This window comes from Micropterus salmoides, unplaced genomic scaffold (assembly GCF_014851395.1).
Source record: "Micropterus salmoides isolate LMB-PRFRI ecotype aquatic unplaced genomic scaffold, ASM1485139v1 Ms_hic_scaffold_21, whole genome shotgun sequence".
NCBI lineage: Eukaryota > Metazoa > Chordata > Actinopteri > Centrarchiformes > Centrarchidae > Micropterus > Micropterus salmoides.
The window spans coordinates 13,214,570-13,336,465 of NW_024041262.1; the positions used below are offsets into that span (position 1 = coordinate 13,214,570).

At 40.1% G+C, this 121,896-nt stretch overlaps 12 protein-coding genes and 2 long non-coding RNA genes across 20 annotated transcripts in view; 8 read left to right on the forward strand and 6 right to left on the reverse strand.

The window, feature by feature from the left end:
* cmn (calymmin) overlaps positions 1-17,865 on the reverse strand; it is an 18,878-nt gene extending 1,013 nt beyond the window's left edge. The window contains exons 1-45 of the mRNA XM_038736554.1: positions 17,853-17,865; positions 17,658-17,708; positions 17,500-17,550; positions 16,664-16,714; positions 16,498-16,548; positions 16,287-16,337; positions 15,935-15,970; positions 15,792-15,842; positions 15,149-15,199; positions 14,749-14,799; positions 14,572-14,631; positions 14,429-14,491; positions 14,305-14,352; positions 14,138-14,218; positions 13,701-13,742; positions 13,565-13,606; positions 13,430-13,477; positions 12,037-12,102; positions 11,591-11,644; positions 11,095-11,145; positions 10,541-10,996; positions 8,104-8,160; positions 7,416-7,469; positions 7,024-7,068; positions 6,666-6,725; positions 6,226-6,279; positions 6,088-6,126; positions 5,937-5,984; positions 5,790-5,828; positions 5,621-5,665; positions 5,491-5,529; positions 5,308-5,364; positions 4,271-4,339; positions 4,011-4,079; positions 3,764-3,829; positions 3,601-3,648; positions 2,894-2,965; positions 2,690-2,761; positions 2,063-2,122; positions 1,891-1,962; positions 1,727-1,795; positions 1,569-1,631; positions 1,417-1,482; positions 1,296-1,334; positions 852-1,154 (exon numbers count right to left, since the gene is read on the reverse strand). Of these exons, the coding sequence (XP_038592482.1) occupies positions 852-1,154; positions 1,296-1,334; positions 1,417-1,482; positions 1,569-1,631; positions 1,727-1,795; positions 1,891-1,962; positions 2,063-2,122; positions 2,690-2,761; positions 2,894-2,965; positions 3,601-3,648; positions 3,764-3,829; positions 4,011-4,079; positions 4,271-4,339; positions 5,308-5,364; positions 5,491-5,529; positions 5,621-5,665; positions 5,790-5,828; positions 5,937-5,984; positions 6,088-6,126; positions 6,226-6,279; positions 6,666-6,725; positions 7,024-7,068; positions 7,416-7,469; positions 8,104-8,160; positions 10,541-10,996; positions 11,095-11,145; positions 11,591-11,644; positions 12,037-12,102; positions 13,430-13,477; positions 13,565-13,606; positions 13,701-13,742; positions 14,138-14,218; positions 14,305-14,352; positions 14,429-14,491; positions 14,572-14,631; positions 14,749-14,799; positions 15,149-15,199; positions 15,792-15,842; positions 15,935-15,970; positions 16,287-16,337; positions 16,498-16,548; positions 16,664-16,714; positions 17,500-17,550; positions 17,658-17,708; positions 17,853-17,865 (3,073 nt within the window). The remainder of the gene's footprint in view (positions 1-851; positions 1,155-1,295; positions 1,335-1,416; positions 1,483-1,568; positions 1,632-1,726; positions 1,796-1,890; positions 1,963-2,062; positions 2,123-2,689; positions 2,762-2,893; positions 2,966-3,600; positions 3,649-3,763; positions 3,830-4,010; positions 4,080-4,270; positions 4,340-5,307; positions 5,365-5,490; positions 5,530-5,620; positions 5,666-5,789; positions 5,829-5,936; positions 5,985-6,087; positions 6,127-6,225; positions 6,280-6,665; positions 6,726-7,023; positions 7,069-7,415; positions 7,470-8,103; positions 8,161-10,540; positions 10,997-11,094; positions 11,146-11,590; positions 11,645-12,036; positions 12,103-13,429; positions 13,478-13,564; positions 13,607-13,700; positions 13,743-14,137; positions 14,219-14,304; positions 14,353-14,428; positions 14,492-14,571; positions 14,632-14,748; positions 14,800-15,148; positions 15,200-15,791; positions 15,843-15,934; positions 15,971-16,286; positions 16,338-16,497; positions 16,549-16,663; positions 16,715-17,499; positions 17,551-17,657; positions 17,709-17,852) is intronic.
* Positions 17,866-18,000: 135 nt separating this feature from the next.
* On the reverse strand, positions 18,001-18,803 carry LOC119915536. The gene is made up of 4 exons (XR_005446966.1): positions 18,752-18,803; positions 18,592-18,642; positions 18,365-18,415; positions 18,001-18,048 (listed from the first exon to the last, which is right to left on the reverse strand). It is a non-coding gene; the product is annotated as an uncharacterized LOC119915536 (long non-coding RNA).
* Positions 18,804-19,745: 942 nt separating this feature from the next.
* Positions 19,746-20,350, reverse strand: LOC119915796. The gene is made up of 3 exons (XR_005447003.1): positions 20,312-20,350; positions 20,133-20,183; positions 19,746-19,798 (listed from the first exon to the last, which is right to left on the reverse strand). It is a non-coding gene; the product is annotated as an uncharacterized LOC119915796 (long non-coding RNA).
* A 9,506-nt stretch (positions 20,351-29,856) lies between these two features.
* patl2 (PAT1 homolog 2) lies at positions 29,857-38,352 on the reverse strand. The gene is made up of 19 exons (XM_038735058.1): positions 38,246-38,352; positions 37,772-37,925; positions 35,257-35,549; positions 35,106-35,168; positions 34,943-34,996; positions 34,696-34,860; positions 34,467-34,541; positions 34,192-34,340; positions 33,388-33,462; positions 33,160-33,283; positions 32,885-33,002; positions 32,240-32,346; positions 32,091-32,144; positions 31,850-31,992; positions 31,543-31,699; positions 31,240-31,380; positions 31,069-31,166; positions 30,840-30,980; positions 29,857-30,744 (listed from the first exon to the last, which is right to left on the reverse strand). Exons 1-19 carry the CDS (start codon positions 38,267-38,269, stop codon positions 30,711-30,713), a joined length of 2,169 nt encoding a protein of 722 aa, XP_038590986.1. The 5' UTR covers positions 38,270-38,352; the 3' UTR covers positions 29,857-30,710.
* Positions 38,353-39,435: 1,083 nt separating this feature from the next.
* LOC119915513 (transforming growth factor beta-1-induced transcript 1 protein-like) lies at positions 39,436-49,759 on the reverse strand. 2 transcript variants are annotated; one of them, XM_038735062.1, is made up of 12 exons: positions 49,516-49,759; positions 45,641-45,691; positions 45,136-45,284; positions 44,947-45,002; positions 44,406-44,542; positions 44,249-44,330; positions 43,762-43,846; positions 42,796-42,984; positions 42,346-42,519; positions 42,170-42,251; positions 41,672-41,820; positions 39,436-40,315 (listed from the first exon to the last, which is right to left on the reverse strand). In XM_038735062.1, exons 1-12 carry the CDS (start codon positions 49,526-49,528, stop codon positions 40,049-40,051), a joined length of 1,434 nt encoding a protein of 477 aa, XP_038590990.1. In that variant the 5' UTR covers positions 49,529-49,759; the 3' UTR covers positions 39,436-40,048. The 2 variants fall into 2 exon arrangements, with proteins under 2 accessions (XP_038590990.1, XP_038590991.1); XM_038735063.1 differs by lacking the exon at positions 45,641-45,691 and having other exon boundaries at positions 49,516-49,756.
* A 1,438-nt stretch (positions 49,760-51,197) lies between these two features.
* Positions 51,198-55,714, reverse strand: LOC119915514 (elongin-B-like). Its single transcript, XM_038735064.1, has 4 exons — positions 55,633-55,714; positions 54,623-54,757; positions 54,298-54,406; positions 51,198-52,169 (listed from the first exon to the last, which is right to left on the reverse strand). The coding sequence occupies exons 1-4, from the start codon at positions 55,633-55,635 to the stop codon at positions 52,057-52,059; spliced, it is 360 nt and encodes a 119-aa protein (XP_038590992.1). The 5' UTR covers positions 55,636-55,714; the 3' UTR covers positions 51,198-52,056.
* On the forward strand, positions 55,248-60,039 carry pkmyt1 (protein kinase, membrane associated tyrosine/threonine 1). Of its 3 annotated transcripts, none has more exons than XM_038735060.1 (8): positions 55,248-55,391; positions 56,699-57,114; positions 57,472-57,709; positions 57,822-58,101; positions 58,194-58,300; positions 58,390-58,562; positions 58,896-59,116; positions 59,295-60,039. In XM_038735060.1, exons 2-8 carry the CDS (start codon positions 56,740-56,742, stop codon positions 59,677-59,679), a joined length of 1,779 nt encoding a protein of 592 aa, XP_038590988.1. In that variant the 5' UTR covers positions 55,248-55,391; positions 56,699-56,739; the 3' UTR covers positions 59,680-60,039. The 3 variants fall into 3 exon arrangements, with proteins under 3 accessions (XP_038590988.1, XP_038590987.1, XP_038590989.1); XM_038735059.1 differs by lacking the exon at positions 55,248-55,391 and adding an exon at positions 55,745-55,884; XM_038735061.1 differs by lacking the exon at positions 55,248-55,391 and adding an exon at positions 56,291-56,435.
* A 326-nt stretch (positions 60,040-60,365) lies between these two features.
* On the forward strand, positions 60,366-62,353 carry LOC119915462 (zinc finger protein 24-like). The gene is made up of 3 exons (XM_038734996.1): positions 60,366-60,591; positions 60,909-61,098; positions 61,202-62,353. Exons 2-3 carry the CDS (start codon positions 60,909-60,911, stop codon positions 62,080-62,082), a joined length of 1,071 nt encoding a protein of 356 aa, XP_038590924.1. The 5' UTR covers positions 60,366-60,591; the 3' UTR covers positions 62,083-62,353.
* Positions 62,354-65,254: 2,901 nt separating this feature from the next.
* On the forward strand, positions 65,255-65,893 carry LOC119916122 (rho-related GTP-binding protein RhoG-like). The gene has a single exon (XM_038736011.1). The coding sequence runs from the start codon at positions 65,321-65,323 to the stop codon at positions 65,891-65,893; it is 573 nt and encodes a 190-aa protein (XP_038591939.1). The 5' UTR covers positions 65,255-65,320.
* A 497-nt stretch (positions 65,894-66,390) lies between these two features.
* Positions 66,391-69,250, forward strand: LOC119915992 (zinc finger protein 180-like). Its single transcript, XM_038735813.1, has 3 exons — positions 66,391-66,639; positions 67,175-67,365; positions 67,485-69,250. Exons 2-3 carry the CDS (start codon positions 67,176-67,178, stop codon positions 68,390-68,392), a joined length of 1,098 nt encoding a protein of 365 aa, XP_038591741.1. The 5' UTR covers positions 66,391-66,639; position 67,175; the 3' UTR covers positions 68,393-69,250.
* A 1,282-nt stretch (positions 69,251-70,532) lies between these two features.
* Positions 70,533-74,885, forward strand: LOC119915993 (sesquipedalian-1-like). 3 transcript variants are annotated; one of them, XM_038735814.1, is made up of 4 exons: positions 70,533-70,661; positions 71,041-71,152; positions 71,672-71,975; positions 73,840-74,885. In XM_038735814.1, the coding sequence occupies exons 2-4, from the start codon at positions 71,072-71,074 to the stop codon at positions 74,271-74,273; spliced, it is 819 nt and encodes a 272-aa protein (XP_038591742.1). In that variant the 5' UTR covers positions 70,533-70,661; positions 71,041-71,071; the 3' UTR covers positions 74,274-74,885. The 3 variants fall into 3 exon arrangements, with proteins under 3 accessions (XP_038591742.1, XP_038591743.1, XP_038591744.1); XM_038735815.1 differs by lacking the exon at positions 70,533-70,661 and adding an exon at positions 70,672-70,959; XM_038735816.1 differs by lacking the exon at positions 70,533-70,661 and adding an exon at positions 70,672-70,886.
* Positions 74,886-76,810: 1,925 nt separating this feature from the next.
* mylpfb (myosin light chain, phosphorylatable, fast skeletal muscle b) lies at positions 76,811-80,377 on the forward strand. The gene is made up of 6 exons (XM_038735868.1): positions 76,811-76,954; positions 77,549-77,647; positions 78,723-78,903; positions 79,094-79,172; positions 79,266-79,314; positions 79,409-80,377. The coding sequence occupies exons 1-6, from the start codon at positions 76,952-76,954 to the stop codon at positions 79,508-79,510; spliced, it is 513 nt and encodes a 170-aa protein (XP_038591796.1). The 5' UTR covers positions 76,811-76,951; the 3' UTR covers positions 79,511-80,377.
* A 1,192-nt stretch (positions 80,378-81,569) lies between these two features.
* pgap3 (post-GPI attachment to proteins phospholipase 3) lies at positions 81,570-87,591 on the forward strand. Its single transcript, XM_038735867.1, has 8 exons — positions 81,570-81,980; positions 82,845-82,942; positions 83,157-83,309; positions 83,445-83,507; positions 84,056-84,117; positions 84,384-84,520; positions 84,825-85,029; positions 85,220-87,591. The coding sequence occupies exons 1-8, from the start codon at positions 81,710-81,712 to the stop codon at positions 85,281-85,283; spliced, it is 1,053 nt and encodes a 350-aa protein (XP_038591795.1). The 5' UTR covers positions 81,570-81,709; the 3' UTR covers positions 85,284-87,591.
* Positions 87,592-91,634: 4,043 nt separating this feature from the next.
* erbb2 (erb-b2 receptor tyrosine kinase 2) lies at positions 91,635-119,304 on the forward strand. 2 transcript variants are annotated; one of them, XM_038735092.1, is made up of 27 exons: positions 91,635-91,913; positions 99,928-100,079; positions 100,350-100,530; positions 100,787-100,927; positions 101,523-101,588; positions 101,698-101,813; positions 101,934-102,075; positions 102,245-102,373; positions 103,917-104,058; positions 104,615-104,688; positions 104,919-105,009; positions 105,772-105,974; positions 106,156-106,285; positions 107,466-107,556; positions 108,475-108,629; positions 108,713-108,760; positions 108,867-109,005; positions 109,232-109,354; positions 109,443-109,541; positions 109,624-109,809; positions 111,814-111,969; positions 112,050-112,125; positions 112,441-112,587; positions 114,416-114,513; positions 114,688-114,873; positions 115,424-115,817; positions 115,938-119,304. In XM_038735092.1, the coding sequence occupies exons 1-27, from the start codon at positions 91,841-91,843 to the stop codon at positions 116,303-116,305; spliced, it is 3,906 nt and encodes a 1,301-aa protein (XP_038591020.1). In that variant the 5' UTR covers positions 91,635-91,840; the 3' UTR covers positions 116,306-119,304. The 2 variants fall into 2 exon arrangements, with proteins under 2 accessions (XP_038591020.1, XP_038591021.1); XM_038735093.1 differs by having other exon boundaries at positions 115,427-115,817.
* Positions 119,305-121,896: the final 2,592 nt, after the last annotated feature.

Below are 121,896 nucleotides of genomic sequence, written 5' to 3' on the forward strand. Positions count from 1 at the left end.
AGTAGTCATGATTACAAAATTCTGTAGAGCTACTGTCCACCCTGTTGGACCCCTGTCCACTGTTATGTTGGTATTTTTCCTTCATAGTTTATTGAAATGACCAAATATTAAGTGTATATTTGTGTATACGTTCCCCTTTTTATAATGTGTGCTTGTTTTCTCAATATGGGTCTAGCCTATGCTGTTTAAAAATTATTTTATTGTAAAACAAATATCTGATAAGAGTGAGGAACATATGATTTATATAAAAATGTAATTTTAGTAGCAATCATGTCCTGAAAACACTTTTAAACAGTTATGTCTAAGTCCTTAACAGGGTGGACATGTCCTGCATGTCACATGCTGTTAATATATGTAAATTTAATACAATATGGGTGCCTGAGATCGAGCAATATGTTTTTCATAATGTTAGATATATCCTTTATACAATAGAACTTTAAAATACAGGTAAATCAACTATTTATTTATCCCAAGTTATGAAGTCCAAATGCCACCCTATAAAAAAAGATTACCCCACAATGGTTTGTTTCTGTGTTGCATGCTATCTTCACAGTTGTCTCATCAAATTACCAAGAGCTTAAGAGTCTATAACTAATGTTTTCTGCTGAAATGCTTACCCAATAGCTGGAGGCTGTTAGCTTAACATAAAGACTGGAAACAGGGAGAAACAGCTAGCCTGGCGTGTACAACCACTTGTCATTCATACAATTTGGTTTTTGGACGGATTAAACAATTTTTATTTAATGAGCTTAAGAGGTTCCGGTAGTCTTGTTACCTGTGGTCAGGTTAGCTGATTCACACAGTTAAACACTTTGTTGGTGTCTAGATCATTTAGGTAGCAGTGCTTTTACCTCGCCCAGACTTGTCTTGTTGATGAAAATGCAGTTTGAGATGCTGCTGAATGTGTATCTGACGTGGCAGCTGCTGCTGAAGCAGATCATCAGGTTCTTCAGGCACTTGAGCCCCACCCTGCCTTTCTGTAGCAGGCGCAGAGTCAAAGGCGAGCCTAGCAGTGCCCGTGGGATCGGACAGGTCCTCACCTCCTGCTTCCAGCACCACATCGGGTGTGAAGGAGGACTCCACAGGCAGGTAGGATGGGACAGAGGGGTAGGCCAGGGAGGAGCTGTGAGTGGGAGCTGCAGGAAATGCAACAACTGGGGAGAGAGAGCAGAAAAGGCAGACAGGATAGAGGGTAAAATAAGCGTATTGTGTTACTGTAAGATTTCAATGTTGTCATTGTCTGCACTATGTATGCAATCAAAATGTTTGGATGAAACCAGTTTTCCTGGTTTTACCTTCTGGCTTCACTTGTCCATTTATATAGCCCACGTTATCTGAAAGCGACAAACAGTGAAAAACTACCTGAATACAGTGGAGCCACAAGACAACCATGCAGAAATACACACTATAACTTACTGTATCTATCAATGGGCATCCCCTCGCCTTCGACTTCAATTGCTGGAGTTGGTACTTCTCCCTTCACTAAGAGATCAAGATAAGAAAAAGATAAGATAAGAAGAAAAGCTTGGGGCCTGCAGTATATTTGTGAGGCTCTGTACCTGACGCACCATAGGATTTTCCAGCTGTATCTGGCTCAAGAGGCAAGGGGTCATAAGGTAAACCAGCTGTATCTGTTTAAGGTAAAAAAGACATAAATGTATTATGTGTGATTTGTATATTTCTAACCCAACTGGTCAGATAATTGGTAGCAATAATGATAAAATACCAAATTCTCCACCAGCTCTGCCTTCAGATACAGATTCAAGAGGCTGGGATTGGAATCGTCCATGGTTATCTGTTGAGAGATTAATGTGAAACCATTTAGTAAACATGTAGAAAAAGGAAAAGAATAATTGTTATGAAAAGAACACATAAAAGGTTGCACTGTACCATATATCCCAGAAGATTTTGCTTCACTCCCAAAACCAAGAGCTTGTGGTGCATAGGGAACGTCACCACCACCTTAGCAGGTGGCAACCACATAGAGATGACAATTAAACCAACAATAAACAAACAAATAAATGAAATTAACAAAGCAGCAGTCATGTTAGCTGAATCTCACCATATTTGCCATTCTGTGCAAGTCCAAGAGGTTCAGGCTGATATGGTGACCCGGCAAGATCTGAAAGAAAATATGTAATTAAATAAATAAAACAACAAGATAAAATGTTAAATGCATACATGCTGTGTTCACTGGCTTGAGTATGTCTGTCTACAAAACAGACATTTTGGGAGGTATACCATTCTCATATCTGTATGCTAAATAGGAAGCTACTGCCAGCAATTGGCTAACTTAGCTTAACATAAAGACTGTAAACACAACCATTCGCTGAAATATTTTTGATTGAGAGAAGTAACTTCCTGGAGTCTCTACTGGTTGCCAGAAAAGGGGCTCCAACCACGAAATAGTCGAGTGCATAGCCCCCCGTAAAAGTTTTTTACATCAGGTTTTTGTACATAAGAAACAAGTTAAAAAAAAAAAAAGTTAAGTGTTATTTAGTGAGCTTAAGAGCTGCTGTAGGCGGATTTCGATCCCTTTGGACAGAGCCAGACTAGTTGTTTCTCCCAGTTTTCACTCTTTCTGCTAAGCTAAATTAGCTGGCTGCTGGCGGTAGCTTCATATTTACCATACCAGAAAGTTAATAAGAGAATTTCCCAAAATATCAAACATTTCCATTAAAGTTTTTACCATACGTGCCAGTAGATTTGGCTTCAGGGCCCAGTCCAGCTGGCTGAGCTTCATAAGGCATTCTTCCATAACCTGTAGAAGACATGGAGAAAAAGAGGAAGAAGAGAAATAACACAAAGTTAAAGGGGCAAACTTTTACAGGACAATGATTTTGTGTGTGTATCAAGCAAATCACAGCAAGAGATACCAAAGGTATTTATTCACCATATTTGCCAGCTGTATTTCCATTTTTGCCAAGACCAAGAAGCAGCCCACCAGTGGGGAAACCACCATATCCTGAGCAGAGGCGGAGGGAAAACAGTTTAAAAGTGATCTCACGACCTCTCAAAATGGACGATCATACGAAGCCTTTTCACAGTCAAGTGTAGATAGTGGGTTTAATTTAATCAGCCTATCAGTGTCTGCATTTCTCATCTGGCTACAGTGAAGACAAACTATTAGCCACAGCAAAAAGCTTGTCCCGTGATCATGTAGGTAGGTAGGAAGATAGATTTATTTTGTCACAATACAACAGGTTATAGAGTGAAATTGAGTTTTTAACTCCCTTCTGCAACATAGCAGACAATATACATTAATCTGAAGGAAATTATAAAAATGGTAAACAGAAATAAACTATCTTCATTGGAGCAATGCTGCTCCTATGACAGCACTGCTGTGGATGTGCATATATTACTCCTCTGCCGGCACCATGACCACCTGCAAGTATTTTGAATTAATATCATCATTAATATCTGAAGTTAGATATAAAACCTTTGTAGCTCAGTGTATGGAGCAATGTATCAACATGCCAGGATTAGTTGGTTTGATTCTCACTTAAGACGCAAATACAAACACACTAAAAAAGGTACTAAAAGTAGTGCACATTCTGAGATGCAACTTGTTTTCATGACTGCCCAAGTCTAATGACTCACCATATTTTCTAGATGATTTGCTGTCACCATAGGGGCTTCCACCATATCCTGGACAGAATTGAGACCAATAGTTGGGACACACATGGACTCAAGACCTACATGCAGTGTCAACATTAACAGTCTAAAAGGACAGTAATACAATAATAACATAACATACACATACCATAATGTCCTGCGCCATTAGTCCCTGTACTGAGGGGTTGTCCACCAAATTGCAACCCACCAATGCCTAAATCAGAGTGAGCAGATTATGATGTCAGTTGGCACACAAATAATGAGAAACTTTCTTTGAGAATTTTAAGGTATGCACATCACTTTGCTTTAAACTCATGCAGCTATAAATTAAACTCCCTCTTTCTTTCCAATCTTCATGATAGTGGAGTGATAGAATACCACCAACAAGCACTCACCGTACTTGGTGTTCAATTTCTCTGAGCCCATTCCCAGCGGCTGACCGCCAAAAGGCAAGTCGCCCATTCCTGTAACATTGGAGAAAGTTTTGCCTCTAATGTGTTGCATTTAAAAAAAAAAAACTTAAGTTCATGTTATGCTATACAGTGGCATGTTCAATAATTATTTTTTGAGGTGATTTTGTAAACAGGGCTCTCCTAAAATGACACTGAGGTTTCTTGTGGTAATAAAGGTTTGACAGAAATAAAGTTATACACACCACCATACATGCTGCTCAGTTTTCCATTTGGAGCAAGGCCAGCAGACTGAGGTTCAAACTGGCTCACACCTGCATGAGTACACAGGAAATGGTTTGGTTATCATATCTATTGACTTTTACACCTTGAGATAAATATGCTACTAACATGCACATTAGTATTCACTGACAGACCTGGTCCTGAGACATTGAGATGGTGTGACAATAAATTGTATGAGTTAGAAAAGTCAGAAAGCTCCTCAATGGCAAAGAGTGAAAAAAACCCTTTAATTGATGCTTTAGATGCACAAAATAAACTGAAATGATACAATGCTGCCTGAGGAACAGCACTGAGCTCAAAATGTTGTGCATATCAGCATTTTGGATTTCAGCTACTGTTGTGTTTCCTTTTTATTTCAGCACAATCAGTTTCTTCCCACAAGCCATCACTCTGATGAACAGCTGATTTTTGACTCACGGTGTCAGGAACAATTCCTGTGCAATAACCCAGTAACTCTTTCTCTAATCAGCCACCTGTTTACTGGCTAACACTTATTTATTCACCATTCTCTATTTCAGTGCTGTTCATACTGTTATATTGTCATATTGTAGATACTGTATACCAATCCACCTACCTCAAGTCATTACTCCTGCACAAAATACTTATTTATTCCAGCATCCTTTGCACTATGCTTCATTGTACTGTGTACATGTATGCATGTATATGTACCTGTATATCACATCCACCTCCGACATGTACATACTCCTTCTCTGCTCACTGCTCTATTTGTCAATGTCTATATTGTTTTTGTTCATAGTGTGTATATTTATGTTGTCTACACTGAAGTCTGTGTCTGATTTTATATTATTTTTTATTAAAGTGATTTTGTATTTTTGTATGAGTAAGCACATCGTGAGCAATGTCAGAATCAGAATCCCAGTACCAATAAGAGTTTTACTGTTTGCAAGTGTTTGTTTCACTGTGGATCATGCTGCCCACTGTTTAAAACTTAATGTTCATACATGCTTAACTAGTGTTTTTATAAGATAGCAGGTCTTACCATCTAGTCCCACGGGAACCACTGGAGCTCCATTGTAAGGAATCTGTCTGGCGCCACCTGTAGAATCAACAGTAAATTGGACAGTAATGGATTATTTTCATGATCCATGTATTGTTATTCTAATTTACTTCACCCTTTTGTTTTATTTCTCTTTAATTGTGTCACTTGCCACCTATATCATACCTGATTTGCCATTAGCAGCGGATCCACCTTGGCCAAAACCTAGGAGGAAAAAAAGAGAAATGTTGACTTTTACAGTAAATCACACAAAATTAAATTGTTGCTGAATAAAGTTTCATATAATGGAGCTTACTTGCATAGTCCGGCTGTACACCAGCACTATAGCCATTTCCATTCCCTGCAGAAATCACATCATAAACTACCTCAGTGATCCAAGCTAATTGGTCTGCAATAACACAGCAGCAACTATGGAAATATATCATCTACCAATGGATTCAATTAGTGTAAACATTAAAGCATACCTGATTTGGACTTGCTTGTTTCACCCAGGCCTGTATTTCCTGAGAAAAATGGCAGAATTTAAGTAAAACTCAAAAGACTGTACTAAGCTACTGTAGCTGTAGCTCTACTTAAAAGCTGAATTAAAACAAATTGCTTTAAAAATGCACCTCCATATGAATGTCCATATCCAGCACCAAGGTACGCTCCTTGGTAACCTAATGGCATTCAGAACAATTATCAGGACATTACACAAATTTTAATTATTCCTATTCCCTGTGAGCTTGAGATGTTTTCACTAGAGAAAGAGAAAACACTCACCAGGTTGCTGAGGTTTCCCTGTATAAGGATATCCAAGGCCTTCAATCAAAAAACACAAAAAGGCACATTGAAAATCACATTTTAATTAATATAAAAGCACATTACTCACTGTATGTTTATATTGACGATAAATATTACCATCTCCATATCCATTGCTGAGTCCAGGGACAGCATAGCCTCCTGCTTCATAACCTTTATATAAACAAACCATCATTGAGACATTAAGATCTTTACCTTCACACCATAGAAAATTAATTAAAGTACAGTAAAAATTAAGAAATTACCCTATAAATCTCAATGGTATAATTGGAGTATTATGGATTTTACTTTGTGAATTTTAAACCGTAGACCATGCCTTAGTTAACAGTGTGAGGTCAAAGGGAAGATATCATGAGCTATGAATTTTATGTCACAGTTGAGCTGTACTAAATGTGCAAATAAGCAGACCTTGGTCTGAAGCAGATGATCATGCTAATGTCTCAGCAGTATGTTCTGACATTGATAGCACAAGAGAATAGGAAAATTGTCAAATGCATTGCGTTTTATACAAGACAAACTGGTTTTATCAGACTCCATACCTGGTTTGCTTGCTTTAGCTCCTCCTCCGTTTGTTAATCCCCCTTTGCTGGCATCCTTTCCTAAACAATGAAATAATGTTGTCAGGCCTACAGTAATCTCTGCATGTACAGTACATAATTATCAAATATATATTAGGCTCTACTGCAAAATGCTCCGTTATGACCATTTCATATACACCGAGAATGAAGAATAAAGTAGATTTATCGTTGGATTTAGCACCATATCCGTTTGGAACACCAGCTCCTGCCCCATAACCTCAAAACAAATCAAATAAATACTATGAACAATACATATTGTTACATCTATGTAAAATACACAGGTGCTACGCCATGAACTGAGTCACAAGTGTACAAGTACCTTTTGTGTTAGTGCCAGTGGATGCTCCAGCACCTTCATTATAACCTTAAAGGACAGAGACAAAACAATGTGTACACTTAGTTTTCATCATCTGCTTTGACTGTATTATATTCAAGTCAAGGTGGTGACCAAGCTAATGCAGGCTTATGGCCTATATACGTGCTACAGACAATCAGCGGGTTAATGTAAAGTTTTAGCTCCCTCCATTATTTAACTGAACCACTTAAAAACGATCTCAATTCCTAACAACTACATTGGACATGCAGTAAAAGTAAAAATACATGCATTTTAACATGCACATATTAGACCATTGAAACTACGGTAATCATTTTGACAAATGGTTGTTGAAAACTATACAAATCACCGGTATTAAAATACAAGCATCTGTTTACCAGGTCTAGGTATTTTCATCCATTGTCCATTTGGTACTCCTGATGGTCTACAGTCTAGGACACAAATGCAAACATGTATTACCAGCAATATTCAAAGCAAAAGAAACACATATGTACACTAACTGTAGGCTACAACTGAGCAATCAACCACCAAACAAGCAGACTTAGTTTTTTTGTAATGTTTCTGTAAAATTAGGTTTGGACAAAGTGAAACCATTAGCACCATGTTAATCATATATTTGGAGTCTTGTTTAGGCCAACACCTCTGATTTAGTAAATGACACCTCCCATTTGTCAAATGACACACTCTCAAAAACACATGGGAGAAGTCAAATGCTCATAAAGAAATTACTATTTTATTTTTGTTAAAATGCCAATGTGCTTAAATTTTACTGACGTAACAATGCTAGCATGCTGATGTTTGGCTTACCAAGTTCACCCATTTAGCATGTTAGCATGCTAAGATCTGCTATTAGCTATGTAACATTAAACACAAAGGAAAGCTGAGAATGATGGGAATGTCATTCATTTTACAAGTTTGGGAAAAACAAGAAAATGTAAGCTGATGATAGCAATACATGAAAAGGGATCTCCAATTACACATTTTACACAAATGTCATGCTGGAAGTGGGGCTGGACTTCAGTTCTCAGATTGTTTATTGCTCCAAGAAAAGAGGCAAATGTTTACCAGGTTTGGCTGCTTTAGCTCCCTGTCCCTTGGAGATCGAAGGTCCTCCTCCATTCTCTGAAAATCAGAGGGACAGGCTGACAGATCAGGGCTTAGTGTTGAATGATCAATGTACAATCTCTCCTTAAAGTGTTACACTTGCAACATCATATCAACAATGGTAATTTAAAAAAATAACAACGGTGGCTTAAATTTAAAATGTACCTCATGCACTGAATGCACCAAATTGAAATATATTAGCATGTATGTGTCACAAAGACCACACAACAAAGTAAATCACTTCATACTTTAAGTCTATGTCTGAACATTTTGAATTTTTTTCATTCTCAACCTGCTCTGAATGTTTTTTTGGGAAATCCACCTACACGCACCACTAACATTATATTTTGTTTGTTTAATCTGTACACTGAAAGGGAAAGCGTTTCCACTTGTTTCCATTCTTTGCACTAAGCTAAGCTAACCATCTCCTGGCTCCAGCTTCATATTTACTGGTAAGATTTCAGAGTGGTAGAATCTCTCAGCAAGAAAGCAAATAAGTGTATTTAAAAGTGACATTTAAATATGACAAAGTTGGGTGAGGGTTTTAACAAGAAAACATTAGATGTAAACACATATGAACACAAGTTATTGATAATTTTCTGAGAAAACTCTGAAGAGAACATGCAACATAGAAACAAAATTACAAAAAAATCTTTAAAGCTAAAACAATTATAATCATGAGCACTGGCTAGGATTCACTCTCAAGTTCATACTTGGCATTTCTCCATCTTTACATGTCATTATACCTGCCAAATTAAAGCAAACTTCACCTTGATGGGTGTAGATAATCTGTAAATTGACATTGAGAATGCATTTAGATTGCCAAAGTATTACAGGTTAGACTGAATCCTAGCCATTAAACAACACATATCTTGCAGTGAAAGACAATTAGAGAGATCATAATGTCCACCATGTTGCAACAGACTTAGAGTTAGGACAAGCACAGGTTTCAGTCAACATGTACACATGCAATCCAACTCTAGTAAACACATCCAAATGAAGATTTATTTTACCAATTGCCCAAGTCTCTCCTACAGAGAGACCTTTGACCCCGAGCCTGTCAGGTCCTGCCTCAGGCTGACTTTTGATGTTTGCTTCTTCTGGTGCAACCTCAGGCACACCCACAGCCACCATTTCTTCAGGGGTGATGCTCCCCGTGCTTTTACCTGCCACTGTTGCAGGAACAGCTTTGGTTTTCAGGGGTTTGGTGCTTTCAGAGGCAGCATCCCCTTCACTGGTGCCGTCTACACCAAAAGGAACATCTGCCTCTGCGCTTTTTTGTTCAGAAACAGCACTTCCAGTCACATAACCTAAAGGTTATAAATTTTATCAACATTTATGTATACAATTTATTTTGCTAGATGTTTGCAAATCATTACTGCTACTGCTAACATAAAAAGCACATGTAAAAACACATGACAAGCCTCCAAATTAAATGTCTTTGCATTTACAAAATGTGTATACTATAAACTATAGACTAATGCCATACTGTAAAACATTAAATTGACAAATAAGTGACTGAAAACTGACACTCTGCTGTCTACAAGTAACTATGGTAGTCATAACATTTTTTTTTTCAATTAAAAGTTGCTAAAAAGTTTACTAAAAAAAAAAAAAGAACAGCCTTTCTCTATTATCTTTGAATATTAATACCGTGGAAATTACCAAAACTTCATGATGGAAAGTTTTATCTCGGCACATCCCCTTCAACACCAAACCACAGGCCGAATGTTTTCTTACAATATATTTCATTTGCTATCGATGTATGCATTGTACACATTTGTACACATTTGGCAACACTGCCACTACCATGCAGAGTCAGATGATTTTTGCAAATGTACAGTGCACAATTCATTTTTACATACATGAAACTAGCACAGTGACTTTCTGCTACTTTGTTTCAATGTTATTACTACAACAGTGCAAAACATACTGAACAACGCCTGATACAGAGAATATTGATACTCACTGAGGGCATTTGAAAGGTGCCAATTCCATTTTTTTTTTCATTCCCTGAGATACAAACCCATTATCCTCTTAAAACAAATAACATAAGTGAGAAAGTAAGTAAAATGCAACTGGCTTTTTTCATTTAAGGCCATACGACAGTGACAGCTGTCAGCTGTCAGTTTCAACTTAAAACAGCTGTTATTATTTGTTACATTTGAAATAAATTCAGTATGTTGCATCAGATTACATGTCTGTGACTCTTTAATCACCTAAACTAATGTCAATTCAAAAATAATTAAAATTATTATTTGATTTTGTTGTAGAAAAAAGTAATTCCAGGTCAAACAACCAAAGCTGTAAGTCATATTGTGGCACAAATGATTCCACAAACTGCGGGGAAAATGGTGTTCCCGCTACAGAAGCACTGTACAGAGTTCAGAGTACTTGCCTTGAGGGAGGACTACTGCCGGCTCTTGTGCTGGGATAGTCTGAGGAACGTCTGGTGCAGGTCCAGATGTGGCTGCCTTTGGACCCTTGCCCTGTGGTCCGATGGGTGCTGGCTCTGGTGTGAGTTCAGGTGCAGGCATTGGGTCTCTGGCTTGAGGAATTGCTGGTGCTGGTTCTGGTGTAGCCTGAGGGATTAGTGGTGTCTGTTTATAGCTTTTTCCTTGAGGCACAGGTGAAGGCAGCTTTTGATATTTCTCTTGTGTCACCATAACCAGGATGCCACTCGTGGGCTCAGGGGCAACCGGTGCTGCACCTCGAGTTATTGCTTGTTGAGGTACGACACCCTCCTCTGGTGTTGCACTCGTCTGCTCAGAAGAGAGAACTCCACCTTTTAGGCCCTTTTCATAGGACACACCTGCACCCTTCATACCCTTCTCATTTGGTATCATGCCGTAATCTAAAAACCCAAACCAGATTTTTATGAAAAAACACTAAGAACATAGAAGATCAGAGATAAAGCTAACACAAAACATATGCATGTACAGGAGCATTTACCTGTATTGGCTGCCAACTGTCCGTTAGATACTCCAGCAGTAACACCATAGCCTGTGAACATTTTGATAAAGACATGATTTACAGTTCAATGCAAAAAGGAAAACAGACAAAATCAAAGTTTCTATGCATCTTTTTGTCTCTGCTTTTTTTGTTTGCTCATAAAATCATTATTCCCTTCCTTCCTTTCACTAGTGTGATGACACAGCGGAGGGTGGTTCAGTTTTGATATCACAAACATTGCATGTGTTACATATATCATTCAGAACTGTTAAACATTGTAGCACCTTCACTGGGTGACCCTGCTCCAACAAGTTTTGAGTCTTTGCTCGGCCCTCGATGATTCATAAATGTCAAAATGTAATTACAATAACACTGTTTCAGGGTAGAGATAAATTGACCCACAATTGATTAACTTTGACAAATTACATTCAGAGCTTATTAATAAATAACTCCTCTTGAATTTAATTTGATCTGACATTGGATAGCAGGAACTTACCATTGAGTTTATTTCCATACCCACCGAGTGCAGCACCATTTGTAATACCATTACCTTGAGAGAAAACGAAGGAAAAGGAAGTAAGCACGGCTGGTAATTATGGAAAGACTAAAGATTTAAAATGCTTAAACAAGAAAATAAATGTTATATGCATTTCCTTTTTATGTATGCATTTATTGTGGCATAAATGTTAACAGGACAGTTATTTTGCTTTTTGTTTTTAATCACTGAATTAACTGTTTTTTCATTGTGACATGAATTTTCCTGGGCAAAATCACAATATAGAAAACAAAGTAAAGAGGTGTATTATATTTCAGTTTTGTCCAGCAGAGGGCAGCATAGACATGCCACAACTAAATGTAAAGCACATGATTAGTTTTCATTAGGAGGTGCTTTTTTCCTTTTTGAAATATAAACACACTCTCTAACTATTATTACAGCATTACCACCATTGGGTTTGGTTCCATAGATGTTGGGAACACCAGCTCCCGCTCCGGCTGCTGCTCCATAACCTGTGGTCAAACATAACATAAATACACTACTCAAAAAAATAAAGGGAACACTTAAACAACACAATGTAACTCCAAGTCAATCACACTCCTGTGAAATCAAACTGTCCACTTAGGAAGCAACGATGATTGACAATCAATTTCACATGCTGTTGTGCAAATGGAATAGACAACAGGTGGAAATTATAGGCAATTAGCAAGACACCCCCAATAAAGGAGCTGCGTCTGTCAGCGTAGCGTCCAGAGCATGGAGGCGCTACCAGGAGACAGGCCAGTACATCAGGAGACGTGGAGGAGGCCGTAGGAGGGCAACAACCCAGCAGCAGGACCGCTACCTCCGCCTTTGTGCAAGGAGGAGCAGGAGGAGCACTGCCAGAGCCCTGCAAAATGGCAGATTGGCAAATTCGCCACTGGCGCCCTGTGCTCTTCACATATGAAACAGGTCACACTGAGCACATGTGACAGTCTGGAGACGCCGTGGAGAACGTTCTGCTGCCTGCAACATTCTCCAGCATGACCGGTTTGGCGCTGGCTCAGTAATGGTGTGGGGTGGCATTTCTTTGGGGGGCCGCACAGCCCTCCATGTGCTCGCCAGAGTTAGCCTGACTGCCATTAGGTACTGAGATGAGATCCTCAGACCCCTTGTGAGTTCATATGCTGGTGCGGTTGGCCCTGGGTTCCTCCTAATGCAAGACAATGCTAGACTTCATGTGGCTGGAGTGTGTCAGCAGTTCCTGCAAGACGAAGGCACTAATGCTATGGACTGGCCCTCCCGTTCCCCAGACCTGAATCCAATTGAGCACATCTGGGACATCATGTCTCGCTCCATCTACCAACGCCATGTTGCACCACAGACTGTCCAGGAGTTGGCTGATGCTTTAGTCCAGGTCTGGGAGGAGATCCCTCAGGAGACCATCCGCCACCTCATCAGGAGCATGTCCAGGCGTTGTAGGGAGGTCATACAGGCACGTGGAGGCCACACACACTACTGAGTCTCATTTTGACTTGTTTTAAGGACATTACATCAAAGTTGGATCGGCCTGTAGTGTGGTTTTCCACTTGACACTGATTTTGAGTGTGACTCCAAATCCAGACCTCCATGGGTTGATAAATTTGATTTCCATTGATAATTTTTGAGTGATTTTGTTGTCAGCACATTCAACTATGTAAAGAAAGGAGTATTTAATGACATTATTTCATTCATTCAGATCCAGGATGTGTTATTTTAGTGTTAGCATTTTTTTGAGTAGTGTATACCATCCCACTGAAATGTTTATCTACATGAGTAATATACATATAGAACACCTTAACACGGAATATGATCAGTTACCATTGGGTTTAGCTCCATATCCATTGGGAACAGCTCCATTTCCATAACCTTGAGATTGAACAAATTACAAAACATCAATATCATATTTAAACTCGTCACTGTGTTTAAAACCACATTGTTGTATACAAGTATTACCTGGTTGGGGTCTCATTGCACCTCCTCTGGTGGCTCCATTTCCTGTAACACATTCATGGAAGCAAATCACTTTATATTCTGCTTGAGATGTCATGACAATAAAACAGTATTTTGAATCATAAATATATTGTCTTACCATTGGGTTTGGAACCATACCCACTTGGAATATTGCCATACCCTAAAAGGAATATATCAGCGTAAAACTAAATCAGTTTTGCTGATTTTATTTGAGATGTTGTTTGAGGTATATTGACAACTTTGCCTGTGCTACACACAAGAAGATCCACAGATGATGGAAAGATGGATATTGCTTTGAATCGTTTTTTTACAACAGTGATTAACAAACAACAACAATGGTGTTCATAGCTCACCAGGTAAAAGGGTAACAGTGGATGTGATATATAGTGTTGGATATTTTATTTATATGTTTAGCATTGGGTTTTGCACCTTGTCCGTTACGTACACCAGCTGCAGCACCATAGCCAGAAATTTTAACAACTGTCAAAACGGTTTGTGGAATTATTAATAATCTAAAAGCATTTGTCAAAACATTGACAGTAGGGATATTCCTACCTTGCTTTGGTCCCTTCATTCCTCCATTTCTATACCGAGGTCCTAGACCCAAACCAGCACTGCCATAACCACCATTGTAACCTTTAAATATGGTAAACACATATATATCGAATATTAGCATTTAATTTTTAGTCATGTCAGTATGGACTGACCTTTGTATTACTCACCTCCCATGGGTTGAGCACCATAACCATTATGACCATTACGGCCATATGCTGGAAGAACAAATAAACACATTATTACTGGTGTATTAGATGGCGGCTTCAGTACCGTGTCATGACCTTCACTTACCTTGGTTCCTGGCAAGCTGAGGTACTCCCAGACCTCTGGAGGCTCCCATCCCCACACCTGGACCTTAAATCCCAGAAGTACATATGTATCAATGTTGTGTCAAAGTGAATATTAGGATTACCTGGTGGCAGAAGATGAGTTACCTGCCCCGTAAGGTGGTCGGCCATATCCTTTCATAGGTTTACTTCCAGCTTCCTCTTGTCCTGTTAAAGAGAGACATTCTTACGTTACATAAGTATGTAGACAAATATATTTTGTGTTGCATAAATTCAAAAAGTATCATATTGCCCATTCCAACATAACCACTTTACACCTCTTACCATTCGGTCTTGGCCCTTTGCTGCTGGATGGCCAAACTGCGGCTCCTTGACCTATAGAACGATGATTGCAGTCTATTTACACATTTCATTTATTTAAATATGTGTTCAGTTCAATTTTGGCAGACAATTCCTTTGTTTTTGCCCCCTTGTCCATTAGATACACCAGATCCAGCACCATAGCCTATCACACTTTAATCAAAACCACTTCATTTGATGTTAGGTGAGAGCCAATTAGCATGATGTGTGATCTGGACGATGACTGCTTTGGATATTATCAACTGTCTCATATTAATCCAGTGTCACAAGAATGTCACTGTCTGTGCACCAATGTTTAGTCATTTTAACTTGGTCAAATTAACTGTTTGAGTTTGAGAAAACAGTGCTGTAGGAGTTACCCTACCGTTGCCTTTTGTTCCAGGTCCTTTATGTGCAGCAGCAGCAACGCCATGACCTACAAACACATACAACACAAACACATCCCTACTCATCCTTTCTTTTAAACCTAATAAAATACATGGCTTTATTAGATGACCATTAAACTGACCGTCACTGGTTTTGACAGCAGGTGAAAATATATAAAAATGGCATCTTCAAGATCTTTTGTCATTTTGAGACATTACTTTGGGATGTGGTACAAGTGATGGACATTTTCAAATTTTAATAAATATTTTGTCAAACTAAGTGAATCATTTATGGGTCAGAAAAACAATAGATGAATGAACTGTTAGTTGCAGCCCTAACTGGGAATTTACCACTTTGTCTTTTGGTCAGCTGCAGTTTTTGGAAATGTAGCACTACCGTAAAATGACCTAAAACATTTCCAGCACTAATATAATGTGCATACAGCATACTGTCTGTCCTCACAAAATGATTACTACTACTATTACTAGACACCATTTCCATTTGGAGCTACAGCAGCAGGAGCTCCATAACCTGGAAATGATTAAATTATACAATATTTTAAAATTACAATCATATAAAATTATATAATATTTTTGTTGCTCAGTGTATGAGAGTCCTCAGTGAGAAGACGTTTTTCATACCGTTGCCTTTCATTTGTTGTCCGTTGGTTGGGCCGGCTTGAACACCATATCCTGCAGCAAACATCACAGTGCGATCAGTAAGTTAAATTGCAATGGATGCAAAATGATGGAGAGATGCATGTACAATCTACCATTCAACGTACCGCCGTTTCCAATGGGCAATATTGCTGGATTTCCTCCTGGATTACAAACAATGCATATAAAAATTGGAGAAGTTAGTGGAAAACAGTGATTCTGATACAGAACACTGAGTACACATCAGAAAAAAAATCTACAGCGGTTCATCACCTGTGCAACCCCATTGCACCTGGGTTCTTCAGAATAACTTACAGGGCTCTGTGGCGATATATTTTGCCATTAATGTATTTATTACATGTTTATTTATTAATCATATTTTGGGATGCTGGAGTGGTTTCTGTACAACCAGATTGTTGATTGGATGTTAATAATACAAACACAGACATTTTAAAAACAGTGCTGTAGGAGCTACCCTACCGTTGCCTTTTGTTCCAAGTCCTTTATGTGCAGCAGCAGCAGCGCCATAACCTACAAACACATACAACACGAAAACATTTTCCATCTCTACTTAAACAGTAAAAAGCAATGAAAGTTAATAGCATTTCTATCATACTATATTTAATCTTTCTTTTTTTAAAATGTAACACGTATGTATATCAAATCAACCCCATCACCACATCTAAAATACCATTGCCTTTAGTTCCTTGTCCGCCATATCCGCCAGCTTGTGCTCCGTAGCCTGCAAAATACAGAAAATTTAAATTGAATGTTGTTGTTGCTCAGTGTGTGTGTGTGTGTGTGTGTGTGCGTGTGAGAGAGAAAGAGTGTCCTCAGTGAGAAGATGTGTTTCATACCGTTGCCTTTCATTTGTTGTCCGTTGGTTGGGCCGGCTTGGACACCATATCCTGCAACAAAGACCACAATGTGACTATATTACAGCGAATAATCAGCAAGTTAAATTGCAATAGATGCAAACTAGTGGAGAGATGCATTTACAGGGCTCAATGGTAATATATTTTAATTGTATTTTGGGATGCTGGAGTGCTTTCAGAATTTTTTTAATGCCTTTTCTCAGTGCTGAAACTTCCGTCATTTGTTAATGAGGAAAACTACCAACTTTTAACATTTACTTTTTAACCTATGGTTAGCTTATATTTATTTAACAATGTGTTTTAAAGTTCAGTTTTTGCAGACATTATGATTGGTATTGCTCCCATGTCCACACAGGATCCAGCACCATAGCCTAGCATAAAGAGGAATTTAATGAATCGACTCACTGCAACATGTTGCTGCCACTACAAGATCAGTTCAAGGTCCTTCTGTAGCTTGACAAACACCATCAATCATTTCAGTTAGGGTTTAAATTTATGGATGGTGCAGAGCTTTTAAAACAACAAATACCTGCTTGCATGTGTTGAAACTTTAAAACTCAAATCCTTTTAGACTTAAGTGTGGCTTTGGATACTATCAACTGTCTCCTTTTAACCCAGTGTCACAAGCACATCACTTTTTATGTTCAAATTCCTTCTTCTTACTTTATTATGAATCTTTTAAAGTCTTTACTGTGTTCATCACGGTTTTTCCCACAACACTCTTAAGGTATGTATATACTGTACAACCAGATTTTATTATTAACATCCAATCAATAAACACAGACATTTTAAAAACAGTGCTGTAGGAGCTACCCTACCATTGCCTTTTGTTCCAAGTCCTTTATGTGCAGCAGCAGCAGCACCATAACCTACAAACACATACAACACGAAAAGTTCTTTTAAAAGCTGTAAAAACCAACAAAAGATAATAGCATATTAATCATACAAATCAACCCCATCATCACATCTAAAATACCATTGCCTTTAGTTCCTTGTCCATCATATCCTCCAGCTTGTGCTCCGTAGCCTGCAAAATAAAGACAATTTAACTTGAACTTTTTGTTGCTTAGTGTATGTGTGTGTATGTGTGTGTGTGTGTGTGTGTGTGTGTGTGTGTGTGTGTGTGTGAGAGAGAGAAAGAGTGTCCTCAGTGAGAAGATGTGTTTCATACCGTTGCCTTTCATTTGTTGTCCGTTGGTTGGGCCGGCTTGAACACCATATCCTGCAACAAAGACCACAATGTGACTATATTACAGCGAATAATCAGCAAGTTAAATTGCAATAGATGCAAACTAGTGGAGAGATGCATTAACATCTACCATTCGATGTACCTCCGTTTCCATTAGGTAAAACTGCCGGATTTCCTCCTGGATTACAAACAATGCATATAAAAATTGGAGAAGTTAGTGGAAAACAGTGATTCTGATACAGAACACTGAGTACACATCAGAAAAAAAATCTACAGCGGTTCATCACCTGTGCAACCCCATTGCACCTGGGTTCTTCAGAATAACTTACAGGGCTCTGTGGCGATATATTTTGCCATTAATGTATTTATTACATGTTTATTTATTAATCATATTTTGGGATGCTGGAGTGGTTTCTGTACAACCAGATTGTTGATTGGATGTTAATAATACAAACACAGACATTTTAAAAACAGTGCTGTAGGAGCTACCCTACCGTTGCCTTTTGTTCCAAGTCCTTTATGTGCAGCAGCAGCAGCGCCATAACCTACAAACACATACAACACAAAAATGTTTTCCATCTCTACTTATCTTTTTTCTTTTCAAAACGATAAATAGCAATGAAAGTTAATAGCATTTCTATCATACTATATTTAATCTTTCTTTTTTTTAAATGTAACACGTATGTATATCAAATCAACCCCATCACCACATCTAAAATACCATTGCCTTTAGTTCCTTGTCCGCCATATCCGCCAGCTTGTGCTCCGTAGCCTGCAAAATACAGAAAATTTAAATTGAATGTTGTTGTTGCTCAGTGTGTGTGTGTGTGTGTGCGTGTGAGAGAGAAAGAGTGTCCTCAGTGAGAAGATGTGTTTCATACCGTTGCCTTTCATTTGTTGTCCATTGGTTGGGCCGGCTTGAACACCATATCCTGCAACAAAGACCACAATGTGACTATATTACAGCGAATAATCAGCAAGTTAAATTGCAATAGATGCAAATTAGTGGAGAGATGCATTTACAGGGCTCAATGGTAATATATTTTAATTGTATTTTGGGATGCTGGAGTGCTTTCAGAATTTTTTTTAATGCTTTTTCTCAGTGCTGAAACTTCTGTCATTCGTTAATGAGGAAAACTACCAACTTTTAACATTTACTTTTTAACCTATGGTTAGCTTATATTTATTTAACAATGTGTTTTAAAGTTCAGTTTTTGCAGACATTATGATTGGTATTGCTCCCATGTCCACACAGGATCCAGCACCATAGCCTAGCATAAAGAGGAATTTAATGAATCGACTCACTGCAACATGTTGCTGCCACTACAAGATCAGTTCAAGGTCCTTCTGTAGCTTGACAAACACCATCAAATCATTTCAGTTAGGGTTTAAATTTATGGATGGTGCAGTGCTTTTAAAACAACAAATACCTGCTTGCTTGTGTTGAAACTTTAAAACTCAAATCCTTTTAGACTTAAGTGTGGCTTTGGATACTATCAACTGTCTCCTTTTAACCCAGTGTCACAAGCACATCACTTTTTATGTTCAAATTCCTTCTTCTTACTTTATTATGAATCTTTTAAAGTCTTTACTGTGTTCATCACGGTTTTTCCCACAACACTCTTAAGGTATGTATATACTGTACAACCAGATTTTATTATTAACATCCAATCAATAAACACAGACATTTTAAAAACAGTGCTGTAGGAGCTACCCTACCATTGCCTTTTGTTCCAAGTCCTTTATGTGCAGCAGCAGCAGCGCCATAACCTACAAACACATACAACACAAAAAGTTCTTTTAAAAGCTGTAAAAACCAACAAAAGATAATAGCATATTAATCATACAAATCAACCCCATCATCACATCTAAAATACCATTGCCTTTAGTTCCTTGTCCATCATATCCTCCAGCTTGTGCTCCGTAGCCTGCAAAATAAAGACAATTTAACTTGAACTTTTTGTTGCTTAGTGTATGTGTGTGAGCGAGAGCGAGAAGACGTGTTTTATACCGATGCCTTTCATTGGTTGGAAAACAGTGATTCTTGAGATAACTGAAGATAAGCTCTGAAGCTCCACCAGAAGCAGTTCATGCAGATATATTTGGGAATATTTTAATCGTATCTTTGGATGTCGTAAAAACTGTTCACCATTCATGAAAGAGGAAGCAAACTTTTAACATCCACTTTTTAAGCCTACAGGTTGAGCGTTAGTTTAGTGGTAAAACAGAAGCTGAAAATCGTGGTTGCTGTAGAGCACCTACCCTGTGGTTTGCCACCTTGTCCATTGATTACACCAGCTGTGGCTCCATAGCCTTAAAAAACAAGATGGAAAACATAACCAAAAGATCCAGCATAGTTATATATATCCACTAACTAAAGCTTTTACAGAGTGACAAGTGACTTTTGTGATTTTGTTTAAGCAGGTACATGGCAAACTTACCTTTCGTCCCTCCTTTATTGGTGGAACCAGCAGCACCATAGCCTTAAATAGATTAGATAAATGGTGGGAAATGGTTGTGTGTAGTTAGAATAAGCTTTAAATTTGGACTTGAAACACATTTACCATTAGATTTAGCTCCATTTGAAACACCAACTGCTGGCCAAAAGTGTATAATTTGCGTGTGTGTTTTGCAAACATTCTGTAATCACTAACCTATGCCTTTTGTGGGGTATCCACCATATCCATTTTGCGCACCCATTGCTTGACCCACACCTTAGAAAGACATTATTAATAACAAAATACTCTCAGGAACAGAGGAATGGCTGGAGAAATTTGCTGTTAATTTACCTTTTGATGGCATCAGCATTCTTCCTATACCTCCACCGTTCTGAGGTTTCTTTCCTAGAAAAATCCACACGACAGTTGTAAACAAACGTTTTGGCTTGTGTGGAAATCCCACAAATGCAATAATTTCCATGTTTCAGGTGTTTAAAAGTGAGCAGAATGTGTTGGGTTTACCATTAGGTTGTGGCCCGTGTCCATTGGATACTCCAGATGCAGGACCATAACCTTTAAACACAGCACATTTATTATAATAATAATAATAATCCTTATTTGTAGAGCACTTTTCAAAAACAAGTTACAAAGTGCTTTAACAAGTGTAAAGAATAATACAAAAAAAAAAAAAGAAAGAAAAAAAACAAGATAAGAGCATGAAAAATTAATATAAAATTAGTAAAATACAATAAAATAAAAGGGATAAAATAAAGTCAAATAAGATCAGGAAAAGCTCTCCTATAAAAGTATGTTTTAAGAAGGGACTTAAAAGAGTTCACTGACTCAGCCGACCTGATTTCCTCGGGCAGGCTGTTCCAGAGCCTCGGGGCCCTGACAGCAAACACTCTGTCCCCTTTAGTTTTCAGTCGAGACTCTGGAACAGACAACAGACCTCTGCCAGAGGATCTCAAGGTACATGCTGGTACTATGGCGTATGGGACTAAAAGGTCAGAAATATAACAAGGCGAGAGGCCATGAAGAGCTTTAAAAGTGATCAATAGAATTTTAAAGTCAATTCTAAAACATACTGGGAGCCAGTGTAATGAAGCTAAAATAGGAGTAATGTGGTCATATTTCTTTGTTCTGGTTAAAAGCCTGGCAGCTGAGTTCTGGACAGTCTGGAGTAGATCAATAGATTTTTGGGTTAAACAGGTGAAAAGGCTGTTGCAATAATCCAGGCGTGATGAGACGAAGGCGTGTAAAATGGTCTCGGTGTCCTTAAAAGTTAAAATAGATTTGTGGTGTGCTGCTCGAAATTTAAATTACTATCAAACCAAACACCAAGGTTCTTTGCCACAGGCTTAATGTGATTTACTAGGGAACCAGCAGATGGCAGTATTTGATCTGCCATCTGCTGGGACCCGATGACCAGGATTTCTGTTTTGTCTGAGTTCAGCTGGAGGAAATTTTTTGACATCCATTTTTTAACTTCACAAAGGCAGTTGTTAAGTGAACTCAGCATTCCAGGATCTGTGGATCTGACGGGCAAGTATATTTGTGTGTCATCAGCATAAATATGAAAAGAAATGCCATGTTTATGGATAATATGTCCAAGGGGAAGTAGATACAAGGAAAACAAAATGGGTCCTAAGACCGACCCCTGAGGCACACCATATTTAACTGGACAGAACGAAGAGACATAGTTGTTTACAGACACGCAAAACTTCCTATTTGACAGGTAGGATGAAAACCATTCTAGGGCAGTACCAGAGATCCCCACCCAGTGCCTCAGTCTGTCTAACATGATGTTGTGATCAATGGTGTCAAAAGCAGCGCTAAGGTCCAGGAGTACCAGGACTGAGCACATACCTTCATCAGCAGACATTAAAAGGTCATTGGTGACTTTAAGCAGTGCAGTCTCAGTGCTGTGGTACTTCCTAAAACCAGACTAAAACTTTTCAAATATTTTGTTATTTTCCAGTACAGTGAGCAGCTGTTTGGACACAATTCTTTCTAGAATCTTTGCAATAAAAGGCAGTTTTGAAATTGGTCTAAAATTATGTGGGAGGGAGAGATCTAAACCAGGTTTCTTTAAAAGTGGGTTCACGCAAGCCGTTTTAAAATAATCAGGGACACAACCAGTAGATAGGGAGCTGTTGAAAACAGAGATCAAATGGGGCCCAACAGAACCAAGAGTTTATTGTAAAACTACAGTCCATATTAACTACTGTTAAATAACAGGGGAAAACATTTAGCTTTGCAACATATCCACCTGGCATATCAGTTAAAATAGTAACATTAAAGATATGAGCTGATCTACATTTTTGTTTTCTTTGGTCCATGGGAGATTTCAATTTACACAATTAATATTCTATTCATCCACCGTTAACCCAAAATATAACCAAGAAAGCTGTTAATAATTCTGGAGAGGGCCTTTCTTTTTAATAAAATTAGGTATAATGTTTACCAACACCTCCTCACTCTAATAATTTTCAAACAAACTCTGGACAAATAAGAAATAACTTTTTCCCCCACAAGTTTGGAAATGTATTCTTACAATTTGGGTCACTAACTGATGATAAATTTTCAGTCATCACAAGATTAACTCACAAATCAACACACTGAAGAAGTCTGAAAATGGTTTTATGATTTAGATGATTGTCCTCCTGCTCAGGCAGACATAACTCTATACAGCTGCCTTATATTAGGTAGACTCATGTTAGAGATGATATCAAAAGGCTAACAGGGGAATTGAAAATTACACTTGTAACCTGTCTTGACCACTGAACCGACTCTAGACCACTAAATAACTGCAGCATTATTATTATTTACAGTCTTATATCAAAGATTAAAATCAACCAGGAGGCCAACTGAAATCAATATCTCATTGACAAATGTCCATCTCATTTTAGAAACTGTTTCTGTGAGTTTGTACAGGACTGAACAAATGTTTTTATTTCAATTTAATTTAAGGAGGGATACTCTGACTTTCTTCGAAAACAGGAGAGCGTTAACTTTTTTCATCGCAGATTTATATTATTATTTATTATTATTTTATTTTTTATTTGGAATCTGTGTGTGGGGTGAAAATATCATGGAGCTCAGGTTCATTCATTTAATAATAACTATTTAGAAGCTCTTTATCCAAAAATTTCGTGGCAGTAATATTGTGTTGTGTCAAACAAAAGGTTCAGCCCACCCTGATCATTGTCATTCAGTCCCTAAATTAGCAAGTACACACTCAGTAAATCCAGTTTCCTGGTGAGTCATCAGTCTGATGAACTTTTTCTTTTGGGAATTGACGAGCCTCGACTCTAAAGAAGTCAATGGAGTGACTGTGTACAAGCAGTAAAACTATTCTCTTCCCTTCTCACAGAGGGATGTTAAATTTAGACTGCTGCTGCCACTAAAGCCAAGCTGCCTTTGATTTTCCGCTGGTAAAAAGAAAAGAATATATAGCTGCTTCGCATCGTCACAAGAATGGTTGGCAGAGGGCCAAGCACATGTAAGGGACATACAGCGAGCGTTGCCAAGATATCAGTTTAACATGATCGTTTGAAATTTGACAGGCAAACCCGAGCATCTGAAAGACATTTGTTTCATTTCTTCAGGACTCTCAGCAGGTTGTACTCTTTCATTGCACAAGACTGGAGCATGCAGTACTACAACACTTTCACACAGTTTGGGAGTCTTTAAACCCCAACAATATACAGATACAAGTAGACTGTATGTTTTCGCAGTTTGTTCTGTACAAACATTTACATCCTCCCATTTTTAAGAGAGAAATTCAGTAATTTCAATTAATGATGTCAATTCAAATCATTCAAAAGTATCTTAATTTCTGACTTTAGTATTTAAAATATTTTAGATCTCAAGGAGTGCAAATCTAACAGCCATTTCTGTTTCATTTTAAACCAATTAAAAGTTAAGATGGTAGAAGCAATCACTAAGAGAGACAAAATACTGAATTTCTGAATATTTATATTTGTATGTAAAGCAACAAGAAGGGAAAGTGTAAAATACAGTATGTCACGCACACAGATAGAGAGCTGACAGATAACATCTTCATTGGCAGTATGTCAGTTCATAACTCAAGTGTTTGTCCTTCTCTCTACAGACTCTGACCACATAACTGACCACAGTGACTCTACAGAACATATAGGAAACACATTTCTCCCCTTAATAAACTATATAGATGAATTCCAATAACAGTGACCAGAAGGTTTAAATTGGCCCATTTGACTAACCCTCCCTAATTTCTTGCCCCATTATATAACAAATGAAGGTCCTTAACACAAGGTGGTTGCTGTATATTGAATTGATAATGCTGATTCATGGCTTCTGTCATAAAGGCAGTATTTAGCCATGTTAGATAATTTAAAAAGATGAGACAGTTGGTTATCACATTATTTTGGATATGGCTGACTCTCAGCAGGTGCCTCTGCACTTCACTCACCCCCCGTGTGTGCTGTCTGCACGAGCCAAAGGATCACCGCACCCTGAAGTAGTAGTTGCGCCAACATACTGGACCTGGAGAAAAAAGCCCAAAATGTTTTAGACCCAGCAGCAGGAGAATGAGAATGGTTAAGCCTGATTGTGGGGGTCTTATATACACTCTGGTCTGAGGCGCCCCTCCTTCTACTTATAGATGCAGCTATTATCAAGATCCTCCCCCGCCGGCTGGGAGAGACACCCTAGGTGCACACACACTAACTAAATAATTGGTCACTTAAAGTGCATTAACACTTAAGAGAGAGATAGCAAAGAGAGAGGGTTCACCAGATTGGACATTGACTGATGAAGACTGGACGGTGCATCACACAAGCTGGATTAAAGGAAGGCATTTTACACTTTCTTTGCACTAATTTGTGATCATTGTCATAGTTGAAGTTGTTAATACGGACCATATCATAGACTAATAATTTCCTGACTTTATATTGTTGTGCAGTATTTTATTTGGGTCAAGGTGTTACCTTTGGTGATGCTGGCTAACACTTCCTAATGCCATGCAGTGCTGCAAAGCATAAATAAATGTGTTTCCCTTGTAAACAGAGTCTGCTTTAATTTATTTAAATTAACTGTAGTCAAGTCAAAAATAGCATGTAGAGGATGACAGAAGTCATTCTCACATAACATTAAACACACTGTAAAGCATAAAAACACCCCTGAACAGTCCAACCGTGGAAACATGTACAGCAGACATGCTAAGCTAAACACTTGCAGACATAAATCATTTTTAATGATTGTAGTCAGTGATAGAACCCAATGATAAAACTGTACATATGGTGATGTGAATAGGGAGCAGCTTAGAGCAATATTTGGTTTTAAAGACAAGTTTTTGCAGGCACTTTTAGTCAAATGTTTCTGGAGACCAAAATAATATTATTTGTGAATGGACTTGATGACAGAAATGACATCACTTCAAAAGAGAGAGCCAGTTTAAAGAGGGAGATGATGGAAACTGAGTGACTGTTATCCTCCACTCATGCCTCTTTAAGTCCATAATATCTCCATGGTCCCAGCACACAAACACACACACACAGTTGGTGGGTGAGAGCAGTCCCTTGTATATTTAAAGAAAAAAGCAAGTAAAAAGGGAAAGATCTCTCACCTTTCACATAGATTCCTCACTTAAAGTCCAACTCCTCCTCTTATGAGGTCAAGGAGAGGTTAACATCTCACCACACAGCCCACCCAGACCTCTCACATACTTGGCTTCTCTACAAACACTCACACCACCACTGCTGCCACTGACAAACTTGTCTTAAGTTTTCACATGTGTGAAATGTTTTACTCGGACATTCATTTCTCCTCAGGATGAATTGTGACAAATTTAGTAATACCTAATTTTTCTCTAACACAGTGATCAGGGCAAAATCTAAGTTTGTCCAATTCTTTGCTTTGTGACCAAATACCTGCAAAACTAATGACATTCCCATCAACCTTACCTGTATAAAATCTGCATGTTGACTTTAGCATTTAGCTCAAAACAACAGTGTGTCTATGCACAGTCTACCAGAGCTGCTAACACAGGCTGTAGTTTTGTTTAAAGATGCCCTGCCTGGGAACAGCTTTTATACGTATGTGGGTTCCTGTGGCTGACAGCTGTGCTGAGTGGAAAATGTATGTCTGTACTAAAACTGTTGAAGGGTGGAAAGGTCATTGTGCTTAAAAGCCACATGCAATTCATATATTTCCCCACAAATATTTACAGAACACACACAATTACATTAATATCTTATGTTGACCTTCCATACAAGAAAGTACACACGTCGTCAGGATGGTTTTCAAAAGAAGTGAAGACAAATAATCAGTCTGGGTTTCAGTCTCTTGTGCTTCCTGACTGACATGTGTTGCCTTGTATACCTATGCTATCAGTATTAAACCAAGCTGAACACCAAAACAAACTATTTTAAACACACAGATGATGTGAAGTGATGCAATGCCAAATTGTATCCGTTAATATTAGCAGACAGCTAATGCTGAGGCTGGCTTCACTGCTCTCCTATGGTGGTGGTTTGCTTTGAGGTGGTTGTCCGGATGTTATTGTGTCACTGTGTACCGGGAAAAAAAACCTGGGCTCAAGACCACAGTGCAACCACTGTTCGACAAGGATTCTCTGACTCCGCATAGGGATGTATTACTGTGCAGCTGGCCAACAGGGCTCTGACTTAGTGCTTGGTTGACAGTCATTGGATCCTGACAACTACTGGAGTGCTGGCTGGCGTTGGAAATACAACTTTACTTGACGATGTTACTTTAAACTTGCTGCAAATGATTACATGATTTACCAACCACTGTATGAAGAATTTATAGTTATATGCTCTTAAAAACAACAAAATCAGATTTTTAAACAAAATTCCTAAAGATTTAAGAGATAGTCCAGGGGTTGTCTAATTGTATTGGATTAACAGTGTTCGTTTGATATATTGTAACAGTGATAATAGACATGCAACTATTTGCTGGCAGGGGTCCTGGGACAGATGCAAAAGTGGACATAGGGGCTTTAACAGTCAGGAGGGCTCTTGTTCTTTTAATAATCTTTAGATTTATACTGCACTGTTATAATGCATTACTGTTCTTAGCAATAAATCAACTAAATGTTCACATTTAAATTTAATCCTCCGTATATTTCACAGGGCTGGCAGAGCACTGAAGTCATGCATATAGCATGAGCTGAACACTTTCAAATAATTATATTGATGATGTAGCATTAACTACAGTGCGCTTCATGTTACTATTTATTCTCTCTTCAGCAGAGCCTCCTTCTGTTCTAGTTTTACTCAGTCATTAACAAAACATCTGCTCTGTATTAAAAAAAAAAGTCTGCTGTAGACTACCAGTTTAGAGTTACATCATGTGCTGCTGTCAGTTCCTCCCTTTAGGAATGTCACACACTGGCGTTTCAGCACAGAACAGGCTTATTAGTTTGCTTAAATCTCAGCAGCTTTAACAGAAGACACAGGAAATCTGGTTTGGTGAGACTTGGTGTGATGTTGTGCAGTCAATTCATAGGCTAATGATCAGAGTCAGACATGGCCTGCATTGATGCTGCCTATTAATCCTTGTGTTTAATTGATACTGGCTTTACTTCCCATAGACGATACTGTTATATCAGTAAAAATAATAATTGCATTTGTTGCCTTCCCTGAGTTTAGTCAAGTATAAAAATGGTAACCATCTGACATTTCCTGCAGTAGACTTCTGAAACATCAGTTAAAAATTTGGTATGCAATTTTTCACAAGTTTGGAAAAGTCATTAAGAATTTAGGTGATAAAACAATGTTAAAGCAACTACAAAGGGTTTAACTGATTATGAAACAGTCAACACAAAATTGATGCTCATATACAGTGGGGGAAATTATTTGATCCCCTGCTGACTTTGTACGTTTGCCTGCTGACAAATTATCAGTCTATAATTTTAGTGGTAGGTTTATTTGAACAGTGAGAGACAGAACAACAACAAAATCCAGAAAAAGTTTATAAATTGATTTGCATTTTAGTGAGTGAAATAAGAATTTGACCCCCTCTTAATCAGAAAGATCGGTCTCCCAGGTATCTTTTATACAGGTAACGAGCTGAGATTAGGTGCACACTCTTAAAGGGGGTGCTCCTAATCACATTTGTTACCTCTATAAAAGACACCTGTCTACAGAAGCAAGCAATCAGATTCCAAACTCTCCACCATGGCCAAGACCAAAGAGCTGTCCAAGGATGTCAGGGACAAGATTGTAGACCTACACAAAGCTGGAATGGGCTACAAGACCATTGCCAAGAAGCTTGGTGAGAAGGTAACAGTTGGTGCGATTATTCACAAATGGAAAATACACAAAAATAAATAAATAATAAAACTGTCAATCTCCCTCGGTCTGGGGCTTCATGCAAGATCTCACCTCATGGAGTTGCAATGATCATGAGAACGGTGAGGAATCAGTCCAGAACTACAAAGGAGGATCTTGTCAATGATCTTAAGGCAGCTGGGAACATAGGTACCAAGAAAACAAGCGGTAACACTATGCCGTGAAGGACTGACATCCTGCAACGCCCGCAAGTTTCCCCTGCTTAAATAAGCACATGTGCAGGCCCGTCTGAAGTTTGCTAATGAACATCTGAATGATTCAGAGGAGAACTGAGTGAAAGTTGTGGTCAGATGAGACCAAAATCGAGCTCTTTGGCATCAACTCAACTTCGCCGTGTTTGGAGAAGGAGGAATGCTGCCTATGACCCCAAGAATACCATCCCCACCGTCAAACATGGAGGTGGAAACATTAGCATAAAAACACCCCCAAAGCATAAAGGGACAGGACAACTTCACTGCATCAAAAGGGACGATGGACATGGCCTTGTACCGTCAAATCTTGGGGGAGATCTTCCTTCGCTCAGCCAGGGCATTGAAAATGGGGCATGGATGGGTAATCCAGCAGGACAATGACCCAAAACACACGGCCAAGGCAACAAAGGAGTGGCTCAAGAAGCAGCACATTAAAAGGTCTTGGAGTGGCCTAGCCAGTCTCCAGACCTTAATCCCATAGAAAATCTGTGGAGGGAGCTGAACGATCGAGTTGCCAGACGTCGTCCTCGAAACCTTAAATGACTTACGAGAAGATCTGCAAAGAGGAGTGGGATAACATCCCTCCTGAGATGTGCGCAAACCTGGTGGCCAACTACAAGAAACATCTAACCTGTGATTTCCAATAATGGTTTTTCCACCAAGTACTAAGTCATGTTTTGCAGAGGGGTCAAATATTTAACTCATTAAAACGCAAATCAATTTATAACATTTGACATGCGTTTTTCTCTCACTGTTCAAATAAACCTAACACTAAAATTATAGACTGATAATTTGTCAGTGGGCAAACGTACAAAATCAGCAGGGGATCAAATAATCCCCCCCCGTATAGCAAACATTAGCAGATGAGAATCATTGGCCATTTATAGTTATTCTTAATGCCTGTCCGATTCCCTGCCAAACTACACAAATAAAATCTCATGTCCAGGACTTTCACTTTCATGAAAGTGCATTTTCTGCAGACTCAAACAGCTGAGCATTTTTGAAGATTTTTTTTTTTATTTGTGTTGCAAGTGCTCTACAAGGGTGAAATTTAAGTTATTCCTGTTTCCAAATGAATACAATAAATAAATCTTTACAACTGAGATATCTAAGATGGAAAATTACATCAAATACATCATTTTAAGTATCAATACACACGTATACACAATGTCTTTTTACAAAAACAAAAAATTGCATGACCTATGTTGATGGACCATGCCAACTTCCTTAATGGTTATTATAATCATGAACATATAGTTTGAGCTCATAAATTACTACACAATCCTCAGTCTGGTAACCAATATACGATCAAACATTTCTCATTAAGTGATAGCTCAAGTTTCTTGTTACTGAATGTAACTGGCATTAACTGATGTGTGGAAACACGCAAGCGTGGAGTGGTTAGAAGCCACATAACTCAGTCAGCTCCATCTGCTAGTTCATGTAATGTTACAACTCAGTATATAGTAATCTGATGGCAACCCTTGTTTTGGAAGGTAAAAAAAAAAAAAGAAAGAAAAAAAAAAAGAAAAAAAAGCAGCATCAGGTTTGTGATTTCAGAATAAATTGCATTCTGATGTAACCTACTGGAGACCAAAGGGAGGAAAGTAAAAACATCAGATAAAAGGAAATAAAAAAGGGAAACAGTTTGAGTGTGCAGAAATGTGAGGGGATGAGGGGGGAAAAAAAAATAAAGCAAAAGCATTTTGAACGCAGGTCTGAGAACATTACATAGCTTCAGTTATAGTGAACAACGAGGAGTTTTTGTCAGGGCAGTGCTTCTGCTCCTTTCACTCTAGTGCTCACCACAACCTGGTCATTAGCTGAACATTTCATCAGCTTCCGTCCATCTTAAGATGGAAGAGCCAGGAATCCGGTTGCAGACCTAAAATCGATAAAAGTAATAATATTTAGGTCTACGTCCACTATATACGCACAGTAACAAATATCTGCTTCTTGTATTAAAACATCAAAACTTACTCCATGTTGCTTTTCAGCTGATACACAGTGCGCTTGTCCAGGTAACGGCAGAAGAGAGTGAGCAGGTTTGAGGGCATGAGGAGCGGCTCCACCAGTGAACATTGTGAAAGCTGTCCCGCCACCTGGAATATTGTGTCCGTCCTACGAGACAACAGGAACACTATGTCTGAACCTCATAAGGATGTAAAAAGGATCTCCCATTATGGAATATTAGGTTTAATATCCCCACCAGGTCTCAAAGTCACCGATGCTGGGCTCTAGAGGAACGCCTGAGGACAGTAGCTTCTCTCCTTGGGACAGGAGAGCATACAATAAGGACAGTCCAAACTGGAAGAAAAAGAAATGATGAGACAAAAATAGTTCCACACAAAAAAGCCCAACAGCAACATAAAGCACAGACCTTGTTCTGACATGCCAGCGTGAGGGAGTCATGTGTTGTCACAGACTCTGATGATGTGAGATCTTTGAGGACCCCAATTAGCTGACTAAATGTCAGGCCTCCAATCACATTTCGTAGAGGCGGGTAGAGCACTGGTAGGGCCTAGATATGAAGAGAGACGAGGTCCGTGATCAGATTAATTATGTATAAAGATGAGAAATATACCTTCGAGTTTAGATCTGGTTACAAATACAGAAGGAAATCTGTAAAAGCAGCACTGCTGAGAAATTACATTTAAAACTTTAGGGCAGAAAACTACCCTACCTCTTCTGCATCTCTGCTCATCAGCATAGGTAGTTTGGAAGTCACAATGCTCAAGATTTTCAGTGCAGTATCATGTTTCAGGAACGGGAGCAGACGGGCAAGTAGCCTTTTGCCTTTTGAGACCAGCAGGAAAGGAAGAAACTCCCCTCCTGAGTCCCTACACCAAACATTGGAGAAAATGAGTTGCTTCAGTATCCATCAAAATGTTAACTAGAAAGGTATAGCTTCATTACAAACTAAAAACAAGTATAAGCCAAATTAATTTTCACACAATCACACAAGACGCATCACTTCTTGTATAACTCACAGGGGATTGTGGTGTTGCAGCTGGGAGTAGATGTGCTCCACTTTCCTCTGTCTCTTCTCCATCAACCTTCTTTCTTCAGCTTCAGACAACACAGTGGTTTTCATTCTCTCCGTCTCCTCCACCTCTAATAGTACTATGAACAACTGCAGGGTAGAACAGGCAGGTGTGACCATGTGTTGGAGAAGGCAAAGGAAAACACAAAAAGATTCTCACTTCATCTAAACACGTAACCAAAAGGTACCTTTTCTATTTTGCTGAGGACCTCTAACCGCTGTTGTCTGATGTCTTTTAGTTCCTGTTAATTGGAAAAAAAAAGTCTCAGTATCAGAAAAGGCAGATTAATGCAAATAATGCACCAAGATGCCAGAAGTTGTCTCAAAAAACAGTTACCTCAAGTGGAGCTTGAGCTTGGACTGCATGAACTGCGCCAATGGCACGGCGAGGAGAGTAACATGTGGACACAGCAACTTGACCCAGAGAACCTTCAATGTGCACCACTGGAATATATAATTTGTTTTTACATTTTGTTTTCATGATTGGGGATGGGGTGCACATTGAAGTAAATTAAATAAAAATGAACAGACAAATAAGGTGTCTCATGGAGATTAACTGCAAATAAAAAACTAAATTGGCAGTGCTTTCTTCCAGTGCCTGCAGGCATTCCTTTCTAGCTGCATACATCCCAACAACCTGCACCACCACAGTAGGGCATCCTGTATGTAGCCTGAGAGGCAAAAATAAGAGCTAAAAAACAAAAACCACACCCGCTACTTCTTGGTAACCTTATTGTTCATGGTAATAACTGAAGGTGACCGTATCAAGATGTGTATCAACTGAGATCTCTCATTTGGACTGTGGCGGATAGACAAAAATCTTCAGAGACTTAAGAGTGTAAGAAAATCAAGCGGAAACAAATTACACCCTTTGTTTCACAACAGTAGCAATGACAGTATTAAGAGTATGGCAGGATTCTAGACAACATCAGGTACCAAAATAATGTGGTCTAATAGCATGAAAAGGTGAGGAGAGAAAAACCTGGTGTGTAGGAGTCAGTTTTCGTGATGTAAGGTGTGGTGAGCTTGGGTGGCTCCCTCTTGCCCCTGATGCCCAGCTCTTCCTCTGCCATCTTTGCTTCTATTCGCCGATAGTACTCCTATGACAAAGTTTCAATACGCTAGTCATTAAATGCTCAGTCTTTGGTCATGTACTCAAGAATTGATACAGTAAATACAAAAAAAATATTGAGGAGCACAAGTTGGTTATTTGGAACGAAAGTGACAGTGACTGGCAATAGAGCAAAGATTTCCTACCTGGTAATAGTAGTCCTCAAGGTATGGATTTTCACTTTGCAGCTGAATCATCTGCAGCCTGGTGATCCACTCCTTCTCTTTCCCCGTCATAAGATTACAGTAAGGATCCCAGGCCTCAGATTTTCTATAATCCGGTCATATTTTTTCTATAAACAAGCTTATTCCCTCTCATAACATACTCAATATGAAACAACAGGTTCAAAATCTTTAAGTGATGTTAACACCAACCTTTGGAACATGTGTTGTTTTTGACTAAGTAGTCGTTTATGTTGGGGGTGGAGCTGGGTGACAGGACCCGGGTACCTGTGGGTCAGACAACTTCACATTCAAAAGCTCCATGGATGCATTCAACGCTCATCAGTTTCCATAAAAATTTGATGGAAGGCTCGGTATACATGTACAAAGTCAAAGATTAAAAGATGCTTGCTTATTATGACACCAAATGATCCAATAATCACAGTTGTACTACTACATCTTCGGAATGTGGTCTTTGTATTAGTTCAGTTTGTCTGATTTTAATCATTTTCATTTAGGGTTTCATTTGCATTTCTTTTAGATGCTTCTCTCATTCGATCTTCACTGTAAACTTGCACTTTAAGAAGCTGTCAGTTTTTCCTTTTATTTCAAGAGCTTTGGTAAGAGGCGCATCAATAAATTGAGTGTACAGCCTACATCAGTCTGCAGTCACATCCTTTTATGCCAAGGTAGGTTATGTTTAGGCCTCCAGTAAAATCACTACTCCGCTTTACCCTTAACATAAAGAATCTGTTAATATACTGTGATACGTTTCAAGTTAATACCCAAGTTCAGCTGTGTAGTTTTTGGGTGTGTACAGCTGCATTCTTTTTTTTTTAATCTCCAGGAGGTAGTAATTGGTGGGATTGTACAAAATTTATGAATGTCAGGTCGATTAAGAGTTGTATATATTCATGAAGGGATGAGCAAGAATGCCAAAGACTTAAATATACTTGATACTACTATTTACCGACAAATACTTCAAACATTCCTGCAAAGCAGCGAATCGTCACACACCTGAAATGTTGCACTGAATTAGACAAGGGGCTGTAAAAGGGGGACGGTCGTGGCGAGTTGGCCCCAAAGCGAAGTTGCATCATCTTAGGAGTCAGAGACTGAGGAGTGGAGGGGCAGGGTCGGTTTGTAGGAAACATGAAGCCCCCTGTCTGAAACAACACGAAAAAAAAAAAAGAAAAAAAAAAAACATGGCTTGAGACAGACACGTAGTTTCACTCAGTTCTAACTCAAAACACTTCATGTATCAAAATAGTCTGATTTGTTACAGAATAAACCTGATTGTAATGTTGCCGTGGGGTTAAGGGTTGACGTGGGAAGATGGGTGATCCTGGTACCATGGGTGCATGCATCTGCAAGAGAAAACTAAGATTCAGTGAAAAAAATAAATGCATAAATCCATACGAGTGGTATCGATCCTCATCCAACTCTCAGCAAGAAAAAAAATCCAAGATGTTGAACTATTCCTTTAAAATAAATGATTATCTGGTAAAATGAGTTCTCCACCTGAGGGGGACCTCTTTGGCCAAACAGTCTTCTGGAGTAGGATCCTCTGGGTTCCCCTCTCCTGCCCCTGAAGGAAGAGACAGGATAGGGCAAATCCAGGAAGTTGGAGGTCAGGTCCTGACCTCTGCCTCTGTGACCATCAATCACACACACTATAGCACTGTCCTAAAAACAGAATAAAAGACAACATTTGTTTGAGTGACCCACTATCATACAGATCATAAATATGTTCATTAGTGATCCTAACCTGAAGTATTGATCCTGAGATTCTTCTAGTCTTTCTGGAAGAGGGTTCCATATGCTGAAGGACATAAAATTTTAAAAAATAAAAATCGAGCAATGAAAGGAAACATTAGCAGTACAAACAAGACGTGTGACATAAAATGTCTCTTAGTCAAGTTGTCACTTACATTATCCACAAAGGTTTTGTGGTACATGGCATTTCCACAGTCCACTATGGCACTGTCAAGACTCTTAAAAGCAAAATCAGATCACAATGAAGACAAGCTGCTATGAGGAAAACTGTCAAATCCCAAATGTCAGACAAATAACATGCATCACCTTGAGGCTTGGGCGCCCCTCCACTGTCCTAATCACAGCTGGGTCTTCAAACATTTGGCCCCTACCCAGCCCTCCTCCCCTAGCTCTGCCATGCCACCCTAGGGGAGCCCGGGGCAGATACTGTGGCTTCTGTCGGGGAGGGGAGGGGGAGCTGTGGCGGGAAGGTGGTTTTGGGTCTGGTGGTGGTGGTGGTGTTGTTGGGGGTGTAGGGGGTGGGGGTGGCGGAGGCAGCAGCTCTCCAAACTGAAGGAGACTACTGCTGGGGCCCTCTGTAGTCCCATGTGCATCAAGATCTAAGATACAGGTACATATAGAAATACAGTGACAATGTGTATTCTTTAGCGTTTTTAGGCCAGAAATATCAATTATCAGCATTTAAAGCCCAACTCAAATCATATTTAGTCATCCTTTGTTGTAAAAACATGTTTAATTGTTTTCAGTATTTTTAGATTAGGAAAAAATGGTATCTGGACAAATATCCAACGAAGGTTAAAATCAAGAGCAACTGGACTTGGTTGAAGATACTGGAAGACGTTTCGTCCCTCATCCAAAGGACTTCTTCAGTTCTGACTGACTGGCAGGGAAACTCCGCTATTTAACCTCAGTGGGGTCGTTGGCCAGGGTCATCATTTTTTTAAACCCAAGAACACACTAAGACAGATGCTGGTACACCCCAAAGACCGCACACCCAAACACAAGAAAAGCAATCTAATGTATGCGGTCCAATGCAGTGAGGAATGCACAGACCTGTATATTGGGGAGACTAAACAACCACTACACAAACACATGGCTCAACACAGAAGGGCCAACTCCTCAGGTCAAGACTCTGCGGTCTACTTACATCTGAAGGACAGAGGACACTCGTTTGAGGACCACCAAGTGCACATTTTAGACAGAGAAGATGGATGGTTTGAAAGAGGTGTCAAGGAAGCCATCTACACCAGGGTTGAGAAGCCGTCATTGAACAGGGGAGGGGGTCTACACCACCACTTATCCCCCACTTACAATGCTGTCATCACTTCCCAGGAAACTCAAACGTAACCTATTGGCCTCAGGTGAAGATACCAACGATGGTCGTTCAGTCTTGGCCACAGGTAGTCTTAACGACTATAACGACTGTCGTCACAGCAACAAGGAACACTAACGAACCAGCGGTAATGATGACCCGGGCCAACGACCCCACTGAGGTTAAATAGCTGAGTTTCCCTGCCAGTCAGTCAGAACTGAAGAAGTCCTTTGGATGAGGGACGAAACGTCTTCCAGTATCTTCAACCAAGTCCAGTTGCCCTTGATTTTAACCTTCGTTGGATAACTATGACCTGGATGACTGAGAATCTTCATAGACATCTGGACAAATATCAGAAATGCTCCTTCTCGTCTTGGGTGGCTGGAGGGACCGGTCTGTGTTTGATTGAGTGCTGGTGGAATACCACAGGAAACTTATCTGACCAGACCAAAGTGACATTTGCAGGTATCTTTAATGTACTTTGCAGCTGAGCAGCTAATTAGCTTTCTAGCCTGCAAGCCGACATTGGAAGAGCACTTTTCCTGAGTGAATGTTCGTTTGGTTACTCGTTATACAAGCTGTGGTGAAGGACAAGACATTTTTAGATAAGGACACTTTAGCGGGAAAGCTAATGTGTGTTGCTGTTTAAAGTCTGTGGCTCTATTTTGCCTATAATAGATGCTGCTTTACGTAGACTGATGCTGAACGGTATTCTGACATATTAATGCAAAACTGGGGGATGCATCAATGAAACTCCCTTTTGGTCTCTTAATTACAGAGCTGGTTATGCGTGTATGCTGTAGCAAGTCAAAAAAATAATAATTCTGCTTGAATTTTAATGTAAACATTGTGGCAACAAACTACACCAATGTCTTGCTTCAACAAAACTGAGGGGCATCCTAACTTACCAGCATTATGTGTGATCCATTACAAAGTGAGACAGTTTTGTTCATTTGTGTTTATTTTTAGTGGTGAAATGCTGGAAAACCAATTTTCAGAATCCCCTAGACTGTAAAATCTCAATCTGTTAAATTATTATTAAATTGGTCATCTCTTGACTGATGTTTATGAATCTTCTTATTAACTTTAAGCAGATAGAATTGAGTAAAACTAAGTTGTAAATTAACAAATGAGTTAAACAATAAGAGTTAAAGATAAGAGTTAAACAAAGGCAAAGCCAAAACTTCAGAAATTGCTGGAGTCAGCAGCCTGTAAACGTAGCACATGGAAAATGTGGAAATAGCTAGGCTGGTTCTGTCTTAAGGGAATAGAAATCTTGAGATTTGGCACTGAAATTCTCATTTAAGTCTTAGGCAAGTATTTCCCAAAATTCAGAAGCTTTAAAATTTCAAGTTCCCTCTCAGTTTTCTTTACGGTGTAGAAACAGTTCAAATGGCATCAGCACACCTGCCGCAGAACCTGACAGAACAGTTACCCTGTTTGAGGACAAAATAATTATACCCATTTCAGATAGTCTGGGAAATGATGAAAAGTAAAACATCAACACACCCATTCCAAATGTCTCTTCATTGTAGACATTTATCTCCTCATCCTCCTCGGCCATGGCCTGCAGAAGCCCGCAGTCCATATTCGTCCCATCCTCTCCATCACTCCACTCATCTCCATTCTCAGGCCACTGAGGCTGAGACACCTTTTCAGCCTGCTGGGTGGATGGAAACAATGTGGGGAGTGAAAAAAAAACCCTCACAAGAATATATAATGACCACAAAAAAGCCAAAAGACACAGAACAAAAAGAACAAGCCAGGAAATGGTATTCATTGTCAAGAAAAATCACTGTATTCTATTTATTTATGAAAATGTAAGGTTCAGCAGCCATTGTTGTAATATAAGCTTATGGCATCAGACCCATATGGTTATTTAGCATGCAGTAAATATCTGATAAGCTTGCTAGCACGCTGTGTTCGCCCCAAACTGAGGCTGCAGCTTGCTCAATACAACTATTTTAACATATTAAAACTTACTTTTTGCTGTTCTGAATCACACATTGTGTATTTCAGATGTGTGTTTTTTTTTTGTTTTTTTTTTTAAGCTTACAATCGACGAGTCACGATGACTTCCTTCCCAAGGTTACCTGCTTTCTCTTGTCAGACAGCGAGGGATGCTCATTAACTTTTAAATGAACTCACCTGTGAGGTGCAGAGGCGTGAACACAACACGCTTCACGAAGGCTACTTGTCGCCTCGCGTCTATCGTGTGCCACACTTGTATGAATATTTTATTGGGTTTTGAGTCTGTTGAATAACTTAAACTTACTAATTTTTGTTTAATATTTCGAGCTGAATACGGGTGGTCTGGTGAAAACAGTGAGCAAACAGCGACATTTAGTGGTCACAGTGTAAACTTTGTACTTTTACTCCACTTTTTACTCCACTGCATTTCTATGACAGTTTTAGTTACTTTTCAGATTACAATATGTTATACCTTTTCTGTCCAGTGAAAGCCGTGTATCTACAAAATTGGTGATTTTGACTCTGAATTTGATCTGATAAACTGAAGGATTAAGTGTTTATGGGATATGACTTCTTGAGCTACATGAACTATTTAAAACCACCCTTGGATTAGCTGGAAAATGCATTGCCCACAGTGTAGCACTGCTTTACTGGTACGGTCTTTACGTAGAGGATCTTAGTACATTTTCACCACTGCTGATCAGTAAAACGTTGCATATTTATCATAACTGTGTAGTTTGTGGTGATGATATAGAAATAACTGATCACTTATTTTTCTTCTGTAGTTATTAATCAACTGTAAGACTTTGTATTTCATTCACAAATGTGGGAACTAAACCTTCTCTGTGTTTTTTGAAAGGCCTGAGATGCATTTTTCCCTTCTTTGGAGTGTGTATAACAAGAATGGTATGAAATGTCTGGCTTTATGTCATGAATTCAACATCTTAAGTGAACAATAACCTCTAACTTTCCCCTCACCATTGTCATTTAAATGTATTTCTTTCTACTGACTCTGTCTTTATTCTACATTCTTTATAGACTCTGTTCAGATGTTTCTGTTATTAATGTTACTTGTTTATATGGGCTGACCTATGTCTGTACAATGTCAGTGTTTATATGCTTCAAAAGGAATTTCACTGTTTTTTCCTATTTTCTCACATTTCCCAGTTGATCCTTTGATTAATTCACCAATGAAACAGCAAGACAAGTCGTGTTCTCCTTTATTTTCTTTGGAATTGTCTTTGGCAAATTGCATAGAGCGATAGTGAAAGAATAATGCAAAATATCTGACATTAAACACATGACAGTTTAGTTTGTTATACAAAAACATATATAGCAGTCAGAATACAATATATAAATGCAGAGGCAGTGTCACTTATATGTTTTGCAATATAAAGCAAATATATTAAAGGGGATTTCCTTGCACAACAGTCCTTCACTGAAACAAAAAATTTGCTCTCAATGTACTGCTTCTTTTCTACCTTTGGCAAAAGAATTAAATTTTCAATATTCAATTTGAATCAATACAGCATGTAATAGATTTACATACATAACAAAATCATTTGGCATCATTTTAAATCCCTCTAACCAATGCTAGAGTTACATTTCACACTGCCAGTCAAAATGCAGTCTTTTTTTTGTGAAATAAACAGAAATGAATTGGGCTGGATGATTCTCTTGTTATCCCCTCCCTCTACCAACTCTAATATTCTTAAAACCAAGTAAGAGACCAGCTCAACCCTCATTCCCGCAGTAAAAAAACAAATTGAGAACTCAGATAGCTTCTTCACTTGGGGGCAAAGTCCTGCTGTGTCCTCAACCAAAGAGTTTGATGAAGCAGGGGTGGCAGTAGGGCTTGTTCTCTTGCTCCTTGAAGCAGCCTTTGCTCAGGGGCTTCAGGCAGAAGTGACACACCAGGTGGTGGGGGTGGAATTTGGCCCCCATGGCGGTGACGCAGCGGCCCAGGATTGGCTGCTGGCAGGCCTGACACATGCTGCCACGGGACTGGTGGTAGTGGGCCTCACACAGCGGGTTACCCTCGTGTTCGAAGAAGCTGCCGTTGACGAAGGGGCTGTAGCACTCCTGAAGAAGAGAGTAAAGGAAAGATGCAGTGAGTCAGCAGAGAGCCCTGACTCATGGAACTGTAATTAGAAAGTTGTTTTGTGAAACGACAACTTTCTCATGACATAATCCCAACTTTAAATTTATTTTTAGATTTGTGAGTAGAGCTTTTTTTCAGGAACGCCCTGCACACAAACACACACACACACACACACACACACACACACACACACACACACACACACACAGTTACACATCACGAACACTGTCGGATCTGGTCACTGTCAGAATTGTGGGTTAAGTGTCTTGGTCAAGGAAGAGATCATATGAAACAAGCATCTGTTCGTTGGTCTCAGAAAGATCCCATCACCAATTTCTAGTGCCACAGCGAGGCTATTAGAAATACTGAGGTCATAAATCCAAATTGTCAGAGCAAAACCCCACCCACTTACAAAAAAGGAACCATCTAAACTCTGTTTAATTTAAAAGAAATACAAAATTTCACATTTTACTCATATATTTACATAACTGTTCAAATGTTTTTGTGAATTTTATGTCCCTACATTGATGGTGGTCTGGTGCCCAGATGTTATTGTGGTGGAGTATACTACATTTTAAACTTTTATTGTACTTTCATTAATTTACTTAATTTTTTAATCAGCCTTTAAATAAGCCCAACATATGCAATATGTGTGTGTGTGTGTGTGTGTGTGTGTGTGTGTGTGTGTGTGTGTGTGTGTGTGTGTGTGTGTGTGTGTCATCGTACAATGTTAACTTTTCTTCATGCCATTATAAACCTCTAAAATTTCCATAATGGCCCTGAACATCTGCACATTACATGAACTTACATATGATCATGACCCCAAGATAAATCTAAAGGTACCCTGTGGAGTTTTTGACCGTTATAGAGTAGTTGTTTTATTAGTGGGTCCTGTTTTGTTTGTCTCGCAGGTGACGTGATACACATTCCTGCCAGTGGTTTAACACCATTCCACTGATCTGCAGGTGGTGGAAACATGCTAAAAAAACACAGCAATGTGTCAACAAAGGCAGCGAAGAATATTGTTAACAAGTAAACATAGATGTAAAGAATACAGGTTTCAAAATGTTAAACAAATTTAGCTTTGCTAATGTTTGGAGGGAAATCCATCCAACATGTTTGCAAGACTTCAAGGATACACACGAATGTTAAGTTATGTGAACATAACTTTTGTTTGTTTGAAAGAAAACTCCACAGGTCCACAAGTTTTAAGACTCTTTCCTGACTCTTTCTCAGAATAAGCCTGTAAGAAATGCGACCACAACACACCAGGGATCAAACTCTTGGTCATTTTACCATCATTGGTACGGCCTTCAAACCCACAGAGACAAACTCACCCTACATACGAAGCACTGCGGGTGCCAGAGAGAGTTGAGAGCTGAGATGTAGTTTTCCAGAATGGGCTGGCTGCAGCCTTGACAGCGGGAAGCAAACAGAGTCAAGAAGCACTGCTGGCAGTACTGCTGGCCCTCACGGTCATGGAAACCTGCAGACGATACGGTCACAGCTTTACACAGTTCAAGAGTTTCTTTGATAAATATTAAATGAACTGGATAATGCGGTGCAAAAAAACTTTTCCATGTGACTCTGGTCTGTGAAACATCAAACTTCACTCAGTTTATAATTGTTTACGGTTTTACTGAATTATTAAAGGCATCAGTATTTGTGGTCTCTTCAAGGGGGTTAGCAGCTGCTTAAAGCAAGGTTATGGTATGTGTGTTCAATAGGTTGTGTAGTGTATTTTTAGGGCTGCACGTACGTATGACCCTGCTGAAGTTCACTGTTAACAGTTGTGTGTTAAACCCAGACAGGATGCAGTGTGTGCCGCCCATTACCTTCCTCTCCAAAGGCCCGGCTGCACTTCACACAGCAGAAACACTCTGGGTGCCAGTTCTTATCCAGAGCGGTGACCATTTTCTAAACAGCAAGAGAAATGGAAAGTTAAATGGCTTCAGGTGGTTTGGGGTATTCATTTGAGCTGAGAGTTATATGAAACAGGCAAGTCTCTCACATTTAAAATGGGCTTGTTGCATTGCGCACAGTGAGGGGAAAAGAGTGTGAAGTAGTCCGACTCGCAGTACGGCCGTCCATCCTTCTCAAAGAAGTTGCGACTGCCTAACTCTGTCTCGCACTCAGTGCACACAAAGTGCTCTGGGTGCCACACCTTTCCAAGAGCCGTTACCACCTGCATGAGGAAACAAAAGTTAATAAATGAACAGCATCCTCCAAAGGTCGTCTTTATGAATGATGCTATACTTACTCTCATGAAAGTATTAAGTAACTGATATTGCTGGCAAAAATTATTATTACAGTAACTGTAACTGGAATCAAAGCTTTTACCAGTTTTCCTAATTTTTGGAACATGTGCCACCGGTACTATCAAATATTAGAAAAACTGAATAGTCACAATCTTAATATACACTTTTGTGCATTTCTATATGGACTTATTCTGATACCTCACCTGTCCTACTACTGGCTTTTGACAAGCTGAACAGTTTCCCTTGGAGGATGTTTGAACTCCTTGTCGGCTCAGGTCAGACTGAAGCAGCCCCAGCATGCTGTCCAATGAGCCGCCAGATGAGGGCTGTGGTGGGGGGGTGGGCTGCTGTGGTGCTGTCACCACTGGACTGATGGTGACTGGTGCAGCTGGCTGGGAAAAGAGAAATAAAAACGATGGATGGCACATCTGTCTTTGGGATTCAAATTCTCCAAGGGTTTCTCATCAGGCTGCAGTTGGTCTGAAATTAATGTGCCCAAATATGTAGTGTGTTCATTCTCATTTTGTTGCATGATAGTGTATCTTTATAAATGCCTGTGGATAAGTGGCGAAATACAGGCAACGTCAAAGTAAAATTTGATTTTTAATCATATAATGATGTGAGACAAAGTTTTTTTCTTTTTAAAACATCTGTCAGAACAGCAAAAGCTTGTTCAGTTCAAACTTAACATTTTATCAGAGTGTTTAACAATTAAGACATAAAGATAAAATTCCTCCATTAATAGTGACCTCACTTGATAGGAATGACATGCAACCATAATGCCAGTTGCATGATGTGAAGGAAGTGGCCCTGGTGACTGGTGATAAACAAACCACAACATTAAGAAACTATAATAGGCTGGCTCACCATGAGCCCATTCATCGCTGTTCACTGGAAGTTGTCTGAAGTATTTCTGGAAAATGTAGGAAAACCCTAAAAGAAGGCTTAAATGTGTTTTTAAAGACTCAGAGTCTCTGTGAGACTATAGGTACAGCCTCCTGATTTATGCCACGAGGCATGTGCTGTGGCTAGGCCACACATTAACAGTGAAGTCATCATGAAGTCAAGTGAACGTCTTCATAAATCCACTATGAATCAGCGTGAGCTGTGTTAAAGCCTGGAAAAAATGGCCTCTCTGTGTCATTTTATGCTGCTGCGGGGACCCTTACTGTGCTCTGGACTCTGAAGTCTGACAGAGAAGCCATCAGTTTGTCCAGTTCCAGTGTGGCTGACGTCGCTGAAGGCTTGGCAGAGCTGGAATACAAAAACCACTTCTTCAATTGTTTTAATAAACCTACAAAATACACAATTTCTACTATATACTAGACCTGCCCAGAGTGTGCAACTATTTCAACAAGCCACCTGTAATTCGGTTTGTTAATTAAGATGCACACAGTTTCATCAAAATGTTTGAATATAATGAAAGATTATGGCATTTGCACAACTTAATGTGTAGCTTTTTTGTGTGTGTGTGTTCTTTAACACTTTTCTTTCAATATGAGGACTTTTCAAGAATCTTTCTAATTCATTAATTTATCTTGTGGTTTATTGTGCAGCCCTCTCTACAAGAAGTTGTTTGTAGTGCAGAACATTCACTAAAATTGCAGTGAACTATGTTGATTCTTTAGATATGAATAAACTGAATGGATTTGGTACCTGGAAGAGGAGGTCGTGGCCTTATCCTTAATCTTGTCTCTGTCATCTTTCTTAGAAGAAGGGAACTGGGCCAGGATCTCATCTGATGACAAAGGCAAAGTGAGAAAAGATCCACCTCAGTTAAACAACACAGAGATATGAAAACACACATGCTAACCTGTGATGTTGAACTGGGTGGCGTTCAGCTCCTGTAACAGATGGTCCAGTTCACTCAGACCTCCTCCCAACAGCGAGGAGGAGGAGAAGGTTGGAGTAGGATCTGTTGTGCGGGGAGAGCGCGGTTTACACACTGTGCTGTGAGAAAGACAAGAAAGTCAAGATGAACAAATATTAGGAAACACCCTGTCACTAATTTGGTTGGCTTCGTCGTGGTCACTTTGTCATGAATCATAGTTCAAATGAACTTTGTCCATTCGCAGATGAGCGATGTAGCAGCAACAGCTGTTTAAGATCCAAAAACACTCATTGTCAAAAATTTACAAAATGACAAAAATGACTTATAAGCAACTTTTATATTCACAGAAATGTATAGCCTGATAATCTGACTGTATGGCCTTTTAGTTTCACTTCAATCATTTTAAAAATAATATATACTGAATAAATCGGAGTTGTGGGTGGCAATCTAGAGGCCTGGAACCAGGCTGAGAAATGTATTCCATGCAGATGATGCTTTATTTTAAATTCAGGGAGTGAGTTACCTGTATAATTTGTCGGGGTTGGGGTTCTGGGTAGATTTCATTGCAGCAGAAACAGTCTGAGAGACAGAAGACATCAACAATCAATCAGTGAAATCATTGAGAATATGTAAATATTATAATCATCCAAATCAATCAGAATCTGCGATGAGAACATTGGTATGAATCCATGGCTGGCAGCTACTTGTCTACCTGCTGTGGGGTGTAGGCGGGAGGAGGTGGCCGGGCTTGGGGGGTGTCCTCGGTGGCAGAATCAGCATTTTGGGGAGGCTCAGAGGTGAGCAGGACAGGACACCGAGCTAGAGGAGAGCCAGTGTTCTCCAGATCGGCGAGGAGGGCATCTGTAGGAATGAGGTGGAAGACAAACCCAATAAGATGAAAAAAAAAAATAATGTAACACATAGCAACATGAATGTGATGAACGTTTGGTTAGATTTACAATCTGATTTAGGTTTTTAAAAAATAAGAATTAAAGACAGTTAACTACCCCATAATGTATCTATATATTTATGAATGTTATCAGTTTGAAGAATCAAAGGGAAGTAGGAAGAGATATTAGTTAAGAAACGGATGTAAAAACCATGCAGTGCAGATGGAGATGAAAACACACTGGATGACAAAACATATAAAGTTAAGTCAAGGACAAGTAAATGACAGGATGAAACACATGCAAACGCATGCATAGACAGTTACGTACCAAACACAACAATACGAGGACTGAGAGGGTAGTTAGGTGGCTCAGGCACTCCTAAGGAGAGACAGAGACCCTGTGTGACCAATACAGCAGCAGCAAATCAGCCCAGATGTCAGACACAACATGGAGGACAATGAGCATCCTCAGACGCTAATCAGTCAGAGGACAGGATAGTCGGAATTGGCGCAACCCAGAGATAATCTATCGACACAGTGAAGTTATTAGAGCACACAAACATTTCTGCGTTCATATCTAAGACATGCCAGCATGGAAAGGAAGCAGAGGAAGAGTGTTTGGCATCTGATATCTAAATCCCCTCCACCCACGCACACTCAGTCTGAAATGGAAGCTGTCCAGAGACCGAACTTGCTCAAGTTATGTATGAGTTATGCTCTGCCGCTGTACGATATCATAGTCCTGACAAGTCTGTGTTAGTGCGACTAAAGGCCGAAGCTGGAGTTTGTAAAAAGTGCACTGAACATGAATTATTACTAAGATGTAGAGGAGAGGCTGTTGTTTTGGCTACACTCCTGTTGATACCACACTAAGCATTCATTCAGTGATTCTCACAGCCCTATTAGATGACCTTCATTGCCGCTCTTCATGTTCTAAATGTGTTTTTTTGCACACAAAATGTTAGGTTTAGGAAAAGATCATGGTTTACAACTTCATGTTTTGGGTTGAAATAAGTACATTACGTGACTGCGGGTGGGTTACATTGGAGTTACTTGAAAGCCCAGGGCATCCCATACATACGCTGAAGGGTACCTTGTGCGTCAAATACCAACACTTTAAGAAAGCCTGACAAAGTGTCTGTATTTGACACCCAAAGATGAGACTGTGCTCTTATTTAAATGGATTTTAAATGGGATATTATTTAAAATTATTAAAGAGCCGATCCAGTGATTTAGTGTTGCACTTGCTAAAAGTTGTTGGAATTGTTAAAGACACATTAAAAAGAGAATGGCCAAAACCAAAATATCCTGACTTTTGGTCCATAGAAACACTGGATCCTACAATTCCCACAATGCAACTCAATAGCATCTGTCTATCTTCCTAATATAGTCATATAACATCATACAAACTTAATGCCCCCAATTTCTAATGCAGGGTGTCTGTAATAAAATTGTAGTCTCTAAGAGCAATTTGAGTTAACAGTGATGACATCACTATGACATCATCAGGGGTAATTTTCTCAGACTTCATGCTGCATTCACGTCATATGATGGATGGTAGAGAAGTTAATGACTTGCAAGTGTTCAAATCATCAAGACGGTTGTATAATTGCAGATTTAGTTGTGTGATGGTTAAAATATTGTTCACAGACAAAACACAACCGCATCCTTTAAATATGGGTTTAATTACATTGAACGACAGCCTTTGGCTGATGTGAGGCGTCCATATTTGCTTGGTTTTCAGGCTCTTTCACACAAGAAAGCTCCCTCCAGAACCTGTTTTAATAGGCTGAATACTGTTCCTCATGACTTATAAACTGATCTTCATGGGTAAATAAGATAAAAATGGAAACTCTAATTTTTTTTCATACAAAACCTAGTGCTCTCTTGGAACAGCTGATGTTTAGGTTAGGTATTCTTTTTTTCAGTAGATCAAATTTAAACACAGCGTGGCAGAAGTTGGATTCAACCATTTATCCATCACTTTCTTAGCTATCTGTTTTGACCTTTGTGCTTGCTTGTCAACAACTATTGACACACTCCCAGCAGTGTCTCATAGTGTTTAGACTGACTCTGGTTGGTAGAAGGCGCGTCCTGTGCAGTCAACTTCTTGTAGCTGGTAGTTTATCAGTTATGAATATACAATACATATATACACCATATACACCCTGGTGATTGCAGAGGTACCTCTGGTTGGGAATTCTTATCTACTGGACACCATTTTAAGAACAGGATGAGGCATAAAACCAGTTACAAGCGAGGGATTCACCACACATCGGCCACATCAGAGCTCCGACCCGTGCACACGGTTATAGTTAGAGCATTTTTATTCAATAAGGTGCTGTACTTCGTTGAAAACAAAGAAGCCTTAATTACAACCGTGTGCTCCAGACATCGTCAATTAAGATAACCCAGTTAACTTGGCTTTGATTTGTGAGTTTTTGGCAACATAAAGCAGTACAAGTAAAAAAATCACCACAAGGTCCATTTACTAGATGCTCTGGTCTTTCAAAATGTAAATGGGTTCTGAGAACTTTAAGAACTTCTTTTTCGTGTTGTCCTAAGAGCTGAGCAACAAAGTTAATCCCTGACCTTAAAACAGCAGTTGTGAACACCACAAGTTACATTATTTATTCCATGTACTACAGCTCCCAGACGGACTTTGTGTGTCTTGTTTTCTCATCGGCTGTTTTCAACATCAAAAACAAACTCTTAACCTCAGATTCTGGCAGCCTCTTTACACATATCATGGAAGTTTCATGAATGCACTACACTTTTTCACTCTGGTAAAGTGCTGTTCTGCATCTGCGGCAATCAGTTATGTGACACAATGAACATAAAACCAGTTTATCCTGCCCTACTTCATCCCTGTGGCCACTTCTGCCCCAGATGATTCACATTTCTGGTACGACCATGTGGTGAGAATCTTGTGAATATACAACTCACCCTCCTCCTCCTCGCTGTGTCTCTTATATACACACACACACACACACACACACACTTACAGACTGAACTGCTCATATAAGGAGCTGAACTTCTCTCAATGGGAATTATGACCATATTTAGAGCTACATGTCGACTTGTTTGTCTTGGCCAAAAGCCTCTCCAACAAGTGGTCTCTCTCACCGAAAGCCTCGCCACATCCAATACATAAACTTACAACGTTGCTGGACAACACGGCATAAACCGAGGGTCCTGAACATGGCCACTGTCTGACTAACACTCACACAGTAACTCTGACTCCCCGTGTGCAATCCAATCCAGATGTACCCAGATGTGCCTGGCCGCATTTAGCCATTCCTTCCAGTTCTGCTTGAAAAGCATAAATCCCTCAATTCTGAAGTGGACAGTCCCTTAGAGATGGGCAGCCGAGGCAGAAAGGCTTTCCTATTTCCATTGAACTCTGTGGCTTTTTTTTGAAATGGCATCGAGGCCCCGGACTATTTCAGGCACAGACACAGTCATTCCCAAACAGAAAGAGTGAGCTTCTCATAACGTTGTCCTGAAGAAATCCTTAAACATCTAGCACAAAAAAAACAAGAAAAAAGACAGAACCAGTCGTGCTCCCTGATGCTGGTCACTGCTCCTCTTTGATGTCTTCAACATGGAAAACACTCTGCTGAACATTTGTGGCTTCTCTCCATCCCTGACTTGTTCATGTTAATGATGAGGAAAGCCCACTGTTGACCCCTTCAAATCTAATTTACAAAGAATTTATTGAATTTGCAGGGCATGCACAAACACTTAATGGCGGCGGTCAGGCAGACACAAGAGTAATGTAGTAGCCCACCAGTTCTTGTGTTACCTGGTGTCAGTGTGTGTGTGTGTGTGTGTGTGTGTGTGTGTGTGTGTGCGCATCTGTTTGCTTGGAAAGATAAACATGTTTTAAAATCACAGCACACTGTAGAGAGAATTAGTGTGAACTGGATCAAAGCATAAGATGTCATATGAGGAAAAAGCCCTTGTACACAATGGAAGTTGTAAGACAGTTATATTTATTGCTTTTCTCTGCCTGAAAATATTGCCTCATCTTTATATCACAGCCTCACACAATGAAAGCAAATTCTGCCCCACTGTGAGTGCCAAAATGAGCAGAGCTTATTTCCTCTGTTTGGGCACACCACCCCCTTCTCAAAGATCCCCTCAAGATATCTCAGCGTTTACTTACAAACGCATGAAACGACGAGCAGCACTAATACTTACCCAGGTCGTCCATGATATGATTTCAGCCGAGTGTTCCCTCTTTGTGTGACACAGCGGGGACGCGGACAGCATTAATAAGTAGCGGTGGACATGCGACAAAGCCTGCAAGATAAGACGTTCTCGGCGCTTTTGTCTCCGTCGGTCCCGAATAACTTCTTGGACACCGTTATCCGCCCAGAGAGGAGGAGGAGGCGTCCCTTTTTTCTCTACCCGACTCTCTTCCTGTGTAATGCCTACCAGGACCTCAGACTGGAGAAGGCGTAGTTAAATAAATGTGGTTTACAAACCCCGCATTCCCCGGACACGCGACGTCACCCTGGACATTCCTAGTCCATATTTGGCAGAGAAAATTAAGGATTTAGTGGCGCCGCGAGCCGCGCAAACTGCAGCCGGACGAGCTGCTGCGACGATACATATGATGTGTGACAGAAAATAATGGGAAATGCATTTAGTGGCGTGCCCTTCACAGTAAATACAACCTGAGGTTAAGCACTGACGGGCCAACCCCTCCCTTTATTTATAGAAAAAGGGGGCCTGTAAAAAGAACATGTGGTTGTGATTATGTTATCAAACTGAGGAAAATGTGATATTCACTTCTTTTTGTAAAACTCTTATCCTATAAAAAAAAACATACAGGGGTGTAAACAGGATTTCTTTTTTAATTTAAATAGTATCTAATAATTTATCTAGAGGTTTGAAAAAAATCTGTAAATTTGTATTTGTTTCATGTTTATAACACCCAGTTGTTCAAATATATTTTGTATGGAAAATTATGCAGGCTATAATATCTATTTTTATAAACAGCCTAATACTGAAATACAAAATAGTATTCAGTCATTTTAACTACATGATTGTTCTGCCTGTCCACACTGACTGCAGAGATCTCTTCCCTAAGTGATTACAAATCAGCTTTGTGGATTTTCTCTCAGTTCACTTGCATTGAATATGTTCATGAGGACATCACTTTGTGGCCAATGTGAACAGGAGAAACAAAAATCCATCTACACATGAGGATCTAGGTGTTAATTTACAGACAGACTTTGTGAACCCATCCACGAAATTGTTTGGACCCCTGTTGACTCTGAAGTTCCCATCAGCAGACCCAGACACCAACCTGTACCTCTCTACTGGCCTACTCCCTGTTGGTATTAGCTAATTTGTTGAAACACAACTTTATTTAGGAAAAACCTCCATGTGACAATATACACTGTGCACAATATTAACATAATAAATGTGTTACATTTTGACACAGGGCCATCAGATTACATAATTATACGCGATAAAGCCTAAAGAATGATATCTGTCCTTAATAAAGTCCAATGTGTGAAACTTAAAATTATAAAATGCAAACTGCACTTTAGTGCTCAAATTTGATGTTATTCACTTAAGACACTTTGACATGGCACAAGTAGGAAAAACTAACAAGTGAAATGAATTTAGCTGCTTTGGTTTCGGGGTCCGGTTTTGTGCAAGTTGTCGGCTTTTATTGGGACACCTGAATATAACAGAGCCATTACTTTTGTTATTAATAATATCTGTGGTTTTCCTACCAAGTCAAAATGTCTTCTGTGAAAAATGCCTATAGCCCTGCCCAACGTCTTTAACACTGACCCCTTAAATTCTGTTATCTTCATTAAATGTTGACACAAACATATGTTTAAAATAAAAACCAGCCACCAGTGTAAAAAACAAAACAGGAAAAACTTTTAATCAAGCAAGCTCACAGTTACAGGCTATGTTCATGTGATTAGGGGAAGGTGCCACATAGATGTTGGTGACATGTGGTGACGTACGCATTGTTTTTCAAAACCTGGGTTTTAATACCACAAAACTATCCTCCTGTGTATATTGTATGTCACAGAGAAATTGTCCTTTGACCAAAAAAAATCCCTCTGGTGTCAAAGAGGTACCTGCCTTTGGTCTCAGTGCATGAAACATACAACAAAGAACTGACAAGTAAAACAACGACAAAAAACTGAACAGAATCATTATAAAGACTTTCTTGCCTGGTATGAAATCAAATCAGAAATGTACAACAACAATTGTGAGAATCTGACCAAGTAAACTTGTCAGTTGAAGGTTTATCTGTGCCTTTGTTTTGAACTTCCCGCAGTTTGCCGATGCAGACTCCTTACCTAGTCATGGTACTTAAAGAGCACTGTCACACAACTTCACCTTTTCCAAAATATTAATGATAATAATTATTATTATAACTCACACATACACACAATCATACTTTCCAAACCAACTTCCCTCAAAAAGTTTGAGCCAGTTGGTGCTTAAGAGCAAAGTCGGGGAGCAGAACCACATGTGATGTGGAAATCATAAAGAGTTTTAAAAAATGATTTGTGAAGCAAAAGGGGGGGGGGGGTGCTGGGATGATAGCATGAAGGTAACATGGATAGGCTCGGTTACCTATAACGTCCCCATCCATCAACTTAAATTATATTACATATCCTCCACCCCGCTACTTCTCCACTGCAGTTAATCCACACACCCGCTTCCATCCTTCCCTCCATTTCTCGTTTCCTCTCCCTGTCATCACTGCACAGCCTGTTCGTTGACGGTGCTGCCAGAGTCTTGAGGCTTCATCACATCTGGGAGCTCTGGAGGGCTGGAGAAGGCCTCAACATGCAGCTGTTCGAACATCTCATCTGGAGGACAGAGGAGACAGGGAAACATTAGCTCCGCCGTGACAGCAGAGTCGCATGTGGCTACATCAGTCATGCCTCAAAGCGGCTGCAGTGAAAATCATCTTTCTGGGTGGATTCTCCAAAGCTTGAAAGTAAGAACTACTCTGGTTAATGCACAAGGTGCACAAGGAACTTAATCTTGAGAGTTAGGTCATTTAAGGCACCACTTCAAATCATGGTGATATTGGTGACATGTGAACTAGTTTCTCTCTTTTCTGGAATAAGTGGCGACATCATAAGCATGTTCCTACTGGCAGCTCACATAGTATTCTTGGTAAACCCAGAACGCAAAATGATTGATTTGATCAAATCTGGAAAGCAAAAATCCATGATACACGAGCTATGAATCATATTTCATTCTTAAAGACAGTTTGAAGTCCAATTCAAAAAATATAAAGTGGTATATATTCCTAAACCCTCTTGCTGAAGTAGCCATGGCTTCAGGCCACACTCAAGCTTTTACAGCAATGTTCGAAAGTCATACAGGGACAAATCCAATGCAGCAACTAATTATTATTTTCATAGTCAACTAATCTGTTAATTAGCTATTTGATCGGTCAACTAGTCACAATTACTTTTGTCACACCCTAACCCTAATTAAACCATTTAACTAATTAAATATCTTCAAGTGAATTAGTGATCTCCAACATGCAGCCTAACTACCTAACGTTACCACTGAGTGAACAAGGTTTACTATTTAGAATGAACAAAAGTATCAAAGCCTGGGGAAAAAAAGAGGGTAGAAGACAAGACAGGGTAGGCTACTCCTATAATTTACTGATTTACTATTGCACTTAACATGTTTGCTAACACAACTAAAAGAGCGTTCTCTTAGCCAGCATTATCTATGAGAACTATTGAGAGGCTGCTCCAAGATAACAGCCAGGCTTTATCACCCAAAACATTAAGCTCACAATCTGATTTATTGCCAAGTAGGTTTAAACTTTAACTTTTAACTTTACAACAAAGATTTTTGCTTTGTTCCCAAAAAAAGGAAATAAAAGCAAGTACTATAATCACAACTGTAACATTACACTAACAACATAAAGTCTATTTAGAATAATAAAAATAAAAGTCTCCTTTCATAATACTTCTGTAGTTTACTTTTCCAAAGTGCTTATAAGTTTTATAAGTGGAGAATGTTCTATAGGCTACATCACGAGCCAGATTTCCCTTGATGTACTTTAAAATGTTAAACCATTACTCAGATTGTAAAGACAGAATAACAGTGGTACAAACATTGAAACTTTCAAAAGAATCTTACAGTTCCTGCTCCAGTGGTCTGAGGAGGGACCAGAGGGCTGTGAGGGTGTGACTGGCTGGCTGGCTTGCACTGCTTACCTTGTGGAGCTTCTCAACCCCGAAAACGTTTGAGCACATTTTAGATTTGCCATCAACTTTCGTAAAACTGCAATTATTTAAGTTCTACATATTTGATTTCTTGCCTCAAAATCTCTCAAAAGTGTACTTAGTAATGAAATAGCATACGAAACTTGTAAAAACAAAACCATTCTGATAGCCTCCTTCTCCGTTGCTATCCGCTTCTCGCATGAAATCTTCTTCTTCGTGAGTAGTCTTACAGTCAAGCAGTCATGGCAGAGCGTGGAAGAGATACTGCCCCAGCACTTCCTGTAGTGCATTTCAGTTAGAAATGAAAAACCAGAAATGTTCTTAATAAGAAGATTGCTATCTCTCCCTTAAATGGCATCTTTGTGACGATGCATCGACAATGAAGTTTCGTCTTCGATTACGTCAACAAATCGTTGCAGCCCTAGTTTCTATCACTTGAGAACTCAACTAAAAGTTGCACAACCAAAGCTGAACTCAGTCTTCTTCACTACAGACAGTTAAAGAGCAGCGTAACACACAGTAAAAAGATCAAAATGAAAAACTATCTAGATGGCACTGTACAGACACAGATACTGAGCTGATACGGATGAGTCGCAGTGACAGATATTTATAGCTCTCTACTGACAAACACACAGCACCTAACTAGAGATATTGAGGGCATAAATGAGATTGGTGCAGATTAACTGGAAACTAAGTAAAAATGGTCGCCATCAATCATGCTAACTGAAAGTCAACGTACCATTTATGCGGAAGGCCAGACCAATTGTAGCTGGGGCCTGGGGTCTGGCAGTCTGGTTGGTGAATCCACAGTCACCAAGAGTTTTGCTGTCCTCTAGCAACTGGTCATCCTGTGAAACAAAAATAAAAAAAAAGACATCACAGAATCCTCAAAATGTATGAATTTGCTTCACTGAAAATAAGGACATTTGCAGAGAATATTTTAGTCACCCTGAGGAAAAACATGCCACCTCTGTCATTAAGGACACATTGAATCTCAACAGAACTGTCAGTTGTTTGCTCAGGTTTAATTAGGTGTCACTGGGTTTGCTTGGCCCTGAACTCACTTTGTAGAGCCTTTGGTCTTCAGGTGTTCGCTTAAGAATTCCTTCAACAATGCGCTTCAGCTCATAGACAGTGGTGGACTCCTTGGCATCTGTGAAGATTGTGGTCTTATGACGCCGGATCATTAAGAACACGTCCTGAAGGAAAGTGGGCAGAGAATGATAGGTTACAAAAAACACCTGTGTCAACTTGATTTGTTGTTTTATATTATAAAAATGAGGGCTTGATGTTGTTTCTGAAATAAGGTACTATCAATTTAGGATGGGATCAAACAGGATAGCTGTGGCTCAGGTCATTTATAACCAGGTTAACTGCCAATAGCCCTATAATAGCCAATAGTCTTTATTTGACATGACATGTAGGCAATGCAAGTCGTAAGTTTTCATCTGGTAACTGTTTATAACACCTTACTACTAATCTTTATGTAGACTAAACGTGTGATGTTAGCAAAGCCTCTTAAGGAAAGATTGAGAAAAGTATTTTAGTTGGTTGTTTTGCCAACGTGTGAGGCAATTAACGCTACTGACAATTCATTGATTCATAAGCTAGCAATTAAAGTGAGCAGCGTCAAGCAGACGCAGATCTGAGCTAACGTGAAATTATAGCTAACACGAAACAGCCTTGAGATTTTTGAGTCGAAATTAGGCCTGTGTCAGCTAAATTAATAGGCCTTGTAGGTCTGACAATGGCAAAATACATTCAGCCGATCTGACCAGCATAACTGGGTTAGCTGGCTAACGTTACATCACTTCCAAGGTTAGCCAAGAAAAGGTAAGTAAGCTCGTTAGCTACGCCTGTCTTTAAAGCTAGATGGGGAGGCTAAGCTAACACAGCAAACTTAGCGTTAGCTGGCTAGCAAACACAAACTGAAATTAACATTTCTACAACCGAGAGTTTCGTTTCTTATAATGGCGTTAGTACTTTTAAACAACGCGCTAATAATTAATTCAATCAGTTTATCTCGGCGCCAATCTCACAAAAGGATTGATAATAATAATAATAATAGAGTTACCATTTCAAGTGGTCAGCTAGCCAGCCAGTTGCGCCAACCCTGTGTTGTGCAGCAGAACCCCAGACTGCACCGCTTGCGGATATTACGCAATTCAGATATGCATTCAGTATTCACGGAGGGCAGGTACGCAACTCTCTGTGTACCTTTCAGAATTTGGCGCGAGGTGGTTACATGCATGAAGGGTGATTGATTTGGACACAGCGTGTATCTGAACCCCACGGTTTTGAGGAATGTTGTTTATACCGGACGAAGGTATGTGTGTTAACGTTACTTAATTCTGCTTTAACCTACGCTGAACTGTCAGTTACAGTACGTTATTTGACTGTAAGTTAGCTTAGCTGGCTAGTTGATGTTGTTTTGTTGTTGACTGGGTCCGCCCTTAGTTAACGTTAACGTTAGCCAAAAAATGTTTTGTGGAGGTGACATTTGTCAGGCATGGCAAATAATGAATAATAGTAACCTACTGCTTGGAATAAAGTAGACTTCGGCCATAGCTTATTCATTAAAGTAACAGAAATATATATTTTAGTTGAAGACTGACTGTATCGAAAGGGTGTTTACTCAGTTAACGTAGCTACGTACATTAGTAGGTCTGTTGTACCTGTTAGCGCCAACAGATAACAGGCTAGGAAGACCTGTTCTGCAAATGAGCTGACCATCAAAGGATCAGTAGGATTGTATTGATACTGGTTTTAGACAACCTGTCAAGCAAGATGTAAAGGATGTCAAATCTGATGGTGATAACTGAGTGTGACCAAGCTGGAAAGAAAAGAAGAGCCTCCAACAAACTTAGGTTTGCTAAGGTTTGTAACACAGATATGTTTAGTGCCTTGAAAGATTTTTTTTCTCTCTTGGCAGATCAATAACGTTAACAAGTGTGTTAGAGTTTAAATGAATAAATTAAATGGGAGTTTGCTTTTGTTCTGTGGCGAATTAGTATGAGAGATTAGTTTAAGATCTGCATGGTTATGTGCATCAGTAACAAAAGTACATTGAGATTGGTATATTCATATTAAGTGTCATCCAAGACTGCAAGTGTTTAAAGGGTTTCTTTTGAATTTTGCAGCTCACCATCTTGAAAGACAGGAACTGAACAGTCCTTGCACAATGTCCTTGGCAATTGAAACCACAGGGTCCCGGGTGCCTCTCCCTCTCCCGACCCACTTCTCTTACGCAGAGCAGTCCTTTTCCCTGAAAAAGCGCCGACTCCCTTTTTCATCGTCATCTACATCCAACTCATCGTACTCCTCCCCTGCTCGGCTCTCACATTCTGTGCCCCCGCTGCCACCATCCAAGGGATGTCCCCCTCTAAGCAGGATGTTCCCCCAGCAACCGTCACCCTGGACACCCCTGTCTTGTTCCCTTCGTAAGTCTCCCCCTCCAGATTCTGTATATGATCCCAGCAAACAGCAGTCCTATTTCAGTCAGTGCTTCACTAATTTGGGCTTGCTGGGACGAGGATCCTTCGGAGAGGTCTACAAGGTGAGCTAAACGATAATGACTGTGTATGAAAGCAATATAATACATATGCATGCGTTAGAAGGACTAATTTTTGTGAGGATGTTGTCATATGATACTCAAATTGAAGACACATTAAAACAAAAGCTATAATGGACTTTCTAGGGTGAGAAATTTACAGTCTCTAATATGAAGATCAGTTAAAAATCTGTTTAAAAAATTCATTTACATAAAATCTTGACAGTTTGAACATCTGTTCTGTGGTTTTGTAATGGGGAAGCTCACAATACAAATTTAGACATCTCTGTAAGCAGTATTTTCTCACATTTCTCATTTGTGTGCATATAAGACGACACCTCAGTATTATCTGCATTTTTCTAGGTGCAAAGCAACGAGAATGGTTGGCAGTATGCAGTCAAGCGCTCTGCTCATCGCTTCAGGGGCAATAGTGAGAGGAACCGGAGTGTGAGGGAAGCCAGGAACCACGAGCACCTGTGTCCTCACCCTCACATCCTGAACTTTGTGGCAGCCTGGGAGGAGTGTGGCCGACTGTACATTCAGACAGAGCTATGTAGCACCAGCTTGCTGCTCCATGCTGAGAACAAGCCTCCTGGCCCAGGTCATCTATTAGCTATAATATTTATACATATAATGTATGTACTTCTTGCGCCATAAAATTCTCAGACCCCTAGACATACTCACTCTCTTTCGTTTCAAACATTTGAATCCAGACGAACCTGCAGCATGGGCCTACCTGTGTGACCTCCTCTCAGCACTGCAACACTTGCACTCTCAAGGTTTTGTGCATCTGGACCTCAAGCCCGCTAATGTCCTTATTACTGACTCTGGTCGTCTCAAACTGGGGGACTTTGGGCTGCTGCTTGAGCTCAAACAGAAGAGTACAGATCCTGTAGAGGAGAAGGTGAAAGAAGATGTCCAGGAGGGAGATCCCAGGTACATGGCCCCTGAGCTGCTCTGTGGGGAGTATGGACCTGCTGCGGATGTTTTCAGGTACAAATGCCATAAATGAGAAAATTAAATACTCTAATACATGTATCTGATTGAAATTGGTGCCTAAACGTTGTTGGTGTATTGTCATTTAGTTTGGGTGTGTCTATTCTGGAGCTTGCCTGTAATATTGAGGTTCCAAATGGTGGCGAAGGCTGGCAACAGCTCCGACAAGGCTGCCTGCCCTCAGAGCTGACCAGTGGTAAGAGCCAAGACTTTCTTTAATCCTCATTAATGGTTCCATTATGTTAATTGAAATTACTTTTTTACTTTTTCCATCTGTGTCTGCAGGCCTGTCAACTGAGCTTCAGGAGGTGCTGAGGATGATGCTGGCCCCAGACCCATCTGAGAGACCGACAGTCTCTGAGCTTCTTGCCCTCCCCTCTGTTTGGAAACACAGGTGGAAGAGGCGGGTCTATCTTATGGTCGCAGAGACAATGTTAACACTGGTGTCCCTCTGCCAGGTAAACCTTTTACACATTAGCGTTTGGAGTTTGGTTTAAATAATGAAACTGTATTATATTATATATTATACATGTCCAGGGTGTACCCTGCCTTTCGCCCAATGTAAGCTGGGATTGGTTTCAGCCCCCCGCGACCCTGTACGCAGGATAAGCGGTTGACGATGTATGGATGAATGGATGAACTGTATTAAACATGTAGCCTTGCAAAAAGTCCCTTAACGTGATATCAATTGGCCCTCGACAATCAGCAGCCTTTGAAGTTAGAGGTGAAAACCAAGAAGAACCAAACCTTAAAGGTTACATTTAGTATTTTTCTGGTCTTTTTCCTTATAGATGGTGGTGTGCTTTGGGTGTAGACTCCTGTCCTCCCTTCACTTGTCTTTCCTTCCTCATTGGACTAAACCAACGCCCTGCACTCCTCCTAAGGATAGCTGGGACAAGGATTTAACCCTGCCCCTCAGTGCCATGCATGCTGACTCGGGAAGCCCAGGGGATGATGCAGTGTTTATGTTGGATGCCAGAGACCCAGAGCTTTCCCCCACCTTCTCACACAGGTAGAGAATCATTGTGTCAGTAGGATGCTGTTCTCGACAAGCTTGTTGCCCCTGCTCTTTACTCTGAATTTTATGTTATGTCCTAGAAATGTCTTTCTTGTACAGATATCCAGCAACAGCTGTTGGGACACTGCCTCTGCTTTGAGCTAAATGTATTATTTCTGTCCACATTCCACAGGGTAAAATCCAGACTGTCTGTGGAAAGCACGTCCACTCCTCTCCCAGGTTCGCAGACGCACAATCATCGAAGTCCTGCCCACACACCCACTCACTCAAATGTGGGCGACTGGTCATGTAACTTAGCGCAGACCCCCTCCAGCATCCACTCAAATGGTTCCTGCCACATACTGACACCCAGTGCGAGCCCCATACACGCAGAGCTCCACACAGGCACCATGAACGAAAACTCCACGCACAGCCAACAGTCTTCATCTAGCAAGTCCTCGCTGCAACGTGGTCACAACTGGCTCCGAACAGAGGAGGCTTTACCCCGACCCAACTTTGAACCCAAGAACCTGCTTAGTCTGTTTGAGGAAACAACTCTAGAGGGACAAGAACCATGAGTACAAGTACTGCCAGTTTACATTCAGGGGCAAAGTATTTCACTTTAAAAAGGTAAAGAGGACCTAACGTATGAATGTACCAAGTTTACTACTTAGTTTGTATGATCTGCTTTTGCCATTTTGTAACAGTCCTACGACATATTCTTGTGACATGTATTTGTAAAAAAATAACTAATTTAGGAAAAAGGCTTGAATATGTAGTCAGACCTTTAAAGCACTTTTTATGTATATGTAAATGCAGTCTGTTGCTGAAATGACAAGTCATGATGTATTGTTAAATAAGTTATCATTAGCTTGGTGTACTCTGAGTCATTCACCTCATGAGTCACAAAAGAAAATAAAACATGGAGGAAAACAATATAAACTTGTGGAAGATGTTTTTAGTATAAGGAACTATTAAAAAAAAAAAAAAAAAAAAAATGTGTGTGTGAGACGGGTGTGCTTGTCAAGGTTCAAGCGAGTCAGATCGGCAGTTTTCCCAATCAGGGACAGAATAACAGGCCCATGAAGGGGAAGGGATATAAACCAGAGGTACTTTTAAAATCAGCATTGAATGACTGAAGGTAGATTGTCATTTCTACTCAGGATGTTTTAAGGCTCTGTTTGAGTACCTACCAGTAGATGGCAGCAACGCACCTCACCCTCCCAGCCGCTTTAAAAACACAGGAAGGGGATGATGTGGGTGGACCGTTTTTTAGACTTGGTGTAGGCTTATCTTCTGTAAATGCTATACATATAAATGGCCAAATGGACTGCTGGCCTGCCATGACTGAGATCTGATTTTACAGTTTATATGCGAATAATACCCCAATTGTGAATACTGTAAAGAATGAGCGTTTTCATCTGGATCACTGCTAAATAATCTGGGATTTATCGCGACAGTATTTTTAACGGGACCACATTAGGTTGAAGGTATGCTGCTTTTCCGTTTGTTAAGAATCTGTAATGAATATCAATACTGAGGAGCCTCAGTTTTAGCCTATTTACCGCAATAGTGAGATAGAAACGGTTAGGTACGCTGTGCAATTGTGGTAATATTGTAAAATCTGTATTTTTGCAGTATGCGATCCGTAATTGTATCATAATTGATTATCTGATAGTTGTTAGATCTGTAAGGGCAAACTCAAGTCATCATATTGTTAGAAAGCATGTTGCTCCTGCAAACAGCTCTGAAATCCACACACCGATCACCTTGTGTCAATTTGTTCTTAAATGATCAATCCATAAAGATGTCCAAAATTGAGCGCCTGAACGCCCGAGTGGAAAAGCTGCTGTCTAAAGCGGTGCTGGAGGTTCTGGAGGCGGTGAAGGAGACTGTATTGGAGTACCAGGAGAAAACTACCAGGACACAGAGAGAGAACCAGAGTCTGAAGAGAAGGCTGCAGGAGCTCCAGGAGAAGTTACAATTGGGAAGCAACGGTAAGGCAAAACAAAACTTGTACCCAGAAATATTAAGACTGTTTGGTAAAATGTTGATTTTTCTTCTTTTTTTGGTGCCTTGTCACCTTTTGTTGTCCTGCAGGAATTGTGCCACACATTTCCTCTGCAGCCCGGCTGGCTGATGCAGAGCTGAATCTCATGGATCAGAAACAGAAAGAGCTGGAAGATGAGGTTGAACTCACCCCCTCTGATAAGGACATTACAGTTATTTGCCCCTCGTACTCATTTGAAGACCTTGATTATGAAGCATCCATCACATCATTTGCCACCACCTGTCTCTCCCCTAGAGCTACGACGGGACCACATTTGGGTGGTGATAACATGAACCATTCGAGAAATCTTAAAACTGAGACTGATAATCGACTGTTGGCCCCAATATCAAACCCTATCAGTGACCCTGTCACTGCAGTTACAATCTCTGAAAATGACCATGAAATGAAACTAGAGCCTACATCAGATGAAGACGCAATGCACGCTACAAATTATTTTTATGACGATGCTGGTACGAGCGCTACATCCTTACACAGACAAGCCAGTTCAGGACTCCACCATGAGTTAGGGATTGTCTTCAGTCCGGACCAAAATGGCATAGAAGAGACACTATCTCAGAGTTACAAGAATACAAACGGCGTTGGAGCAGAAAAACAACACGCCACTCAGATAAACACAAAAGTGGGACGTCCAGGATCAAGAGCGTTCCAGAAAAACATCCGAAAACACTACTACTGCTCGCTCTGCGGTCGCACCTTCAGGCACGCTGGCGACTACAAGAAACACAACAGGGTGCACACGGGGGAGAAGCCGTACTGCTGCTCGGTGTGCGGGAAGCGCTTCAGCCAGTCAGGCTACCTGACGGTGCACCTGCGCTACCACACGGGGGAGAAGCCGTTTGGCTGCAGTCATTGTGGCAAAAGTTTTAGTCACTCGAGCAACATGAAGAAACACCAGCAAACTCATCTGTGAGGCTGCTGTGTTATGTGCTAATTGTCCAACTCATAATATCCAGATGTTTCTACACGTTACTGACAGTTAGGGATGGTCAGTGACCGCGGTGAAGTTAGTTTTAAGTTGGATATTCGACAAACATTCACCCAGGATCCAGTGACGGCTTTTTAGTCAGTTCACCCAGTTACGGTTGTATAAGTGCGGTTAGCTCACCTCTGATGGCTCGCTTTTAACCAACGGGGGTTAGCTTAGGGACCATCAATAAATTACAATTGTGAAAACAGTGTTATGGGAGAATCATCTTTTTTTTTCAATAGCTTCCAAGTCATTTGAAGCAGGGACTTCAAACAAATTCCGAATTGTAGTACTACACTAGGCAAATGAGACACACCCCTTCATATTTGATTTGAGTGCATTCTTTATTTTATATAATATTTATTCATAATATATGGAAAATAATGCCTTTTTTTTCAATAGCTTCCAAGTCATGTGACGCAGGGACTTCAAACAAATGCCGAATTGTAGTACTACACTAGGCAAATGAGACATAACGCTTCATGTTTGATTTGAGTGCATATTTTATTTTATATGAATATTTATGTATATTTTTTTCTTCAATAGATTCCATTTCAAATGATTCAGGGACTCAAAACCAATGCCGAATTGTACTACTACCCATTACACATATTACACACCTCTTGTACAACTGCAGTTGTACCACAAAGAGTCAGTCATTTTCTTCCACAGCATTGAGCAGATTTCAAAGAAACACTTTATTTACACAACGGACATTCCCAGTTTCCTTTCTTTGCCTCTTCATATTGTGTGCTGTCCATTTCCACACACTGAGCATGGAACCACCGTTCACAGCCATCACACTGGACCTGTGGAATTGAAAAAAATCTTTCGTAACATATTTATATATACATTTATTTCAATGTCTGTTGCTTAGAGGTAGAGCGGTTGTCCACTACATGGAAGATATATGCCCCCTCTGTATTTGCTCAGAAGGCTGTTCCATTGTTGTGTGAGTGTGTGTCAACGAGTATTAGTTTCTTTCTCATCAGCAGTTGGCACCTTGCATGTATTGTATTGCATGTATGTATGTATTGCATGTATTTCTCTCTAAAATATGCACTCAAATCAAACATGAAGCAGTGTGTCTCATTTGCCCAGTGTAGTACTACAATTCGGCATTGGTTTGAAGTCCCTATGTCACATGACTTGGACGCTATTGAAAAAGAAGGCATTATTTTCCTTAAATTATGAATAAATATTAATATAAAATAAAAAATGAACTCAAATCAAATATGAAGCGGTGTGTCTCATTTGCCTAGTGTAGTACTACAATTCGGCATTGGTTTGAAGTCTCTGCGTCACATGACTTGGAAGCTATTGAAAAAAACAGCACTTTTTTCAATAAATTATGAATAAATATTAATATAAAATAAAAAATGCACTCAAATCAAATATGAAGCGGTGTGTCTCATTTGCCTAGTGCAGTACTACAATTCGGCATTGGTTTGAAGTCCCTGTGTCACATGACTTGGAATCTATTGAAATAAATAATGATTTTCCCATAACACTGTTTTCACAATTTGAATTTATTGATGGTCCCTAAACTAACCCGGTTGGTTAAAAGCGAGCCATCAGAGGTGAGCAACTTTAAACTAACTTCACCGCGGTTGGACAGTGAAAGAGGCAGAGTGGTGAATTTCTTTAAATTTGAGTAATCCTCTGCGAACCTTCATGTGGAGGTCAGCTGAGCATTATTGCAATCCTATTTAGAAAATCATGTAGCTTTAAGAGTGTTACATGGAAAAGTAACTGTGCCTTCTTTTATCAACGAAGGAAGCTTATCGCACATGTCAACGTTAAAGCATCAAGCACAATCTAATAATTTGTAATGTTCCTGCTGGTTTGTTAAATATTTAGAGATTTGTATTAGGCTACTTGTCGCTAAGGTTCTTGTGTTCACCTCCACATTCATTCCCAAATCAAATAAAAGTGTTTGGTACTTTGTGGTTTTTATAGATTCATTTACAATGATCCTACACAACCTGAATGCCCCCATCCAAACCAGACATCGTGGTGTCAACTTAAAAACTCAGCAAAAGCACTGATCAAATTGTAGCCTGCTAGTGTATGGAAAAGTACTGAACTAACTGTCACACTAAAAAGTGTGTTTTTAAAGTCAATCCCTCTCAGGGCAAATTAGTTATTAGGGATTAAATGAATTGTATTCTGGTGGGAGATGTCAGGCAGTGGTGTATTTAGTAGTAAATCCAGCATATATAAATGATAAATAGCTGATCTCTTTTACAAGGCTGGGCAGAAATAAAAAATATATATGCCCTACAAATAATACAGGTCCATCTTGGACAAATCGGCATTACATGTGTCTCAAGTTTGAAACCAGATGAGATTATCAGATGTTAAACTTTCAAGACTAGACTGGCTTTTGAGGCCACAAACTTGCAGCAGTGGCTATTTTTACCTTTTCTTTTATAGCAACTCAGTGTAATGTTTTTAAACCACCACCATCCCTCAACATTTAGTTAAATCACTGGTCAATAAGACATCACATTTGAGTTAAAGCAACCCCATGACACCAATTATTAGGGGACACAATATCATGAACCCCAGGGAGCAGTCAGAAACATCTGTAGTGCTGTCTGCATCTGTTGTAGAGCAACATTGGCTACTGAGCAGAATTGCTCCTAAGTACAGAAATGGTATTTCCCATCTGCAAAATTTCCAGCAACTACTTCTATTTCCTTCCCAACTGGACGTAACTTGTTTAAACTTGATGTTGGGTTTAAAAGGCTGCCTACTTAACCACATACATGATTCTTTCAGTTCCCACATAGGCAAGCTGCAGGACACACACCAAGCCAAAAGAATGCGATTCAACAGATTTGACAAGTAAGTCAGATTTTCCCATTTGTTCTGTTAATTGATATTGTGTCTGCCACCATTATTGGTCATTAATAAACACTGTGAATGTAGACTTTCATTCACTCTCATTGAGCAAGTCTACATTCTAGATCTTTAATCCAATTTTAGCCTGAAAAAGCACATATCAAACCCAATGTCACTATTATCAAATAGACAATAAAGTTTTTTTTAACATGGGGTAGATGTTGAAGTGTTAAATCGTAATGCAAATCCATGTCATCTGAAACCTCTGTTTGCTTAACCTGTTAAGCAGGACGTTTTGTGTTTCAGAATTTCTGGAGACGAAGTTAATGCAGTAATGCAGAGTGTCAAGTGTGTGGTTGTTGGAGACAGTGGAGTAGGAAAGACCAACTTACTCTTTACCTACATCAGAAAGATCTTTCCTAAGGATTACAAACCAGGTTATATCGACTTGTACCGGACCCAGCTTAATGTAGACAGCCAGATTGTCAACCTTAGCCTTGGAGACACCGCTGGCAGTGAGGAATATGACCGTCTACGCCCCTTCAGCTACAACGAAGTCAATGTCATCATCATCTATTTCTCCATTGATAGCCCAACATCCTATGAGAATGTCAAGCGCAAATGGCATCCAGAGGTTAAAGACCATTGCCCTAATGTGCCCATTCTCCTTGTGGGAACTAAGAATGACCTACGTGATGATCAGGAGGTCCTGGAGAAACTGAGAGAGCAGAATCAGACCACGGTCACACAGCAGCAGGGAACAACCATGGCAAAGCAAATAAAAGCTGTTAAATATCTTGAGTGTGCTTCAATCAGCTATGATGGACTGGATGAGGTGTCTGAGGAAGCTGTGCGTGCTTTTTTCAGTCATTCAACCTCCAGCAAGAAACCCTGTGTACTCTTGTAAATTAAGGTAGCTTTATGCTTTATGCGCTTGTCTATGGGAATGGGGAATGTCATGTTTCCAACTTTATATCAATATTTAACAGACCACAGCATGTATAGTTGAAAATTTACATTTTTTACTGGCCACCTCTTTATGTATTTATTTTTTAAATGTTGTCATTCCCTGTATCCACAATAGGTAATGCTGAAACACAATAATATAATAAAATAATATAAGAAATAACACAGTTTTGGTTACTTTTAAGCATGGAGGTATTACAAAGTTGTTCTCTTGTGTTGTAACACAATTACACAAACAAAGCCTGAAATCCCAGTTTTCATTCATTTGTTCTGAAGCATTTAATTGGCAGTATGATGTCACAGGACAAATAACGATTTAAATTTGATTTGATGAAACAGAAGAATTCAGTAGGAGGTGAAGTTAACTGCTGCGGGTCAGATGTGAAATTAGACAAATGCGTTCAACTCGGACCTTTATTTTGAAAACCAACTCAGTGGACGTAATGCAGGTTCTTCTTCCGGAGGCCGCGAATTGTTATGTTGCGTCCTGATCCTTTTAATCCCTTTTATCTTGTTTATATTTGTTTTTAAAAAATGTCCTATTAGTTAAGTTGGTTAAATATAAATTAAACCTAAACGTCTAGCTAACACAGACCGCATTGAGGTTTTGGTGGAAGTTTAAAAGGGAAAACGATAACGGACAGAGTTAGCTTACTACGTCCGTTAGCCGCTAACTTCGGCTCGCAGGTACAGCAGTTGTAAACACGCTTAGTTAGCACTGAAACTAGCTTATTTGTGGTCTTTAAACACCCAGGGTTACACTGGTATGAGTGAAGATGACTGTACCACCAACATATCGAACCAAACGTATCTGTGTAAACGATTTAACGTTAAAAGCTCAGGTCATAAATGGGATCATATTCCTATTATGTGTTAACATTGAAAAGCAGCATCACATCGCAGATTCTCTACATGTGGTATTTGGATATAAGCCTTCTTTTTAAATGCTAATTTAATTGTCCTTGTCCAGACAAATTATTTGTAACTTGTATATTGGATGTTTTCCTCTTTTTAACAAAACAGTACATAAAGGCAGTGACCAGTTTATGATTAGGAACTTCATGTGCAGTCGTTTCTGTACACAGTGTTGTCACACAGCAGTGTTTGTGAAACATTTCCTATTAATGATTACGCAATAACAGTAACATACAGCTCCCTTTGCAGACGCTTATGCATAAGCAGTCCACAGTCATTTCTTACCATGAGTGATTTTTTATTTCAGGATGTCTAAAATTGAACGTTTAAATGCTCGTGTGGCCAAGCTGCTGACTGAAGCAGTGCAAGAAGTTCTGGAGGTGGTGAAGGAGACGGTGTCAGAATACCAGGAGAAAACTGCCAGAACACAGAGAGAGAACGAGAGTCTTAAGAGAAGGCTGCAGGAGCTTCAGGACAAGATAACAAGAGAGAGCATAGGTGGGTAACAAGTGTCATTTTCATGGTGTATTTATCATTATAAATTCTGTTACTATGAAGTGAAGTTATTCATGAGCTGCCTAGTCAAAGTATAACACTTCTTTGCCCGTTATCTAAAGACAAAGAAGATACACAAAATCAAGAGCAGGATTTGGGGCTCACTTTGTGGCAGAACTCAGAGCTCCCTCTCACCGAGCAAAAACCGATAAGCAGCCACAAACCTGACCACAATGTGAAGCAGGATTCAAAACAACAGGAGAGCAACAGTAATACTGAATCACAAGCTGAGTGTAACTTGACACAAACAACAGAACACTGCAAAGCACAAGCAGAGGAGGTGACACACATTATAGAGGAGGCAATGACAGTCCACACATCACACAGTGCAAACAGGAACATCAGTGTTGCCCCATCCAATAATGCATGCGCCTCTCACTCCAGCACCTCAGTTGGGATAAACCTGGCTGTTGTTAAAAGAGAGCCAGAACCTTCAGGCTGTGCAACATCAAAACCACCACCTCTTCAAGAACAGTATAATGGATGTGTGGATTTAAGCTTCAACTCTTCTCGTCAGAACTCTGCTGAGACGCACAGGCCACAAGTCAGTGCTGAACCTTGCGGACATGTCTTTGTCCACTCAAATCATGGCATACCTAGGAGGCATGGATTTGCAAAAACCAACAGGGCTGCATTTGATGGGAGAAAAATCAGGATGGAGCACTTCAGGAGAGACGATTCGCACCCCTGTGTTGTATGCGGAAAGACGTTCAGCAGGGTTGGGAACTTGAGAATCCACCAGCGTTGTCACACAGGAGAGAAGCCATATGGTTGCGTACAGTGCGGGAGGCGTTTTAGTCAGGCAGGAGACTTGAAAAAACACAAGAGGGTGCACACAGGCGAGAAACCGTACTACTGCAACCAGTGCGGAAAGTGCTTCAGTCGGGGGGAGAATCTGAAAAGACACCAGAAGATCCATATTGGAGAGATTTTACAGTTACAGCAAGTGTGGAGGGAGCAACAGCAATGATTAACTTCAAATCAGTAAAATCAGCAGACTCACTCTGTGCAGAATCTGAAGGACAATTTTTGGTCTGTGCCCTTAGATAAAGAAGTATTTGCTGGGTGTTTAAGTTATGAGCTACAGAATTAGTAAAGAAATGATAATATATTTTGACTAACTGGGAATAGTTAAGGTGTTACTTGCTGTTCTGGTGTATGTAGCCAGTTGTGTGCTGCTTGCTCTGGTGTATTTGTCCCTCTGATCATGAAGGAACAGAGCTGTAGACGATAATCACTTAACCAAAGAGGCTAAAGCTTTACAGATATAAAGGCATACTATCAATATCTAAATTGATATCTGTGTAATACTATTTTTAACCAACAAGATTGAGTCAATTGTGAAATTTTAACTAATATAATGGTCAATTAGCAAAAGAACAGAAGAAAGAAATATACTTCAAAAGGTTCTGCACACTAATGATATGTTCATACAGGTGATTTCAAATGTTTTAGCTTATTAGATTGTTGACCTTTTGCTCACTCTTGTTGCACATGTTAGTGCACCAAAAGTTACACCCCCATCATTCCTATTAGTATAAAGAGTTTTGTGTGCTCCACCTAACCTCAACCTGACTCGAGGTCTCATCAGCCAAAATAAGTGAAGTGTTTGGACTAAAGGTGACAGTGTTATATAGTGTCTCTTGGTCATGCACAGAATGAGTTCTATCATGTTTAAATAAGTAAATGCTGAAGACAGTGATTGAAGCATGGTTGTCCTTAAAATTGCCTCATTTTCCAGACAGACTGAAGCTTGCTGTATGCCGGATATATTTATTTATATAGTTATTAGCAGAAGAAATAAATGTATTTATTACTACCAAAAAAACAGCTCAGTGAGTGATGTTTCAAGCAAACCCTTAATCAGAAGACTCCCTAACAAGGCCAAAGGCACATTCAAGTAGTCAAAGGTGTATTGTGGTGTCGAGGCTTGATTAATTAAAAAGTAATAACCAACAAACACCACCTTTCATCCCTCCTGTGGGCGTGCGTAATGTTTACCTTAAGAGTTATTTGGTTTGAGTAATATTATGAGGCTGGAATGTGTAAGAAATTATCACATGCACCCACTTGACTTTACACACCAGATGTTAGGGATTATCACAGAATAACCAATACACACCACTGACACACACACACACACATCTGCGAAACTACAGGTCCTCATATCGGTTTCATTTCAAATGCTAGAGAATAAAAAGTTTATAGGTTGTTTTACTGCATTATTTACCCCCTGCCAGCTGCAACCAATTACACGTGTTATGGCGGATTTACTATTGGGCCCCTATACTGACCACCAACCATCCACTGTGCGTTGTGTATGCACAACGTCAAGTATTTGAGAAGTTTAGCACACACAACAAAGTACATTTGGCAACTTCATTACATGACCATGGACCCAGAAACCTGCCAGTGCTATGAAAATTAGCTTTACACTAACTCTCAATTACACTACATCAAATGTAAACATGTATGCTTCCTAAAACATATAATATCAAATAAATTAATGTTGGAATAATTCTGCCTGCACCCAGGATTATAATAATATGGATAAGGATAATAATATGTCAGTTTGTGGATATTTGATTAAATACAACTTGTTTTTTTTGTTTGTTTGTTTTTAGAAAAGTTCATATGAGCACAAGGTCCTGAAACTAGATTTGGAAACACCCCCTATCATAGCCACAGAATTACCAAATTAAAATTACTTTACTGATGTAAATCTCCAAACAAATGTGTAATTAATCAAATCAACACAGGTACTGAAGGTGATGGTCCAACTTGTCTTACTGGTAAGCCACACTGGCAAATATGTAACTGTTAATTAATGTTAATTAATAAAAAATAGTATAGTTCAAAACAGTTTGGACAAGGTGCCTATGGTCGAATGACAGTGAACCCAGTGCCAAGATGCGGAAGCTTTTGCATAAGAAACATAATGATTTTTTAAAGCTTTCTTTTCATATTACAATAGTTGGACTGGCGCCAATGAAACATTGAGTTAGTTCCTATAATGAGCCTGCAGCTGACGTTGTTTACACACACACACACACACACACACACACACACACACACACACACACACACACACACACACACACACACACACACACACACACACACACACACAGTGCAGTTCGCGCTGTTGACGTGAAGCTGTGCGCTCACCTTCGCTACCAGGAAGTGATTGACACACACCCTCATGAGGAAACTGCAGCACGGTTACGCGCTACAGAAAGGTGAGTAAACAAAGAAGCGTGTGGATATGAGAACTTGTCGGGTTTCGCAATTTCTAAAGTTAAAGTAGACACGTTGCAAATGGGAACCGAAATTCAAGAGAGTCAATTATTGTTCAATACGACGCTAACACGGATGTCGAGACGTTACTGCCTTGAAAACAGCTGGCGAGTTATTATGGCGGTGACTTTGGCATCTGTTCAACAAGATTTACCTGACATTAAATGGTGTATTGGACTGTATTAAACGTTTTAAATTTGAGACGTGAAGCATGTTCTTGTGACACGAGCATGAGTTAAAGTTAGTATTAGGTCACCATAAACAGACATTCAGTAATAAATGTGGAAGTGGGCTTAATATTTGCTGTTTTCTATACTGCAGGTTCCTGCTTTGAGCAGCCTGTGATGTTGAAATGAAGCTTAATGAAAAAATTGTCAACTATTTTGAATCTTGCAACTCACCCGTGGATAAAGAAGGGTATCTGTACAAGAAGGTATGACACTTTGGATAAAACCTATTATTAAAACAGTATTCAAATTCAAGATTAAGTAGACTACATTGTGGTGGTGATTTTGCCTTTTAAACAATTAACAAAACTAAAATGTGGTTTTAAAAACGCACTTAACAATACCCACTTTTCCATTAATATGTGACACATTTGTCTTCATAATAATAATTAACTTTTTTTGTGCTGCACTTTTCAAAACAAAGTTACAGGTGAAATTAAGATTAAAATTATAGCACTATAACTGAATAAAATCAGGCAAATAAAAGCACATACAATGAAATAGAATAAATTACTTTAATAGCCTACTACTGCTGTCAGTCCATACAGCTTTTAAGTAATATTTTAAGCACATCGAAAGTGCTTGCATCAGCAATTTAATAAAGCACTGTAACATTTAACCTTCCTGTAACTGCTTCTTTCACCAAACCAGTTGTGTAAGAAATTGAGTAAATGAGCTATTTGTAACTGAGTCAGTAAAGCACAGATGCCACAACTGTCACACAGGGTGAGATAAAGACTTCCTATCAGAAGCGCTGGTTTGTGCTGAAGGGGAACCTCCTCTTCTACAAGGACCGGCCCGCTGACCGGGACTTGGCGGGTGTGATTGTCCTGGAGGGCTGCACTGTCCAGCTGTGCGAGTCCGAGGAGCAATTTGCCTTCTCGCTGGTGTGGAGCGAGCCGGGACTGCGGACGTATAAGTTTGCCGCCGAGGACCAGGCCAGTCAGGAGAGCTGGATTAAAGCCCTGCTGTCGGCCAACCACAGCTACCTGGCCCTGCTAGTGATGGACCTGGAGAAGAAGTATAGAGGTGAGAAACTGAAAGGCTGCGTCTTCTTTTTGTTGTTGTTCATCTGTGGGTGAAAGAGAGCAGCCTTTTGTTCTAGAGGGCAGCTGTGTGAGGCGTCACTGTTAACAGCCTCCACATGTACGTCGTGGTACACAGTATGCAGACAGACTAATCTCATAACATCTGTCTGTCAGCAGGGGCAGACATTTTTAAAACAATAACTCAAGTTTCTCATGATCTAAATTTGTAGACTTTATCAAAGAGGCGTATATTAACTAGTAGTTTGTGCTTTTTGTTGTATTTGATTGCAATAAATTATAAAGTATAAATGGTATTTTGGCTGTATGTATGTGAATCTACTCACTGATGATGCTTGGTCGTATGACTGACACAGCTGCCTTGCTAATGATGCACTGTTATCCATTTGTTAGGTAACCCAAGGTTGAGATCATGTTTTGGCTTAAATGACACACAATGTGTCTTGATTTGGACCAATATCCACTAGACTCTTCACACATGTATAGATAGGTGAACAATAACCTTATCTGGACAATTAGGGAATCTCTGTGGGTGTAGGGAGGATAAATATTCCCAGACAGGAAGTATCCTTCAGATTTGGTGTTGACATTCTCTGTGTTCACATGTTGTGTGCTGGCACTGAGACTGTTTTTCTTGAGAAAGTAAACAGACTGCTTTTAAAAACGTTTTATTCATCCGTTACTGAGTCGATTTTAACTTTTTGTAATGATCTGCTGGTTTGGCATCCTCAGCATGCTTAACAAACAATAGGCTGGGAAAGATTGTTAAACTTTGACAAAAGACCATTGGCACTAACTTGAATGATCTTGGCCGTGTTAATCAAGTTAGAGCCACTCAGAAGTCAAAGGCCATTCTGGCTGACCATCAATACCCTCTTCATGCAGAGCTTTCAACTGCTGCCATCAGCGAGGAGTATAGATACTTTCCCCAGAAGGGCCAAATCAAACAGATATCTGAGATCATTTGTTCCGCCAGCTGTTGGGTTTTAAACAAGCTGTAGGGCTAGATGTTGTTGCACACATACATTAATAAAGGACTCATGGACGCAGTGCTTTATATCTCAAGGTAACTTTATTATGATAACATCTACTTTTTGTTATATGTGTTTATGTCTTCTATTTATTTATTTGTTTTATGATGTGTATTGACTACTGTTGGCAAACCGAATTGCCCCTCATGTACAATAAAGACTATCAAATCAAAATCAAAGCAAATCTCCTCAGCTGAGTCTCATTAAACCACTCTATGTAAGCCTTCAGTCAGTCTCTGAAACTTCTTTATCACAACTGAACGTGGCTCACTTTATTTCCTAGAGTTTTTTTATTGAAGTTGATGAATGGCCTTGCGTTTAATGATTTTGTTTTAAGGTGGGAAGGAGAAATGTAGCAGTCTCAGTAAACTCTGTCCTCCAGCTCAGTCTTTAGGTCTAGAAAGAGACATTTTGGTGTCAAGAGTGTTTTGGTCACGGCAGAAGTGTTTCTGTTGACTTAAACATCCAGCAAGCCTTAATCTGGGGGCATGATTTTAACAATAAAATCAAAACATGGGGGGTTAGGAAATGGTCTCACTGGCTAGATCTACTGTAGTTTGACACTGATTAACATTTTAACAAAACAAACACTGATACTGTTTTTTCATCAGTATAAAATCTTTTGAAAATGTAAGTTGATGTGTTTGTATTGTTTAGGTTTAACACATTCTTAGTGCTCTACAGACAATGTGGCTTTAGCACCACGGGGCAGCCATTAGTTGTAGGAATGGGTGTTTCTCTCTCTGTCTCTGTTAATGTGACTTTAGTTGTTTGGTTATTTATGTGTTTCTCTGCTTGTCTTTGCTGTTTCCTCAGATGCATTAGGCGAGTTCTCCAGTGAACCACCCAGCGCTTTTGTCACGCCAAATTTCAACACATCAGAGGCGGGACATCCTGCACACTACTTGAGCACACAAACTTCACCGCTCTCATCGTACCCAGCGCTGGGTGTCGGGGCCGGAGCCGGTCTGAGCTCCAACTCGATGCTTCAAGCTCTGACCGTGTCATCCAAATCATCAAGCAAAAGATCACCCAAACTCTGGCCCAAGAGGAACGCAAACGTGGTGCCTATCAACACTCCTGCTCCACCTTTGGGGGAGTGGTCAGGGATCTGTTTAGGCAACAAGGAGGAATTTAGTAAATTGCATGAATATTTTGGAAAGGAAGTGAAGAAACTAATTGCTGATTGGTCAAAGAGGAGACGAGGTGATGGGGTTGTTCAGGAAGAAAACTTAATAGATTTAGGATAATAAATGTGATGTAGACTCAGTGTTTAATCCTTAATTTCAGTCACTGTGTTTGCGTTGCAAAGTTATTTACATTATTAAGATATATTTGTATATATTTTGTGTTTAACTTGAGTATACTGTATGCTTTTTACTTATTACGCCATAGTCTATAAATTATCTATGATCTCCTGCTCTATTGTTGTTTGTTCCTTATTACACTCAAGTTATTTTTTAATGTGAGGTTTTGAAAATTGGTCACACACTGTAACTGTTAAAGATGCTCATAATAGCTCCAAATGTGGCCTATATCTAGTTGATCTTTGTCTACTCGACCTAGTGGATATGGTATGAGAAATCCCTATGGCTAGTTATTGTTAAAGTAAATGATTATACCTGACAAGTTTTCATTACATGATTGCAGAAAGGAAAAATATAAAATAAGTAGTTATTTGAAATCAAATGGTTTAATACTGGCACCTTAACAAAGACTTGTCATAAGGGTTCAGTTAAAGCCTTTGGTCATTCTGTCCGGTTACCAGAAATTAATCCACACCTGCCATAAATACACCTTTTTTTCACCTACTTGTATACATAATAGGTAAAAAAATAAATAAACATAACTTTCTTTCTTAAGCTTTATTGTCCTTGTTTTTAGTTGTGTCTGTTTCGATCTTTCATGTGTAATTACATTTAGGGAAAATTTAAAAAGAGTTATTTTCCTGGTATGTTTACACATACTGAGCCAATAATGCAGATTCTAATATTTCTGTACAGATAACAAAATTCTACTTTTTCTTATACCTTAGAGATATATTCCCAAATTACTATTTTCTTAAATGTTAAACGTTGTCCAAGAAAATTTTTAGTGTATTTATTAATTAATTAATTAATTTTTAAGTATAATAAACAGGATTACAAGCCATTTTATGCTAGACAAGCACTTTTTTATACCAAAAAAGCCCTAAATTTGACACAAGCCCTGTTGTTAAGTAATCAAATGTTACTGATCACTTAATTGGCCAATTGTCAATATACCAGTGAATGAAAGTTACGAACCACTTTAATTTTAAAGCAGGCCAGTGATTGTCTGGTTAAAAAAAGGACAGACAGGTGTATTGGGGTAAAGCAGGCAAAGAAGGGTGATGTCTGACAAATTTTAGGAGATTCAAAATGGCTGACAAAGAATAACAGGGGGAGGCAGCGCTATTTCAGTCTCTACAGCTGTCTTGTTTTTATGGTCTTTGACAGAGCTTGGTCTCTTTCTCCCTATGCCTCTATTTTTCACCTTCAAGCCCACACTTGAAGGGGCTGCTTATGACGGTCTTCACATGGGATTTTCATCTTTGCTTGCTGTTAGTTCCCTCTGATTTTGAATTATCAGTGGCAGGATCTAGGGTCAGATAAAAAAAAATCAACTCCCAGAATATAAAGAGAAAGCCACAGACACATTTGGTCAAGTTAGAAATGTTATGTAATATTTTGACATGTGAAATACAAGGTCTACAAATGAACGACGTATCAGTTCACGCTGGTGCTGGATTCCAGTACATTCCATAGCTGTACAGTGATGTGATTGATGGCAGCCTATGGAGCTCATATAAGGAGTTTAGTGGGTGGGCCACTGTCCTCCTATTCTAAAGCAACTATACTGGGAACCTCCGGGAACAACCCAAATTAGTGCATCCATAGTAGGAAAGCTGCTCCTTTAGTCTGATCATTTGCTGTTTCCAATCACAGATGGGTCTTATTATCACAGAAAGAGATTCGAAAAGTAGCGACCAGTGCACAAAACAATAAACCAACATAAAAAAAAGAAACCAACTTGCTGCAATTAGAAGTTTGAATATATGTATATATATAATATAACATTTTATAGGGTCTATTGTTTTTTTTGAATAAAGTGATTTCATTTAGCATAGCATTTAACATATTTCCGACTACCTGTTTCAATATTAAAGGGCCGCTTACATTACTTTCTAGAGGCCTAGTAGTCGTGTGCCATTACTGGAGCTGGACTGTTTTCAAGTTTTATGAATGTTTGATTTGATTTGTTTCAACACTGCTGGTGACTACTGATCTAGTAGTATCACTAACTTTAGACCAAATGTATCATTTAGACAGGTGATGACTTCAGGATATGTTGATCGCAAATACGTGTTAGCAACTTGAGCAGCTCAAAGCTGGTAATTACTGTTAATCCAATGTGTGTGTGTGTATCAAGGGACTAAAGCAGCGATAGCCTGCTATTATACACTAGGTTTTGTTCTCTCATGGTGGAAATTAAAGAAACAAAAATAGCCACAACAAAGACTCTCAGTATGTCAAGAAGTACAAGAAGGGTATGGGGGCAGTTCAGTTGTCCAGCAGCATTTTTCCAGTCTGTCAGTTTGGCCATATTAGTGCACAGATGACACCAAAGTCAGGCTTGTGTGTTGGCATTGAATTCACCTCATTCCAAGACTCCTGGGGCCTATTTTGGAGCATCGGTAAGCCGATCCGCCCTGCCACCTCCTCGCTCCTCCCTCTTTCTCTTACTTTCCCTCGGCTCTGTTTTCCTGCCAAACCTGATGGTGTGGCTAAAGTTAGCCCCCCATGGGCTAGTATATAAGGCCCCAAGGGGCCAATGCTTATATGTCAGTCACATTGGCTTTGGCGTAGGCTTCTCTTCTTGACCACCAACAACCCCACAAACTTGAGAGATGGTGAGTGTGGCCATGTTCCTTGGAAGAGGGGTGTCTAGGAATTTAGGAAATTCTCCGCTCTAAACTGATGAGATGAAAGCATCCCTGATACATTTGCTATCTGGATTACCGACAGCCCGTGAAGCAAAATTGCAGAGGTCTCCTGAGCTGAGCCTCTGTGGATTTGGATCCGGTCTTAACTTTTATCTCCTGGCTTGAGCTAAAGTTTGGCAAACGTCTCAAACCTTAACCATGATGAAATACTGAAATACTAAATGTTTTGTAGTCCCCAAAGCAATTGCAATCTAAATTGACTGATTCAAAATGGACAGACTTCTTTTCTAGGGAAAAAAAACTTTGCAATTTGGCAAGAACTACTTGATATAGTGATTTACTGAGACTTAATGGAGCTTCTCTTAGCCATAATATGGATGTAGAAGATACGGAAACAAGCACAATTTAGGACTCCTGACTCCCGTGTGTCCTCTTGTTTCTGACCTCTACTTGACAGTCTTTGTATTTTTCGCTTTAAGTAAGCCAGGATCACTACATCTTACATTAAGTCTGGTTTTGTATGCTTGAAAATTTATTTCACCTTTCATCATCACTTCACAGGCACCCAAGAAGGCCAAGAGGAGGCAGCAGCAGGGTGAGGGTGGATCCTCCAATGTGTTCTCCATGTTTGAGCAGAGCCAGATCCAGGAGTACAAAGAGGTAAAGTTTTCTCCATCACATCTCGCATACTTCAAAGCTGAAGTTGTCTAGCTGTATAAATTTCGGTCTCTCTAGTCTAGGTGAGAAAACTAGATTCTGTGGGTGATCTAACTGACAACTCCATGCATCATCTGACCTTGGAGGTGACGCGGGGAAGCTTTTCAAAAGATACAGACATGATTGGTTTGGCTGCATGACAGGAGAAAAGTCCTCATCAACACGGCAGGACAGTAAATCTGAGTTTTCCGATGACAGCAGCTACCTCTCCCGTGGGTTAGCTCAGTAATCCTCCTCAGACTCAAACACTTGCTCTGTGACCTCGCTGGAATGCTGCCCAACAGCTGGTGGACAGTGACATTAATCAAAGCAGGAAAGTGGGGCTCAAGGAAGAAAGAACAAGAAAACATTTGAGGTCCCTGGACCTAAAGTTGAGTCTACGTTTAGTGAAGAGAAAGGGGAACATCGTTGCCATTAGATTGCAAAAATCATCACTCTTTCTGGGTCTTTTCCTCAGTATACAGGTTGAAGGAAAAGAGAATACAATGATGACAGTGGCATAGATGTACCCTTTAGAGGCTTCAAAAGGTGAAAGAACATTGAGGACAGGGTCAGAAGATTTAGTTACACGGCAAAAGGGGGGGAGGGGTGGGTGACAGCTGTATCCATAATACCTTTTCCCCAAATGTCAAGGGGCTTGTCTCACATTCCGAGACCATTTTAACACCTTAGAAAGACAAGTGGCCGACCAGCTGCCAAGCCTGAAAAGGTCTGCAATGCCATCTTTGGTTTCACCGGGGTGCTACGCCCAGCTATGTAGAAAGAGAGGTGGAGAACGGCTCCACATTTACACGTTTATGTTGGCAGACTACCTCGCTCAGATAATTGTCATAAGCAAGTCTCATGACAAGGACTTGTGAGAATTGTGAGGGTCTCAGTTTTCACTGTTTTAATTTGGTTGTATTTTTGTTTATAACGTGTGGAGGGCTTATGAATGTCATCTGAGGAGGTGGCAACACATCAAAGATAACTGACCATTTCTTGTGTTTACTGTCTCCTCTCTCATCCTCCCTGGCAGGCTTTCACAATCATTGACCAGAACAGAGATGGCATCATCAGCAAGGATGACCTCAGGGACGTGCTGGCCACCATGGGCCAACTGAATGTGAAGAATGAGGAGCTCGAGGCCATGGTGAAGGAGGCCAGCGGCCCCATCAACTTCACTGTCTTCCTGACCATGTTCGGCGAGAAGCTGAAGGGTGCGTTGCCACTCACACAGTTCAAGCTTCCCTTGCTTGTCACCTTTTCTCTTATTTCATAGATATGTAGCACTGCAAGGAGTGCATTTATCTTCTTGCTTGCCTACAATAATTCACATTACACGCTTAATATAATTCAGGAACTTTTTATCTTTTATAATTGAGACTAATTGGCTGCTTTTACTCTTAGGTGCTGATCCCGAGGACGTTATCGTGAGCGCTTTCAAGGTCCTGGACCCTGAGGGCACTGGCGCCATCAAGAAGGAATTGTAAGGGCTTTTAACAGTCTGAGCTCTTTATGGCACAATCTTGAATCAAGATAGACCATCTGATATTAATTTTTCTCCATTTGCCCTCTCTAGCCTTGAAGAGCTCCTGACCACCCAGTGCGACAGGTTCACCGCTGAGGAGGTGAGCTGATCCGTCTTTGTCTCTCACTCGTATTCCCACTCTAGTCATTAGTTGTTCAGGATTGTAAGCAATTTCTTTAATCCCTCCTCTGCAGATGACCAACCTGTGGGCTGCTTTCCCCCCTGATGTGGCTGGCAATGTGGACTACAAGAACATCTGCTACGTCATCACACACGGAGAGGAGAAGGAGGAGTAAATCCCCCTCTTTCAAGATCTCTACCTCCATTCAAACCCATATTTGCTGCACCATCTACTCACTCCCCCTTGTCCAACGCCATGGCCTCCTTGCACACATTCGCGCCCCAGCCCGCTCTTTCCGCTTGCCAGCTCACTACGAAAAGACTTGTTTCCTTTATAGAGATACTCAGTGAGAGGACTGAAGGCTGTGGGGGTGTTTGTGTGTGAGTACCAACAGGGGAACATGGGATTATTTTCAATAAAAAATAATCTTGTGGCACTGAAACACTCTCCCCATCTCTGTCCCTGCGTCTTGTTCCTCCTCCTTTTCCTCCCATAACTCATTCTGTCCTCCTGTGTTGAGGCCAACAGTGCATGTATCATACCTACATACAGTGTGTATGCAAATGCAGTCCAGCGTATACAGCGGTGTGTCTAAAATGGCTCTTGGGTGCTGTGGTGCAAGCACAGTCGCTTGCTTGAAACAAGTACGTAGACTGACCCAAGTGGTCTGTGAGTCTCAACCTGACACAGAGTGTTTAATGGATTTGTCCCTTTGTTTGCATTGGGGAGGAGTGCACAGTAAAAGAGTGGGAGTACTGTACTATAATAGTTTGCCTACCCCTCTCTTTTTCTTCCTCTCTAATCGACAGGTACAAATGGAAAAGTTGCAGTGAAAAACAGGAAAGCATGATTTTCTTTTCTTTAAATCTTGTAAACAGAGAAAGAGATGGTGAAAGATGGTGAGTGGGAGGCAGAGATGAAATAAACAAAAGTAAAACTTCTTTGTTTTTGACTCTTCTTCCTCCCTCTCAGCACTGTTTCTCTCCTGTTGTTGTGACTGTAACAAATAAAAAAGTATAAATAAAATCCACTTTCTTTCGTATGTCACTGTGTCTGTTGGTTTAAGTGGGGGTGTGAGTTGATAGCACCATGGGACAGCCCTTTAGAGTGCTGACTGCACATTGACTGTAATATGCAAATGGTGACGCATTATCAAGGTTTGGATGGGGTAATTAAACTACTGACCTTTAAAATCTATTCATAACCGCAATGTCTAAAATATATCAAATATGTCAAATATGTATCATGTTAAATGTGCTTCTTGAAATAACACCAGTTGTGGGGAGGTTACTTATTTCAATTCTTCTTCGTCATTTTGTTCATTTCCATGTATACAGCTAGCTTTGAAATATATCCGGAAATTAGAACCTATTCAATAAATAAATGTGTTTCATTCACTAGCAATCTGCTGCCATTAAACAATACAGAAAAACAATGTCACTGTATGTTTGTTTGACATCTGTCAATAGTCACCACTTAATACCTTTTCCCCTTTACCATTTAGTGAACCCTGATATTGATAGGCTGTGGAAATTGACTGGCGATTAATGAGTGCGGTGTGATGAGTTAGACACTGAGAAAAGACTTGCATATTAAAAGCAAGAGACATTTTCCACAACAGGGAAGACACCTGTCAAAACGCCACTGTAGAGTCCAAGTCCAGTAGGAAGGAGGCATTTTAAAAAACAGCTGCTTGTCTGACAAAGTTTATACATTTGATGTGGTATCATACCAATTGTGTATCAGCACGTGTAGGCTATCACACAGGATTTTCGGGAGTTTAAGTCCTCCTAAACATTAACTCTTAACTTACATGAATGCTTTTAATGATGATTATTGTTTTATGATTAATAAAACCTATACAACAATAAACAAAAATGAATATTATATCGAGCTATCATGAAATATATTATTACACAATGTAAAAAATCAATAGATCAGTGAATCACGTGACATGGTGACGTTGTTACCCAAAACAGGAAATAAATCTGACTGCAACCAAATGTTCTGCCTTCAAAACAAAAGCTGCCAATATGTCGCTTTTCAATACCGGTAAAGAATGCAACAAAATAGTAACCTAACAAAACAAGAATTATTTCTCGAAGTTAAGTTGGGAAATCAGATCAAACACAGGTGATACTTTAGCTGTAACTCTTCGTCTTATCGCTCCTCAAAACAAAATATTCCAGAAACGTCCACCAGCGAGTGTTTTACTTTGGAAATAGTGGCCGGAAACGAGTGAGTGAGTATTAAACTTGACCCCGATCAGAGGGCAAGGGAACAGCAACACACACAAGTACTGTAACTGTAAAACATTTCAGGCCCGCTTTGCCACCACAAACTGGGGATGGCTGTCTGGTAATGTGGGCCGTCGATGCCGCTGTCGTCCCGCCGTGCCTTTGTGAGTTCTGACGGGCCGAGACCCACCACCATGGCCTCAGCGGAATCCCGCTGCACATCTGTCAGACTCCCCGCTGTGGCGACCGTCTTCTTGGTCCTGATGTCGGTGACCACAGTACGGTCCTCTCAAGGCGACAAGGAGCCGGTTTACCGTGACTGTGTGAAGCAGTGTGTCCGCACCAACTGCACCGGAGCTCGGCTACGTGGCTTCCAGTCTGCCCAGCCGCAGTACATGGCGCTGACAGGTGAGCTTCTATTAGGTGGTAGGTAAGTTAAGCTAACTTAGCTTGCTAGTAGTCTGTAGCTACATTTATCAACAGTATACCCGCCGGACTTCACAACTGGATGTCCATCTAAATGCGCCCATTGACTGTAATTGCTAACAGCAAACATTCACTGTGTATTTACTCATCCATGTATCTGCTCTCTGCTGATGCTGCTCTGTATGTCATGGCTGCAGCGTGACTTTAAGCGCGGTTATATTTTTTCATCTTTGACGTTTCATGAAACATGTGACACCGTTTCATTAACTGAAAAGTTGAAAGCCAGTTATTCTGGAAGAGCAAGGTGTCACAAAGGGCCTATTGTAACTCCACCCTCGGCCCATCATTAACAGTTGTATAGTGTGTGTCTGTGTGAGATTTAAAACCACAAGCAAAATTGGCGTCAAATCAGTAAATTAAACATTTTGAAAAGTTATAGCAATTGATACAGTGGAATTCATCCAGAATAGAGAAACTAAGAAGTAGTGCCCCCTTTTTCTGCAGCTGCAAACAGGACTTCCCCTAACCATTATTTTTATCATTCATTAATCTGCTGATCATTTTCTTAAATAATTGAAGGTCAAAAAATAGTGAGAAAAAAACATCATAACTTCCCAGACAACGTAAAGCACATCTTCAAATGTCTTGTTTTGTTCAACCAACAACAGTAGTAGAATTTCCATTTAAATTGAAACAAAAAAAGAAAACCCAGCAGTTCCTCACCGGAACAACCGATTGATTCTCTGTCATTTGACCTTTCAGTTATTAGTTAATCAAAAGATGTAAGGCCTAAACGTGACCTTGTGTTTCTGTGTCAGCGCCTCTTTCTTTGTTCCTGTGCTCCAGGTTGGACATGTCGTGATGACTGTCGCTATCAGTGCATGTGGACCACGGTGGGGCTTTACCAGGCCGAGGGGTACAGGGTCCCACAATTCCACGGCAAGGTTTGTGCTTCTTATAGGGGTCTGCGTGTGTATCCCACCCAGCTTTATCACAAAATCTTACCTAAAGTTATTCTGAGAGGATGCTGGGTTCTGTCCTCCTCAATAGCTTTAAATTCTGGTTACTTAAATCAGTAGATTCTATCAGAACAAAACTTGCTCCAGGATTGGTTTTGCTTTAAACCGATCTGAGTGTGATATATTTTGTTTCTCTTAGTGGCCATTCGCGCGCTTCCTGTGTTTTGAGGAGCCAGCTTCCGCCCTGGCCTCTCTGCTTAACGGCCTGGCTTGCCTTCTCATGCTGCTGCGCTATCGGAGCACGGTGCCACGCCAGAGCCCCATGTACCACACCATCAACGCCTTCTCTCTGGTGAGTCTTAACGCTGCGTCTTCAGTGAGACGGAGAAAATGAAAAGAACTTAACACAAATACTGCGATGTCTTAGCGTTAGTGTCAGGACAAAATTTACCATGTGTATTAAACAAAATCCTGTGTGTTTCTTTAGGTATCTCTTAATGCCTGGTTCTGGTCTACAGTGTTTCACACCCGGGACACCTATCTCACTGAGGTAATGGTTGATGACCAAGCCATTTTTGTCCACTTGATGGCACAAAATAAAGAATCATTGTCAGTTTTTGTAGAAACAGCAGCATGAGCATCCTTTCAGAGTCTTGTTTCTCTTTACCTGATTGATGTAAAATTAAGCCTTTCAGACTCTGTTTGATCCACTTTCTCCCGAGAAAGATATCTGTTCAGTCAGCTCCCGCGTGGGCAGCAGTGGATCACTGTTTATATGGAGGGTTGGTAAGAGCTGGTGGGACTCAGTGTGCAGACCAGCGTACCAACAATGAGCTGAGCACAGCTTAAAGCAGCCTTTTCACATTACAGGCAGTCAGTTGATTCAGTGTTCATTAAAAAAAAAAAAGTGGCCACCTAGTGAGATGAGGATTTTTCTGGCTAATGAGATTAGCTAATCAGTAACATCTAATGCCATTACTGACCTCCTGCTGCGTGCAGCATAGTTCCTGTAACATACAGCAGGAAAAAAGTCTGTCTTTTGATCTTGATGTTGACTTCTGTGTTTTTGTTTTCTCTCTCTGTGTCGTTCTCCTTCAGAAAATGGACTATTTCTGTGCAACAGCAGTCATTCTTTACTCAATCTACCTATGCTGCGTGAGGTAAGCTCTAAAACAAGTATTCTACGTGACTTACAAATGTTTTCATGTGTCCCACGAAACGAGATGGAAATATGGTCGCAGGAAATCTGAAAGCACATTCAACTCTATAAATCATTGACCCTGGTTAACATTTCCGTCTAATATTTCCTGAATTAAGTTTTGATATTTAAGATAAGAATCTTCTGCGACTCCTATATTGTGGTTAATGGAGTATATCTGCTGTAACACTTTCTGTTAATTATTCCTGTTCCCACTGCCTGCGTCAGAACACTGGGTCTGAAGCGACCTGGGGTGTCAAGCATGGTGGGAGTCCTGCTCATCTTGGCCTTTACCTCGCACGTGTCATACTTGACCTTTGTCAGTTTCGACTACGGCTACAACATGGCTGCTAACGCCACCATCGGTAAAACAAATGCACAAAAGTCACATTAAAGCTCATATTTGGTTGGTCATAATAGCTTATTTGCATTACTTGTGTTATTTTAAGTACTCTTCTATTGCTGCATTGTACTTGTTTTTACAATATGTATCTACTTACCTAATACTAATACTTTTTCTAAAGTTATTCAGTCTGCACAACTTAGAATATAGATCTAATCTCCTTGTTCACTACTTAAATACTGATTTAGGATGACACTTATCTGATGCCTTGTGCTTCAGATGGCATGTTTCTCATCTTATCTTTTGAATGTCTTCTGTCTTTAAAGGCATGGTGAACCTCCTGTGGTGGCTGTGCTGGTGTTGGCAGAACCGACGGACCTTGCCATACTGTCGGAAGTGCAGCCTGGTGGTGCTGCTGCTTCACGGTCTGGCCCTGCTGGAGCTGCTGGACTTCCCCCCAATGCTCTGGATCCTAGATGCCCATGCTGTGTGGCATCTCAGCACCATACCGGTGCACTTCCTTTTCTACAGGTTTGTCCACTCACCCGCTCTGCCTTCGTTTCACAGTGTCGGAAGCATTTCTGACAGTGTCTGGAAGAAAGAAAGTGTTGTGTTTTTGAGAGAAAATGTTGCATTTAGTTGTGTGTAGAAGGAGAGAATTAAAAGGAATATTAATAATAGAGGTACCTGATTAATTATTCTTACTTCATTCTCCTTCCAGTTTCCTGATAGACGACAGCCTCTACTTACTAAACACAGAGAAGATGGGCGTCAAACTCGAGTAGGAGGACCTCATCGCCTCTTCACCACGCCTGCACCCTCACACCTCTCCAATCAGAGCAGCTGGACACCCGAACACGGAAGTAGCTCAGCCTCCCAGATGACATGCATGACACCACTATGACTTCCATCAAAGTAGACTTTGTTTACATCTTTCTTGTTTTTAATTTAATTTTTTTTAATTTTGTGGTAATTTCTTTCTTCTTTAAAATGATTGCGATTGACGCTTGCTCTACTTATCTTTGCCTTGTACTCACGTGTGCTCTACAGTTCTTTTGCCATTTCTTATAATTGCAAAACAAGATGAAGGAAAAGGTTTTTGAATTCTACCACAGCAGACCCAGGTTTTTTTGGGACTCCCAATTGGGACACGTATCCTGTTTCTTTCGAGTCTTCGGGCGCTTCTGTAATAGCTCCCCCGAACCCATGATTTGACTTCACTCAAGATCACCAGCCTCTTGGAAGACCCAACACGCTTGGCTCTGCAGTTTGGCGTAGCTGACAATAGATGGCACCAAATCGCTTGCCAGGCCATCATAACCTACTCTGTTGGTACAACATGTGTCAGGATCCAGCTGTGCCAAAAGCGGACTGGCGGACGCAGAGCGGTCCCCCCTTGTGAATGGGAGGGAGGGGGCTGCCAGAGGATTGTTCTAGAGAGAGAGAGGGTTTATGTTTGGAGGCTATTCTAGCTGACTGTGTTTTTTTGTTTGTTTTCTCTCCATTACACCTTTATTTTTGTGCCTCTGTTGTTCCACTGCTGCTTTTGTTTCTTATTCTCTTCAGTTATAATTTCATATGTAATTTTCATCAGCTGCCTTAGTTGTTTTTAATTCTGTTGTTGTTGTTGACGACCAGTTTGTGCTTTGTTCTGTTTTGGCTTTTGATTCCTTGATTTTGAATTTGGATGGGATATGTCTGATGAGCATATTATTGATGAGAAATATTATTTTAATTCACCTGGATTGCCTTTTACTGTGAGGAAAAGGAGAACACGGGAAAGTAGGAAAAATAAGCTGCAACAGGAAGCTGCAATCAGTGGGGCTTTTTTTTTTTTTTTTTTTTTTTTTTTTTTACAGCAAGAGATTTAATAAATTTTGGGGTCAGGTGGTGTGTGTGAGTGTTTAGGTGTTCATTTGACTCCCATTATTTGGATTTGGTTGCATTTCTTGCTGTAGTATTCTCCATAATGACACACATAATCAGTTGCTTTACAGATAACTGCCCCACACTCCCATTTCCCTCCATGTCTGCCTTACACACTGCATTGTCAATGTGCATGTTTCTTCTGTGTAAAACACCTTCCTTCCTCTCAGCGTTTGCGCCAAACCTCTTGAATTCATACCCTGTATGTCTTCATCCCTCCAAGTTTCCCTTCCATGCGTGCACTTTATGGGGTGTGTGTACAGTTACACACATTTTTCTTTGAAATTCTGCCCACGCCTCTGTATTTCTGTGTGAGAATGCGAACAATGACCAGTACGACGTGTACACATTGCCTTGACTTGACATTGTGTTGTTTTTGCCATCATAAACTGAATCACTGTGTGTGTGTGTGTGTGTGAGAGAGAGCTAGATTATGCTCAATCCTTTTGTAAAACGACCGGTGTCTGTGTGTGTAAATGCTGGACGTTTGCTGCATGAATGTGTGTGTGAGACGATGGGTAAATTTAGCTTTGCTGACAGCCTTTGAGGGGGGTGGGGGAATACAGAGGACCTAACACATGGAGAGGTTGTTATAGGTTTGGGTGGCAAAAAGATTCCTGAAATCATGGAAGAGATACTCTCCTAGTATAGTGCATAGTACATAGTGCATATTGTAATTGTTATTGGCCAAAAATGTTTATATTCTCAGATGTTGTAATGTTTATTAACCACTATAATTCATAAAATGGTGTCCCAATTATTACAATTTACATATACTTTTAAAAAGCTAAAACAACTGCCCACTTGAACAAAATGTAATTTAAATTGATCAAAAAATCACACTATTCAAAACTGAAAGTACTTTGCCTACTGATAACCTTGCTAAATCATTCCATTGGTATCTGTTTTAATAAGTTGAATATTTCCTGAGGAATCAGCATAAAAACAGATGTTTGCTCTGTTAATCATTTCATTGTTCACTTCCTTCTTCCTTACCGATAACCACATCCCTCCTCTTCCCTCGCTCATCTGCTGCCCCCTGCCTGCTGCCCTGTGCACCATCACCTCTCCTACTGAATGCACTTTCCTCCACCTCACATCTAATATCTGACCAAAAAAAAGAAAAAGAAAATGGAACAAATAAAAGTCTTCTTTGTTGATAAGGAATGGGACTCTCTTGTCTTTTCCACCCCCTACTTGACACTTGACTTTTTGTCCTGTAAATGTGGTATAGTTGTAACATGGGGAGAGTTGTAACAACACCGATTCTAGCAATTAGAGATAAGATAGGAGTTAGGTGATCATTTCAACTTTTACCTACTTCCTCCCTGATCAGCCATGGTGGTTCTCAAGTCTGGAAACGGGTACATTCAGAATATATAGAGAAAAAAATTATTTTTTAGGTTGACCAAGACTATATATTTTTTAGCATCTATACTATTGCAGATAAAAGTGTTTGACTTATTTTAGATTGAAATGTAGTTTCTTAGGCAACGTGATGCACTTTTTCCTTTCTAATTTCAAAATACTATTCTAAAACAGGTAGCTAAACACTGGCTGACAGGGGTGGGCTGGGTTGTAACACTTCTTTAAAAAATGCAATACATTTAACTAGGGACTTTCTTGATTTTAATATTGTTACAGAATGCCCTATGCAGTCTCTTGGTCCACCAAGCCTGCACTCCAGGGTTACCAGGATTCATTTGTCAGCACTGTGACTCTGTTTCCCATTCACATGTTGCCATGTGTATCGGCACTTAATCTTACGCAATACTCCGTCTCCGCCGGTGGAGAGGGCAGAGAAGTGTACGGGCAGCTTGTGAGAAATTCCAGTGTGCAAGAAAAAGTCCCAGTACACCAAAGAGTAAAGTATAGAAGTGCTTGTACTGCATACCAGTGAGTGTCGGCCCACTTCAAGCACTGACTGACTCTGATTAAGAATATGCAAACACAGACACACACCACTTTTTTGTTAGAAATAAGGATGTACAGAGATGTTCTTTAATTACGTACATTTTAGTAGTATTTATTATGTATACTGTTAAGTAAGTTTATTCTATAGATAAATTTACATACACATACTGTTCATGCGCACGAGTCATCAGACAAAGTCTGTTACAGTGAGAGAGAAACATTGTTCTTTTATATCACTACCTGTTTTTGAAGCATATCATATAGTGTGGCATCTATTTTTGCTTCTTTTGTCTTATTGGTACAACTTACCCCAGCATGTGTTACTACAACCCACCCCGGTATTGGGGTAGGTTGTAACAAGGGAACACAATGCATTTGACATCAACTCATGATGTCTGTGATATTCTTGTAGAGGACTAAATTGGTGCCAATTGTTGTGAACAAATGTGGGTATTTTGTATAAAGGTTTGAGAACTCTTGCTAAAAAATTCTGTGAGTAATAGTTGCTGAAGCAAAAAGTGTTACAACTATACCCGGTGTCCACTACTGTACATACCAGTGACTACGAATAGCCTAAATAAGTGTGCATTTGGAGAGGTCCTCCATCTAGGAATGTATTCCCTTGACTGTCAACGTGACCCTGTGTAGTTCTTTGCACACTGGCATTGTAATGTTGTGTATTCTATTGTCTCCGTGCACTGCTCAGCATTCATTTTATTCATTTAAATTTAGTGGTGGGAGAATTCAGATCTTTTACTCCTGTAAAAGTTATACAACTATGTAAAAAAAACTTTATTAGTGGGCTGACACTCACTGGTATGCAAACTTTAGTACTAGTACTAGTATTGCCAGCTAAAAACTCTTATTTTAATACTGATGTTGCAAGTTACATTTTACTTTAGTAAGTAAGTAGGTTTAGTCCAATGGTTCCAAATCTGCAGGGTAGTGAGATGATTAATGGAGTGGGAAAGAAGTCTGTTTTCATTTTTTGGACATTTATCAAACCTTTTTTTTTTTATGTTGGATAATTTCACATCTTTGGGCCTCAAAAAATCATCTGAAGCATGACAAAGGGCCCAAACCAGTTGCAGTTTAGGAGTAAGTGGTTACCAGCCAAACAGGTTAGAAGCCACTGGTTTAACGCTGTATGAATCATATTTTATAGGCTCATCACAATTGTTTTATAAGAAAAAAAATGTATGCATTAAATAACTAGTTGCTACAGCTGTCAAATAAATGCAGTGCAGTAAAAAAACATAATTTCACCATGAAATGTAGAGGAGTAGAAGTGTAAAATAAAGCTTAAAATGAAAATATTCAAGAAAGTACAATGACCAGAAAACGAATGCTAGTAAATGTACTTATATTCCACTACTGCATAACAGTGTATTTCTTTGCTTTCTGCAGTTTCCCAGTCCAGATAATGTATTCGCTCCATGAAATGTATGAGAAATGTATGCTCAACTTTCTGACAGTCTACTGAAGTCAAGGTGCTAACAGAAGGTACTGCCTCCGGGACAAAAATGACTCTAAAGTAAGTGGCGTGTATAGTCTGATCATCCCTGTTCCACTGCAATCTGAGGGTCCTGCTGACCTAGTAGCATGTGTGCCAGCATTAAACGCATAGATTCTTTAAGTAAGTCATTTTGTCTCTAGAATCACCAAGACAGCGCCCTCAAGGCCTGAATTTAAAATGGAATGAAATGAAATCTAAAAACTGTGAGACTTCAAGGAACTAAATATTTTTTGCAGTCTGTGTAGTTGTCCTTGGACTCTCTCACTTGCACACAGTATCTGTCACCCACGTGCTGGCCTTTTCCTTTTACACCCCATGTAGACCACAACAAGTATTAATGTTTTATGAAGTATGTTTTTGCAACCCCTACCTACAGGCTTTCTCGTGTTATATTTGTATTTTTAAGAAAACCTATGATTAGGCCAGGTTTTGCATTTGCACAGCTGAGTTCTTTATAGCTAAAAAGAGGATTTGCATGTTTCTACAGAGCCAGTAAACTTCATCGAAGACTTGATGCTTGAGAGCTCCTCATAAAACTTGGTGTTATTCATTTTGCAGAAGTTAACTGCTGAGAAAATTGTACAAACACAATGCTAAATTGGCTGTTTCCCATCGAAGCCCTCAGTGACTCGTTTCTGCAGCAAAGTGACTTATTCTGTGGGAACCATAGGTGGGAAACAAACATTTAAGCAAGACCAGGACCACTAACCCATGTAAAAAGTCTGGGACATGTGTTCTGCATGGCTTAGTGGGAAGCTTTTTGTTGTTTCCTGATAGCTCTGTGCAGTAAGTTGGACTCTGACCCTGGGTGGAGAGAGTGGATAGATTGGGATGAATAGGGTTTATTCTTCCTCCTTCAACTCCTGATTTGTGACCGTGAAGTGAGGGGCATGAGAACTATGAAGATGCTATGAGCCGGTATAATTCATATCATTTCCCTTTTATACATTCAGTGAAAATCTAGCATCATGCTTAACTTTGAAACATAATTAAACAGCAGAGCATTTAATAGTAATACAGATAAGAGGCCACATATGTGAAGAGATGAATTAAGGAAGAGTGTTTAATGGATTATTGTGAAAGCTGTTTTGCCTGGATGCTCTGAAGCATTCTGAAATTGTTAACATAACATTTATAAGGAGCCATTTGGCATATTGAATATTTTTACTTTAAAGGGGCACTCCAGTACAAAAAGTTGGAGTTTCATCATGCTGAACAGACCATTTCAGAATAATGTACTTGATTGAATTGAAGTTATTGATGAAATATATATATATCTTGTGCTACCTAGCTGTATAGCCAAGGTATCAAGGAAGTAATATGCTTACCTATAATAATGCACCATAATTTTTTTGTTGAATATATTTTGTATTATGAATCCAAATCTGCAAAGTAACTATTAAGTAAAGCTATCAAATAAATATAAATAGAGTAAAAAGCACAATAATTCCTTCTATAGAAGTATAGAAAGCAGCAGAAAATTTGTAATGTACTTAGTTACTTTCCACCACTGGAAAACAGCTTTCTAGTGTCAAACTCTGCACATATCATTCTGCACAGAGAAGCTCAAACATCCAAGTGCACTTTCGAGTGGAGGGCGACCAGAGAAAACGTGACCAGCCTAGCGATACCGTATTGTCACTGAAGAAGTTACAACTAGGATGAATCGTATTTAGTGTTCTGCATAAAGTTAGAGCAGCACTGCCCTGCCGAGCTTGAAGTGAGGGCGGGCTGAGTCAACCTGCCACTCCCCGCTTAGGCCTCTCATACTCCACGGGCGCGCGCGCCTCTGCTCCTGCGCGCTGTCACGTTCCACGACCAACAGGCACGGAATTCCAGGGAGGAAGTCACTGAGAGTGGGAAGCGAAAAACAACTCCAAGGGTGCCAAAAACACAGCGTAGCAGACGAATACGGCCATTCCTCATTGAGAGAAGTAAAAACATCTAACTTTGGGATTATGGACTAGAGGCGCCCCGTGGCTGCAGATGGAGGCGGCTAGAAGTTGGGTGTTTGTCGGGGCCGTGCTGCTCGGAGTGACGGGCACGTTGGGCAGAGAAGGTGGGTAACTTTCCCAGCTTTCCTCCTCTTTAAAGATTTCGCTGTTAGCAAAATAGACACTCTCCGCTATAGAATACAGGAGCAGAGTACGTGGGTTTTATTTGAGTGAATACTCAGGCTTCAGCTTGGCCCGAAAGAGGTTGATATTTCTGGCTAGGACCGCATTCCTCCGTGAGTGCGCAGCCCTAGTTCTGTCCCAGTCACTGCTGAGGCTCGTGGGATTTATGAAGCGCTGATGAGAAAAATCACACCTGTTACAAGTGAGATTTAGGCCTGCTGTTTGGACAAAAAACTCCCATGTAGCAACTTGAAGCACGTTTTTTTTGTTGGACTTGCAGTGATTGTTTCACTGCTAGAACACAGCAGTGAAACAGGTAAGAAATAAGAGAACCTGCTTTGCAGTTTATTAAAGAGACAGAGACTCTGAGTGACTTGTGCGTCCGTCGGACGTTGGGCTCGATTGCAATCCGCGTAAACAAAAACAAACCAACAATAACAGAAGGGGGCATTGTGTGACGGGGATCATGACGATGTCAATTATTCACTTCTGGCTCCAAAGAGGACATTGTCTGATAGAGGGGCCACTTGTCACACTTGGGGCTTGAGTGCATGCCAGTAAAACAAGAGCTGGCTGAAAGCGCAAGCAATATCTGCAAGATGGCCCTAGAAATCAGGATTGTTTTGATAATATTAAGGCAGAGGAGCGTTTAATAGTGTATTAACATTTTATCTCTTTTATAAAGAATGTTGCATGTTTTAACACCAGTTTCTCTTTTCTTCTCTTCAGTTTAAAGCTGAAACAGTAAAGAAATGTTATGATTTGCTGCTTTTCTTTCTCTTACATTTCAGTAAACTGAATGCCTTTAAGATTTGGACTGCAGGTCAGACTAAAGGAAACAACTCAGGCCTCATAAGCAAAAAACAAGCAATTTGAAGATATCACCTTGGGCTCTAGGACATTTTCTCTCTGCATTTTGACAAAGCCAAACAGTTCATCTCCTCCATGAAAGTAATCTTTATTTGCAGCTGCAGTTCATAATCATGCTTGCATAGGCCTCCGACCTTATAGAGGTCTATTTTAGGTGGCGTCAGATATCAGTATGCCTAGTCAGATGATTTTAAAAGCATTTTAATATGTCACAAGCTAATGGCAGAAATATTGACATCAATAACTCTGAGTTAGTAAGTCTTTCCACTGCGGCCTTTATTGACATGTTTTTATAGACATGCTGCTGTAAAAAAATAAAAAATCACAACCCTGCTGAGGTAATAGGCCAGTTCATGGCATGAAATGTCACCATGCTTTAATGTGGGACGAAATCTCTACACAGCAATAATTTAGTCCTCTCTGCTACAAAAATGAAAAAAAACAAAACAAATTGTAGTTAAGCTTCTTTGTCTTTTAGTAGCTGCTACCCCCACCCACCACCACCATCACTACTACACACGCACAAACAAAGCTAGTAGTCACAGGTGAAATGATTTCTAAATACAGCTGCATTGTTGGTGGGAACAGGTTGGTGCACTTTACTCGACAGTGTCAATCTCTGAGGCATCAGTGCAGTGCGACCGCTTTGATTGTTAACTCATGCACAAGTGGACAATTCATCAAAAGTCTTACTTTCATTTATGATTTGTTGTAGTGTCTGTGTTTTGTCCATGCATACACACACATCCTGTGGCCAACAAGTGTATGGTTCCAAAGGTCAGCAGTTGTGTTTGGTGTTTTTCCTTTTTAGTGGTCAGAGTGAATTATGCAGTATGTGAGGACGTATTGTGTGTCCACGGAGTTCATGTCCTTATCACGCTCCACTGCACCCATTGAGCGAAACTCACTGCGAAGTGATTAAGTCCTACTTAATTGCCTTCAGTTGCAGGTTAACTTAGCCACCCGTGGTTTGCCTTGTCTAGGCTACGTCTAACTTGCTCTCAGCTAAGGAAGGGGTGCCCTTTATTACCGGCCTCAGAAGAAACTATCAACACCTTCTTGTGTGCTGTTCTAGGGTTTGAGTTTCACATCTTCAACCTGCCTTGACTGTACGCCGACACAAATCTGTGCAGTTTGTCAAATAAATCACAGCAGCCTTGTTAGGATGAACTATTTCTTCACAGAAGATGGTCTTGAAAAGACTCAGGATCTGTGTTTTGGAGGAACATATTGTGGGTTGAGTTTGTACTCTCTTATCAGCGTGACACTATCTGGTAGTTATAATAGGCAGTAGAAATGTGGTTTGGGCGTTTTGCAGTATATGAGTTGGCTGGTACCTTTTGTTATATGTCATCCGTCCTCCCTTTCCCCTTATTTCCTGTCACCTCTCTACTATTGCTATCGCAAGTGACGGCAAAACTGGCAGAACTACCAAATAAACTACCAATCATTTCATAAAGTAGTGATCATTTCAGTCCAATATTATCAATCTCTCCTTTCAGTAGAATCACATCATGATAAAATAGTAATACAGAGCTATTGTGATACCACTTTTTAATAAGGCATACTGTATTCAGTGTTATAGTTGCAGCTAACAGCTTTATTTATGGTGAAAAAGTCATTTAGTAATATGTTAAAGATCATTTACAAACATTAATACAACTTTTGGGTTGCCAGGTTGTTAAAAATCCCTTTGGAATGATGAGTTTTCTCCCCATAAATAACCCTTAATAACATTTATAAAAAATCAATGTAGGTGTCTGCAGCATTTCCCCCCCAGAAGGTGACGTGTGAAATGGTTCATTTGGTAAACGTAAGAGTTCAAAAGTAATTTATACTAGAGGAGGAAAAACAGTTGACAAAAGGATTTGTCACAACATGGCAACGAGAAAGTTCTTATTAATGGCTTATTACGGACCTATAAAGCATTAATAAATATTCATTAGCCATTTATAAAGCCATTTGTTACAAATTCATTATAAATGGTGACTAATATTGACATATTAAACAAATTAGAAAACTTAATTGAAAATATTTTTTATTACACTCATCATCACTATATAGTACCTAGCAATAAACATAAATGTCCATACCAGATATTATGCTGTGTATTCAAACTGAAATAATGAAATTGTGTGTAAATAATAATAGTCCAGCTTTAGTCTGGGCAACATACCCTTATTTCTAGTTAATGTATCAATCTAATGATATCATGGAATATTTTTAAAATAACCTGAATCATGACAGAGTCTTGTTCTCTAAATTAAGAAACATTTTGAATACTTAAGATTGCAAAATTCAGTTAAACCTTTGATTATCATACAGACCGATGACGTGTGATTTTGCTAGCTTTTAAACATTAATTGCACTGTGCACTTTTCTTGTTCGCTTCTTCCCTTGTGCTGTACATTTAAATGCAGCTTGCAGTTGCATATTTACTGTAGTAAATATGTAAAAATGTATGCAGGAGATTTTGTGATTGTAGTCTCTGCATGACAGGGTGAATGAGTGAGGAGTTAATGTCTGTGGCTCCAGTACAGTACGGATCCTGTTCTGCTTGTCTGTTGAGCAACACCTGTTTTTTCTTCCTCTGCCACAGAGAAGAAAAAATGTGCTCAGGGAGGTTGGGAGAAATTTGAAGTTTCTGCAAGACATGTTGGCTAGGATTAGCATTGTATTAGAGTCTGGACTGACGTGTTAAATTGGAGGGATAATTAACAGACAGAGAAAATCCTGTTGGGTTAGCTTGTTCTGTTTCTGTTGGACTCTAAAGGGATCTGATCCATTAGAGGAGAGCCAGGAGTCTGTTCAGGTGTGTCACACTGCATGCTTTACCACCACGGTTCAGTCTAACTCCTGCAGTAGCATTGCAGCCACCGTGTTTCTGTCACTTACCGTACACACACTGGTAAACACACATGCACTCTCCCTGTGCTAACTGGCACGCTGCCACGCACAGGTGTGGCTTCAAGCTGGCTGTCCGCTTGAAGACAGTCTCAAGCAGCAAAGTAGTACAAGACACAGTGAGTTTACAGTTGCCACGTCCTCTCTTGTAGGAATTCAGATAAAGACCAAATCATTCACTATTAATTAATGCAAGATACAGTCTGTCATCACAAAAATAGCCAACAGCATCAACAAATGTTTATGTATACGATTGTTTATTTAATATCTTTTGGCTTTGGCCGGTTCATTTGGACAAAACATGTAAAGTGAAGACGTTGCGTTGGACATTTTTATTAGTTTTTGACATTTTATAAAACAAACAATTAACTCACTAACTTTACTAAAATGAAGAAAAAAAGCAGTTCCCTGTCTTTAACAGGAATGACAAGTGTTGTTACTGAACATACTGCTTAAACTACAAGTGTAGGTATAAGTTGAAATAAAGCAATTCTAAAAGAACAGGGCCCATGCTTCAAACTACGTCAGAAGGCAATAGCTCTCAAACAGCCACACTGGAAGTTGGGGTGAAAAGTCCTCCGTCAAAGAGAGATGCAAGAATCATTTAAATATGGGGGTAATGGTGCACAAACAAAATACAAGCTTTCCTCTAAGGCATTAATAACGTTGTCTGCACCAAAGGGAACAAAAATGGTTATGTAATAATAAAACATTGAAACTTATCTTAAATTCGCACAGCTGGCCAATCATGGTGTGCTTGAAGTGGGTGTGAATTTCAGGTTGTTGATTTTAGAAAGATATTAAGGCATCGGTGTGATCCAACCAAAGTACTTGTCAGATGGCAGAGAGTCCAAGTCAAGTCTCAGGTCACTCGTGGTTATAAAGAATGTTATCACATGCTGCGTTCAATCCAGGCTGCTTATAACACTGCATAGCTATAAGGAATTCTGTAACTGTAACCTGTTTTACACTTACAGAGCACAACAATGTAATGTGCAATGCAATCAATGACAGCTTATTAACTACTGTCAACACACCCCGCAGACTCTCAAACCTAGTGTAACGTTAACTAAATAAAACTGTAACGTTACATGATCAACAATAAACCTGTAACCTATTTTTCACAGAGCACAACCATGAAGCCTAATGTACAATGCGTCTACAACTAATCACAGTTTATTAACTGCTATAAGTCAACACATCCCCCAGACTCTCAAACCCAGTGTACCGTTATATCTAAATAAAACTAACGTTACATGATCAACAATAAACCTGTAACCTGTTTACGGCAGACGTTAATAATTAATGTGATGGCAGCCAGCGGGACATAAATGATTTGGTTAATCGACCACCACAAGTTGTGGCAAGTAAACTATCGCTCATTCATCTTTTCATAACGAACGACAGTTTGAGTTAACCTCCCATAAGTCCTAGCTAAAACAATAAGTATGCTAACGTTAGATTGCCAATGGTGAGCTAAACATGTGTACTAACCTCAAGTTACTAACCTATTTTGTGTTCAGCCCAAAGTTTATGATGAATGACACAGCAGCTGCCGGTGTTTGTTGTCCTCTCTCACGTGTGGCCACGCGCAGCTGATACGTGTTAGATAGGTAGGTTATAGGTAACACAGGGAGGGGAATAACAGCAAGCTCATCAGACGTCTCTAAAAAATAAACGTTCACGAGTCTCACACCTCGAGTCTGAAGTCTTTCGAGAACGAGTATCAAGTCGAGTCTCAAGTCACTGTGCGACTTAAGTCGGACTCGAGTCCGTGTCTCAAACTTGAGACCCCATCTCTGTTGGATGGTATGACCTCTACCCCTCTCTCTATGATGGCAAGCTCTTCAAACGTGGTTGTTTAGAACAACTATAAACACATTTGCCCTCCGATGTGTCTGGACACAGGTAGTACAAACTGGTTGGTTTGTTTGAAGTTTCTGTGTTGCATTAAAACCTGTGTCTGCATTTATGCCAGAACTCTGAATAAGATCTCAATGAATGCTAGGTTGTTCTAAGCACAAACAAGTGGGCACTGATAGTTTAAGAAATGAACAGAAATGTTAAAAGCAAAATGTGGGAAACAGGCTGGAAAGTAGAAGTTTCCGGAGCCAAGTTGCCGTGATACTCAGCTAGCACTGTGTTTGTGCGTGCTGATGTGGTGAAAAAAATATGTGTGTCATCATCTAGATATGCAAAGGCATACATTCTTTTGAAATGACACTTTCCAGAGTCCAAAAAGATTGTTCGGGAACGACTCATGGACCTAAACTGACAGGAAGAAATTAATGGGGCAACAGAGGGGAACTTGCTGAGACAACTTGGCCATTAAACTAGCTAATAAAAAAGATGTAGTGAGTGAATTTGGAAGAGGAAGGCACGGATAGTGACATGACAGTGGGCTGACAGAGCAAAGTAAGTGATAAAAGAGAGAGTATTTTAGGCCACGAGGACGGAGGGGGTGGGCAGCTCCTCACAAGGCCATGCACACACAACCGTTGCTGAGAGACTTTTGGAGTGCAAACAATGTGGGAATAAAAGGAGAGGAAGCTGAGAACTGGCTTTACACACACTTTTTAGAAATGGAAAATCTGCTCTGTTGTGCTTTCTGTTACGGCACATTTACCTAATCCCCAGATCTGGAGCTGTCTGTGTGTATGTGTGTGTGTGTGTGTGTGGTAGTTTGTCACGAATCAGAGAGTCAGTTTCTGTTTAGATATTCTGTCTTACTAAAAAATGCTCTAAATGCTGGTGAATGAAAGCACTATTCCCCTGTTGGCTTGTAAAACTATTTTCCAAGATGACATCACCAAAGGACGCAGTGATTAGTCATTTGATTTAATATTTGACACAAGCTGCAACTACTGGGTGTGTATTTTTGGCACCAGCCCTTAATCATATACCCATTTGCTGCAGTAGCTTGCGGTCAGATTTTAATGCGGACCTTAACTACACTTTATGACCCAATACTTATTAGCTGAGCTGCAGGAGCTGTAATATAGGTCAAGTTCTGAGTGCCCGGCCATCACCAGGAAGCTTTACACGTGGCAGACGCATATACATATCTCCTTAACTTTGCTGAAGTTATCATTAAAATCACCCTTGTGCTGCCTGCCAGTTCTTCCTGTTCCTCTGATGATGTCCATCCAGCCGTCTTGCCCAAAAGGAGGTATAGAGATAGCAATCAGGAGAGGTGAGCTGACTGTTGGGAGTCAGCCAGAGGAAGTCATTTATAACCTCAGCAGAGGAGGGACTTCCACTGTGTGATTGCCTGCTAAAGCATGGGAGCTATGTGTGTGCGCCCGATCCCCCATGAATTGTAGTGCTGTATGACCCTGAATGTAAGACTGTGTGTAACCCACTGAGGGGAATCCGTGCTCTCTGCTGCCAATGGAAAATATATCATGTACACTAAGAGACAGACAGAGGTGGTGTAGATGGTGTATGTTTCAGAGTACCCATTCAAGGCCACTTGTAAACAGTTACACAGTCAAAATATGTTGAGTCTAAGTCCTTGCAGTCATCGTCATTTTTATTTCAGTATATAACAGAAGATCCTCTGCCTGCAACACTCAGTCTTACTGAAGGTGTAAGAGAAGAAAGTCAACTAATGCGATTATTTATTTAACTACTTTGTCTTAAAATTGCTTTATTTGTAATTGTTACAGTTACAGTTGTGTAACAGAAGAATAATCGACAGGGTCTGTTCTGTATATCTTTTATTTATGACTGAAAAGTGAGCCTGTCACTGCTAAAGTGACAATTTATTATTTTCACTTAGGTTGTACTCACTTTTGTTGCCAGTGGTTTAGACATTAATGGCTGTGTGATGTGTTATTTTGAGGGAACAGCAAATGTACGCTGTTATACAAGCTTTGCTACAATGTAAAGTAGTGAGCTTGAATGTACATTCAAGCTCACTACTTTACATTGTAGCAAAGCTTGTAGTGAGCTTGAATGTACATTCAAGCTCACTACTTTACATTGTAGCAAAGCTTGTAGTGAGCTTGAATGTACATTCAAGCTCACTACTTTACATTGTAGCAAAGTGTCATTTCTTCAGTATTGTCACATGAAAAGATATAATCAAATATTTACAAAAGTGTGAGGGGTGTACTCACTTTTGTGAGATACTGTACATGCACAATGAAGTTGGGGTTCATGTGGTATCTGTTGTTGCAGTGTGCCTGGGTACAGACATGAAGCTGGCCCTTCCCTCCAGTCTGGAAAACCACTATGAGACCCTGAAACTGCTCTACACCGGCTGCCAGGTTGTCCATGGCAATCTGGAGATTACACACATTCATGGGAACCCTGACCTCTCCTTCCTACAGGTATACAGTAGAGTGTTTTTTCTGTAATAATGAATTTGTAGTATAACAGTTGTACAATAAAATATTTTAAAACAATGTGTTTTAAAGATGGGACAGGTGTTTTTAGTCCTCAGATAGGCTGTTCCACAGAAAAGGGGAGTAAAAGTCCAGTTTAACCTTGACACAAAATAAGTATATTAATCAATTATAAAACAAAGGAGATGTAAACAAAGACAAAATCGGTTGACTAGCTTGGTAAGCTCCAATTTTCCCTCTTCACCGCTTCTTCAGGGGATCGTGGAGGTTCAGGGCTATGTACTTGTAGCTCATGTGTCAGTGAGTCTGGTGCCTTTGGACAACCTTCGGATCATTAGAGGCAGCCAGCTGTACAACTCCAGCTACGCCTTGGCTGTGCTGGATAACACTCTGAACGGACAGGGGCTCAGGACGCTCCGGCTTCGTAGCCTCACAGGTCAGATAACAGTGTAGTAGCTCAGAGTTGATGCCCGAGCCCAGTATGACATGACATGACTTGACTGGACTAGGGTTGGGACTGTATGTTAGAGTTGTTTTGGCTCATTCATTTTATCAATATATTCAGCTTTTTAAGGAAAATCAAACATGTTCATATGTATTGGGATTCTGTTGGAAGATTTGTAAATCCAGCATCCGTTCTCCACTGCAACAGTAAGTTGGTGAGCTCCTCTTACGTATCGTCTCCCCTGCAGAGATCCTGTTGGGTGGGGTGTATATATGGGGGAACCCCCAGCTGTGCTTTCCAGACCCCGAGAACATCACTTGGGGGGACACTTTGGACGAGCAGAACATCCACGGCAAGCTGCATGAACTACAGGCTCGGGCCCCTAAATGTGAGCAGCTGATTGACTGATTGAAATATTGAATATCCCACAGGGCAGTACAGAAAGAGAAATTTCACTTGTTTCCAGTGTGAAAAGACAGTACACAAAGACTGTACACATATACAAAAGCAAATCTACATTAAGTGGTCAAACAGTCAGACGCCCACTGAATCATCCAGGCATATTATGTCAAGGCATGTCTTAGCAACGCTGTGACTGAAATATCTCCTCAACTATTGGACGGATTGATATGAAATACTTAAATACTGGTTACAGAAATTCATGGTCCCCTGAGGTTGAATCCTACTAAATTTGGTGATCCCCTGACTTTTCTGGGAGTGCCGCTTGAACTCAAATTTGCTACAGATATTCAAAGTCTCCATGGATAAATAATAATGACGTTACTGATCCTAAATACCTTCAAAAAGAAGGATATTCCTATCAACCTCAGCTGTACTTGTGTGTTTAGGGCTAATTAGCTAATATTAGTATGCTAACAGAGCTGCTTGCATAATTGTAGAATCTTAGTTTAGTTTCTCTCTTATTCAATTGTGGGATAAGTGCCCAGCTCTCCTTATTTGTTGTTGTTTGGTGTCTGGTACAGGTCCAGACTGTTTCTCTGCATGTGGAAAAAGCTGCTGGGGGGAAACTGCACAGGACTGCCAGACCTGTGAGTTAACATCATGTGCAAAGTGTGACAGTGACAGGTTTTCACTGGAAAAAATCCAGATCAGGTGAAGTGCCGCTTTAAATGTTCACTTTTTCATTTTTGTTCACAGTGACCCATATTAATTGTGCATCTGGCTGTCAGCGATGTAAAGGTCCACTTCCCAATGACTGCTGTCACATGCAGTGTGCTGCTGGATGTACAGGACCCAAAGACTCAGACTGTCTGGTAAATGACACACACATATCAGATTTTTGTGTTTTTATCTTTAATATAATCTAATTTTGTTGTCAGACAGTCTTTTGTCATTTCTGGAATAAAGGTTTTCCTCCTTCCTCTTCTCTCCAGGCTTGCCGACACTTCAATGACAGTGGTGTGTGTAAGGAAAACTGTCCTGGGCCCACAATCTACGACTCTGTCACCTTTCAGACCCAACCCAACCCAAACAAGAAGTTCAACTTTGGAGCCACCTGCATCAAGACGTGTCCTTGTGAGAACTTATTTTGAAAATACCTTGTAGGCTACACAGTGCTCAGCTAGTTGCGACTATGCAGCGCCAATCTAACGCTATAGGCTACCAGCTTCCCATTTTATTATATTTACTCCATTTTCTTTTTCTGCAAAGACGCCCTGTAAACACTTTGTCTCCCTGATTGTAGATAACTATCTGGCTATGGAAGTGGCCTGTACTTTGGTTTGTCCCAAAGACAACCACGAAGTTATCATCACGCACCCTGATGGCAGTGAGACGCAGAAATGTGAAAAGTGTGAAGTAGACTGTCCCAAAGGTGAGTTCCCAGTTTCCGACTGGCCTGCCGGGGTACAGCAGCCAATCATCAGCCTGTCTGGTTCATCTCACATGCTGATAAAAATCACCTTGTGGAAATGCCAGAGGTGGCTGTGATTTAACCTGAGCAGTCCGCCTCTGTGCCTCTCTGTGTTCATGTTAAGGTGTGTGATATAGTTAGCTCTAAGGTTGTGTGTTATGTAAATGAATGTTAACTCGTTTGAGGCAGTAGCTTAGTGAATTCGGGAGCAGTGTAATAGGTTTAAGTTAGTTTGTTTCTTTTCACATATCTTTTATTTCTGCACCACACCTAGGTCTAAGCCTTCTTGACTATATAAACACTGCACATTTTTGAGTGGCCTTTTATTGTGGCCAGCCTAAGGCACACCTGTGCAATATCCATGCTGTCTGATCAGCATCTTGATATGCCACACCTGGGAGGTGGATGGATTATTTCGGCAAAGGAGAAGTGCTCACTAACACAGATATGGCAGATTTGACAGTATTTGAGAGAAATAGGTACATTGTGTACATAGAGAAGGTCTTAGATCTTTGAGTTAAGCTCATGATGAATGGGGGCAAAAAGAAAAGTGTAGCGTTTTTAATTTTGTTCAGTGTATATTTGTTTGTTGATTTGGGTCCACCCACAGCCCTTCTCTTTGCATGTGGATTTTCGTTTTTGATTATCTGTTACCTGATCTTTGCTGAAACACTTGTTTTTTATTGTTGTCACTTAACAATAAATGGCTGAACTTGCCTGACTACACCGGCAATATGTTGCTTCCTTTACTACAAGACCTCTGCTCTACCTAAAAGTCTAATTATGGAAAAACACTGTTATATAATGTGGTTCAAATGTTACACAACGAATGTTCTAGATTAATTAAAGTTATGCACATGTACTCCATGTGTATGACTTGGTGCTTCAGTACAAGTTATTATGATTTGCACTGCACATACTCATGCATCACATGCTGACAGTGGTGCAAAGTGAACCAGCCTGTTTCTCTAGTACTTTGTTGTTGTTGTTGATACAACTGGGGTTTGCCTCATGGATCAGGATTGTTACATTTGGATTACTTACATAATTTATGCTCAGTAAAAAGTAGATAATTTCTTTTTTACTTTAGTTCTAGACTTGAAGGGGTCTGGGATTTACTTAGTGGAGAAAACTGTTTAACTTAGTAATCATGCTAGGTGAGACTGACCCCAGCTATCCAATGTTAGAATCTGTCTGAATCAAGTCCTGAGTCCATAAGTTCAGATGTTTTTAAAGGTAAAGCATATCATCCATCAACATTGCTAGTCTCTCTCTACCCATTTCTTTTCAGTCTCGAACCACTAGCTTAAGAAATTCACCTTATACCCTTTTTGTTAATGCAATACACCACACTATATATGATTCTATGCAGATGATATCCTGGTTTATATGTAGGGTTGTGATAATACTTTACCCGTTGTATTGGATATCTTTAGTAAATTCAGTTTATTTTCTGGATTTAAGATAAATTAATTGATATCTGTTGTCATGATTTTTATTGTAGTTTGTTACGGTCTGGGTATGGACAACCTCGGCGTCATGGACAACAATGGCATCACCATGGTAACGTCTTCTAATGTGGACCAGTTCAACAACTGTAAGAAGATTTTTGGTAGTCTGGCCTTCCTTCCTCAGAGCTTTGCAAGGTAAGAAACACAAAGCTTACCACACAGCTCTATGCCGAAGACTTTATCCTGCCACAGAGCCTACTGCACTCAAATGTACTTAAAACTCAGACACTTATGTTTTTCTCCTTTTAAACTACCTTTTGTTTCTTTTTTCCTTATTGTGATTATCCAATTTAAATGCAATCTAATTAAAACACAATAGAGACACATTTATACATATAGGGAATACAACAGTGGTGAAGAGTAAACAGCAGAATTTATATACAGTAATAATATATACAGTATATATCAAACTAGTTGGTGGAATCACCAGTCACTCTGTAGACGTTTAATAAAACGGTGGATTGACTGGCCTACCTGACGCCATCTAAAGCTGAAATGCCAAATCCCTGATAAATGATCTTGCATGTACCAACAGTTCACAATGAAAGTGTGAAATGTAAACACAAACCGGAGATAACCTGCACCACTGGAGATTTTTATCAGTAAATAGAGATAGATCATACTTATTCAAATTATATATTGCCTCTTGTGTGTTAAATTGTCATTTAAATCTTATGTTGTCATTATCCAGGGACCCTGTGACCAACACATCAGGCCTGACCCTCAAGCAGCTGAGCATCTTCAACAGACTGGAGGAGATAACAGGTACTGAATGCTAAGAAGAACAGTAAGGAAGTGTTTGTTGAACTCTTGAAGCTTTTACCTAGAAAAGAAAATCAGGTAATGCATTTAAAACTATGCATTACGATTACGATTTGCCAGTTCAGTCTAATTTTCCATATAACACCACATACCGTAGAAGGCTGGTATACAGAGCATGCTGTGACTCCTCTATTGAAGTCTTCTCAGTATCTTTGTCCGATTTTGATGTGCAGGTTATTTGTACATTGATGCCTGGCCAGAAGAGTGGACTGACTTGAAGGTGTTTGAGAACCTGAAGGTGATCAGAGGCAGGATGCTCTATAAGTAAGACTTTTAAGCTGCCTTCCTTTCCTGCCTGTCTGACTGACACATCTGTTTTTCTTTTCTCTGCATGTCTGCACATTAAGCATGTTGTCCTGTAACATTGTTTTTTTAACTAACTTACTAAAATCAAAACTGGCTCACTCTGTCGTACAGGTTTTCTCACTACTGTGATTGTAACTGCATTCAGAATTGTGTACGCAGTTTATACAGCAACACAAAATCTTCTTAAACTTTTGCTGCTGTCTTTGTTTGTGCTATTTGTGACTTGTCTCTGGTGTAATTGAGGCAGTTTGTTCACTTTCATGGTTATAAAGGCTAATTATTAGCCAGCACAGCTGCTTTAGCTTTCAGCACACGCCAGCCAGGAAAACCGTGAAAGTCTGTGGAAGGCTATCTAGAGTAGCATGTTCGAAGCAGGTCATACTGACAAATGTCAGATCTGCTGTTTGCTTGTCTGACACTGTTTTAAACCTTCATTTGTGACTTACTTGTAATTTTTCCCAGCTTTCTTCACTATACTTGTAATTATTCCTTTATTCTATGAATATTTGTTTTCTGCGTTCCTACACAGAAACACATAATCTAATCACTAATTATTTTCACACTTGCTCACAAACAGACTTTGACATAATGTGTTAGGAGAGAATATTTTTTTGTTTGATGTTTTAAAAACTGAAAATAAAATAATTATAAATGGACAGACTATAGAAAACTCACCCCACAGTAGATTTCTGGTCACTCACAGCTTCTACCTTTGTTCAGGGGTGTGTTTTCACTTGCCGTCCAGAATCTACACATACAGTCTCTTGGGCTGCGTTCACTACGCAGCGTCAGTGGAGGTTTGGTGTTGTTGCACAACAATTCCCAGCTGTGCTACACCAGCTCACTGCCCTGGCAGAGTCTCCTCCATCCCACCCAGGGACCCCACCGCATTGTCAGCCACAACCAGGACCTCGACCTCTGTGGTAGGTGAACATAGTAATGCCAAGGTCCGTTACTGTGGGTTGCACTTGATCGTGCAGCCTTAGCTCTCACAAAGCTGAAAACACTCTGAGTGAGTAATGTTAATTGTTCCAGGTGAAGAGGCCAGCTATAAGTACAGTGTGCATTATGCTCTAATTTCTCTGTCTCTGTATGGGTTTTCAGTGAAACAGGGGCGTGTTTGTCACAGACTGTGCGAGGGGGGCTGCTGGGGCCCAGGGCCCAGCCAGTGTGTGTCCTGCAAGACTTTCCGACGCGGCACTGAGTGCGTAGAGCAGTGTGACCTCTATCAAGGGTAAGAACGTGTGTGTGTGTCTGGGTGTAGGTGAGGGTGTGGCTGTGCTTAATCAATAAAAAGCCAAGTGATAATGTTTCAAATAATACAGTACACTGTGTGTAATTGACTGGCTTGGCAGTCAGTGCTAAATTCCAAAGTAGTCACAATAAATGTATCTGAAAGCTTTTAACCGAAAGTGTGCCCTTAAGCAGGTGTAGATCATTGACAAAGCAAATACACGCAATAACACTGGGGATACAATGCTCCGAATTTCTTTGTACAGTAAACGGACTGATTTTGGTACGATGTACGTATGTATTTAAGTGACATATTTAGAAGATGACACAGAACAAAAGTAAATCAGTAGAAATCCATTTTGAAGGGGTTAATTTGTAATTGGTTTCCTTGCAGTTTGATGACGTGTGTGCACGCTTCACACAGTCCAAAAGCATAAAATATCCTACTGAGGAGGTTGTGCTACACAATAAGCATGACTAAGCATTTCATACAGTATGTATTTAATCTCTACATAAATTATGTTGCCATAATCGTTCTTGGATGATGAAACAAGACTCTGTGTGAAGGTACATTTGTTGCTCATGTAAGGCAAACGTATGTAAAATCACTTATTATATTATACAATAATGAAATTGATGTTTAGTGCAATGGATTATGTCCTACTCTTCACTCTTTAACAGGGAAAAGGCTAGTCTTACTCTCTAAAAATCAACCTTCCAGCACCTCTAAAGCCTACAGATGAACACTTTATTTCTCATTTGTTTAATCTGTACAAAAATTGACGTGTAAAAATGAGAAACTGTACTAGATTAAGCTAATAGGATTATGCTAATGTTAGCTGTGGCTTCATGTTTATTGTACATATGTGAAAGTGGTATCAGTCTTTCATCTAACTTCAGCAAAAAAGTGAATACGCTGAAAAAACTATTTCTTTAACAAAGAAATATAATGATGTGATCATATTGTTGCAATATGATTATTGTCAAAGTTAATAAAACATAATAAACATTGTGGCTTAGAAAACAAGTTGTCCTGTGCTGATCATCTTATGATGGCAGTTATTTGCATTTCTAAAAAGACGTATATCCTTATGATGGTGTCAGGTGTTTTAGATAAAAGCATCCAACAAATGCCAGACTGTGTAATATGATGTTACATCCCTGCCGTGCTTGTGTTGCAGGTCTATACGAGAATACACAGATGGATCATTGTGTGTTGCCTGTCACACAGAGTGTCGACCTCTCAATGGCTCTGCTTCCTGTCATGGCCCGGTAAGATGTTCATGCGGCTTACAGCCTTTCTGACAGTGCTGGTATAGTTTCATACTCTGAACATGTCTCATCTACTCAACCATAATGATTTTGGATATTAAAGTAAATCAACCTTTTGGGCTTAGAAAAGAGCTAAAAAAAAATTGAGGTTGCAACTCCTGGACACACTAATGCAGTGCATTTGCCTTTTAAATCTTCATCCTGATGTGTTCAATTATTGCCAGAACATGATGTCAAAGTAACCTTTTTAAACATGATCTGTTTGTTCAGTTCAATTGATATTTACAATTTACTCACAACTGTAAATTCTTACGACCCTGCAGAGGAAAAGGCAATTGAACATGGTTGACTCTATGTGGCTCTCACTCCAACGCAGAACCGAGTAGCTGTTTATTAACTTTGTTTTCAATGGAATGTAATACTTAAATTACATAAATAATTTACTAATAGTATATTTAAAGCAATTTTCATTTTTGTAGAATGATTACCTTAGTAATTGGACTAAACAAGTTATTTGAAAATGTCACCTTGGGCTGTGGGAAATTTGAATGGCACTATGTCTATTTTTTTGATTAAACAATAAATTTAAAGACTTTTTTTTGTATAGACAATGAAAAAACTGATTTGATGCGGCCTTGTTAAAAATCTTGTGTCTTTGCTGCTTCTTTAGATTTATAAACATACATTGAAATATGATTCCTAAACATTTTATTACCACAAAGCAGCACATGGACAGTTATTCAGACGGAAGTGTACACTGCAACAAAAAGTTCTGTATTCACTTCTAGCCCCTTGTTCTTTTGCCAAATTTCCTGCCTGTTTGTCTACTGTAAAAAAAAAAATTTAAAAAAATTCCACCCTATTATATCTGTGTGTTAGTATAAATGTACTTAAATATTGTCCTCTGTTTGTCTTCAGGGTGCAGAACATTGTGCAGAGTGCCGAAGCTTCCAGGATGGTGAGTCCTGTGTGGATCACTGTCCCAGTGGTGTGAAGGAGGATCAGCTAACTGTGTGGAAGTATAGCAATGCTACAGGACACTGTCTGCCATGCAACACCAACTGCACACTGTCGTGAGTGGACACACGTCACAAACATAAGCACACACTGCACACACAATGAGAACCATGTCACACCCGACGCTTCTCTGTTTCAGCTGCACTGTGATGGATGAGAGAGGCTGCCCCATTGATACCAGGACAGGGTGAGCTACTTGATGCTAAATTGGTGGTCTGTGCGAGGTATTTTATTTTCAAATATTTTTTCTTTTGAGGAATAGAAGCTGTGCTGAACTGTTTTTCTCTGTTCAGCCCGGGTACAACCATCGCAGCTGCAGTGGGTGGGGTGTTGCTTTTCTTCATCTTGCTGGCTCTGCTGGTCTTCTACCTGAAGAGACAGAAGAAGCTGAAGAGGAAGGAGACAATGAGGAGGCTCCTGCAAGAACATGAGGTGGGCACTGAGCTTAATGAGTAACACCGGTTAGAATGTTGTTTTGTAGTGTGTTGTTGAAACAGGTGGGAGTTTATTTGCTGGAAGGTTAATGCTAAACATAAATCAGACATGTGCATAAGTGTTTTAGATTAAAAGTCGGTGCAGAATTTTAGTTCCTATGTTCCTCTTGGGTGTTGTAGTGTGTAATGAAGTAATTTGCCATCTGCTTCCCTCCTGCCTACAGCTGGTGGAACCTTTAACACCCAGTGGTGCGTCACCCAATCAGGCTCAAATGCGTATTCTGAAGGAGACAGAGTTAACAAAACTCAGGGTGCTGGGCGCAGGGGCCTTTGGTACTGTTTACAAGGTGTGTGAGACAGTTCTTTGGTTTTTATTTAGATATTTACCTTTACATCTTTGGTGAGTTTTTGAATTGTTTTGACTATTTGTTTCAGGGAGTGTGGGCTCCTGATGGGGAAAATGTGAAAATTCCAGTTGCCATCAAGGTATTGCGAGAGAACACTTCACCAAAGGCGAATAAAGAGATCCTCGATGTGAGTACAAGCCAGATACACACATACACATTTACAGTACACATAATACTGCCCATCATCACATTTCCTCTATCTTCCCCAGGAGGCCTATGTGATGGCAGGAGTGGCCAGCCCCTACGTGTGTCGTCTGCTGGGGATTTGTCTGACCTCCACGGTCCAGCTGGTCACCCAGCTGATGCCGTACGGTTGCCTCCTGGATTACGTCAGGGAGAACAAGGACCGCATCGGCTCCCAGTTCCTTCTCAACTGGTGTGTCCAGATCGCCAAGGTATGCAAACAAGAAACAAGGTATCCTCTTGTTTGTTGGTTTAGGTGCACATACAGTGAGGAAAATAAGTATTTGAACACCCTGCAATTTTTCAAGTTCTCCCACTTAAAAATCATGGAGGGGTCTGAAATTGTCATCGTAGGTGCATGTCCACTGTGAGAGACATAATCTCTCACAGTGGAGACTGGGGCTCCATGCAAGATCTCTCCTCGTGGGGTCTCAATGATCCTAAGAAAGGTGAGAAATCAGCCCAGAACTACACGGGAGGAGCTGTTGGTAATACACTAAGACGTCATGGTTTGAAATGATGCATGGCACGGAAGGTTCCCCTGCTTAAACCAGCACATGTCAGGGCCTGTCTTAAGTTTGCCAATGACCATTTGGATGATCCAGAGGAGTCATGGGAGAAAGTCATGTGGTCAGATGAGACCAAAATAGAACTTTTTGGTCATAATTCCACTAACCGTGTTTGGAGAAAGAAGAATGATGAGTACCATCCCAAGAACACCATCCCTACTGTGAAGAATGGGGGTGGTAGCATCATGCTTTGGGGGTGTTTTTCTGCACATGTGTTACGTCCCACCCTTTGGTGGCAACATGGGACGAACAACATCCCAACACTTAATAAGAAAGGCAAAAAAGTGGCAAGTTCTTTAAACCTGCCCGGTGGCTACCTAGTTAGAGTGCTCAACAGCAAAAACTCCCAAGCTACTGAGTTACCCCAGTCAAAAGTACAACATGTAGCCACAACTTACAGATATTCTAACAAAAGAGACAACCACTACACTCAAGGCCATCAGATGCACATCTTTATCTCACCTCATGATTGTTCTATCCCGGACGAGCCCCCATTTGTTACGTCCCACCCTTTGGTGGCAACATGGGACGAACAACATCCCAACACTGACCCAAACTCAACACAAATAAACACCTTTAAAACAACCAAATCAAGTGAATTTATTAACATAACTAGAAAATAAATTAAGAACACCAAAAACACAATACAAAAATGCCCCAGCTGGGAAGCAGCAAGGCTAGCAGTACCAAATCAAGAAGGGTCCCCCCCTGACACTTGCACAGCAGCTTTTAAAGCCCGCCTTCCAAGGCCAGGTGGACCATATTTGGTAATTAGCTGGAGCACTCCCAGAACAGAACTGAAAGACAGAAAACATGGACACAGCACAGGGAAATACATACAGCCGTAACACATGGGACAGGGTGACTGCACTGTATTAAGGAGAGGATGACCGGGGCCATGTATTGCGAGATTTTGGGGAACAACCTCCTTCCCTCAGTTAGAGCATTGAAGATGGGTCGAGGCTGGGTCTTCCAACATGACAATGACCCGAAGCACACAGCCAGGATAACCAAGGCGTGGCTCTGTAAGAAGCATATCAAGGTTCTGGCGTGGCCTAGCCAGTCTCCAGACCTAAACCCAATAGAGAATCTTTGGAGGGAGCTCAAACTCTGTGTTTCTCAGCGACAGCCCAGAAACCTGACTGATCTAGAGAAGATCTGTGTGGAGGAGTGGGCCAAAATCCCTCCTGCAGTGTGTGCAAACCTGGTGAAAAACTACAGGAAACGTTTGACCTCTGTAATTGCAAACAAAGGCTACTGTACCAAATATTAACATTGATTTTCTCAGGTGTTCAAATACTTATTTGCAGCTGTATCATACAAATAAATAGTTAAAAAATCATACATTGTGATTTCTGGATTTTTTTTTTAGATTATGTCTCTCACAGTGGGCATGCACCTATGATGACAATTTCAGACCCCTCCATGATTTCTAAGTGGGAGAACTTGCAAAATAGCAGGGTGTTCAAATACTTATTTTCCTCACTGTACTTGTACTACTGCTCTTGGTGGTGTATATTTTTCTTAGTAAAACAGCAGTGTCTGAACGTTGCTCATCATCTTATTTTTCCTTTCACATTTTATGTGGTATCAGTTTGTATATTTGTGGACATGGATCTGTGTGTGTGTGTGTGTATGTTGGGGTAGGGGATGAATTATCTGGAGGAAGTCCGTCTGGTCCACAGAGATTTGGCTGCCCGCAATGTTCTGGTTAAGAATCCAAACCACGTGAAGATCACCGACTTCGGCCTGGCCCGTCTACTCGATATAGACGAGACTGAATATCACGCTGATGGAGGGAAGGTGAGATTGGGCTGTGACTGTAAGAGCATCTAAATGGGAGAAGTTCACAGATATTTATTTATCTAAATATGTGTTTCTAGGTGCCAATTAAATGGATGGCTCTAGAGTCTATTCTGCACAGGAAGTTCACTCATCAGAGTGATGTCTGGAGCTATGGTCAGTATCCCTCAGGGCTGGAAATGACATTTAAGACAAAAACTATAGAGGCCCTTTTGTTGCTGTTTAATGGGGTTGCAAAGTTAATCTCTCAAATTTTCTAATGTAGCATGATATTGCAAGGTGTAAGTAAGGTTTTAATGGAGTGAACTATGTTTATTTTTTATAGACACAAGACTAACTGGTAGTTTAAATTGGTGTGAATACGGACACAAATATTTTTATTATGTTTAGTCTAGTTTCATACCAGTCATTTATACACTTCATTAAGTGAGTAAAAGTTGTGCTTGTTGTAATCATGTCTCTCCTTTTCAGGGGTGACTGTTTGGGAGCTTATGACATTTGGTGCTAAACCGTACGACATGATCCCAGCGAGAGAAATCCCAGATGTTTTAGAGGGAGGACAACGGCTCCCCCAGCCCCCCATCTGCACCATTGACGTCTACATGATCATGGTCAAATGTCAGTAATTCTTACTGCAGCGTTGATCTTTGTTTAATCTGATTTAGTAAAACAATGGAATAATTAATATGGAAACTGTACATGGATGTGGCTTTTATCTACAGTGGGGCCAAAAAGTACTTAGTCAGCCACTGATTGTGCAAGTTCTCCCATTTAGAAAGATGAGGTCTGTAATCATCATAGGTACACTTCAACTATGAGAGACAAAATAAGAAAAGAAAAATTCCAGGAAGTCACATTGTAGGATTTTTAAAGAATTTATTTGTAAATTATGGTGGAAAATAAGTATTTGATCAATAACAAAAAGTTCAACTCAATGCTTTGTAACCTAACCTTTGTTGGCAATGACAGAGGTCAAACGTTTCCTGTAAGTCTTCACCAGGTTTGCACACACTGTAGTTGGTATTTTGGCCCGGAAGAATGGGCCAAAATATGCAGATCTCCTCTAGAGCAGTGATGTTTTGGGGCTGGCGCTGGGCAACACAGACTTTCAACTCCCTCCACAAATCTTCTATGGGGTTGAGGTCTGGAGACTGGCTAGGCCACTCCAGGACCTTGAAATGCTTTTTACGGAGCCACTCCTTCGTTGCCCGAGCGGTGTTTTGGATCATTGTCATGCTGGAAGACCCAGCCACGTTCCATCTTCAAGGCTCTCACTGATGGGAGGTTTTGGCTTAAAATCTCACGATACATGGCCCCGTTCATTCTTCCCTTAACACGGATCAGTTTTCCTGTCCCCTTTGCAGAAAAACAGCCCCAAAGCATGAGGTTTCCTCCCCAATGCTTCACAGTAGGTATGGTGTTCTTGGGATGCAACTCTGCATTCTTCTTCCTCGACGAGTTGAGTTTTTACCAAAAAGTTCTATTTTGGTTTCATCTGACCACATGAAATTCTCCCAATCCGCTTCTGGATCATCCATATGCTCCCTGGCAAACTTCAGATGGGCCTGGACATGTACTGGTTTAAGCAGGGGGACACGCCTGGCACTGCAGGATTTGAGTCCCTCTCGGCATAGTGTGTTACTGATGGTAGCCTTTGTTACTTTGGTCCCAGCTCTCTGCAGGTCATTCATCAGGTCCCTCCGTGTAGTTCTGGGATTTTTGCTCACCGTTCTCATGATCATTTTGACCCCACGGGATGAGATCTTGCGTGGAGCCCCAGATCGAGGGAGATTATCAATGGTCTTGTATGTCTTTCATTTTCTTACAATTGCTCCCACAGTTGATTTATTCACACCAACCTGCTTGCCTATTGTAGATTCACTCTTCCCAGCCTGGTGCAGGTCTACAATTTTCTTCCTGGTGTCGGTGTCCTTCGATAGCTCTTTGGTTTTGGCCATGGTTGAGTTTGGAGTCTGACTGTTTGAGGCTGTGGACAGGTGTCTTTTATACAGATAACGAGTTCAAACAGGTGCCATTAATATAGGTAACAAGTGGAGAACAGAAGAGCTTCTTAAAGAAGAAGTTACAGGTGTGTGAGAGCCAGAAATCTTGCTTGTTTGTGGGTGACAATACTTATTTTCCACCATAATTTACAAATAAATTCTTTAAAAATCCTACAGTGTGATTTCCTGGATTTTTTTCCCCTCATTTTGTCTCTCATAGTTGAAGTGTACCTAAGATGAAAATTACAGACCTCTCTCATCTTTCTAAGTAGGAGAACGTGGCTGACTAAGTACTTTTTGGCCCTACTGTATGTAGTCTGCTTCCTAGTCAGCTCATCAAAGCAGAGGAAGCAGGAGTTCATTACAACATTATGTTTTAAATATTTGCCATTATTATTCGATTTATTAACTGTGTGACACCTTGATTTTATGTTTCGCAACAGGTTGGATGATTGACCCAGACAGCCGACCGAGGTTCAAAGATCTGGTGAATAATTTCATTGCCATGGCCAGAGATCCGCCTCGCTATGTGGTCATTAAGGTATGTGTAAGCATGTTTCACGTTGCAAAGGTTTTACTTGTGTGACTGTGCTTACATTACGAGGCCTACTTTCCCTTGAAAAAGACATATCTTACATCCATGGGATAAATAAAAACTTACTCTTACATTCCTGCTGTGTTTTCACATCCATGTTGTTCTTTTTCTGTCTTTCAGAACGACGAACAGATGGGCATGTTAGTGGACAGCCAGTTCTACCGGACGCTTCTGGAAGAGGAAGGAAGCAATATAAGGAATATGCTGGATGCTGAAGAGTATCTGGTGCCTCAGCCAAATCACTTTCCCGGGACTCAGGGAGATGGGGGTCAAGCCAACGGACCATCAAGACACCAGTCATACAGGGTCAGGAGAGAGAGTACTTAACGCTTACCTTTTTTTAAATTAGAACTGACCTTTACTGAATGTTGGTATTGTGAGTGTCTTTGTGAGCTCTGTGTTCTGGGCTTTTACTACACTTCTTTAAAACTTTTAACTTTAAAAGATCGGTATTCAGAGCTTACACATGTTCTCGAGTCATTGTTTTTAACCTGCACCAGCAAGTTGGCATTGTTATTGTGAGCATGGTAACTTTAGCATTTAGCTCAAGCCTGCTTACATGGCTATAGACTTTTTGTTTTACAGGGGTTTACCGTATATTGTACTTTGTTGTATCACTTTTATTGCTATATCATTTTTAGGTAACATAGCTGGCGAGAGAGATAATTAAGTAGCTGGATTTTTGACTGAGACACATCTGCAGAGAGTAGGTTTGAATTGAATTTCAAACCGGCCAAAAAGGCTTGATTACATCTGATTTCAATATAAATACATGATTTGTGGCAGCCATGGAGAACTGGGAACCTTTGAGTGGCTAAATTTGCCTTCTTCTAACGTATCTCTCTTCTCTCTCCAGCAGAGCAGAGATCAGGGCTTGGATGTTGAGCCCTCTGTTGCCAGTAGCTCTCGAAACATGCACTCCTCTCTGAGCGCTCTTGGCTGCAGCCAGTACCCAACCTTACCTTTAGGAGCAAGCACCTCCAACGGCCTGTGGACTCCTCAGTACACAACGCTGGCTCGCAGCCCCTCAACCGGGGGCCAATCTGACTCGGTCTTCCTGGACGGGCCTTCGGACGACCCCTCGCTGCCCCCGGCCAGCCCTGGACGCTACTGCAAAGATCCCACGTACTCCAATGGGAGCCAGAGTGACCTGGAGACAGATAGGCCAAATGGCTTTCATCATCCTAATCACCTTCATCACTCGCTACCAAGACGGAGTCATGGGAAGAATCATAATCATGCCTTACCAGGTGAGCGGGAGATTGCTTCCATTGTAAAAAATGAAATAGAAAATATATATGATATGAAAGGAAATGTTACATGTGTTAAGTGTTTTGATATGACTTTTCTTTGTTCTTCCATTTGTTTAGAGTACGTTAACCAGGAGATTCAGGATCTCAGGCCAGGGATCTCCGAGCGACCCAGCACACTGCCTCGTAAAGGCTCCAGAGTAGACCGACGCCTATTTAATGGCCTGAGCTCCGGTCACAGTGTGGATAACCCTGGATACTTGGTCCCCGCGAGTACCGGGGCCTCCACCTCTCCAGCCTTCGACAACCCTTACTATCTGGACCTTGCGGCCAAAGCCAAAGCTGTAGCCGGGGCTTCAGCACCAGACGGCCCCGAAGCCCTGGAGCGAGACGAAAGAGTGCCCAGGCATGTGAACGGGTTTATGACCTCCACAGCAGAGAATCCAGAGTATCTGGGACTAGCGGACACCTGGAGTGGATATACTTGAAGTTGGTGACTGGGAAGTAATGTGATGTGATGCTTGATGTGAGCAAGAGAAAGGGAAGATGAATATTTGCGTGATGGAAATGAGCTGGGTGCGTGATTTAATATTGGGAATAGTACATGCATGTTGAAGTGAGTCTTCTCTCGATATCGAGCGAAACATCCAAGGTTGTCCTGCAAAAGTCACCCAGTTGTGACGCAACATGACTCGACACAGTGTAGCATTAATCTTGTGTCTATGGCATCATTTGTATTCCTGTCTTCCTCTGAGCAATCTGCGCTCTCTATGTGTTAAGTGCCAAAAAAGAAGTTCACTCAGCTTCGGTTTATAACCCAGTACTTGATAAGCAAAGTTCATGTTTGTCAAAACCGATCATGGTACGAGAAGGGTCTGATCATCACAGAATCATCAACATTTGACTGGATTAATGAATGCTGATTTTTTTTTATGTTGATTTTCTTTTAATGTCTATGGTTGTTACTACTACATGTGAAGCATTTTTTTTTTTGTATTTCCTTCAGTTCCCTTGTGCTACTCAGCTAAAAAGAGAAAAACATACAGAACACTTTGACAAAGTGAACCATGATGTGCATTGAAGGTGATGTTTAGTATTCTGGTCACTTTCTCCCCGACCTGATGGGGGTCTTCAACACATTCAAAGCCATTTTGTTTTGGCCAGAGAAGGCCCTGCAGCCCATCTGGCCAGTAGACATGCTCCCTGAAAGAAAGGCATCCTGTATGGAGAAGACAGAGGCATTGTGCCACACTGATGTATGCGGTTGTTAGTGTCTGTGCCTGCAGCTACTTTGTGGTACAGCAGATGAAATACGAGGTACTAGCAGACTTTTGAAGCTGCAAAAATCTGAAACATGGTGTTTTTGTTTTAAAGTGTACTGGTAACTAAGTTAGAGCCTACCTTTCAGGGATTTACAAAAAGAGGGAAGAGCATGTGCATTTTAAATTATGCACAATGCGCTACATGTTAGGACACTGCATGTCCCCACCAAGCTCACACTGAGCCTTTTGGTTTTGGTGGCCTTTCACTGTGCAAGAAAGCACTACAAGCTATTGGTGAGTGTATTTCACAAGAAGTGAATAATTTGCATGCTTGTGTTTTTGTGTGTGCAATGCACTAGACACTGGAGCTGAATGTGAACCTCAGGAGGCAAAAAAACATCACTCTACTCGGTTTAGATAATCAATGCATGGCTCAGATTCCACTCAGCAAGAACACACTGGCACCCCAGTTAATAATCAACGGCATATTTTTGTGAGAGTGTTTTTTTCATGTTAACTGGTGTTGGGCTGGGGGAGGTCAAAAACAAGTCAATGGAACCATTGTATGACTCTCATGTCCTTGTTAGAAAGTCAGCGCTCTCCCAACTCGCACGTCTCAGCGACTGATGTTGTCACAGCTTTGTCACAGAGAGAAATAGTTTTTCTCTGCAGAGGTTTGGAACTCAGCCGCAGCATGTGGTTCAGTCTTTGGGGCTTGAAATCCTGCACAAGCATTGAAACAATTGACTCGGTTGTTGAAATGTCTACAATCCTCCATCAACTCCGCATCAGTTCTTCTCTTTAGGAAATGTTCTTTTCTCATGATATTCTCATACGGGTTTTGAAGAGTTTGTTCTACGAAAAAAATCTCAAAAAAAAATTATACTGATTTTATATAACAATTTCCTACATAAAAATAACATGTTTTTATAAAAACATGTAATGATTTTATTTTAATACCCTCAACTATTATATACTAACATTGTTTTAAATGGATTTATTATTGAGTGATAACAGTTTTTTCATGTTTTTATATATATGAATATAAAGTTTTAGAATGAAACCCTTCATATTTTGTCAGGTGAAGACCTCATATCTCCATGAAGTTAACTTTCTAGGAGAAAAGCAGGCTTTAGATGGACTAAAATGTATTTTTGCATTAGTTCTGTGCTATTTTAAAGGGGCTTAAAAAACATCGAGAAGCTTATAACTTAGAATTTAAAGGTGCGCCTCTGACTTTTTTATATTATCCAATAGCACCATTTAATCCTTCAGATTTCCAGAAGAACATCAACTATAAAATGTGAGGAAATTTGGGGGTGCTACCCGGGGTTTCAACTGAAATAAATAACTACCTACATCACCTCTGCTGGAGATACAAGGTTTTCACAGGATTATAACGAACACGGATTTTCTCGCTTCCTTACGAATGTGATATTTCTCCTGGATATTATGAGACCACGGCCTTATATACAATCACAATTAATGTACTGCTGTTTACACTGTAGTGTCATTTTGTTGAAAATGTTCATTTTAGTCTCATGTGCCCGACACATTACCCACGAATCTCACAGGTGAGGGACTGCCAGCTTTCCTCCTTAAAACCAAATGTGTTCTTTCTGTTGGTCTTTTTCTTTGACACAATTATTTCGATATAAAGCTGTTCTCTTGTACTAAAAGCAGAACAGAGCCCGAGGACTGGCACTTGTGGCTTGGTGGTTTATAGTAGCACTTTATATCTCCTGCTATTCTCACTGTTAAAGTGTTCTCGGGCAAAATGCTGAATTGTGATCACCTTATTGATTAAAATCAGTTAAATGTCGAAAAGTAAATTGAGGAGAAGTGTAAACTGAATGAAAATGGACCCTGTGGTTGTCAAACATCTACAAAGTAGATTAAAGTGTGTTAAAGTCTCAAATGTGACCGAAGCAAGAAATCCTGCATTTTCTTATCTAGGAGTTGAGCCCAAGAGGGAGTGTGCTAAAGGTTTTATAAAATAATGAAATATCTGTAATTGACATTTTGAAGAAAATGTATCTTTTGTACTTCTTGTGTGCACAGTTTTTTTTACCTTTCACAGTTTGTGTGATTGTGACAGGACATGAATAATAACCATTTTATTGGGAGTTTTTTAATGCAACCTTTCCTATTTGGTCAGTAAGTCCCATAATGTAAATGTGTAGTGTATATATGAATAAAAACAATCACTTTGGTAGCTAATTTGATTGAATACATTGTGACCAGTTGCTCTACTGTGGAGGGAGGGGGTGGGTGGTACATACATAAGAAATTAGTTTATGAAGAAATTGTCATTTTTATATGGAATTGTTTGCATACATCATGTGTGTCATTAAAAGCATATAAAACCCCTTGCAGTTGTCTTTCCTCTAATCTCAACCCCCCTTTTTTTTATATATATAAACAGTATTAAATCCTGAGATCTAATTTTATATATATATTGGTGCCTGAGGTGCAAAACACAACATCTGACACAACATGATAACAAAATGGAAAACACAACAACATTTTAGAGAATATAACCACAACAACAAAACAAATAGCAAAATATTTCACAAAATAACACATCAGAAAATACAACAACATGTAACATGTTTTACACCTCAGGGCTACGTCGCATGTTTCAACCATATAAAATAACAGGTACCAATACGTGGTGCTCCAGATACAAACATTTCAAGGTAATCGGTGCCCTAAATGGGGCTACATATCACAATGTGGGCTTCTTCCTGTGTAATGAACAAGAAGTAGAATACTCTAGCCAGCGTAGGGTCACTTTAAGTGTTTTTATTTGAAGAGAGAAAACAATAACGCAATATCACAAATTCTCTTGCATATTGCATTTGACCAACAAAGCAAAGAATACAGAATGATATGAACAAGTGTTTTAAACCATAAATGGCTAAATGTCCTGTTAAACATAAAAATATTTAAGAGTTCTTCAGTTGTGGAGAGAGTTGAAGTCTGGCTTTGGCTTGCTGTAGTTGGGTAAGAGTGATTTGTTCCTATGCCAGATGAATCTGTACTTCTGCTCTTTCGGTTTCTCGTTTAAGAGGTGACTTACAGTCATCATCATCTTTGTTTGGCAAAGAATGCTTTGAGCCTTCTTTCTGAGCACCTATGGCAATAATGGCTCTACCAGTGAGGATCCACCTTCCTCAAAAACATGGCTGAGATCTAGAATAAATTGCATTAGGAGGAGCTTCTGTCCTGTGGAAGAACAGGTCCTCATTGCTCTCCACTTCTATGCATGTGGGACTTTCAAGAAATTGTTGGTGACAATATGCAGTACTGTGAAGAAGTTCTTTTCAAATGCTGTTGTACGAATGCTTTCTAAAAATAGACATGTTGATAGGTTGTATTTATCAATTAACAAAAAAATCTAAATCAAATCAACCAACTCTATATTTAGGTTAAAACACAATCATTAACTGAAACAGAAATAGCTGTATAGGAGGAATACAGCTGGGTGAGGAACAGCCAAACTCAGCATACAAGGGGAGGCTTCTGAATACAGTTTACTGTCAAAAGTCAGACACCATGACAAGACTGAGCACAGCAACAAGATACAAGGTAGTTACTGCATCAGCAAGGTCTCTCCCAGGCAGAAATGTCAAGGCAGACAGGGGTTTCCAGATGTGCTGTCCAAGCTCTTTTGATACAGTGGTTGGCCAAAGAAACTTACTGCAGCAAATGAAAGACACATCATGCTTGTTTCCCTTTACAACCGGAAGATGTCCAGCAATGCTATCAGCTCAGAGCTGCAGAAAACTGTGGGACTCTGGTATACCCATCTATCTGGGGAAATCTGATAAGAAGTGGCTGTCACAGAAGACTTGCGGCCAAAAAGACATCACCTCTGACATAGAAACAAGGCCAAGTGGCTCATCTATGCACAAAAACACAGGGCCAGAGACTTGGTACAAAAATTTATGTATGCAGGCTACAGTGAAGCCTGGTGGAGGTTCCTTGCAAGTTTGGGGACATACAGAAAAAGTCATTGAGACAATCTTCATCGAGTCTGTCAGGGATTACATGAAGAGAGGGAAGCAACTGAGGCTGTCTGAATCCACAGAAGAACTGTGGGTAGTTCTTCAAGATGTTTGGTCCAACCTACCTGCTGGGTTCCTTCAAAAACATTGTGCAAGTGTACTTGGAAGAATTGAAAGGGTGGTCACACCAAATATTTATTTGATTTAGATTTTTCTTCTGTTGTCTCACTTTGTATTTTGTTAATTGATAAATATAGTCTATTTTTGAAAATATGTTTTTCCACACCTGCCTTAAACTTTTGCACAGTACTGTGTGCATGAACAAATCAACTGTGAGTTGTATCTGTGTCAGTAGCATTGGCCATCAATCAGTTTGTTTGAGCATGTAGCCCAGACCAAGTGCAAGTCTTTTTCTTTTGGGGAACATGTCCAATACGATTGGTGTTATGTTCTGCACTCGTGCATATACAAGCACATCATGAGAGGGAGAGGGAGTACATCATCTGTGATGATGTTTGTGATGCACTTGAGCCTGCTGAAGACCCAGACCACCCTCTGGCGTTCATTCAGAATGAGGGACTGACTGGATGTGGAATAAGGGATTGTTATGAACTACTTTTGACTGTGTCATTGTAATTAATGTGATGAATGAAAGTTAAAATCAAATAATATTTCTTTGATATTTAAAGCTAATGGGGATTATTATATGGGGACAAAAATCTTTTTTGTACTTTACTGTACTGAAAGGCTTAATAGGTAGCCTAATTTCTATCACTGTAACAATTAAACAAATTAAGTTTAAAATAT

What these genes read in the sequence shown, in the direction of transcription:
- erbb2 (XM_038735092.1), top strand. Translation starts at nt 91,841, where the DNA reads ATGGAGGCGGCTAGAAGTTGGGTGTTTGTCGGGGCCGTGCTGCTCGGA. An exon ending in CTGCTTCCTGTCATGGCCCG is followed by an intron (nt 107,557 to 108,474) that starts GTAAGATGTTCA and finishes GTTTGTCTTCAG; the next exon opens with GGTGCAGAACATTGTGCAGA. An exon ending in AACACCAACTGCACACTGTC is followed by an intron (nt 108,630 to 108,712) that starts GTGAGTGGACAC and finishes TCTCTGTTTCAG; the next exon opens with CTGCACTGTGATGGATGAGA.
- patl2 (XM_038735058.1), bottom strand. Translation starts at nt 38,269, where the DNA reads ATGTGTGATTCAGAACAGCAAAAA. An exon ending in CACGGCAACATTACAATCAG is followed by an intron (nt 34,341 to 34,466) that starts GTTTATTCTGTA and finishes GTGTTGTTTCAG; the next exon opens with ACAGGGGGCTTCATGTTTCC. An exon ending in AATTCAGTGCAACATTTCAG is followed by an intron (nt 33,463 to 34,191) that starts GTGTGTGACGAT and finishes TCTGACCCACAG; the next exon opens with GTACCCGGGTCCTGTCACCC.
- LOC119915514 (XM_038735064.1), bottom strand. An exon ending in AAGACCAAAGGCTCTACAAA is followed by an intron (nt 54,407 to 54,622) that starts GTGAGTTCAGGG and finishes TTTGTTTCACAG; the next exon opens with GATGACCAGTTGCTAGAGGA. An exon ending in TCTGGCCTTCCGCATAAATG is followed by an intron (nt 52,170 to 54,297) that starts GTACGTTGACTT and finishes TCTGTCCTCCAG; the next exon opens with ATGAGATGTTCGAACAGCTG.
- LOC119915992 (XM_038735813.1), top strand. Translation starts at nt 67,176, where the DNA reads ATGTCTAAAATTGAACGTTTAAATGCTCGTGTGGCCAAGCTGCTGACT. An exon ending in GATAACAAGAGAGAGCATAG is followed by an intron (nt 67,366 to 67,484) that starts GTGGGTAACAAG and finishes CGTTATCTAAAG; the next exon opens with ACAAAGAAGATACACAAAAT.
- LOC119916122 (XM_038736011.1), top strand. Translation starts at nt 65,321, where the DNA reads ATGCAGAGTGTCAAGTGTGTGGTTGTTGGAGACAGTGGAGTAGGAAAG.
- pgap3 (XM_038735867.1), top strand. Translation starts at nt 81,710, where the DNA reads ATGCCGCTGTCGTCCCGCCGTGCCTTTGTGAGTTCTGACGGGCCGAGA. An exon ending in ATCTACCTATGCTGCGTGAG is followed by an intron (nt 84,118 to 84,383) that starts GTAAGCTCTAAA and finishes TGCCTGCGTCAG; the next exon opens with AACACTGGGTCTGAAGCGAC. An exon ending in GTGCACTTCCTTTTCTACAG is followed by an intron (nt 85,030 to 85,219) that starts GTTTGTCCACTC and finishes TTCTCCTTCCAG; the next exon opens with TTTCCTGATAGACGACAGCC.
- LOC119915513 (XM_038735062.1), bottom strand. An exon ending in GCAACAAGCCCATTTTAAAT is followed by an intron (nt 42,252 to 42,345) that starts GTGAGAGACTTG and finishes CTTGCTGTTTAG; the next exon opens with AAAATGGTCACCGCTCTGGA. An exon ending in CCGGGCCTTTGGAGAGGAAG is followed by an intron (nt 41,821 to 42,169) that starts GTAATGGGCGGC and finishes TATCGTCTGCAG; the next exon opens with GTTTCCATGACCGTGAGGGC.
- mylpfb (XM_038735868.1), top strand. An exon ending in GTTCGGCGAGAAGCTGAAGG is followed by an intron (nt 78,904 to 79,093) that starts GTGCGTTGCCAC and finishes TTTTACTCTTAG; the next exon opens with GTGCTGATCCCGAGGACGTT. An exon ending in ACAGGTTCACCGCTGAGGAG is followed by an intron (nt 79,315 to 79,408) that starts GTGAGCTGATCC and finishes CCTCCTCTGCAG; the next exon opens with ATGACCAACCTGTGGGCTGC.
- pkmyt1 (XM_038735059.1), top strand. Translation starts at nt 55,863, where the DNA reads ATGTTGTTTATACCGGACGAAG. An exon ending in GAACAAGCCTCCTGGCCCAG is followed by an intron (nt 57,710 to 57,821) that starts GTCATCTATTAG and finishes ATTTGAATCCAG; the next exon opens with ACGAACCTGCAGCATGGGCC. An exon ending in TCCCCCACCTTCTCACACAG is followed by an intron (nt 59,117 to 59,294) that starts GTAGAGAATCAT and finishes CACATTCCACAG; the next exon opens with GGTAAAATCCAGACTGTCTG.
- LOC119915993 (XM_038735814.1), top strand. Translation starts at nt 71,072, where the DNA reads ATGAAGCTTAATGAAAAAATTGTCAACTATTTTGAATCTTGCAACTCA. An exon ending in AAGGGTATCTGTACAAGAAG is followed by an intron (nt 71,153 to 71,671) that starts GTATGACACTTT and finishes ACTGTCACACAG; the next exon opens with GGTGAGATAAAGACTTCCTA. An exon ending in CCTGGAGAAGAAGTATAGAG is followed by an intron (nt 71,976 to 73,839) that starts GTGAGAAACTGA and finishes CTGTTTCCTCAG; the next exon opens with ATGCATTAGGCGAGTTCTCC.
- LOC119915462 (XM_038734996.1), top strand. Translation starts at nt 60,909, where the DNA reads ATGTCCAAAATTGAGCGCCTGAACGCCCGAGTGGAAAAGCTGCTGTCT. An exon ending in GTTACAATTGGGAAGCAACG is followed by an intron (nt 61,099 to 61,201) that starts GTAAGGCAAAAC and finishes GTTGTCCTGCAG; the next exon opens with GAATTGTGCCACACATTTCC.